The 121,896-nt window shown below is 41.6% G+C and overlaps 8 protein-coding genes across 10 annotated transcripts; 2 read left to right on the top strand and 6 right to left on the bottom strand.

The window, feature by feature from the left end:
* Positions 1-848: 848 nt before the first annotated feature.
* Positions 849-2,923, bottom strand: mid1ip1l (MID1 interacting protein 1, like). Its single transcript, XM_083980848.1, has 2 exons — positions 2,761-2,923; positions 849-2,262 (listed from the first exon to the last, which is right to left on the bottom strand). The coding sequence occupies exon 2, from the start codon at positions 2,155-2,157 to the stop codon at positions 1,654-1,656; it is 504 nt and encodes a 167-aa protein (XP_083836974.1). The 5' UTR covers positions 2,158-2,262; positions 2,761-2,923; the 3' UTR covers positions 849-1,653.
* A 2,745-nt stretch (positions 2,924-5,668) lies between these two features.
* On the bottom strand, positions 5,669-12,459 carry tspan6 (tetraspanin 6). Of its 2 annotated transcripts, XM_083980988.1 has the most exons (9): positions 12,395-12,459; positions 12,169-12,277; positions 9,144-9,332; positions 8,983-9,057; positions 8,799-8,891; positions 8,298-8,453; positions 8,125-8,208; positions 6,486-6,579; positions 5,669-6,386 (listed from the first exon to the last, which is right to left on the bottom strand). In XM_083980988.1, the coding sequence occupies exons 2-8, from the start codon at positions 12,253-12,255 to the stop codon at positions 6,511-6,513; spliced, it is 753 nt and encodes a 250-aa protein (XP_083837114.1). In that variant the 5' UTR covers positions 12,256-12,277; positions 12,395-12,459; the 3' UTR covers positions 5,669-6,386; positions 6,486-6,510. The 2 variants fall into 2 exon arrangements, with proteins under 2 accessions (XP_083837114.1, XP_083837113.1); XM_083980987.1 differs by lacking the exon at positions 12,395-12,459 and having other exon boundaries at positions 6,495-6,579; positions 12,169-12,388.
* A 1,640-nt stretch (positions 12,460-14,099) lies between these two features.
* On the top strand, positions 14,100-24,493 carry srpx2 (sushi-repeat containing protein X-linked 2). The gene is made up of 10 exons (XM_083980986.1): positions 14,100-14,416; positions 17,197-17,274; positions 18,898-19,089; positions 19,547-19,723; positions 20,014-20,137; positions 20,222-20,343; positions 20,453-20,632; positions 22,015-22,148; positions 22,250-22,371; positions 24,218-24,493. The coding sequence occupies exons 1-10, from the start codon at positions 14,371-14,373 to the stop codon at positions 24,396-24,398; spliced, it is 1,356 nt and encodes a 451-aa protein (XP_083837112.1). The 5' UTR covers positions 14,100-14,370; the 3' UTR covers positions 24,399-24,493.
* A 1,158-nt stretch (positions 24,494-25,651) lies between these two features.
* sytl4 (synaptotagmin-like 4) lies at positions 25,652-38,295 on the bottom strand (the record flags this gene model as incomplete). Of its 2 annotated transcripts, none has more annotated exons than XM_083980983.1 (19): positions 38,224-38,295; positions 38,082-38,131; positions 35,826-35,897; positions 34,240-34,431; positions 32,794-33,009; positions 31,834-31,943; positions 31,498-31,621; positions 31,218-31,385; positions 30,882-30,996; positions 30,705-30,792; positions 30,519-30,613; positions 30,159-30,251; positions 29,476-29,654; positions 28,991-29,093; positions 28,337-28,498; positions 27,324-27,429; positions 27,119-27,227; positions 26,816-27,024; positions 25,652-25,800 (listed from the first exon to the last, which is right to left on the bottom strand). In XM_083980983.1, exons 4-19 carry the CDS (start codon positions 34,356-34,358, stop codon positions 25,652-25,654), a joined length of 2,145 nt encoding a protein of 714 aa, XP_083837109.1. In that variant the 5' UTR covers positions 34,359-34,431; positions 35,826-35,897; positions 38,082-38,131; positions 38,224-38,295. The 2 variants fall into 2 exon arrangements, with proteins under 2 accessions (XP_083837109.1, XP_083837108.1); XM_083980982.1 differs by having other exon boundaries at positions 38,232-38,295.
* Positions 38,296-40,511: 2,216 nt separating this feature from the next.
* On the bottom strand, positions 40,512-47,932 carry trmt12 (tRNA methyltransferase 12 homolog; the record flags this gene model as incomplete). Its single annotated transcript, XM_083981208.1, has 8 exons — positions 40,512-40,889; positions 41,154-41,311; positions 41,657-41,766; positions 41,858-42,008; positions 42,452-42,650; positions 43,260-43,428; positions 43,601-43,620; positions 47,891-47,932. 8 exons carry the CDS (start codon positions 47,930-47,932, stop codon positions 40,512-40,514), a joined length of 1,227 nt encoding a protein of 408 aa, XP_083837334.1.
* zdhhc9 (zDHHC palmitoyltransferase 9) lies at positions 47,215-74,383 on the top strand. The gene is made up of 9 exons (XM_083981310.1): positions 47,215-48,094; positions 57,358-57,518; positions 61,236-61,394; positions 63,126-63,263; positions 63,719-63,767; positions 64,823-64,925; positions 68,752-68,855; positions 69,156-69,288; positions 71,040-74,383. Exons 1-9 carry the CDS (start codon positions 47,931-47,933, stop codon positions 71,211-71,213), a joined length of 1,185 nt encoding a protein of 394 aa, XP_083837436.1. The 5' UTR covers positions 47,215-47,930; the 3' UTR covers positions 71,214-74,383.
* Positions 74,384-75,831: 1,448 nt separating this feature from the next.
* On the bottom strand, positions 75,832-84,103 carry sash3 (SAM and SH3 domain containing 3). The gene is made up of 8 exons (XM_083980096.1): positions 83,937-84,103; positions 81,911-82,006; positions 80,267-80,401; positions 79,346-79,481; positions 79,017-79,171; positions 78,056-78,274; positions 77,792-77,936; positions 75,832-76,623 (listed from the first exon to the last, which is right to left on the bottom strand). The coding sequence occupies exons 1-8, from the start codon at positions 83,997-83,999 to the stop codon at positions 76,349-76,351; spliced, it is 1,224 nt and encodes a 407-aa protein (XP_083836222.1). The 5' UTR covers positions 84,000-84,103; the 3' UTR covers positions 75,832-76,348.
* A 2,883-nt stretch (positions 84,104-86,986) lies between these two features.
* xpnpep2 (X-prolyl aminopeptidase (aminopeptidase P) 2, membrane-bound) lies at positions 86,987-100,736 on the bottom strand. Its single transcript, XM_083980912.1, has 21 exons — positions 100,559-100,736; positions 99,956-100,017; positions 99,309-99,419; positions 99,100-99,163; positions 98,317-98,421; positions 97,218-97,304; positions 96,906-97,049; positions 95,567-95,668; positions 94,627-94,708; positions 94,259-94,460; positions 93,273-93,362; positions 92,850-92,959; positions 92,605-92,682; positions 91,349-91,420; positions 91,189-91,249; positions 90,789-90,858; positions 90,499-90,603; positions 90,010-90,069; positions 89,821-89,897; positions 89,615-89,704; positions 86,987-87,271 (listed from the first exon to the last, which is right to left on the bottom strand). Exons 1-21 carry the CDS (start codon positions 100,611-100,613, stop codon positions 87,071-87,073), a joined length of 2,028 nt encoding a protein of 675 aa, XP_083837038.1. The 5' UTR covers positions 100,614-100,736; the 3' UTR covers positions 86,987-87,070.
* Positions 100,737-121,896: the final 21,160 nt, after the last annotated feature.

Raw genomic sequence — 121,896 nt, 5'->3', positions numbered from 1 at the left:
TGATAACCGGTCTGAGCATCCTCCACAGGTTTTAAAGATCATGTCGTTCGGGCCACGAGGGTGTCATTCATTTTTTCCTAACTTTATTGTCCCACCAAAATGAAGTCTTATCACTTTGGATAGGTCAATGCACTTTACAGCTTTTTATGGCCCTTTCAGATTAGTGGTGACCTGTGAAAATGCCAGTAATTATTAGATTAAGAGGGGAATAACCATAAAAACTGTCTGTGGACTGAAAGCTGTCAGGACTTGAAGACTTGACTTTGACATTATGGACACAGTTGTATACTTCACTTTTACCATGGTGTGTTTTAGGATGATCTAACAAAATGTGCACAAATCTTGTCTGAATCAAATAGAAAACTGTATTGAAAGGCAATTCAGACATTTCTTCATGATGCTAAACTTGTATCTGCAATCTAAACACATTTACTTGCCCCAAGAGGCAAACAGTTGTAGGATATTCTAGTAAAGTGCTGCAAAACATGGCTGCAGGATAGATCAGCACAACTGTCTGTTTGCATAAAGGAGCAATGATATGAGTGTAAGGAGAGTCGGGGCCTGCTTTGCAAACACTGCTTTATGTCTTTAACCAAATCCCTCAAACATTATGTAAAGCTGCTAAACTTGCCCTACATAAAAAGAAGGAACTGAGTCTGTTGTAGTTTCCATGTTGTGGCACGTAAAACTGAGTCACCGCACATTCCTGTTCAGGCCTTAAGTGCCTTACTCAAAACTTGTATTAGGACAAAAACAGTTGTTTCTAAGTGAGCTACTTAAAAGGAAATGGCATCAACACCTCAAAACGTCCTTCCTGTTGACAGTGACAAGAGAAATAAAGCCAGAAAAATAGTTTCCAATTATTTATTTGACTTTTACTGCATTTCTGCATCAATATAAAATTGTTTTTTTGAAATATCCAAGGACAAACAAACGAGCCATTTTCATCATAAATACCTTGAACCATTTAAGCAGACGGACAATGAGGGAGTTAACTGAACAGGGCAAGAGGGAATACAAAAAGTCAAGGCACACCATGTTACAGTAACACCAAGTGGAAAGAGTTGAAACCTCTGCAGATTAAGAGCCCTTCAGCTCAGCATTAAAATATTTAATGTTTAAAAAAAAAAAAGAAGAAAAAAAACAAGGAGGGACAGAATAACCGGCATTCAATATCTCCTACAGTCAAACCTTTTATTCACAGTCAGACACACCGATCTGATGACAAATTCATGTTCAAATTTGAAATGAAAATGACAAGGGAAAAAAAAGGGATGGCCAAGTTTCTGCATAAATCAGCTGTGCTTCATGTGGACTTGGGAACAGATTCAATTAAACCTCCACCAAACACTAAGTGACAGCAACCACCACGATGATGAGCAGCGGCAGGCAGGTCGACATGTGCGAGTGTCACTGGTTTCCAGGTACATTTTGTTTACGGGGGAAGAAGAGAAAAAGAAGAGAAGAAGGGGGAAGTTGGAGTGTCGCTACACAGGAGTGAGAAGTCACAAAGTGGTTGCCCTGGTCAGTTCACTGTCCATTGAGATCTATTAAGAAGAGGTGGGGCCCTTCAACACATCCCATAGTTGGAAGTCAAGCAGTCGGGGTGGGGAGGAAGAGGAGGAGGAGGGGGAGGGGGTAAAGCAGAGACTTCTATCTCATGAAGTTTCCTCCTCCGATTTCTCTCTTGTACCTGTTGGTGAGGTGGTCTGCTTGGGTCGTGAGCTTGGACAGAACTCCGAACAGTCCCCTGAGGTGATAGTGAAACTGATGCTCCAGGTCCGTGTTGTCGTCCGGGAGCAGATCCCCGGTGACCGGCGGCTGCTGCTCCTCCTGCTTCACCGCCATCTCCAGGAAGCTGGCGCCGCTGCTCATCTCCCTCTTCAGCAGACCCCACTCCATGTCGTTCTTTATGGACTTGAGGAGCAGGTAGTGCTCGTACATGTCCCTCTGCTTGTTGGGGCACGGCGGTTCGTTGTTGTTGTTGTTGTTGTTGGGCTCCACCTGGCTGGCCGCCTGCTCCTCCAGCGGCACGTCTCGCAGCAGGCTGGGCACCATGATGGTCTCGTCCATGTTGTTGGCAGCTGCTATGAAGCGGTGCATGACGTTGATGAGGGAGTGCTTGTTGCTGGCCGAGTCGCTGCTGATTTGCATCATTGTGAAGGCTTTAGGTTTTTCTTTTTTCTTTGCTTGGTTACAGTGAAGAGCTGGGCAGGTGGAGTTTTTAAGGCAGGGCTGCTTGATGTTTCAGAGGTGGCTGATCTGCAGGAGAGATTGATTTAAGAGACATTAGTACGCAGGAAAGAGGTGCAAGCAGCAAAAAGGTGCAGACAGTTGGCTCAGATGCTGCAAAAAAACAAACAAAAAAACGGGTCCTAACACCATCAACTCTCTCTTTCCTGGTCTGCACACACGGCTTGGTTAAGAAAGAAACCGATTCATATCCTTCCTGCTCCCCCCTCCACCCCACCCCCCTCTCTGCCCTCACACAGTACAGCCAGGTTGCAGGAAATATGAAATAGAGGCAGCTCGTTTCATCTCATCCACTGAGCAAAAACCTGATACTAAATTTCTAAAATCAGGCACACACATACAATAAAACCCCACAGTGAACATCTGGACCAGCACCCATCATCGTGCCGCATTGTATTTCCCCAATCTAACCCGTCGATATGACCTTGACTTCCTGCTATTAGAAATAACCCGGAGTACTCGCTGCAGAGGCTTCAGATAAATAAATAAAAGGAGGAAGCAACTGACCTGAACCACGAGGTAACCTGAGGGAAATCTTTCTTGGCGCGCTGGTTAAATAAACCAAGTCTTCTCAGGTTCCGCACACCACCCGCCAGGAAGGAACATGAAAATTTCCTCGACTGACTGGTAGCTGAACCCTGCCTTTTATACCCGACACGCCGGGTTGGGGTGGAAGAGGAAAAAGATAGAGTCCACCCCCTTTGTGTATTTTCTAGAGCGCCAATTGGACCCAATGGGAGATGTAGGCGGGTTCAAACAGCATCTGATCACAATCGGACCAATGAGAAAACGCACCGCTGCTGTCAATCAAATGTACTTTTCTCCGTGGCTTGGCTGTAATTAGCTGCACCCTATTTGCTGCTGCTGCTCATCTTTTCCAGACCGTTAGTAGCCTCGAGGCAGCAGCGCTTCACTTTGCCCGTGCGAATCTGCGCAGTTGCGAGGTGTTGTGGCACGTCGTGCGTCACGCGTCACCGGTTTGTCAGATCATCTATGAGTTTAACAGGTGGTTTTTAAACATCACGCACACAAGAGACACTGAAACAACGTGGAGATGATGATGTGCTGGAGAAACCAGACGATGCAGCTCGGGATGGATTTCTCGCTTGGATTTTTACATCGAGTCATTTTGTAAACTGAAGCCGCCTGAGTTTATTACTGCGCAAACACTGACACCTGGTGGTCAGACACCGCCAGTGCAACATTATGTCACGGCCAACCTGAACAAAACAAAAACCCTCATCATCCCACTGATTTACTCTAGCCTACATGATAGCCTATATTTAATGCTCAAGTCTTAAATTATTCTGAAGATGGTCTTACCGGATGCTTTTAGTTTGAGATTGCTCCCATGTGAAAGAAACAGTGGCATCAACTCTTAACACTGAGGTTATCAGGGCTTCAGGTTTATCTGCATGTAAGAGGAAGTGAGCAGGGGTGCAGACATTTACCGCGACGAGAGTGGCAGCAGGAGCAGCACAGGTGTTTTTAATGAAGCTAATCAATGATGAGATGCAGCGTCTTTGAGGTCGTTAGTCACACCTGTGACTCTCCGCTGACTCACAAAACTGAAAGCTAGATACATAAATAAATAAATAACCTTGAGCTTTCTTTCAAAATAGCTTACACGTTTTTATTTTATTTTATTTTATATTATACACTCAATTTAAATATCACAGCCTTTGTTATTAAACTTTGAAAGAAGTTCACTTTTCCTTACAGCACGTTTTTCAGGCCAAGGACCCCCAAACTTATGGAGAGATGGAGCACAGACCCCTACTATATTAATAAGAAATGTTGTATTATATTAAACAGTGCCACATATAAACGTACCTTGTCATCGTGCATTCAATACTAAGCTATTCAAATAATACACAAGTTCATATATTAATGTTTTTATTTTGTACAGTGAGTAGGGCGGCCATGCCTCTGCCATTTATAAACAGACCTTGTTAACTGATACCAATGCTGATATCAACTATGTCTATCAATTGCATGACAGTCATGCACACAAGCTATTCAAATTTACCTTTTTATTTGTAACATAAATGTGGAAACTAAAAGATATAAAAATTGTCTACTCAACCAAAATTTCCACAACCCCCTGCAGCTCCTCCATGGAACTGACCTCTGCCTTACAGTAACAAACACGCCATGCTGATGCCCCCTCTCTAAGGCCACTAGACTCCATTTACCACTCTGCCTTCAGGTTTATTGTTTCAGTGCAGATAATAAGGACACCCCCCATTACACCCTTCATGATAAAGATGGTTGGCGTTCCCTGTTTCAGTGATGGTAGAAACACTGGAACGTGTTTATCTACAAAGCTATTAAAGGGAAACAGCCTTCTACTAGGCTATCTCATCCTGGCTGCTTCGGTACTCTGGCCCCTACTTAACACACTCCTATGTGATTGGCTGATGCTTCAGGAAACACAAAACCACAGCCGATCTAGGAAGGACTGCCTTTGCTGTTAGGGCAGAAATGTAATGGAATAATCTGCAAACGTCAGTGAAAACACTTGAAAACACTTCAGCCTCCCTGTAACTCCACAAGTAGTCGTCTGTTTTGAGTTTCATTTGTGTGTTTGACCTTCCCTCATCCTTCCCTGTGAAATATTTTAACTATAAACAGACTGTTGCTCTTAAACCGACCCTGTGTAAACAAAGTGATGAGGGAGAAAGTCCACAGCCTGTGCAAATATGTTATAAAAAATGTATCTGAAACTCATTTTCTTAGTTGCCTTCCACTGCAGATCTGCTGGGAAACACTGCCGTAAACTAAAGGAGATTTTGCACTAAAAGAGGCTGTAGGGGGCGCTACAGGCCCTTTGCTGCATGTCATCCCTGTAATCCAGCAATCAAAGTACATCAAAAAGACAAAATCTTCTGAGGGCCGCTATAATCAAGAGGAATGATTAAAGCAACTGGATCTTGTTTAAGTGCTCATACGGACACTTGATTATTGTTTAAGGACAGACCTGAAAAAAATGTGACGCTGTCCTTTAATTCCATTTTTGACTTAATTTGAGTGTTTGTTTTATTTATTTTCTTTCACACTGATGTTTTGAGTCAACTTTGACAATGTTACAATGTATCCTGTCAATATGGCCACACTGTCTTAAGATATTTGATGGTATTCAAGGAGAATACAACTAAAGCAATACAGTTATGTCATGTTATGAGGCTTGATTGTAGCACAAAGACTGATGTAGCAGCATGTAGTCGGAAAACTGGGTTAGGGTTGGTTTATACTTGCTATTAAATGTTTTTCTGCATAGTGAGAAACTAAATGCTTTTCACATCTTGTGTTTTGTATTTATCTCCACGAGGCCCCAAATAGCTGCGTTTTATACCCCTTGCCAAATATCTCCTTCTGCTGTGGAACAAAAATCATCCTGAGCTTCACGCAACTCTTCGGTAAGGATTTTTTTATTTTATTTTTTCAAGTATTTTACATGCATCCACAAAAGAATAACAATTTTTAACACTGAAAACTGTGATACAAAGGGTGGCTGGGGCTGCTGTACTTGGCACACACGAACATGGGCTTTTCAACAATACTGGCCAACACAGTCGTCAGTAAGGCTCAGCTTCAGAGTCCTTACTGCAAATCACACACTCTTGATTTCAGGGTGGCGACCTCTCGTTCCATATCTCAGGCTAAATTCACTTAGTGTTGCAGAGAAGTCGAACGTTTATTGTCTAGCTTATTGTCTAGATTTCATCTGCTATAGACTACATACTAATTATAGCAACATTACAAAATAAGGCAAAGGCATTATACAAAGACAAGAAAAGGGTAGAGTTAATTACCCCAAATGAAAAAGTAACATCTAAGAAACGACATCTATGTCTGATGTAAATTCCCTAATTAAATCCCAGGAGTTAACACTGATCCCTGAATGTCCAGGTCCCTTTTCTTTTCACTAAAACAACGCTGCTATTATCCCCACTTGTCTTTAACACGATTCCCTTCTGCTTGTTTGTCGTTGGTCAGACTGAATAAAAGAGGAAGTGGTGAGTGTTTTTCCCTCTCTAAAATAACAACAACTAAAGACACACATACATAATGTTAAAAATCACAGGAGATTCATTTAACTCAGTTTTCACCAGGAGCTGCCCGTCAGTAACCTGCAAACACAGACAAGAAACACACAGGTTGTTATAAACCAATTTGCCCATTTGTGTCTGTATTTGAACATTAGACCATTAACTAACTAATGAATTTACCTGTCGTACCTGTGGAAGGTCACTGCTAGACCATCTCGTACTGGTTGTTGGTGATGTATCGAGACAAGCAGCAGGCCAGGAATATCCCAATGAGCTGAGAGGAAATTCAATTAAAATAAATAATGAGTTGTCAAAACACAGATAAAAAAGCTCCCATCAAAACACAACAAACTGAAAGTAACTTTTTCAAAACGCAAACACATGAAATTGTTGGTTGTAAATGTTATCTGAGTCTTCACAGTGACGATTAGGCCCACCTTTGACCTCTTGTGCAGTTTCACAATATGACGCCTGATTATAATCACCATGTTAGAGTTGTTTTTGACATTCATATCATCTTGACTCTCTTGGTCATAACTCAGTACATTACTGATAATGTTCTCTGTGTTCAGCAAATATTTCACTCTATGAATCCCAACGCTGCCGGGGCTGAATCATAAATTCAGTGCATTTGTTTAGTGTAAAGGCAGAACATGGGTTATGGAGAGTGCTCTGCTATCTACACTTCTATTAATACTTTATGTGCAGTCCAAAGAGTCAACGTGTGAAATATAGACTCCAGAGCATTTTATGTCAACAAGAGCCCAAGTGATTATGTGCACAGTGCAAACACAACAGACAGTGGAGTGTCAAGCTCCTCTTTAACGCTGAAGGTAAACAAAGGTTTTGTTTACAAGAAAACTCTGCAGGGAAGCTTTCACTGGTTTAAACTGGGGATTTTTTCAGACATACTTTTACCATTTTTGTCATTATTTCATAGAAACAGAGAGAGAAAGAGGATGAAATGCAACAAATATCCTTCACCAGACTGTGACTGTGTCTAATGGTGCGTTCATTACAACTCGGAGGTCGGAATTCCCAACTCGGAAATTTCCGACTTCCGACATCATTGCGTTCACGCTGCAGGAACTCGGAAGAGAAAAAACATGGATACCCAAAGGAAGTTTGGCATGTTGTGGCTCATAGCTTAATACGAAAAATATATGCAGCAGCAAATTATGTTTATTTTGGAGGCAAATGAAGAGAGAGGAGACGCCGCAGACGAGTGCACATATAATATTATGGCCTTGATAACAGTTAAACGTTATTTCCGTCACATACAAGGACCACAATTTCACACAATACAACAATCACAGCTTAATATAAACGTATTTCATATAGGCTGCTGCAATAATACACAAAACATATGCATTAAAACCTCAACAAATAACTTAAAAATTCTAAATTCTAACTGTTTAGACGAGGGCTGCCATGTTTTGATATTGTCGTGACGTCAAGTCGGAGCTCTGAAATGATACCCGAGTTTCCGACCTGTAATTTCCGAGTTCGCAGCCGTTGAATTCATTTTTTACAACTTGGAGCTCGTTTTTTTCCGACTTCAGAGTTGTCTTGAACGCAGCATTATATCCCTTAGCCATCAAGTGACTAAAAGAGCGATTTCTTATTTTCTGACTTTTTGCACATTCATATACACTGCCCAAGACAGATGTTGCAGGGTGATCTGTCCAGATGTCACCACACTAGACTGTCTCTGTGTCACTGCATCGCTGATGATCACCAAAGCCTACGAAAACTTAACCTGATGGCTCCGTTTGTTCTGAGACAAAAACATGGGAGAGAGCGGCCTGATGTGATGTACCTGGAAAAATGCAATCCCAAAGGAGATCCCTGCAATGATTCCCAGGTTGGCCTCCATCACATGGCTCACCAATGCAAAGCAGCCCTGCACCGCAGAAAAACAAAGGGTTATGGAGAGGCTGAGCGGTGTCGTTCACACACACATCTTTACAACATGGCAGGAAGTGAACTTACCGTCGTGTACACCTCTTGCGCAGCCTTGTCCAGGTCTTTGAGGGTCTCCTCTGAGCACTTGGCGTTTTCTTTACAGCAGCTGGCAGGGATGCCCTTCTCTTGGAAATACTTTGTGTCTCTCCAGTCGGTGAAGTTTTTCACCCCACAGCAATGCAACTACAGAGAACAGAGTCTATGGTCTTTATTCAGCAGAAAACTGGGTCAAAAATGTGAAGAAAAAAAAAAACAGCTGGGTGTCGGTTTTCTTGCAATAGCATGAGTGATGTCACTGCAGATGTTTTGGGAGATTAAGAAAAACACCTGCAGTGACAAGATCCTGAAAATCTTAAATCAACAGAGAAGCAGTGCAGCAGTGCAGCACTGCTTCGCTGCGCTTCACTGTTTAGTTACCCTTTAAAATGTTCTTATATAAACACAAGTTCTTTGATTTGCGCAGCGGGACACAAATAAAGTCAGATAAAAAACGACACCATTAGTGCAGCAGAAAAACCTCCAACTTACAGTCCTCTGGATGGTGTCAACTGCGCTACTGCCGTCGGTGCTGTTGTAGGTGCTCACAGCATTGTCATAGGCGTTTCCTAATTTGGCTTTGATCTGGTGCAAGCAAAACAACATAGGAGATATTTTAGTGAGCTGATGCGATCCCTCTGTGATATATCTGAATGTTGCTGCACCAGAAACACACCTCGTGTCTGAAGATGAAGCCTGAGATGCCGGCAACCAGCTCAGCCAGGAACACCAAGGTCAAAAACATGGCATACTGCAGGAGAAGAACAAGAGGAGAGGGAGTTACACAGGGGAATATTTCAGGGGGCGTTTGTTTGTGTCGTGTGGTCCTTCACTGACCAGTTTCAGCATCCATGGGCTGCCGCGGCACGTAGCGAAGCAACCGAACAGTCCGAAAATAACGATGGTGGCTCCGGTCCCGATTAGGACATATGGTGCATTGGTGCTCTCGTCAGAAGCCAGGGAGAAATAGGCCTCCAGGCTCACCTTCCCCCACACCCCGACCGCCAGCAGGATCACGCCTGTGAACTGAAGGAGACAGCAGGGCGAGGAGTCAGCTCCAGCATCAAAGAGCCACAGAGAGAAAGATGATGAGGGTTTTTTTTTTTTTTTTCAGGCTGTGTCTCACTAAAAACCCGAAGATTAAAGGTTCAAACCCACGTTCCTCGTGACCCCACTGGTTCAAACAGCGTTGACTCACTTTCAATTATAAAATCTACAGTCTCCAGGTTTGTTTTCAGTGACTCCCAGTAACAAAAACAAAGAATCATTTCATGAACTAAGACACATGTCGCCATTCTCTGACATTTTAATACAAGAAAATATCAAGATGATCATTTGATAATAAGGATAATCAGCTAAATAATACAGTGCTCAGATAATTACGTTAGTCTGCAACTTTGATGATATTCTTTGATTGAAAATGCAAAATATTTGCTAGTTCAAAGTTCTTAAATGTGCAAAATGGGTGCTTCTCTTTGTCATACATGCTATATAACAATATAATAAATTTAATATGTTTGGATCTGGACGTGTGGACAAAACAAGCGATTTGAAGACATCCTGTATCCCATTTTCTGAGATTTTATCAACCAAACAAATACGCAAATCCAGACAATACACAGCAGCTCATTTGATAATGAAAATAATCATTAAAATGTGATCCTGTGATTAAAATCCAAGCCAGTTAACTCTTTCCATCATATTCAGTGGAAACGTTCTGCGTCAGGCACCAAGCACTCAGCCTCCTAACACAGGTCTAAAAATATGAACTTAAATGTTATGTACCGAGCAGCTCCTCAGACAGACCGGCAATTTGTACTAAATCTGGCAAATATCAGGGTTTAATTAAGAGCCATGATGGGCAGAGTCCAGGAAAGACACAATTTCCATTATTGATTTCCTTCATTAAATCTCCACTGTTCCCCGGGGGACATGCAGATGAAGGGAAACAGATGAGTTAGAGGAGGACATTTAAGCTCCGAGACGAGATGTGCAATGAGTCTATATTATTACTCACTATCACCATTACATATTTACTCTACTCCCCTTCCACTGTCAGTCAAAATATCCATGATAAATGTGCTGCAGGTCGTTCATTGGTCTGTCAAATTATAATAAAAACACACCTGGGACACCTCACTAGCTTCGGCCTGTGGTTCATTCGTCTCAGCGTCTTCTCCTTTAAAAACTACCCACACAAGTCATTAGCCTGAGGGGAGGCATCAGCTCCACCAGCAAAGAGCAATAAATTGTTAGATAAAAGCACTGACCTGATCTCTGTGTTAGCAGCGGCAGCCTGAGACTGAGACGGCTGTTTGTTCGGTGCAATGATTAATGGGGGAAGCAACAAGAAGTGCTTATTTTCTTCTGAAAACAAGCAGTATGTTTATTTTCCCTCCTTGTAATTGGAGCTGCAACTAGCAGTTATTTTCATCATCAGTTACCCTAATGATTATTGTCATAGTTAATTGTTTTTGTGAGTAGACTATCAGAAAACAGCAGAAACATTAATTACAGATTCCTGCAGCTCAAAGTCGTGGATTCACATTTCACAATGCTGATTTCATACTAAGAAGAACAGTCAGAAATCCAAACAGCACTTTGATAATAAGTCAATTTACCAAACATCCCTTTGTGTGATATAAACCTGAATAACTCTTTGAACTGTTGGTTGGACAGAACAAGACCTTTGTAGGTCTCATTTTACTGGTATTTTCACCAACATCTTTTGAAACTTATACTTTCAAACTGAACAATTAATCAACTAACTGGGGAAATAATTATCAGAATCATTTATAAAGACAAAAGAAATGTTACTTCAAGCCCTAGGCTACTTCCTCCCAACTGAGAGAGGTCCAGGATTTTTCTTCATCATTTTGAGGAAATGTGGAATGTGCCTCCAGGCCAACATACAACTCATGAACAAGGACATATGGAGAACAAAGTTTCCAATAAAAGCCTATTTATAAATTATTTAACTTCAGCCTCTCTGGTTTTGCCACTTCAAAATTACATAGCTACAGTATGAGAATTAGCCTGCAACTATGAAAGGAAAAATAATAGGCCTACATGTGATATGGTTTCCTTATCATTTTATGACAGTGAATTTATCAGGGGCCTTTTTTTAATGGTGCATTTACTAGGCTATAGCTAAATATTCTGCACCACACTCAGCAGTTAGTGGAAATGGTAGTAATGAGTAGTAAACTGGATTTTCATGTCATGTTTTAATATCATTATTGCTTTAATGATCATTTTATAGAGAAATAAAGTTTTACTGATAAAAATATTATGTTTTCAATAGTATTGGTTTTACTCCAACACAATCCAAAGTAATGAATAATGAAAGATATCAATGACAACAACTAGAGAGAGATCAATGCAAGATCAATAGACTTCAGTTGATTGGACGATTATTCACTGCAATTTTACCACTATTGGACTGTAAAACAACAGAATAACCTTCAGTGGACAATGTTAGACCTCTAACAGCTGCACTGAGAGTGACTTTGGTGAACATCTGCCTGTTTTTCTTTAGGACACGTCGGTGAAAACGCTGATAACCTTTTCTTTTTTTTTTCTCCCCCTGAGCAACACAAACATCTGCTCCAACGTCTCCAACGGTCGCTACGTAACGTTCTCAACAAGTGGTTCTTTACGTCAACGGCCAAAGAACTCCACTCGGCTGCGCGTGGACTTTAACTCGGTTTAGTTCCCTGTCCGTCACGGTTTGTCCCGGTTTGAGCAGACGAGGTGTTTTTTTAGTCGGAGCCCTGTTGTTGGCAGCGACGCCGCTTTTAGCCCATTGTTGCTTCTTTAGCTTGTTGCCCCCCTCCTCCTCCGCCTTCAGGCTGCTACTCACCCAGAATATGAGGCTGTAGGAGACGAGGAAAGTCTTGAGGCAGGTAATCACCGGCTTCGTCTGAAGCCGTCGGGACGGCGGCGACATGGTGGGTGGTTTTTACTTGGAGCTGAGGGGGGAAAAGGGGAGAAAAGTTCACTTCACTGCGCCTCGGAAGGGAGAGGAGAGGAGAAAAAAAAAACTTCGGGATAAATCCAAGGAGAGAGGGGGAAGTGTCGTCACTAACCCAGATTCACTTTCCTGAGGGGATGAACAGATTTGCTCGGTCCGGACCAGAGTCTCTGGTCTGAGCAGCAGCAACTCTGAAACCACACCACAAGCAGGCACGGCTTTTCAAAATAAAACACAAAGGGGAGCATAATGTTAGCAAACTAAAGAAGGCTGTTTTGTGAGGTGTCTTATGTTTGTTTGTTTGCTTTTTTAAAAGTTTTTAAACCCTAGAATCCAAGAGTAGCATAACATAACATAACATAACATAACATAACATAACAATCCTGCATGAGGCTTTCATTATACTAATTGATAATTAATTAAATGCTCATTTATGAGGTTGCAATTTGGGGTTTTGTTTTTTGTCCTCTAAATTTACATCAGTGGAGGAAGATTACTAGAGAAACACATCACATATAGCCTAATGAAATATCAGGAAATATATTTAGACTACTACTACTACTACTACTTATCTATAATGATGAGTAATGAAAACATTTTATGACTTAAAATTAGATTTGTTCAACATAGTGAAAATTGCGAGAGAGAAAAAGAAGATACAATTTACTTAAAAAATACATTATTTAGTTTTTCTATCTTCAAATAGCCTATTGAAATGAAAGATGACTCTTTTTGACAGGCCTTTTTTTCTCATTAAAGCAGAAGTAAGCGATCCGGTCGTTTTGGCTAACTTCTTGTCAGCCGATGGAGTTAGCAGCCCCCGCCCTCGTCATGGATCTATTGGTCCTCGTCCCTACGTCACCACATTCACGTTCATCCCTTGGCTGCACACACAGCCCTTCATGCCGTTCTCTCTCCTCATTGGATAAAGCTTGTAGGATACAAGGAAGTAGCAGTTTTCTCCTCGGCTTACAGCAGAGCAGAGTGACTGACAGACCCGTGTTTCGGACCAAACATGTAAGTGATTGCTGTCGGAAGATATAACTATTTAAGACTTATATTAACACAAATATTCCGCTTACTTCTGCTTTAACCCTACCCCTGTTTGTTTGAATGATAAAATCCACAGGTCAGGTTTTACATTTGAGACAAACTGACTGACATTCAGACAGGTAAACTACGACCTTGTGGTGGACACGTGTCACCACATCTAAAACAGATTATTTGATGCTTTAAAAACAACTACAAAAACAAGTTTCTAACTTTATGATTTTACTTTGAAGGCAGCAGCGCTACTTCCTGCCTCATGGTGTCGTACTTGACACTCAGAGGTGACACGGTTATTTGGACCGAATTACATCAACTGGGCAAATACAGTTGTCACAGTATGGCACAGTGACGGGCATGTAAAGATAAAGAAGGATTTCTCTTTTCAATTTTCACTCAACCTTTTCTGTTGTATCGTGTAGCCTAAGTGGACGTCAAAAACATCAGTAGCCTACAATAAACCGGCACAGTGAATTAGTGATTAAAAAGGGGGAAAAAAAGGTTAGTGTTTATTCAACATATTCCAAATAGTTAAGAGAGGAGGATAAAGTTTCCATAAGATATGAAGGAATAAATAACCATAAAGTGAGTATCATAATGAGTGAAAATCAAAACTTCAAAACACTTCAAATATAGCCTATAGGCTTCAAGAGGGAATGAGTCTGTTTGATTTGTGAAGCTTCACTTCTCAGGCCTGTGAGTCATTTGAAGGGGTGGGTTCAAAATGGCCCAGCAGCGGTGGGAGGAATCACACACATGAGAGGTCCGGTAGTGCCACCAAGTGGTTTTTGACTCTGATGCTGAGAGAGAAATGATCTTTTCTTCCCCTCACAAAGTGCGGAGAGTCTGGATTGACGGGAGTGCTCATTGTCCTCAGCAGAGATAATTAAATGTTTTGTTAAAGCGGTTTCTCATATTAGTTGTTAACTCTCTCCTGGATTATAACTTTGTACTTTGTCTTTTTTTTTTGTTGGACTCTGGGATCTGAACCAAATCCCGCAAGAGAAGTTGCTTTTCCAGGAGGGTCATCTTTGAGTTTCTGACATGCCCCCCAGCCGCATCGTTGTTGTTTTTACTTTATTCTTCTCAGGTGAGTTCAGAGGTCTTAACAGCTGAAGTAAGAACAATCATTCAAAGTGGTTTTGGGCTTTCGTGAATCCGGAACAATATGTGAATTCACCCAGGCATTGACATGTCATTGGATTCCTCTAGCTAGCCTGCCCTTTATTAATATCAACTCCACTACTTAAGTCACTGAAAATGTTACTATAAAGTATTGTGAAATTTTCTCAATGCAAAGCAAAAAAAAATGACCCCTTTTATTGTAGCTAATATTCACATAGCATATTATTTGATAATGCTAAAAGGTGCAGTCATGTCGAGGCAAATTATGTTTTAACTACTTAATATAAAGCTACAGCTTAATGTATAATTCACATTCAATTTACAATTTGTTTTGGTCTGTAAAATGTAAAAGCATAGTGAAATTACTCCAGTTCATCCGTTTTGTCACCCAATACTATGAAAAGCAGCAAATTATCTTTCTAAAAAATGTTTTAAATAACTTATCAAATTAGTTTTAATGTAAATTTCCTCTCAATCAACTAATAAATGTAATCTGTAGAAATATTTTATAAGCTCGTTAAGTGTAAAATCTGAATTTGTAATTAGTAACATCACCTCTACAGATGAATGTAGTGCAGTAAAAAGTGAAGTGTAATTAGACAAAAGTGTAAACTGGCACCAAATGGAGGTACTTATATAATAGCCTTTGTATTGATAGAGATGGGTGAAGACATTCCACCGCCCTTCCCTCCAGTTTGGAAATACCTTCATATTAGCAGTAATAACAGCTGTATTAGATGCAGATGTGCAGAATTTTTGAGGAGACTGGATGAATGCAAACGAAGCCTGTTCCCCCTCCAGGGATGAGGAGCTGGGATACAGCTCGTCCACAACAACAACAACTCCCAACATGCAACTGGCCACAGTCCAGTTAAAATGAAGTCAAAATAAACACGCTGTAGCTGTAGCTGTAGCTGAACTGAACTTCCCTCCGCTTTGCTGACCAGGCAGTTTAATTACAACTCGGCTCCAATCACTGGCAGTTAATTACCGCGGAGTCCCCCCTCTGGGCCGAGTGTGCTCAAGCCTTCATTTAATCCTGCAAGATAATGACGTGACCTGAGATCCACCCGGCGGGCGCACAAGCTCAGGCGATAATGTGGAGTGATTGAAAGGATGCTGGCCCATTATCTCAGCTTTGTCATTAAGAGATGAGACCTCAAACAGACAACATTTTTTGTCAGAGCTACACACACCTTCCTCTGGTGTGAGTCACCGCTGCTGCATGGGCTCAGCGTGCCGGCGGTGTGAACGTGTCTGTGCTAAACTCGGAGCCGAGCGGTTCCCTGTGCACAGTGTGTGTCAGTGTCTTGGTATTCTGCACACAAGTGTATGACTTTTAAACATTAAGTACTGACAAGTGGCTAACCCCTAACCGTAATGCATCTTCATGAGCTTTAGTGCAGTAAAACACCTTCATCTATATCAAAAAATTGTACTTGATCACATTCCACTACTGCAGCACTTTCATGTGCATGTGTTATGAATAATTCTTAATCACCATGCACAAGATGGTGCATGTCGTCAATAGTGTCTGAAGTGAAGTCTGCCGTCTGTCTGTACTTCAGCCCTGCAGTGTGGACCATCGGACAGCTGAGCTGAGCTTGTTTATTTCCTCTGTGACTAATTCTGTGTAAGGGGTACTGGGCGAGCGGTACTGACTGGAACATTGGGCTCATTATGAGGAAAATGCTGATGATAGTATTAACCCACACATCACTGGAACAATCTGGAGCAGCCCCCACTGCAGAGAGGCCGAAATATGAAGCGCTAGCTGTTATTAATAGAAACTGTGTTAAAGTGAATTTTAATTTGGTTGAGGGGGAAACTGTGCCAGAAAACATACAAAAGAAGAAGAGAAACGAGCTGAGGCAAAGGAAGCAGCACAGGAACTGACTGGAGACGGGGGGCGGAGGTTGACAAACTGGAAAGTTTGGCACTCAGCTCTAAACATGGAGTCATTTTCCGGATTTCAAAAGGCATACAGTAAATGTGCCTGAACCACAACTGCTGAGAGCGGAGGATGACAGGGAAAAGGATTTATTGTGCAGAAAAGCCCATTCAAAGGAAAAAAAAAATTTCAGAATCCAGGCCAAAGTACAGTACACTAACCATGCTGCTTTTTTTTTTTTTTTGGTTTGTTTTTACATGGAACGAGATGAGTAAGAGGGACCATCTCCAGACGAGTAATGAAAACATGCAGTATGCCCTAATTTGTGGTAAAAATTTATTGTTTATTGAGTTGGAGGTTTCATAATAAAATGAGGCCAAGGAAACACTGCAACATGAAGTTGAACATGTTGTCTCTGTGCTCACATCAACTCTATTTCCTGTCCCTTCTACACAGTCTCTTCTCTATTTGCAAGATTTCCATGTTTGCTCTCAGGTTAAAGGCCGTGTAGAGTTTCCATTACAGTCTATGATTGCAAAACCAGTTGTCTATGGACAGGAATGTTATTGAGCTTGTGTCAAAGGAAACCTGGGAAAGATGTTATGGGAATAAGAAGGTGAAGAGAATGATTTGCATGTCTGCCTGCCTCTCTATGACCTACATATGTATAATATGTACTATAGCCTACACATATACAGGAAGTGTCCCTCCAGATATAGAAGGAAGTTTAATGTTTGCCTGACCAGAGAAGTATGTTTGACATCTGACATCTTGGTCACATACATAAAACAAGAAGTTCAAGTTTTGTTGACAGGCTGTTCCCACATGTCTGACTCTGCTCTTTGTTGTTTCAGCTGCTTCGTCTACCACAGTATATGACGGCTACACTGAGTATACACAAGAAGACTATGCTCCTCATCTAGACTACAAAGGTGTGTATATAAAAAACACACACTCACACTGACATACACAGTACCATCAGATGACTGTTGTGATGTAAACATAAATCCAACCATCCGTTGATCTTCACAGACATTTTTTTTATAGCCTGCAGTTTGGAAACTGTGATTGCAACTTCTGCATTTTGTTCTGGTTATATAACATTTGACCTGATTTTCTCTGTGAAGTTAACTCATTTATATTTATAATAACATTTTATGTAGTGATATAACCATGGTATAAAATTACATATACACTGAGCAACGTAGTCCCTTTTTTTTTTTTTACTTTTAGTGCCTCACACAGTTATGGGTTTGTTCATACTTAAAAACAGGAAAGGACTCGCAACACTGTATGAGCTCCCCAAAGTACAAAAATTTATTAGAGGACTAAAAATGACAACGTTTCGAGCAGTGCGCTCTTCGTCAGGTCAATCAAGACAAATGCTTACAGGTGTTCATTAAGTAGATACACAGGATCCACCCATGGGCGTGGGTGAATAAGACAACACCAGGTCTGACAATTAGTTGACGACATGGTCAGTAAATACAGTGTGAAATAATATATAGACACATGTCGACCATTTTTAAATGAAATTAAGCAAACATATGCAAAATGATAAGAATCCAAAAGAGAAATGACTCAAGTAAACAAAAACAAAAACAAAAACACCTCTTATCTATTCCCCCACAGAGGAAAAAAGAAGAGGGAAATATATACACAGAAAGTTCCCTGCTTCAATTAATACATCTTTATAATACATCAATTTTAAGGGGTCTGGGGTGCCCGGAGTAAGAGTAATCTAATCAGCAAAGGGGTTCCCCTTCTCTATGTAAGGAGGAAAAAAAATTATATATATATATATCAGTGCAGCAATAAACATTTTCTATAAACATACTGGCCCAGACAATAGCAAGAAACAAATGTTATTCCGGGGTAAAGGAGTTCGGTAGAACATGCCCCATCCCTATACTGGGATGGGGCATTGCTGCACTGATATATATATATATAATTTTTTTTCCTCCTTACATAGAGAAGGGGAACCCCTTTGCTGATTAGGTTATCCGGGCACCCCAGACCCCTTAAAATTGATGTATTATAAAGATGTATTAATTGAAGCAGGGAACTTTCTGTGTATATATTTCCCTCTTTTTTCCTCTGTGGGGGAATAGATAAGAGGTGTTTTTGTTTTTGTTTTTGTTTACTTGAGTCATTTCTCTTTTGGATTCTTATCATTTTGCATATGTTTGCTTAATTTCATTTAAAAATGGTCGACATGTGTCTATATATTATTTCACACTGTATTTACTGACCATGTCGTCAACTAATTGTCAGACCTGGTGTTGTCTTATTCACCCACGCCCATGGGTGGATCCTGTGTATCTACTTAATGAACACCTGTAAGCATTTGTCTTGATTGACCTGACGAAGAGCGCACTGCTCGAAACGTTGTCATTTTTAGTCCTCTAATAAATTTTTGTACTTTGGGGAGCTCATACAGTGTTGCGAGTCCTTTCCTGTTTTTGATTATCGTTTCCTTGGACTCAGCACCTGGCTGCATTTCTGGATGTGCGCGAGCCTTTTTTTGTTCATTTGTTCATACACTTCAAAAACAGATCCTCACTGGTGTCACACTCCGAGACTGACCAATGGGGAGGTGGTCTGCCACTCTCCTCGAGGACCGTCCTACAGGAGCACACTGGGCACTCGCTGTGAGATGAGCTGCGACCGAGGATACCGACTGGTGGGGAGGAGCTCGATCCAGTGCCTCGCCAGCCGCCGCTGGTCCGGGACCGCCTACTGCCGCAGTATGTGGAAAAAAACTAAGCTCCCATATGAAGTCAGAGTTTTAAATTTTTTAGAGTTTTCTTGTTTTCATTGTCATTTTCATCCTATTGAGCTTCTTGTTGTTTGAAAATTACATTGGAAACACATCAATGAGCCACACATGCTCCTCTCTTGTAGTTCTTTGAGTGATGTCACATATCAAAATGTGTATTATTCTTCCTCTGAAAATAGTTTCCAACAAATGCACTATGTTTGAGTATCGTTGGGTAAAAACTACTGTACCCTGGAAATTTGGAAATTATTTAGCATTTTTAAAAATGTTAAAGTATAAATGAGTGAATGAGCCTGTGGTTGAGACAGACAGCACTGAGAGATGGACTGACACATTGTTGGTTGGAGTCTTTTTGGTCTTTTGTGTGGGATCTGCCACAGCCTCTGCCTTTAAGACTCATACAGACCCTCTGATTGTGTCCTCAGTTAAGCGTTGCCATGTGCTGCCCCTCATCCCGCACGGCAGATACACCTGCACTCACGGCTTCATGGTGGATTCCAGGTGTCAGTTCACCTGCGACGCCGGCTATCGCATTGAGGGGGAACACTCGCGTACCTGTCAGCACAGCGCCTCGTGGAGCGGAGTCCAGCCGATTTGTTCAGGTTTTTTCAGCGTCTTCTTTTTGCAAATACATGTAAAGCTCACCAGATGTTCAAACTCAGAGAGCATGGACCTAAATCCAATCCATCTGTGTTGCCGTCCAGTTTTCCATCATTCTTTCACATCTTTCTCTCTGTCCACTCATCTAAAAACAAGCATATTTCCTTTCTCCTCTATCCTTTGGACTGAATCCTAACCAGGCACTGTTATCCTTCAGTCTTCATATTCAGCTCAAACCAACTTCCTCTAATATCCCCAGTATTGTTTTTAAGCTTCCTGCTGTTTATTTCAGATACTGATCCCCCAAAGATCAAGTGTCCCCCGTCCAGACTCAAGGTCGCCGAGCCTGGAAAACTCACTGCCAGGATAACGTGGGATCCCCCCGCTGCCAAAGACACTGCTGATAAATCACTCCAGTATGTCACTTCAAGCCATTGCCTTGTTTTCCTGTTTACTTTGAAACTGGATTAAACCTTTGTTCATCACTTGTGTCTCTGTAGTGTGATATTAGTGGGCCAGGAGTCTGGCACCGACTTCAACGAGGGAGTGAGTATTGTCCGGTATAAAGTGTACGATCAAGCCAGGAACAGAGCCGCCTGCAAGTTTATTGTCCGTGTTGAGGGTGAGCTGACGAATCTGCATTTTTTGATTGATGATATTGAAATGAAATTAACTTAAGGACATCGTTATAACTTACAGGAGTTTTTATGTCCACTGGGTTTCCTTTGCAGTAAAAAGATGCCCAGAGCTACCTCCACCTCTGCATGGATACGTCACCTGCTCCTCTGATGGAAACAACTACGGTGCAACATGTGAATACCACTGTGATGGAGGATACGAGCGGAGGGGGGTGTCTAGTCGCGTCTGCCAGTTCAACCGCAGCTGGGGCGGACAGGCTGCTGAGTGTATTCGTAAGTATGGAGTCCACATAAACATGCACTGTAGCGACATACCTGCCTTTACTTTGCTGGAAAAATACAGCAGTGTGAAGACACATTGTACCGTTACAACCACCAGTCCTGCATTCAAAGACAGTTGGCCCCTGTGACTAATAAATGATTATAGGATACCTTACTGTTGACTGTTATGGTCCAGGTGCTGCCAGTTTTAACTACATAATATACAGTTATGTAATTCAGTGATTCCCAACCTAGCAGTCAGGACACTCAAAAGGATTAAAAATAGATACATTTGGGGGGTTGGGAAACACACAAAGAAGTGGCAGAAAATAACAAGAAACAAACATACTACATGTGCATTATTAAAAAAAAAAAAAGAGTTATTCACATGAAACAACCTTAAAAGTTCAGATGAGATGCTCTGACGTCTAACACCTGAAGAAGGAACTCCAAATGGGATGCTAACCGCTGATGAAGTCTTTACAAATACATTATATTCTTTAAACTTACCTAGTAACTATTACAGTCGGATCCAAAAACACTGACTTTATTTAATAAAAAGTAACACTATTAACAACTGAAGAAAGGCTCCTATGAAGATCACCACATCTCCGAATTGTGCTCTATGTCCACTTCAGGTCCAGGGGTCATAATGCATGTTTATTGGGAGTGCCGCTGCAATGGCGTGGTTAGATTCTGGAAGGAAATATCTCTCACTTTATGTGACATCCCAGTCCTCCGTGACTTGCTTCTGCTTAATGACGACTTCTCTTTAGATTTATCCGTGCAGCATAGACGCATTCTGTGGGCCAGTCTCACTGCAGCCAAGAAAATGCTGGCCCCCTCAGGTGGCGACCGGCGACCGCCACATCCTTTGGCTTGGCAGTGGTGGGCCAACTCATTTTTTGAAATTGTCTTGACAGAGTGGTCCGATGGTCCGTGTACATGGGGCCAGTCATAAGACTCTTTAGGCGTGGGAAGCAGCACACGAGTTAGTTAAGGGGAGGATGTAGCATATTAGTGTATTTTTTATTGCGGGGGGAGAGATCCTCGGTGGGAGGTTCATAGGGAGTCGCCATGGGGAGGGTGGCAAGGAAATAGGGGTTCCTTCCTGCAAATGTACAAGTTAATTTGTGTCTGTTTGCACTTATGTGGGGAGGGTGGAAAAAGGGGGAAAATATGGTGTATATACACATATATTGTACATTCCTATAAAAAAACTGAAGAAAGGCACATTATTAAGTTTCTGAATTTAGTTTTTTCGACAAAATGTGTGTCCAGGATCACTGTGGATTTAATGCAGTGACATAGTGTATTTGTAGTTCATGGTGTATTTAAGAGGGTGTACTGTATGTGTGTGCAGTGTGAGTTCATTGTGATCTTTTTATTTGTAGCAATGGAGATTAAATCAGATGTAAAGACAGCCGGGGCCCTCCTGGATCAGTTCTACGAGAAGAGGAGGCTGCTGATCATGTCTGCCCCCAACATCTCTGACCCGGACTACCAACTGCAGAACATCATGATCCAGGTGAGGAAACCCTTTTGCTGCTGTTGAACTAACACATTTCCTCCCTCAACAAACAACGGGAACCTCAAAATCTGTTGCGTCTTTGTCTTGCTTTATTCCAGAAAGCAGACTGTGGGTTAGACCTGCGACACGTTACCTTGATCGAGCTCCTGGGCTCCCCGCCACGCGAGACGGGCCGCATTAAAGAAAGCCTGCTTCAATCTGAGGTCATTGAGGGTCTGAGGTAAGAGTGAGATACTTCATCACTTAGTTATTCAGCAGTTTTATGGCTCTTTCTAGGGGATAAAAGTTAATTGAGTCGAAAAATTCCACCCTGAACTGGCTCCCGTTCAAATTCACAGTATGAGGCTGTTTCTCCTCTCTCTATTTAAATGTCAAGAGCCTCCAAATAAAAAGGGGGGTTACTTTGATGTTGAAAGGAAAAAAGATTATCAGTGTTAAAGATAGTAGCATAATAATTCCAGGGGAGGAGTAATTGGATTTTGACAGGACACAGCATCATTTGTAAACATCTGGCTTCGATTCCCATGAGAATCAACGATACTAAAAGAATCTGCCATTCTGCACCAGACACAGATACGATCATGTACATGCTAATTCGTCTTCAAAGACGGAAAAGATATAGATTTTTTTTCCCCCAGCTGTGCAGTTTTCTGTAAGGGGGCACAGCTCACTTTTTCCAGCCTGGAAAATCTCTTCCTAACTTTCAGTCTCGACACTGAAACACAAATCCCACTGCTGAGTCAGTACAGCAGCGTGAGGCACATTCTTTAAGTGTGGGACAAAGCACTTGAGGAAAAAGTACAGTAGGCAGAGGAAATGTAGCTAGAAGTAGAAGAGAGACATGTGTATCTGGAATAAAGTGACATTCTGCGGGGCTTATTGTCAAAAAAAAAATTACTAATACATCACACAATCACAAGAAGGCTCTGGTAGCCAGCAGCCGTCAGATTAAAGCTGTGGTAATCAATACTTTTTACATTACCAATGGATCAAATGACACAGTGGAGCACTTAGCAGCTGGATAGTCAGTGGAAAGAGACTGAATATCTTGTTGGGTGACCATTAATAGCTGAATTAAGATTTCAATTTCCCTCCCGGGGATGAACAAAGTATTTTTCTTCTTCTGAATTGAATTGATATAGCCCACATATAATTCATCAGGGTTGTACTGACCCCTCCTCCAGAACATACTTACTTAATCTTCTGTATCTCTCTGTCCTGCAACAAAGAGAGAGGAGCTGTCCACCACCATTACTTCTTTGGTCCATCAAGGTTTTATGCAGTGGAAAAAATAAATAGTAAATCAGAATCTACAGAGACAAGAAGGATGACAAAGCTATAGACAGACATAGTCATATATTCAACATGTAAGAAGAATATGACAGAGCAACTTACAGGTTCCACCAGACAGACATCATAATCAGTGAAACCTAAATAACTCCACAAGCTTAGTAGCATGTCCTCAAGACAAAATAAACTCATAGGGAGATTATTATGTCACTGCTGTGTTTACGTCATGCTCCACTGCCATCTAGTGGTCAAACTTTAAAGCAGCGTGACACAATACTAACATATCAATCACCTTTCATGTTGATTATTTGTTTAGGTATATTTTTGGGGCTTTTTGCCTTTAATGGATAGTATAGTTGAGACAGATAAGAAATGGGGATGCAGATAGAGGGGGAATGACATGCAGCAAAGGGGGGTCGGGATTCGATACGGGGCTGGCTGTGGCGAGGACTATAGCCTCTGTATATGAGACTGAGATAAACGACGCTCCAGATATGTTTATTTTAAACAGTTTCCAGTCCTGTTTCTTCCCACTTGAGGAATTTCAGTCCAATAACCACCGTCTTTCTGCTTCTGTTTTGGCCTCCACCAACTTGACAGAAATGTCTCACTCTTTGGCCACTAGGCCTACGTGCTCCGCTGTGTTCAGCACCCGTCTCTACCAGTGTTACTATAAGGCACAGGGCTGAGCACTGATTATAAAAATCCTAGTTATAGCCACTTAAATATTAAGGTGTGAGGTAAAGTATTAAATGCTGCATCGTGTTTCTCTGCAGACAAATATTCAGGATTTCCAGATCCTACTTCAGCATGGTGCTGCTGGACAAGCGCGGACTGGACCGAGAGCGCTTCATTACCCCGATGGCGTCGGATGAGCTGTTCTCCTCCATCGACAGCTTCCTGCTGGATGAAGAGGAACGAGAGAGGCTCGAGCTCCACAGAGATTTCTGTGACTAATTTAATAAACCCTTCTGGTTGCCACAGTGATAAACTCATCAGTATTACTATCACAAGATGTGGAAGGACAAACAATTAAGAAGCCAGGTCCAGAGGAACATGAGGAGGGAAACGAGGACAAGGAGGCAGCTCCTCACGTTAAAATGTGATCAATTATACAGCGCTGAAGTGACGGCGCTGTTTTCTCTCTAGCAGATCATCAGCTGAGGAGCTTGGAGGCTGCCGCAGATACAGAAAACAGAGCAGACAAGGTTTAGGTAGATACGTAGTAACAGCACATAAGTGACAATGAACAACCAGCGCTACTACAGACTACTGAGAGGCAACTGAATGGACAGATAAGTTAAGAGTCCAGATGGTATTTAAGTGGAATATAGAGCTGAGGCAATCAATCATGGCTTTGGTTTAGTCAATTTTTATTGGGTGAACAGAACTCTGATCACACGCCAGTGAGGAGTTAAGAGTTATAAATCTACATTTATATCTAAAAATAGACACATTTAATAATTTCAAATAGAGATTCTTATTCAACTTGTTATAAATATAATATTACATGATAGCATTGTGGTAAAAATACAGTGGTGGAGATTAAGCCGAGCACAATTTGTTGAATGTACAACATGAAATTCTGTGTAACATCATAAAGACCTGTTTCCTCATGTGCCGGTCACACGTTTAAGAACAAGGACCACCGATACAGTTTGTGTGCTAAGTGCTGTGCATGATTTTTAAATTGCAAATATATATACAGCCTGAATTTTAAAAACATAAATGACTGCGTCAGTGCTTTTAAAATGTAAGAGCTTAGTGTTTGTATGCTTTGGCACATTTTCAGCAGTAACACCAGTCTGCAGTGTGTGTGTGTGTGGGGGAGAGAGGCAGGTGTGAGCAGATGTTTAACATTCAGCAGGCTGCGTCCCATCGTTTTTTTCCAGCCCAGTTTAGCTGAAACCATTCCCACTTCTGTTATGACGAAAGCCTCGACCCAAACGCTCACACCTCGTACGGGAAGTGGGCGGTGGTTCATCTCGTCTGGGTTGATAAAAAAAAACGAAACAAGCCAGAAGGCCAGGAAACTTAGAGCCTGATTACAGCCGATCAGCCGCGAGTCTGCTCACTTCAGTACACAGGCTTCTGCCGAGATAAGCTTTTAAAATAAAAATGAATCAACAATCTTATATGCGTCTCAGAGGACACAGCTTCTCTCCATTACAGTGTCTTTTCTGTGAAGGTCCAGGCCTGCGCAGCTGTCCTCATTTGCCCTTAGCCTTCCCCATGGTGGATCGCAGTGGAAGAGTGCCCTCTGCCCATGAATCGGGGTACTGCATCATCTTCTCCCACAGACTGACCTCCTCTCCCACCGAGTCCATTTCCATTTCCTCCTTGCCTATTTTAACGGTGCCTGCAGGGGGGAAGATTGCACAGTGAATGCAAAATTAGCGCAGAGTCTGTTATTATTAATGATGCCAAATTACTTCAACACTCCTAATTGTCACACTGAGGGGGAAGAGGCATGGACGCCTTGTGGGCACTTCGGCAGTAAAATAAAATTAAGCATGACTTCCTCATAAAGGCTTTTATGCTTTGGCAATGAAACTATTTAAACTTGAACAGGAAAGCCACAGTGTTACTTACTCTTTTCATGGAGATTAATTAAACTCACCTCCAAAGTTACAGAGTTAGGAGAGCAGCATAAAAACAGTCAAAAACCTGATCCAAACACTGGATTGAAGGTTCACAGTTTTTCAAGCTTTAAAACCATAGTCAGATAACTCAGATGGCTAAATAGTGATAGACTATCAAAGTGGATTTCTACTCTGAAGTCGTTTCAAGACTTTTGTGTTTCACAGTTTTGTGGGGACTCTGTCAAATGAAGTGAGTAACTCCTGAAGTCACAGCGTTTTTAGTACAAACTCAGACAGCTTGAACATATCATCATGGATACATTTCCTAAAATCAACTTAAACGAAACCACGATAGAAAGGGACGATTTATTGTCCAGCGTCAACAGCAAGAAAAACCTGTTCAAATGTTCACATGGACACCCGACTGACTACTGGAAACCTACGTAGCTTTTAAGGAAAATCATTTTTAGTGCAAAAAAAGTTGACACTGTGACAAACTAAAGCAAAAGAACTCGGTGTGAACCAAAAAACCACAATGTGCTGACTATGCCAAGAGAAACAAAGAGAAACCGAGGTAAAACAAAAACAGGAGAAAATAGTTCAAAAGGTTTGTTTGGTGCCATTTATGAAAGGTGGGTTATTATATTTACAATACATTACTTACAGTTAACCTGCTAAAGTAACAGGAATAACTACATCTCAGAGAATAGCAGTTTTCTGAGTAGCACACAAAGGGAATACAAAAAGGAAACTCTCTGGATTTATTGAACTCTTGTCAGTTTTTTTTTTTACCTTTTCCACAGCTGAGACGGATGCCTCCCAGGAACTCGTTGCTCAGCATGGCCTCCCTGTCCCACACCGTCAGCTCCAGACACATCCTCCTCAGCTGATCCAGAGCCACATCCTTGTACACAAAAGTGTGGTCATAGTGGGGGTTCAGGTTCTTCTTCACGACTGCAGTCTTCCTCTTTGAGGTCTTGGATTTAGTCGGGAACAAGTACCTGCAGAACAACACACATCGAGTTGGTTTAGAGAGCAAAGCTTAAGTGAAAACCCACTGAGTGTGGTTTTAAGAGCAGACAGCTTATCACTAACCCTTTCACAAAGCTATCCGACGTGCCTCCTGTTTTCATTGCTATTAAATTCTTTGCCTCTTTAATCAGGACGTGCAGCTCTCCCCCCTCTTGTGTCTCCGCTTTTTTGCCTGACGAGGAGAAAATGGACAAAGAGGCAAAGTGTATCCAACACAACCAGAGAAAAATGCAGTTTTTTTATTTTCATGTTTTCATTGTAGTCTTACCTTTGATTCTCTGAGGTGTCGGCTTTTTAGGTGTCACATACTTCAAGGAGATCACCAAATCTCCTTTGTACTGAGCAAAGGCTGAACACGGCATAGCAGAGGCTGCCTGTCGAACAGAAGTACATGAGATTTAGGACAAATGAGACTACTATATTAAATCTAACTATATTAACTAAGATTTCCTTTGAACAAGGCTATTGAGAGTGGCAGAAAATTCACTGTCTATGTAAGACAGTGAATATTCTGCCAAAGATGTGATGGTAATTCAACTCTAATTACCTTACAAAGTCTTAGTACTTAGATGTACTACGAACATATACATTGATAAATATAAACCGATCAAGCATAACATTATGACCACCTGCCTAATAGTGTGTTGGTCTCTCTTTTGCTGCCAAATATGCAACAAACTGCGATGCACTGTGTGTTCTGACACCTTTCTATCAGAACCAGCATTCACTTCCTAAGCATTTTCAGCAACTGTTGTTTGTCTGTTGGATCGGACCACACGGGTCAGCTGTCGCTCACCACGTGTGTCAGTGAGCTTTACTGGTCACACTCTGCTTGTACCTTCACCTGGTTTTGTTTTGACCTTGAAGCTACTTGTTTATTTTTATTATACTGAAATAATCGTTATCGTCTGATCTGAGACTGTAGAACCACAACAGCCTCTTTGGGTTACACCCAGTCTGTGTGCAGTTTTGGCACAGCTGATTTAGAGCAGACTGCCAGACTTTATCTTGAAATTAAATATTTTTGGAGAAGTGTTTATAATTCTGAGTTACTTCAGAGTTTAAAAGGCACCTTGTGGAGTTGTTGACCTCTAGTACTGTGCGTCTATGTATTTTTTAAAAACCTTTTATGAATGAAATGCACTAATGTCTGTTAGAAAAGTATGTGAAACACTAAATGGATGTTTTATACGGAAGGAAATGTAATTTAACACGTTGGTTAGACCTCAGATGCTCAAAACGCAGAACTCCACTGGGCGCCTTCAACAAATTCTCATCTACCTTTGGCATGAGAGCCACACTCTCCTCATATGGCGAGTCAAGGTCTCGGCAGTCCAGAGCGATCTCCACCTCTCCCAGGAAGGCGTTGCGGCTGAGGCGACCATGATGCCAGACGGATATCAACATGGAGCGGGTGCACAGCTGAGAGCGGCCGATTGAGTACTGGAAGTGAAAGATGAGGAGGAGACTTTATGGATCAAAGGCCTGTCTCTGGACCGATACATTGATAGAAAAGTCTTTGAAATGTAATGCACTCATGCTGAGGGAGTTTTAAATAAATCATGTAACACAGATTAAAGAAGATACATTTATTGGAAGTCGTATGCAAAGTCCTCTCAGTAACTACGCTCTTCCAAACTTGTAAAGAGCCAATCAAAAACTACAAAACGGTAATTGTTATAGATTCACCCAGCTAATGTTCTGTTTGCCACTGTATTCAAGCCGACTCCACATTGGAAGCACAAACCAGAATCAATATTTGACAACAGGTATTCTAATCTGCAATGTCAATAACAATCTTAAGGTCTCTGTAGGTGTGGTCATTATTTGCAGCAGGCATGGCGCAAGGTCACTAATCAGGGAGTGGCATTAAGTCAACAGGACAAGGTCAACAGTTGCAGTGCAGTTTGAGAGGAGCCAGATATAAAGCATCACCTTCAGAGTTTCATTGTAGACGGGGTTGTTGGTATTTCTCTTTGTGGTCGTCTTCCTTTTGCTCTGGCGGGATTTGTCAGGGAGTAGGTAACATTTGACATAACTGAAACACAATAAAAGAAAAGAAGGTCAATCAGTGTTTCTCTTGGACGCTGCTGCTACTGGGCTTTTGCTGTATTTCCTGACTAAATGCTGCAAAATAATATGTGTTGACACTCAATTTCCTGTGAGGCTCAAGTAATCACCTCTGGGATGTGATTATCGCGACTTTGTAAACACAGCAAACTCTTATCTACAGTGATCAAAGCTGTGTTAACATCACTGAGGGGTGTGTGTGTGTGCAGTAGAAAATGTGTTGTTTCAGAGCCACAATTGGCACAAATCATCTCCGTGATGCCAAGAGTTTTTAAGTGTAAAGCAAACTGTGCTTTAAATTGTCACATTACAGCTCTGCTTGGGAAAAAGCGGAAGTTCATCATATTTACGGGTTGGAAATTTTCCGTGAGGAATCGCCGTAGGCCAGCTCGTGACACTCCTTGATGAAGACCTGGAGGCTCTGGGTAGGTTCGTCGTAGCTCACAGAGTAGACGAGGTTTCCACTCACCTCCACGCTGTCAAAGTCACCTGCCTCACTGTAAATACTCATCATGCTGCCCAGTGTGCCCTGTAGAAACAGACATACACTTGAGTTTGTAGTTTGATTCATACCAAAATACTGACACGCACAGTAGATAATATTTGGACAGGCTTAAACTAAAGTTTAATCCTGCAGAATAAAGATGAAAACTATAAAACTAGCATGAAATAACACAGAAACAAAGAAATGCATACATAATATTCAAAATATAGAAAGTGTGAGCCAGGGACAGATAAAGAAATTAGCAGACATCAGGATGCTTCTGTCAATACATAAATCCAGAGTGACAGCATTAAAGTCTTGTTGGCCTCAGCTTTGCTTTCCCTCCCAGAGGCTTTGGTAACTATAGAAACATTTTGCTCGACTTTACACATCAATTTCACACTTCCTAACTTGCTGGAGGATATCCTGGGGTTATAGGTGCAGCTTCAGATTATCTAGCATCAGTTCCGTTCTGAGAGACATAATGAGCTGTTTTTCAAAGAGCCTTTAGACGACTAATGCAAACTGTGAGAACCGTCAATACTTCACCTTCGAGCTGTGCAGGCTGGAGTAGCTTGATGCCATTGACCGTTTGTGAAAACTAACCAAGCTGTCGATATCTTCATCCTCTTCTTCATCTTCCTGTGGTGACATAATAGACATTTTTAACAACCATTCGAGTTTGCTTGTTTTAACAAAGGGGTCAAATTGTCTAAAAAATGTAAAACAACATGATAAATTGATAGATTTGTATGTGGTTAATCTGGAATTGAGATAAAGGCACACCAATTGTTTTCATAAGGCCACGGATGAAATATTTGAAACATCTTCTATTAACAAGGTTTTAGTCTTGGCAGTGACATTTAACAGTTCACACAATGATGAAAATGAACAGCGTATCTTTTTTACCTGTACGTCTAAGCCTGGTACAGACCGACTCCTGCTGCCCATCGAGGCCTCTGGTTTGTCGTGTCCATCACGCAGGTCCATTGTTGATACATGCCCTAGGTATTAAGACAAGCACATGGTGTTTTTCATTTGATTCAAGAGTAAATAAAAACAGCTCCATTGCACAGGTCACTTTAAGATACCGACCAGGAGGTGTTTGGCGTTTGACACTCTTCTTGAAAATTCTGTCGACGTCCAACTCTGGGCTTGGACTGACTGGCTTTACTTCCACAGCCTGTGATGACGGAAAAAAAGAGACACATGGTCGGAAAAAAGGAAAACAGAAACTAATTTGAGAGCATGAACCATTTAAACGCATCTTACATTGTTAGCTTCTGTTTTGGCGCTGTCAGTGCTGACAATATCTGCTTTGACTGGGGAGGTGAGACTGGAAACACTGGACCCTGATGGGCTGGGGTGGAATGAGTGGGTCTCCTTCCTGAAATCCAAATATGTCACCAGATTTTTAAATCATTTTAGATCAGATGCCCCCATTGTGATAGCTATCGATTTAGTGGAAACAGTGAATTATACGTCAGCTAATCCTTGTTTTGTAATGCAAGAACTGTGATGACACTACACTATCTGTATCTGTAGCAAACGTTGCTTGAAGTAAGTGTGTAGTGTTTGTACCTTTTAGATTCATTGTATGTCAGTTACCTTGGTTGCTCAGGGGTCACACGGCCGGACTCAGTCTCAGTTTTAATGCTACTTATACTGGTATTTTCCACAGACTCTGTGTCACTGTGACCCTGCTTTGACCAAGTCTCCTCCTTTGATTCAAACGATTCCCTCGAAGCAAGTGAGCCTGAAGTCTCTCTTGAATCACTGACGGAGAAAATCAGACAAATGTTGATTAATTATCTATTCCGTGTTTTTGGAAATGTGTGTGTTAACAGTTCTGAAAGTGACAAAAGAGATATGAAGAATGAGGACAAACCCTTTGCTTTCCAACAGTTTTTTCTGCCTGGGTTGAGGCACAGGAGTGGGAGGACTTGGGTTTACACTGGTTTTTACTTCAGTACTTCTCAACAGTATTTCTCCTGTTGTCTCACGCTTCTTCACTATAACACAGAACAGAATCACACTTCTGTATATCAGATCAGTTCAGCAAAATGTAACCGTGCCGTTGCATTTTTTTGATCATTTCTCTCTCCATTGTTGAAGTGGAGCAACATTCCTGTGAGTGTGGGCATTTCATCTGAGCCCAGTCTGCTGAGGACTGTTTACATTCCTACTCAAACAGTTGATACCCACTTCCTCTTCCTGTACTCACATGGCGGCTTCTTTTTCAGAGAAACCCTGACTAGGTCATGTCCAGGATCTGTGGAGAAACGGTTGATCCTCTGATCGTAGAACCAGTCACCCGTCCTTTTCTTTAGATCCCTGAAATCCAAAGCAAACACTTTTTTAAAGGTCTAGACTGAACAGAATTTACACTCATCCAGCAGTTAAATGCCATGCTGGTTAATAGTTACCCAGCGTGCTGCGAGTTGTGTGCTGTGAGCTCCTCAGTATTTTGCAACATGGTGTACATTGTGTACGTGATTTTGCTTCCAATTTTGCATCGTACGTTATCGTTTCACAAGGAACAAGGAAACAGATATGTGTAAACTTAACATTGGACTGTTACCAGCTGCAAAAAAGAAGACTGTCTTCTTGCAAACTGTATTACCTAATAAAGACTTTTCTGTTATTTAGCTTAATACAAATGGGGTGGACAATATAATAGAAACACCTGTCAGTTTAACACCATACAATTAAATAGCATCACAAATCATCCAAAGACGCTACAGAGTTGAATCAACTTTTGTTCATTGGGCTCAAAATACTGATTATTATTGATTTAAGTCTAATAATGTTTCAAATACACTCAAAATAGTTAATCATGGTAGGCCATTTGTTTAATTCAGATGAAATATTAGCTGGAGCACTGTTATTCTGGTATAGAAGTTTTCTCTTGATTAGTTAGTCCGCAAAATATGTTGTGTGTTGCCTTCAGCTCTAACAAGTGTGCTAAATGCATTTCCTCATCTCATCCAACCTTCGCAAAACTGACATTATTTTTTAAAGTAATTTAAACCACTCATTGGTCACATCTATGTTTGGAAGTGTGTAAACCACAGTGAAACCAACCAATGTGCGTGATATACAAAACAGGGAAAAGCGGAGGGGGAAAAACAAGGGGGGGGTATAGTGAACTATTAAGGGACAGCATGAAAAAAGAGTTTCTTACGATTCTTTCGCACACACACTGCACAACCAGGATCCATTGGGGAGGACATTTCGGCATTTGCTGCACACATTGTGATTGCACATCTTACACTGGCTGGAGAAAAGACTCAGTCGACTCAGAGGCTCCAGGCATCTGCCACAAATATGCTGACTGTATCTACCACTGCCACGTTTGGCTCCTTTCCTCTTCACATCAAGCAAGTCTGTCTTCAACTTCCTGTGGCAAGAACGTGACATGTTTAACATAATAGAAACAGAAACTCACAGTACATCACATCTTTTTAAATCACACCAAGTGTCAGTCGAATTACAGCCCAGTGCTAAATCAAGATATGAGCCATACAGCAATGTGTATATAAAGATAAGATTGTTGTCCACTACATGGCCTCTAGTAGAAATGTATCTTAGGCATGCTGTTGCTTGGGCAGGGTACTGTTTGAAAATACTGGTGCCAACAAGATACAGTAGCTGATTTTCATTATTGATACTAAAACAATACTTTTTCTGTTGCTTGTTTTCAGCAATATAACATTTTCATTTCATTAATTATGCTTCATTAAGTCTGCTTAATGCATCAGTGTTTGTGTTGTCTTTACATAAGTAACTGTAAAAGAATTTTGCCTGAATAAAAAAAATAAACAGAGATGTGAGAGACATGTGCAACATCCATCAAAAATAAAAATCTGATTGGGTGTCAGATGCAAACTTTTGATCAGTAACAGTTTTTGACACTTATCTACAAACACTATTTGGTCACTCAGGGTTCCCACTCTTTTCTTGAAATCATTTTCCAGGACTTTTCCAGGACATTGTTATTACAGTATGCCATACACTAATAAATCCCCTGTCCCATTCATGCTTTGAAGAAGTGTTCTTTTTCCACAGTTGTAACTTATGTTGTACATTTAACCAGTTTGTTTCTATGTTTATTCCTCTCTCAACCCCAGAAGTCTGATTTAAAGATGTGCAGTCTATGGTTCCAGTTTATCTATGGAATAATCTCTTAAATTATGACTAATTTATCATATAACAAACATGTTGTTCTTGTTTTTAAACCACGCCCACTCCTCTATCTGTCACTCAGCAGAGGAGACAATAGGTCCAATACTAGAAACACTCATCAACTCAAAGTCTCTAGTTTTCTTTGGAAAAGAAATCCTTGGTGGGGTCTGAAAAAGGCAAATAGAGCTCTGGTAGCTGATGTCATGATGTGATCAATAATTTTCCAGGACAACTTAGGCATTTCCAGGACATTTGACTTTTTTTCTATCAATTTCCATATGTTTTCCATGATTGTAAAACTGGTCAACCATTGTCCAGGTTTTCCAGGACGCATGGGAACCCTGTCACTTCTTGCACACGACTGCTCGACACCCAAATCTGCCAGAATCTCTGCTGGCATTTCTGCTGCTGACGATATTTGATATTAATATCAATATCCTCTCACCGCACACGTTGCTCTTCGGCCTGCCTCAGGTCCTCATCCCGTTTGAGCACCTCCAGGATCAGCTCCCGCTCAGAGTCGGACAGGAAACCCAGATTGATCATGTTGGCAGCCTCGGGCATTGTGCCTCCAAACAAAGTCCCTTAGCACAGGTTGACTGACTCAGTCCAATCACTTATGCATCAAGAGGATCCCCTGAAGACAAAACAGAACGTCACAAATTCACTGAAAATGTAATAAACTGTGTAAAAAAAAACACATTATATACTTGCAAAACCTGTACTTTAAAAACACAGCACTTTTGACTCTTACCCAGGGGTGAAAGTAAGCCGGTACGGTCCGGTACTGCGTACCACTAAAAGATTCAGAGGCGGTACGCAGTACCAGGAAGATCATGAGAGAGATAAAAAATAAATAAATAAAATAAAAAGTAAAAAAAAATAATAAATCTAATTTCACATGAATTCCCTGTGGTTTGAAATGATTTCTGTGAAATTGTCTCGGTTATTATTATAACACAGTGTTACGAGATCCCGACCCGATCAAAGACAGAGACATGATACTTTCTGTGCGCAGCAGCGCTCTGCCCTGGGACGTCAGCAGCACCACCTGCAGCAGCTGCAGTGTGCAGCTGTGCACCGCGGAACGCGCGCCGCTCGCTCACTGCTGCTGAAGACTGAACCTTTTTTTCCGGTACCGTGAAACTTTGCCCTCAGCGCGTCGTGGCGAGTCCTGTCGGGACCGACGCGGACGTTACACGCGGGCCAGAGCACGCGCTGGGTCTCGGTGCGGCTATGTCGAGCTCGCGGTGAACGCGGCTCCAGCTGCTCGGTGTGCGCCGCACCGGTGGTGCGCGTTTAGACCATAGTAGGCTACATCCATGATGGTTTGAAGCAGAGAAAAAACAAACGTGTGTAAAAACAAAACGGAGCTGAAAAATGAAACAATAAGTCAGTTTTGCACCAGTCTGTGGAAACAGCCTAAAGTGAATGAATGACAGCAACAGTTGTATCATTGAACTACTGGAAGATAAAAGTAATGACTACATGACTTCCCGTTTGTGTTTGGGCATTTACCACTTTAACTCTGTTTTTACTTCATTGTTAAACCACAGTAGGCTAGAGCTTAAATACAAGTTTGATGAGAAACTGTTAGGCTATTTATTTATTAAATCAAGTAGCCAATTTAGAAGCACATGTTTTTTTCTTCTAATTAAATCGTGGTATTGTATATGTATCGAGAATCGTGGAAATTTACTAGTATTGGTGTCGATATATAAGAAAGCTCCAGCCTCGATGGCGAGACCGCAGGCTGTTTGCAGGCTATGATATGTTCTTTTTTATTTATTATGGGGATCAATAGGCTACCTGACATTGTCCTGGGCCAGTGGTTAGAATGGTGGGGCCAGCGATCTTCAAAATTTCCTTTATTGTCTACCCCTGACCCAGCCTTCGAAACGTGTACCACGTTTAACGTTTGTTGCAAAATGTCCCAATTAAAATCAGTAATAATAACAATAATGCAGAGAAAAATAACTTTTGGTAATAGTACCGGCAAGAATTTAAAACTACTTTCACCCCTGCTCTTACCTCTCTTTTCATGAGGCAACGTAGACAGAGCTCTCCAGGGGGAAAAAAAGAGGACCTTGGTGACTTGGTGTCCTGTGGTGATGAAGACAAAGACAGGTAGAGAGAGCTGTGTGGTCCTAATGAAGTAACTGGTAGTGACATTTCTACCGGTTGACATCCATGGAGTGAGGCCTCTGCTACTTGTATAACTTTGCACTGCTGGAGGTGGTTCATTAATGAGAAACAAGACAAACATAGAACACGCTGCCTCATTAGACAGTCTAATCTCACTGCAGACATGTACAGTACAGCAACTTTGTTCTTGCATGGAGATCTGTGTCTTTATGATTCAATCAAAAGAAAAGTTGATTTAAACAAAAAAGATATTTTCAAACAAATAATAACTCACTTCAATCAAAAAAAGCCTTTTCAATCAACAGAAAAAAGGGTTCAAACGCAATTTTTTGGGTCTAAAATATTTTTCGCATTCAAACACTTTTTTGATTGAAAATGTTTTTCATGATTGAAGTGAAGTTCGTTTTGATTGAAAATATATTTTTTGTTTAAATCAACTTTGAATAATAAAGACACAAATCTCCATATTCTTGCTATTGTATTTAAAACCTTTTGGCCAGTGAAACAGTCAAATCAATCACCCATGGGAATCTAGATAAAGCCACCAGACACTAACTATTAAGACATGTTTTCCTTTCCACAAGGCGACAGGAACCAGTCTAAAACTTTGGAGCAAGCTTCTGGCTGAACCAAGCCTTGGAAAAATGATAAATTACTAGAAGGAACCAGGATGCCAGAGGATTTGAAAATCCCACAGAAAGCCTCTTCCAGGGTAAAAGGTTGTTTTGAGTGGGACAGGCAAAAACAACATGAACTTGGCTATCATGTAGGGTTCCCACCCTTTAAGGATACAGAGGAATGGGTGGAGTTCATTGGCTTAACCATTTGTTTAAGGCCTAAATCAAACGTATCGTCTGTCATGTTCCCATCTGTGCTTTATTATTTGAGCCAGCTGAAATGAGATTTAATTGAGGTGTAGGCTACATGTGAATTTAAATAGCTCAAAGAGAAGTAGCAGGAACCCAAGAGCTATTTCCTCATTGTTTAAATGCCTGTTAAGCAGCAGGTTAATATTACCTGCTGGGCAACTTGTCTTAGCTTTCAAGGAAATGGCGCATGCGTCTGTACCTTCTTTATACAGTCTATGGTCTGTGCCAGATGACACAGAGATAGGGCACAAATTTGAACTCACTCTCACACCAACCAGAAGACTGTATGTTAGGCTACACACAACGATTTAGACTCGACTAAACTGCAAATGACATTTAATCCTCTGGTCTGGTGTCCAAAATCACTTTAATTGATTTTTGCTGCTTTCCTATGCATTCATGTCTGTCCTTGTGCAAGACATTGTTCTTGCTCCACATGCATGTTGTCGTTTTTCAGCCTAAACTGTAGCTGTAAGTCTGAGTCATTTTGACTTGAAGTAGAAAAATTAAGCTAAGGAACCCATAATACAAGACAAATGACACTGATATAGGTCATCTTTGATCTATGATAACCTTTAGTGATATAAAGACAACAATTTGAGGTTGCAAAAAAAATGTCGATTCACAATTTACATCAAATCAGTCAGACATCAGTCTTTCCTTCACACAGAATATTTAAACACTCAACACCAGCACTTTCGACTGGTTTTCTCACTGAGTTATGTTTCTGTCACAGTGTTGACAGATGAGCTGCATATGATAAAAACATGACACTACAAATCATGAGAGACAACACAGCTGTCGTAGCTTTTCTATAACTTACAGACCACAATTCAAGTCATATACTGTAACGTTAACAAGGACTAAAATGATTCATGATGGCATGAGCAACAAAAAAGAAAAAAAAGAAAACGTTACCGTGAAGTTCGCAACATCCATGTCTTATGATTATAAGGCTGGTCATGTTGGAAGTAGTAAAACGGGTAAACAGCTTCAATGTTACAGAAAATAACGGAAGATACGAAACATTCCAACAACAATCCAGATTTAACAGTTACTGTGTTCCATAGAACGAGTCGGCTGCGGCAGTCGAACGTTAACGTTACCAGCTAAAAAAAACAAACTAACTGCTAACGTTACTCAACAACAACAATACACCACTTCACTTTACCGAGTCACCACAAGTCAATTTGCTTTTTATCGAACTGTAAAGTGTGATTCATTAGGGACGACACCTCAGTGATTTTTTTTAATTAAAGAAAATTACACCCACCTGTTGTTAAAAAGTCGAACGGTTCGCGTCGCCACGGCAGCGAGATGTTCCTGAGAGAAAACACAACAGAAACGTTAAAAGAGCCGCACGTATAAGGTAACTACTGTCGTCTATATAGCTAAAGACAAGTTTACTCACTCACTTACTCACCACAGTAGCTATTATTATGACCCAACCTTCCTATATCCCCAATTCCCCACTCCTCCTCTGTCTCTCTTCTCGCCTCCCGTCTCTCTCCACACACACACACACGCACGCACACACACACAACAGTTGACTGACTAGAGAAAGTCCAAAGTACCGGAAGATCAGGAAAGTTTGCAGCAGACAGGCAGGAGCAGCGCCTCTCCACATTTTCCATGGCAGGTGCATTTCCTCTGCTGTTTACCACTGAGGGAGCGAGACGTGGAAAATCTACAACCACTGATACAGAGCTTTTGCCTATTTTTCTCTCTCTTGCCTCTGGAGATAAGAAGTTATCTGTAGCCTATCTGACGGTGAACGCGAGAAATGCCACACAAAAAAACAAAAAAACGTGTAGCCAATTGCAATGTATAAAATTTGCTGTGTAAAAGTACGCCTCCGAGTAGTGTATCAATACAATGTTTAAGGCAGGCTACTCTACTACTCGAGTATTTTCAATTTCTGGTAGGCTACTTTAAATTAAGGCGCCACCAGAGGGTATTCCACTTTTTGTAATACATATTGATGCATATCTTTATTTCAGACTCAAGGTCCATAGACAAGACTAACAACACAACAACAGACACACAACACATACAATTCAAGATAAAAAAAAAGCAAAAATAATTGTAAAAAAAACAACAAAAAAACATTTGATATCAAAAATTAAAATTACTAGAAAGTGATGGAGATGTTGATCTTGGTCAAACTATTGATGATATTATTTTCTAAGAGGCATCAAGCTGACACACAAATCTATACATAAGGTTTCTAAGTACAATTACGTTGTGTAGTGTAGGCTATACTGTGGATACTTCAAGTAGAAACTTTTTTCCATGTAACTGGGTATTTATAATGTTGTGGTGTGACTAATTTTACTTAAATACAGGAGCTGAGTATTTCTTTCATTCCCGTATGGTGTGTCTGTAGTTCCCTATGATACACAATGCCATTATTTGTTGTGAGGGCGTATGCAAAGAGATGTCTGAACGACAAATTAAACAAATGATCTCCAGGCCTATAAAATAGTCTGTTATGGTACAATACTTTCACAAAGTCAGAAGTAGTTCATTCATTGTGAACTAACTTGTCACTGGTATCTAAAAAAAAAGAAAAAAAGGTAGCACTGGATATTCTTCATTTTGTATTTCAAACTGTGCTTAAGAGGAAACTTATTAGGGCCATTGATAAATGGTCCATTCAATTCTGTTTGATATACATTTTGGTGAGTGGTACAAAGACCCCTAGTTCCCATGCAGCAAGTACAGATGGGTGACAAAGGACAAACTGCATTAACTTTGTTCAAAACATGTTGATCTACCACAAACTGTCTTAATAGCTTCAGTGCTCTTTGGCATAGATTACAAGAAGGGATTACCACCACTCAACCAGAGGACATTCCCTTATTTGGGCTCAAAACTGCCATAACCGTTCAACTGGGTTCAGATCTGATGACTGCAAAGGCCATATCATATGATTCACATAACTTCCACACCCGTGAAACCATTCAGTGACCCACTCTGTATGTAAACATCTGTATCTTCATTCAGTGTTTCCCTTTAATTTGTTAGCTGTCCGTCTGTAGCTCAGATCTTTGTTAATGTTATGTTTGATAACTTCTTATACTGTAGAGGTCAACCTTTAAAACCATGGCAAATATATGAATCATGTAGTTTAATAACTACTACAAATACTGGTTTAACTGCTGAGTTTTATGTTTGCATGTCCCAGTTGATTACCAACCCAGTAACGTGAGTCAGGAGGAGTGGATGCCAGCCATGTCCTGGTGAACGCCTTTTCATTTCAGCCAAACACAACAGGTCAGAGGATCAAACACCCCAGTGAAATTCAATGTGTGTGGGACAACAGTGAAGTTCCCTCGAACCTGCTCCTAATCCCCCTGTCACCGCCTCAGTGGGGTTGTCCAGTGGGGTTGTCCAGTGGGGTTGTCCAGTGGTAACATATATGGATGTTGTTGAGGAACAGCTGGGCTGCTTCCACATGTGATTAAAATTGCATGAGTGTGAGGTAAAAAAAAAAAGAAAGAAAGAAAAAAAAAAGCACGTGTTCTCCCCTGCCCTGGACAAATAAAGGTTTATAAAAACACAGCAGAAGCTGATTTCACTAACTGCCAAATGAGATAATCATAAAAACTAAGTGGTGTTATGTTTGACTTTTACTTCTGTGTATAAAAAAAACTACTTTAGTGCAATAAAATGGTCTCAGTGTCCACTCTGTGTCCTCAGCTCAGGATGGTCTGCAGATCAGGTCCAGCACAACATGGTGAACATGAGGCGCATATGACTTAACATGCTCTATGTGCCGGATGTTTGTACTCCACGATGCACCAGTGATGTCCCTTAAAAGGCAAGTGATGCGGTTCGATGTGTCATCAGCCCAGGCCTGCCACACCTCTCTGTCTGCTTCCTTCCCAGAAACCTTCAGGGTGGCGTCATCGATAGCCGGACCGGCTGCAGCGCTCAGTAACGGTGAGGTAACGTTCTGGTGAATGTGCAAAATGCCACCGGTTGTTCTTTTCAGCAGGCGGCAGGCGACAGGCCAGCCGTCTTCAGAGCTCGGTATGAGGCCCAGATTCACCCGGTCAGCGATGTCATGCAGCTGGAGCTGGAAAAATGAAATAAAAATAATATCACAAACAATCAAATGTGATTTGTGTGATCAATGTGTGATTAGCGACTGTTCTTTAATCTGTAGAGATGGGAGTCAAAATTCCTCTCTAGTACCGATCTCAGCCACTAGAGAGCATGAGTCAACCATTTCATGCATAGTGAGGCAATGAGTTGCTGGGGAACAGAGTTTATATTTCTGTGTGTCAACAATACATATAGCAGAGGAAGCGACGCATGCATGGAAAAAAAAAACATTTACTTGTCGGTTGTCTCCTTGGTGAATCGTACAGCGGTCAGACACCCCGTTAGCCTCAAGATTTCTCTGCAGAGCTTCAACAGCATCAGGGTTCCACTCACAGGCGTGAACGTGACCAGCCCCCGCATGGACCAGATATGGGAGAGTGAAGTATCCGATACCTGACATGAGTCGTGACAGTTACACAACAATATATTCATGTTATAATTCAATTTCTGTACAAATACCAGACACAACAAAAAGGAACATGATGAACAGGGATTAAACCTAATCCTGGAGTGTATGACCTTATTTCATGTTCGCGAGCTGTTTAACATTATTTGTTACCAAGCCGCTTCCTTTCATGTGTAGTTTTATTGTTCCCACTAATGAGATATTCAGGTGAAAATAATTTATAGATATATATATATATAGTAATAAACTAAACTAAACTAAACTAAATTAAACTAAAAAGCTAAAAAACTAAACACTAAGTAGTATCTTCATACATGGCACAGTTTTACTACCTGCATATAAATCCACCACCGTCTCCCCCCTGCAGTCAAATCCGGCCACCCGAAGCTTCTCTGTTATGTTTCCAGCTGAGAACATACATTTGGTAACGTCAAACTCATACCTGAAATAAAGGTTACAAAGACACTGAGTCATTTTGTGCCCATGATCTCTAGTACATAGTAAGACAAAGCCTGGTTATTACCGGGACTTACCCAATACCGTTGTCCACATGTTTGACCCAGCTGTGCTCTCCCAGCAGCATCGTCACCACAGGAGACCTGAATCCATCCCTGGATATTTGGCTCATTTTTGCCAAACGCTTTGCCCCCAGCCCCTTTGCCACGGTGCTCCATAGCTGTGGATCTACACAGGTAAAACAACATCAACACATTTCCTAATTAATTATTTTACACACCATCACTCATTGCCAAGTGTGAAAATTACATAGAAGAGAGAAGGAGGCATAATACTGTTGAAGTTGCATGGATTTTTCTTGGGAAATGTCAGGTTGTTCATAATATTTTGTAAAAGAATAGTCAATTAAATGTAAACATCTAAATTATGTACTTCTTTGCACTAAAACAAAGGGAACATTTTGGCTTCTCATTATTTATAGGTTATCATGCTCTTATTTTACTGGCCTGGCCCACTTGAGATCAAATTGCTATGTATGTGGTCTGCTGTTTAATAAATACTCAGCCCAGTCTGTCTGGCACCGTCTCGCCTGTCTCTGCATGATTTTATGGATCTCATAACTGCATGAATAAACAGGTGAACAAAAGTGTGCCAGTGTTTAGAGACAATACCCATTTTCTTCCACAGTGGCAGGGAGAAGCAGCCATCACCCAGCAGGACTAGGTCTCCATGTCTCTGAAAGCTGCACGGGAGGTCTCTCCTCAGCTCCTCTGTCCATCTTTCACCATGAGAGTCGAGCAACTCCTGGAGGATATGGTCAAGTTTACTCCCACCTTTCATCCCCCGCTCTTTCTTTGACTGCAGAAGAGACTGTGGCGAAAACCGCACAGACAACAGAAGACACATGAAAAGTTACTTAAAGTTGTAGAATACCAGCAGGGCTTCAGACTGCCCCTGAGTGGGGCGTTTTGCCCCTAAAATTTGTGATGGTGCAAGTAAATTTTTCATCTACTTGTGCATGTGCAACCAGGAAATTTGCTGTTTCATCATGAATGAAAAGGTGAATAATGACTGTGAAATGTGAATGTGAAGAAACAATTAACAGTCCCTGTGCATAGCCTGCTTAGCTGGCCTGATCAAGTTAAGACTGAGGCATTACTACTTGAGCCGTGATTCTTATTGATGATGAGTGTCCCTTTTTTTGTCGAGCTATTTATGAAATTTGTTTAGTTACTGTTAGTGTTGTTTAATAGATGAAATGCCACGTGTGATCTGCTGCAACCCAATTTACCCACGGGGACAATAAATTACTACTACTACTAGAATTGCTTTGCAAGTCAATTTACAGTTTGCACCCCTAAATGTTATGCTTCGCTCCAGAAATTTTAAATCGTGGACCACTGTGCTCCTATTAAAAAAAAAGTGAGTCTGGAGCCCTGATGTGTATCAGCTGCAACATTTTTATTCTGCTTTGATTACCTGACTCCAAACTATTTCACAGGTGCTGTCTGAAGCCACCCTGCCTCTGAGGGAGGGCAGGTCAAGCAGTGACAGGTGGGAGGGTTCAATGGGCAGGAGGACTGTCCCATCTGAGTCTTTCAGCAGACACAAAGTCACATCAAGAGCTCCACTGGTCTGCAGACACGTCCTGTGAAACAACATATAATTAAATGTCATGTCTAAATTACTCCAGAGAACCACAGACAAAAACAAAACATGTAACATGTTCAACAAGAAAAATCTCTGCTTTCGGTTCACATATCGATAAGCAGCTCACTATCTTCGCGAATAAACTGTTCGCTCACTACATGTCCGATTACCTGAACTGCTGCGCGTCACACTGGGACACACGGAGACAAGGCACACCGTCCATTTACAAACACACACACACACACACATAAATCCAGCTGGGCTGATGTTTATCGGTTCAACAGTGTGAGATTAGCTGTGGGGCCAGTAGCTGCTGCTCAACAGCTCATGTTTCCAGTCGGAGTGTTTTAGAGGAGGGACGTTTGAAAGCACAAAACTTTATTGTAAAAACAAAAACGCTGCTTTTTGTTTTCGTATCGACGCTTCCGCCATAGATGATAAATATACGTATTAAAGTGTGAATGCCACGCCTTTGTTTGTACTGCATCTTTCTTGATGGCAAGTCTCGCTATATAAACATTAAAACATGCATCTTTTCCCCCGATGATGGTTCCGCCCCCATACAACTGGTGAGTGAAGCACGCCCCCGAGAGGCTGTGTGTGTGTGTGTGTGTGTGTGTGTGTGTGTGTGTGTGTGTGTGTGTGTATGTGTGTGTGTGTGTGTGTGTGTGTGTGTGTGTGTGTGTGTGTGTGTGTGTGTGTGTGTGTGTGTGTGTGTGTGTGTGTGTGTGTGTGTGATGACAATAATTCATATTGCTGAATTTGCTGACTTGTCATAATCCTGTGAGTTTCAACCAGTTGTTCACAAATTGACCGTCACAGTAAGAGGGATGCATGACAGCTGAAAATCTGGAAGTGTCATTAGGCAAGGCAATTTTTATTAGGTTTTTACAAACAGTTTGTCTCAAAGGGCTTTACACAGCATAATGATAACCTCCTGTACCCTACCTCACATTGACTGATAAAAACAACTCACAATAAAACCATTTTAACAGAGGGGGAAAAAAATGAGAAACTGGGTGAGCAACAGAGGAGGGATCCCTCACCCAGGACGGGCAGACGTGCAATGTTGTATACAGACAAGTAGGCTAGCCTAGCCTACTGAGTTTGAGTAGTAAGCTATGACTTCTTTAACCAACAAGTAGCCTTATTTCATCCTATTGCTCCCTAAAATTCCCTTTTATCACTGGGAAGAACAGATTCTGTTATCTAGAAATTTGCCTTTAGATATAGGTAGGCTACTGTTCCCCCCTGAGTTCAGCAATGACACGCTTACAAATGAGTCAGATTTACATCGTTGACTTGTCTAGCTACTTAATAAGCAAGAACAGTTTCAGATTTAGAGCACTACCAAAAGCAGTAGCACTAAAATATACACAGTGGAGTATAATTATAATCCTCACAAAATTGACTGTAGATATAGTAGTAGTATAGTAGTTTTTTGGGGGGTGGTTTTGAATATCAATAGGCTACTTTGTTGAGTTTGTATGTTTTTTTGTTTTTTTTTAATTCATGTAAACATTTGTTTTTGTCTCTAGTGTTAGCATGGTATAGTGGTGGTCTTGATACGTACTTCATGTGTCGAACCGCTGTCTGTTCCTGGGATAAAGTAATCTATCTGTGCGCTTTTAAAAACATTAGTAGTCATCCCCTAAAGCTCTCTCCTTGCTGGAAGATCAATCTACCTATTCCTCCCTGATCTCTTCTTATGAGATGAAAACTGGCACCAGAATTTTAATTCAGACTTTCAGCTGTCTGCAGTCATGAGTATATTTGAACCAGAGTTGGCAGGTTGGTCACAACGACATCTGACAGGTCATGTAGATACAAAACAGCCGGGCTCCTGCCTGATGAGGACCTTCAGTAGCTTTTATACATAGAGTTTATAACTTCAGGGCAGACTGAGAGTGAAGGATGTTTTGCTCACTTGTTTATGGTCCAACTCTCCACTGTGCATCTGATAAAATGCCATCTTCACCCCTCTGTGTAGCAACAAGGAGCTGTAATAGCTTTATGTCTGAGCTGAGCCAATATTGAACCATCACAGTAAAACCTTTTATGCCAGTACTTAGAAAGACTTAGCAGGGGCTATTATATATCCTGTATGGCCAGTGTAAATGCTATTATTATTACCATCCGTGGACATGTAACCACACAGACTTTCATTAACCTCCTGTTCCTGTAGATTAAATGACAAAGGTGAAATAATCTAAATCCTTTGGGGTAAAGATTGATTGATCTTATTGTCAGAATCAATAACTCTCACTCTCTGTCACACTCAGGTTAGAGGTATATGAACTTCACTCTTTTAGCAGCTTTCAAATAGAAACCCTCCAAATTTCAAGTTAAAGTTTTTACCAAAGAAGTTCACTGGGAATTTTTCAAATGCAACTCATCATAATTTTATGACCACTGATGACTTGAAAGCTTTGTATTGTCATTCTGTCTTGGATTTGACTCTAAAAGTGTCTGTACCTACTCTCATTGAAGGATGGATGCCATTTTTCCAAAAGATATTTTTCCTCATTTTGTGTTTTGATGATGATGATGGGGATGATGGAGATGGTGCGCATCGTCCAAGCTTTTCATCCTCTTTACAACCACTCAGTGACCCCTCTGGTCGGGGACATTGTCTGGAGGAGACCACTCCCACTCCCAGCATGCAATGTTCTGCATCAGTTTTTTCCCACAACCTCAGTAGTGCTCTCAAATGTCTTTGTAATGGTGCTGCGACCTCACTATAACATCCCTGTCTATGTAATCGTTGACAGACTGTTTCTGTTGACAGTTTCATCACGTCCTTCATTGACATCCTTACTTGCCTGAGGAAGACTTGCTCTACACTAAAGCACAGTCATCGAATGCAGGCGGTTGACCGCAGTGTCCTAAATTTATTTACTGACGTCTTTCACATAGCCTAGATCTAAATGCAGATGTCACTTTACACAATGTTCCTATGGAAACACCAACCAGTCATGCAGCCTTTGTGACTGAAACCTCTGCCATCCACCACCCGCACCCTCCCATGAACCCTTCTTCTCCAATCTCCTCCACTTGACTCTTACTGTAACAAAACCAGAATTAACGGGGCAGCTCGACATATTTGTACATACCACAAAGCATTATTGGATGTTAACTTTTTTTTTTGTCTCATGCAGTGCACCTATGTGAAAGCATCTCCATTTATGTATTTTTTTTATTATTATTATTATTATTATTATTATTATTATTATTATTATTATTATTATTATTATTATTTTATTCTAGCCCTATACATAAAATAATAAAGCATTGTCACCCAAAAACAAAGAATGTGAATATGCAAAGACAAACAATAATACCACTGGCACACAACACACAAATAAATAAACAATAAATAATAAAATTATATACATTAATTAAAAATAAATAAATAAGAACAAAGACTCTACAGGTCAAGATATCTTTACATGAACCCCAGTAAGAGGTGGTTTTCTCTGAGGACTTCTGCAGTGTTCATCTCTGGAGCCTATAAACTACTATACACAGCAACACTTGTGGGATTAATGCACAAGTGTCTTTAATCAATTAACTCCATTAATACTCTTCCTTGCAATCTCCTCCCTTGGGTAATAGGACGAGGCGAGCAGCTCAGCATATTAATGTGATCTAAATTGGACCTTTCTCTGTGTCCTTTGTTCCCTTTTCTTTTACCTGTCCTGGCCCTTTAAGATTAGACATTTCAATCTAGGCGTGTTTCCTGCTGCCATTGACTAAAACCGAGAACTGGCATCCTGCGGGAAAAAAAGCACATCCAACAGCTTTACGCTTGCGTCCACACAGCCTGCGATTATTTCTTATTTATTTTTTCAACATAAAGACTTAATGTCCATGTCCAATAGCATGGTTATAGTTTATTCTCTGTGAACGCGGAGCAGCTCGACCAAACGATTTTTTCCCTTTTTCCTTTTTCTTTTTTTAAAATATTATTTATCGAGATGATATGAATGTCAACCGGTCAAGGTCCGCTCACCCAGTGCAACAGCCACGGCTGGATTTTGTCGCTTGTGCCAGGGAACATCTGCCGCAAGCGTTTGGATGAATTTCTACTTGTTTTCCTATTTGTAGCTAGAGGACGGTGAAGAGGGTTGAGATTGTTTGGTCGGAGCAGCCTCTCCTCTCCTCTCTCTCTCCTCTCTCTCTGTGGGAAATGACATGCTGCAGTGAAGACGGGCTAATGGAAATAATATGGATCGGGAAATATTGACGATGTGATTGCGACACTTTTTAACTAAGAGGGGGAAAATGCTCCACAGTCTCGTGCAGAAATCTTTAATATCACTTAGTAGAAGTCATTTGCTTTTCGACTGTGGGACTGAGTCCAACACTGACTGAAGACCAGTATCTGTAAGAATATATAGGAGGAGGGCAAGAGCCTCCTCAGCTCCCAAGCTGCTCATTGTCTGAATCCACGGTCACACCTGACAGCTAGGAGGCTGTAACCCAGAGAAGAAGGGCACCATGTCGGCGGTGATGATCACCCGAAAGGTGCGAAAATGGGAGAAGCTTCCCGGGAAAAACACTTTCTGCTGCGACGGTCGGGTGATGATGGCCCGGCAGAAAGGAGTCTTCTACCTGACCCTGTTCCTCATCGTCGGGACCTGCGCGCTCTTCTTCGCTTTCGAGTAAGTCACCCGCCACCCACCTCCCATCTCCCATCTCCCACCCTTCTCTCTCTCTTTCTCTCTCATAGATGAAACTGTATCAAAATTATGATTTATGGCTCCAGAAAGTGTTCATAAGTGACTTCAGGTCGCCTCTGGCTCCTCCCAGTCCTACACATGTAGGCTATATTCCTTTAGCAGCTGGTGGGAAACCTAATCCTGCAATAACCACCAACTTTAGAGCTGCAACGACTGATCGATTAATCAGATGGACAGGAAGCTGCTACTCTGCTGATCATTGAAGGCAGTTTTGAAGAAATAATGTCAAGATATTCTGGTTTCAGCTTCACAAATGTGAATGTTTTCTAGCCTATTTAGGGCCTTGGACTTAAAGTAGTATGACAAAACACAACATTTGAGAGGATCTTCTTGATGTCTTGATGTTTTTCAACATTTGATGAAATGTTATCAGCCAAATCATCAGACAATAGTGAAAATACAGCCTATAACTGTTGCAGTCCTACATTACTCTATGGTGTTATTAATCTACACTGATGATTATTTCAATTATCTATTGATCTGCAGATTATTTTGTGAATTAACTGTTCTGCCAACAAAAGGTATGGAATCCAATAACTTACATTTATCAAAGATAATGGATATTTATATTGCCTCTTACCCAATCAACTATCCCAAACCGAAGTAGTCTTATGAAATGTGAAATTCTCACAGTTGAGAAGCTTGAAACGATTTTTGGATAGTTGCAAAGTAATCTATAATTTATTTTTAGACTTGCCTCACCCCCTCTTGCAGTCTTATATTTAATCTATTATATTACCATTATGTGTAATGTAAAAGGAGTATTGGCTGTATTTTAGGCTTCTAATTATTCCTCTTGTACAGCAGCTGTCATTTAGAAACAGCTGAGAATTTCTGTTTTCACAACATCCTACACAAACTGTGCTTCCGTGTGTTGTTTCTCCAAAATCCAGTTCCTGACAGACAGACAAAAGGTTTAGGATTGACCACATACAGAGGTGTTTAATATTTAATCGCCCTATAGCTGACCAGCTTTGCCTCTGGTTTAAGAAAGGAAAGCTGCCATATCTGTTGTCTCAGCAGTTCTGTCTCAGTCCACTGTACTCACACAGCCCACTGGACTCATTAGCCCTGCAAACACACAGCCGGCTGGCTCGGATGCAGCACATGAGCTCAAATCCTGTCAGTTAAGGTTGTGCAGAGGATTGTTTTTAAAATGAAGAACATGACTGTGAATAATCATCATAAAGCAGCGCTGCCTCTCATTCAGATCGCGCCCACCTTCATGCCTTTTGTTTCCTCTTCTCTCTCCCTTCTCGTCAGTTTTTTTTTTTTTTTTGAACAGACAAACCAGGCACGATGATTTAGCACAAATCTTGCACTGTAGCACAGTAACCTCTCCTGACTGTGGGCGTGTATGCAGCTATCGGGCCAAATGGAGTTGGGAGCATAGCAGAGAGGAGAAGTAGCTGCCTTCACTGGTGCCAGGCCCTTCCCATCTCTATCTGCTCTGCACTTTAATGGCCTCCTGCTTTTTCTCTGAGTCCGGACACAAGGAGCTGTTGTCCGGCTCAGAGCTCACACGATACTGCTCACACTTGAACATCCACAAGCCCAGAGGAGGCATTGCGGTGACTAATGGCTGGAGGGGTTTGTTAGCATGCTATGTTCGTATTACAGCGCAACATAATTATCTCCCATGGGGGGATGGATATTAACGTGGAGATTGGACCCAGACAACATGGGGGTAATTTTCAAACTCGCCATTACACGGCATTTTGATACATATCTGATTTAAACCTCTGGCAGAGTAATAGCACTTCTGCAGAAAGGCTCTGAGGCTTAATACATGCACAAGCTGCCAATTTGTAACTGGGTTTATCAGAATCATTAGAGCAATAAGTCAAGTCTGTCTTGGGATGAGAATATCATCATCTTGTTTTTGTGCGTTGTTATTATGTCTTTTAAGTATAAAATGTCCAACAACAACAAACAAATTTTAAATTGCTAAATTTGTCTGAACAGCAGTCATTAAGCCCAAAGATATTTAATTTACTGTAATAAATGACATTCAAGGCTTTCAGAACAAGAAGTAAAAGCAGGGACTGTCAATCACTCCACCACTTAGGTCCAGAAATAAATATCATAGCAAGAATTAGATGGTTGGATATATGAAATGTCAAACAGACTGGCACCAGCAGGAGGTCAATCATTTGGCCTTTAGTGTAACATCTCCCCAACTTTTGGATGGATTACCATGGACATACAATTTGTTGCACACATTCATACCACAATAAAGACGATTAATAGTAAACATTTGATCATCATCATCAGGTCACAGTTATAACTGTCCAGTACTTTGGTTTATCCACAATAACTGTAAAACTATAGTGACATGTGTAGTCAGCCTCAGCTGCACTTTGTGTTTAATGTTGTAAAATTGTAAAGTGTTGAACTTTTTTTTCACTCGCCTTATAGTATAGATGATAATCAGTCATCAAAAAAGTCAGTCAATCAATAAATCTACTGATTGTTGCTGCTGGATTTAATAATTTATGATATTGTCGCCACTCAGAGGCAACATACAACAACATAATTTATCAAAAACTCAGTTTGTAAAAGGCCTGATGTTGGTATTGATCAACCACGGCACCACAATCTAATGCACGCACAAGAGATGCATGATGCTGCATCATTATAATCTAATTTGAAGCGCAGGCGAACTCTTGTGCATTTAGCTGTGGTTCATCATCCTGTTATCACTGACATTGTCTTTGTAGTGTAGTGTTTACTGTAGGTCCCTTGTACTTCTGTATATTCATCCCTCACATGTGGGTTTCAGACTGTGCCATGAGCTGCACCGTGGCGATGACGGGAGAACAGAGAGGGCTGTGTCCTGGTGTCGGCTGGCTCATATCCAGCCCTAGCCGAGCAGACATCTCGCTTTTATCACCAGCCCTTGGCTCCCTGCGCAGGGAAACCTCTCTTTAATTTGTGCTAAATTGCGGAAACGAGCGACCGAATGCACAAATGGAAAGACTCATTAGGAAGAACTAAACAAATTAGTCACTGAAGTGATACGCCCGCCCTGTTTTTCTTCCTTTACAGGCTGAACCAATGTGAGGACTGTATGTCCTTGTTGTTTTCTAAACGAGGTTTTACACTTGTGCTTTGTAACCTGCTTTGAAAGGTGATGTATAAGAGGTTTTGGTAGTCTATTGCCTGACCAGAGGCCTGCTCACAGTTGGATGTTCAGTGGTTTGGCTCCCATTTGTGTGGATGCGTGTGCACATGCATGCATAGTACGTGCCCGTGGATAGCCACCTATAGGGTTTGGATGAAGGAACAAGGAACTGGAACACAAGGACAGTGTGTCATCTGTCTGCCCACCCCAGGAGGCTGAGCTACGAGGCCATAGAGGCATATGTGCATGTAATAAGACTGATCCTCTCGGCCTGTGTTGCTGTGCTCTCTCTATCCGTCTGCATGGTGTATGAGGGTGGCCTGCAGTTGGTGCGGAGCAGTGGAAACACAGGGCTGGGCCTGCTGGACCAGCTGCAATCAGAGGAGATCTTGTAACAGACCCCTGAGCATCTCTAACCCCACCCTGTCTCCCTGTGAGCCAATCAGAAAGCAGCACCGGGCCCAGGCTAAGCGAGCAATAACATGATTTATGCTCTATTCAGAGTACATGCTCCATTTACAGTAACGGTGATCTACAGGCTTTGTTGTCTGCAAGCCTCCCTACCAGGTCCAGAGTGCTGCTTTTCTCTGGACGATGTTTCCTTTGCCCACATCCTGCGCCACACAGGCAGGGAAACTGTATTTGTTTCCTCATGTCGACATTCTTCCAGAATAAATGTTGAGATAAATGCCGGAATCACCACTCTTATTTTTCATGTTGGTAAAATTAAAGCATTAGTCCTGATTTCATTTAGTGAGTATTGAATGATGCAACATCTATAATCCTAACTTTAATTCAAGGAAAAGCTCCATGACGTCAGCTCTAATGTTTCATCTCTCTTCTCCTGTGGTATTTAAATGTTGCATAACGAGGCGGACTGATGTGAACGGGACAACAGATTGTACCGACTGAAGCTTTAGTGTAACCTCTGTTAAACTCAGTCTCACATTTCAAAGAGGTTTGAAGGACACGTTTCTGGTCAGATATCTTTCGTCTAGTGAGAGGACTAAGATAGCTCCGCTTTGTGTCTCTCATGTATCACCATTACATTCAAATGACAGAGCAAAGATTTTTTATATATATAAAAGGACTGCTGAAGAGGGTCATTTAACCAAACCTACTGCTGCTGTGAAGGTTTTTCCATGAAGTTTTTTCCCGATTTCTCAATATGAATGAAAAAAATTATTTTTAATCCGCTTTGTTTCTTATTCATCTCTTGGCTCCATTTTTCCATAGTGAACATTTTGGATTATCCTTAATATTTATATATATTGACTTTTCCTTCCAGTGGGTTATAATTTTATGCAAAATAACACATTGTATTTTGTTTTTATTTTACAAATAAAGTGAAGACATTTATCAGTTCCAGCTGCCTGGATGAAAAAAATCTGATCATGCCTCACAAAAATAAATAGAATGTCTTTTTTTTTTTTTCCCTATTGTACCACAGACAGAATATATTTCCATCCAGATGGTTTAAAGAGTCTTTAAGGATCCTGCCTTCAGATAAGCTTGTCGTACAATGTTGTTGAATGACTCTCTAGATCTTTCTGCTTCATTTGTTTTTCTAACTAAAAAGATGCTTGACTCTGTGATTTGGACATATTATGATACATAAGAGAAAGCACAAACTGGAGAAGAACGATTCCATCTATGGAAAAGGGCAAAAGTTGTGGTGAGATTTCTGCTGCAGATGGATGTTTGAAACCCCCATCTAATCTGAATATTTACCAAGTTGGGTAATGGAGTGACTGTGTGTGTGTGTGTGTGTGTGTGTGTGTGTGTGTGTGTGTGTGTGTGTGTGTGTGTGTGTGTGTGTGTGTGTGTGACTGTGTGTGTGTGTGTGTGTGTGTAAAAGCAGAGAGGGCATGCAGAGTTTGTCAGCTTTTTTTTCAGCAGTGCCCTAGAAACAGTCTACAGATGTTTGTATGACAGACGGCTGTTACCGAGGCCCGCTGTGGATCTGCCTGCACGCTGAGCACATAATTCATTTTCAGTATATGATTCATGCAGGTCTGCAACAGCTTACGAGTGTTAAGTATTAATAAAGGGTGGGCTTGAAACGCTCGACAAAGGTAAAATGTCATGAGTCACCAAGGGATGGCATGGTGACATATTAATCCTGGCTTCAGTGGTTTTATTGCTGAGAAGTTGAAGTGATTTTAATTCAGCCATGTCCCGACTCTGGAGGCTTCTCGTCTTTGAGCTCGTGTGATCCTGAGGGAAATCCTGTGGATCCCAGTCTGCAGTAGACACACCCTGATGCAGCTAATGCACACCTACTCTTACACACACACACACACACACTGAGAGAGAGCCCAGCGAACATCACACTTTAAAAGCACAATAAGTGGGTTATCATTCCCTACTATGTAATACAGTGTCCTACATGTTTAATGTGATTTTTGTCCTTTATAAACAGCTGATTGCAGCTTTTTTAAGCTCACACGACCTGTGACCAATACACCATCTCCTCCCCATTTTCCAGGAACTCTGGGCCTAATGTCCACTCTGTTGTGACTTTATGACAGTTGCGTAAGAGGCTATTAAGTAAACAAGTGCAGCATATGGCAGAAACAATTTATTTGCATTCTGAGTCAGAGGTGAATTATAATAAAAAATATATTTCTGTGGGGTGCTGTTGTATTTATGGTCTACACAAGGTTACAGTAAACATTTCACTCATCTGATGTGAAGCAGACCCACTGATGTCAGTTTCTGGGGTATGCATGTTTGTCCTGTTGGAACAAGTTTCGGCATCTAAAAGTAACGACACATAATAAAGTGTGTAAATTTCCATCGTTGGATATATTTAACATAGACAAATACATGATATTTCATTGAAAACTGGTGTAATCACTAAACTTATGTATTGTGTCATGGGTAAAGGTTAAAGGTTGAACTTAATTTATACAAACTGTCACAATACTATTTATAGTACTGACGGACAGTTACTTGGACACACTTTACAATGTAAAGATACTTGAGTATCGGCATATTTACTGAAATGTTGAACTATATTTCTCTAGTAGTGCTTAAGAAGCATGTTATTGTTGTAACTGGCCCAGTCGGAGCTGTTTCAACCCATCTGACAGACAAAAATCGTAGTGAAGTTGCCAAATGAGAGACACAACAAACACAACAAAATGTACATCAGTGAACAAGTAGATATAGTTGCTAATATCCACCAGGGGATGAGGTTATCATGAAAGTTGAGTCTGGGAGTGTGTCAGAGGCCTGTGAGTGTCGTTTGGCGCCGCGGTGTGATTGATCACTTTGCTGATGAAAACATTTCCCTCTCATGGACGCGTGGCCAGATTAAGTCCCGTCTTTTTTTAAATTTCTTGCTGCCTCTGTGGTGACGGATGAACACGCCGCGTCACTGTGCCAGCACCACCCTGCTCCTCAACAGCACAGGAAATGGTCACATCCTGGAAGGACGTGGGGGCTTGATGGGAAGCGATGATAGAGTGTGCCTCGAATACCGACCAGTCATCATTACAGGAATTACACCTCATCGACAGACTGCCTCTCCTCCTCAGTCTGAATCCAGCGACGGCTGCCCTCTCCTTGCAAATGGGACAAACATACTTCACTGGCCTGCTCCAGTAGAAATTTCTATTGATTTGATCTCTGCTCCGTGTTTCCATTAGTGTGAAAAAAGACACTGCAGGGAAACTGCTCAGACCTGTCTAACAGGTGTTGTATGTTTGTGTGCGCATGTGTTGTCGTCTCCTTAGTGCTCAGGTATGCTGACGTCCCGGACTCATATGCATATCATATCATAGTAGTGTGACAGGACAGGTGGACTTTGTTCTCTGTCATATTGTGCTGACTGGTGTTTGTTTGCTCAGCCACATCCCTGTCTTTTTTCAAATTTCCCCTCAGCTGTGTGTGTAGTGGAAATGGAGGAAATGCCATCGAAACGAGGCAAAAACACATCCACTAGATAACTGCCAAATCACTTATGTAAGACAGTTAAAACCTCACAGAGAGTAATGTCAAGTAAACAGTAGAAAGAAGAAAAACCCAAAGTGGAGCCAGCAAATGTTTCAAATGTTTATAAAACTACTTTAGAGATTAATCCTTTTTAATGGTTTCTTGTCTATTTACCATCACTGTCAGGCGTCCATTAGTATTTGGACGGATTCTGGTCTTTATCTTGTGTTCACTCTGTTAAACCAGCTGTAGTCACTAATGAAATTATTATCATGTCTTAGGGCTGATAAGATGTTCTGATGACTTAACATAATTCAGAGGTCACATTCATCTATGTAACAGTACAGTATACCATATGTGGTATTTTGGCTGATATGTAATGATATGATACTATAAACCCCTATAAATCTTTTGTACTTTGAGTTTAACAGATTATTTACTTAATCCATGATTGTAATATTTTCAAATAATCCATTAATCATTTATTGTATAAAAGATAACGTCTTCTTTACATGTCTTGATATTGACATTACCACAATTTGAAGTAAAGTAAAACAGCAACGTCTCACATTTTAGAGGCTTGACTCCTCTCAAATAGCCTATATTCATTATTCAGGTCATCACAGATTTTTCTTTTTTTTAATCATTTGATCTACAAGTTGATTAATCCTTTAAATATTTCAGATCAGTTTATACTGAATCTGCATAATTCACAAAAAGAGAATAATGTGTAAATGTGAGCTGGCCGAATAATATGTCTTTTATTCATGTATTAATTTCCATTTTCTTCATGATAAAAGCGTGCGTGCGTGCGTGCGTGGGCAGCTTTATGCGTGACATGCAGTACAACACTTGGCCCTGTAGGATATGGCACAGTATCCTGTGATTCTGTAGCACAACATTAGTTGCATTATAAATATATGATCCTGGCTACATGGGAGGAGACGAAGCTGCGCATGTTTAACTATTAATAACTGTTCGCAGAAGCTTCTTCTTCTTCTTCTTCTTCTTCTTCTTCTTCTTCTTCTTCTTCTTCTTCTTCTCCTCCTTCTCCTTCTTCTTCTTCTCCTCCTTCTTCTTTCTTCTTGTTCTTCTGCTTCTTCTTCTCCTCCTTCTCCTGGACTCTGTTCTGTTGCAGCATTTTTGCTCTGCAGCTCACATCTGTTATCGCGCTGAGCAGCAGGCCTTTCTGGTGGAGCCCTGCTGCCTCTAATCTCAATGGCCCGGCAAACGGAGTTATGCTAATGTTTCTCCACTCTTCCAGAAGGTGAGGGGACTGTGGCACCGTGTTGTTTATTCATGGCGCTGACTCCTGCGTGGTCCAGAGAAAGGGCAGCTCTCACAGTTCACGACCTTCCGCTCCGAACACCAGTTCAGAATATGTATGGTGTTGTCGAGCCATGTCCCCCCTGCTCTTTATGAGAAGGCTCTTCCATTTCTGTCAAGGGAAAAAAGTTTCCATCACACAGTCCCCGGGTCTGAGAGGACATCAACCAAACCAGTCAAAAATGAAATAAAACAAGGAAACAATGTTGGAGAAAGTGGAAAAAAATCGTCTTAAAAGTATTGATGATTAAACTCTGGATTTGTAATGAAATCATAATGAAACAACATTAACTCAGGGTTCCTACGCAAGTATGGAAAGTATGGAAAAGTATGGGATTTGATTTTATACATTTCCAGGTCTGGAAAAGTATGGAAAATGGAAACTATTGTATGGAAGTAATAATAATCTTAATATTTATCTGGGTTTGGTCTCATCTGAAGTTATTTGGGTTAATTATTTTGTATGCGCTATTGTACCTAGCTACAATCTCCAGGAAATTATTTGGTGTTTTAATGAAAACAAACGATAAATTGCATGCTTTTTTTTATATTATGCACATCTATTTACTCAAATATTGCAAATAATTTGAATTTTTTTACCGGGAAGTCTGGAAAAAGTATGGAATTTGGAAATTTCAAATGTGTAGGGACCCTGTTAACTTGTACCTCTGTTCTATACTGTGATAAAGTTTGACTTTCTCCATAAAGAGGATTCTCTCTTCACGGTCCTGACATGAACGTAAACACTCCTCCCCTGGACTCTCCACTTTATTCATAATCCTTTTTTCTTCTGCAGGTGTCCGTACCTGGCTGTGCACCTGTCTCCTTCCATCCCAGTGTTCGCTGTCGTGCTCTTCCTCTTCGTCATGGCCATGCTGCTGAGGACCAGCTTCAGCGACCCCGGGGTGCTGCCGCGGGCCCTCCCAGAGGAAGCCACGTTCATCGAGATGGAAATCGGTGAGTCACAAGAATAGTTTACAGAAACTTTTGTTGATTTCAAGACTGAATGAACACAAACACATACATCTCTCACATGAGACAACTAAAACTGTTTTAACTTGGGTAGAAAATAATATGCACATGCAGAATGTCATTACTCATTTTCAGGGCATTTTTCTCCTTGACAGGTTTTCTTTTCATTTTTCTACACTTTTTGAAAAGGTCACATACAGTATACAAACATACAACAGAGGTAGTGTAAAAGTAGAGCGAATAATGGACTTATATTTTTCAGGTGGTCTCCAATAAATGGAAATGTTGCTTTGTGACTTCTGGATTTGTAAAGAAGCAAATATTTTCTCTGCAGAAAGAACTTAAAAGGTCAAAAGAATTAATTTTCTCTGGTACCAAAAGGCTAAAAAAAAAATCCTTATTATTGTTATAATTTTAATATCATTATGATTAAAGGTTGAGTTAGACTTTGTGAAAAGTTCAAATCCATCATCGCTATTACATCAGGGTATTTTACAGAATTATAAACCCCGACATTTTGACTGAAACTTTAGATATACAATGGTTGTGTGAACTTGAATTATGCTTGTTAGCAACAGTTGTGAAGGAAAAGTTTTGCACAGATACATCTGCCCACAAGTCAATTTATTGCTGATAGTGGTAGAGAAGAGAACGATGCAGCCACTTCAGGCACCTTTCAGTGATAATGCTCAGATCCAGTGCAGATTTATGCAGGCCTGAAGTAGCGTGTGGTCCGATGTGACAGTCCAGCTCCCGTCCTTGAAGTGTGCTCAGCTGTTATTCACAGTGGGAGCTGATAATGCCACCGGGCCAGACACAAAACCTCTTATCTGCATCCATTCAAATGTTAAGTCAATAACAGAACAAATGATTATCACAGCTCGTTTGCTGTTACATCATCGTGTAGATTGTTGTGTGAAATGTCTTCACATGTTTACAGTGGAAGTATTTTTGAAGCATTAATACTCCGGTGTGTATGTTAGCGAAGCAGTGAGCAGCACTTCCTCCTCTGTGCTGTTGGTTTATTCATGTTCGTTAGGCTTTGTGCTGCTGAAGGTTGGCTGTGCTCATGGGGGTGTAGAGCTCAATGTAACACACATTCTCTACAGAGGCTGTGTGTGTCTCATTATACAAAAACAAACTACACACTGTATACTAATGACAGGAAAGCCTCTACAAACAAAAACGAGGGGTCTTGTTGTCCTCATCGGCTGTGTGCATGTTTGTATCTTTCATGTCCACACCCCGGGCATTTCTCTTCTCTCATTCTGTAACATTTCTGCACCAGGCCACCCGGCGTCCTCGGCCTCTGTCTGCCTGTGTGTGGCTGCTCAGTGTTCACTCTTTGTTTCTGTTAAAGATTCATGGTGTCCTTGAGCCGTCGCTCGTTCTCTCTCTTGCTCCACACAAGAGCCATGGGTAGGGAGGGACCACGCCTCTGGTCTCTGCTCATGACAGAGGACGACTGTAAAAGCAGAGCTGAGGCACTTGTCCCTCTGAGAACGGGTTCGCTGGCAGCTTGCGCTTCTCTCATCACGACTGTGACTCATCCTGCTGCCCGCTGGATGACAATAGGTCTTAACCAGCTGTGGTGATGTGTGATGACCCTGCACTGTTAGATGAGGAGATTATTTATTGTAAATAGAGCTTATTATCAAAGGTTTTGAGTATTATTCTACTGATTTGTTTAAACAAAGAGGTACAGTAGGGGGAGGGGCATCAATGTAGAAGAGTGGGGAAATTTAATATGCTATTATATATATAGTCAAATATATAATAGCATATATCGATAGCAGGGGCATCAATGTAGAGGAGTGGGGGAATTTAATATGCTATTATATATAGTCAAATACAGATATTTAAATGCATTAATAACACAAAAAATTGGCAGCCCTAAAGATGCACCAAAACACATGATGGGAAATTATGCATGTTTAATTTTGATTTGTGTTATTACTCATCTGTTTCAATTGTTGTTTGATTTTGTGACGAAACAAAGAAAACGAGTGGATCCAAAGATTTGAGAAGTTAAAAAAAAAAAAAGCAAATGAGCCAATTTCATGTGTAACTATTTGTCTTCTCCTTGCCTTTTAACCTCAGGAGTTTTTAAGTCCTGTTTACACATGTAAACGCAAAACATTGTGTTTCTACATTGCTTTCACTGTGTTCGACATACAGTTTCCCAAACCCTTCACTGACTGACCTGTTTCCAGTCTCATCAGCCTTCAGTCTTCACATTGTGCCTAACATTGAAAAAATCAACACTTTGTGTGTTGATTGCGTGTCACGTGACATATAAGTCACCCACACAGCAGCAATTTGAATGAAACACTTAGTTCAACAACTTCCATCCCATATTTATAGCTGTGATACGATGTTTTTTTTTTAACGTGCGTTTTTATAGCTGTTTTCTGTCAGAAGCGTGGGCGTGTGATCAGAGGAGGCAGATCTGTGTGTTTGATCTCACTCTAAAGCTGAGGCAGGTATGTTGTTGAAGCCGCTGCAGCCTCGGGCCTCTGTCCCTGAGCCTGTTAGTGACTATAGTCCCGAGGGGGAATGCTAATACGAGGAGAAGCATCCTCTTGGAATATGTAATGCCACGAGCAGCCCGAGCTCTCCTACCACAGGGAGTGGCGTTATTCCCTGTGAGTGATGACTCATTAATTTATCTTCCCTCGGTTTATCCTTAAAGCCAATAATCCTTCATTCTTTAGATTCATAATCCAGAGTGTTTTGTGCCATCAGATAAAATAAATATCACAATCATTACATCTGTAGATGTATTGTGGGTGCCTTTGGATACTTTTGCTCTTATTTCATTGATTTATTTATGTTTAGCTTTACATAACAACAACCATTTACAGCTCAATACAAATGATAAATATGCAATTAAATTGATTCTTATCTCTAAACACTAAACTTTACTTTCAGTGGATCGCCAGAAAGTCAAATGAGTTTGCTAACTACTTCCCCTCAGCTCCACATTCACATCTGCACAGTGCAGCATGTTAATGGTAGATTTCTCCCCACCAGTTATTCTCCTGACACACTCCAGCTGCCAGCCCTCTGGCCATTAGCCAGCCTCACTAACCTCTCAGCTCCTGCAGTGCAACATAATCAGAAAAATCTGAATTGCCAAGAACAGGGAATATATGAGAATCTCATTTGGCTGGCGACCGCTGTGCAGAAACACGAGGCTCGTCTCGGAGAAAAGACTCGACTGCTGTGACATACAGTCGTTTTACAGCGTTTGCAAGGTTACGCTGATGCCTGAATAGAGCAGGACACACCGCTCTATAGTGCTGCTGATGTATAATATTAACAGCTCAGCAGTGATTACACATAAATCCACCATCCATCAATACTGTATCGAGCTGGTGTTGCCATCCGCTGACGTCCTCAAGGTTTATATGTCAAGATTTATGGCTCTTTTTTTCCCTCTCCTTGCCACTGAATCTCACATTCTTCACTGCCTGTTTAACAGATATACAGATATACAACACCGAGCTCCGGTGCGGTCTAATGCAACACAGTGCAACAGAGCTCCAAGAAAGTCAATCTTTTGTGAAGCTTGCGATGCTCATTTTTACGATGTATTTTATGTGGGCATGTTGTTGTGTTATTGATTCATTTGATTTAATTTAATTCAACCAAACCAACACCCACTAATGACTTTTTTTTTTGCTTTTTGTGTCTCCACAGAGGCTGCCAACGGGAACGTCCCTGCAGGGCAGCGGCCGCCACCTCGAATCCGCAACGTTCAGATCAACAACCAGATTGTCAAGCTCAAGTACTGCTACACCTGCAAGATCTTCCGGCCACCGCGAGCTTCTCACTGCAGCATCTGTGACAACTGTGTCGGTGAGAAATCACCTCCAACCTCACACTGCTTCGCAACAAAGCCCTTTTTTCATTTAAATGGGTTTATATCAGTTTCTCAGAAATAGAAAAGTTGAATAATGTTTTTGTACGTGAGGAAAAATAGCTCGCTGATGTGATGACTGTTACAGAAGCCTTGACCTTAATTCTCTCCCTGCGCTCATTTGTCACAGTGATGATATTGTTTAAAAAGAAATCAAAGCTTTATAAATAAATGTTGGTCTGAGCAGACAGGCTGCAGAAGTTTTGAAAAACTGAAGCTAATGGAGCAAAAACTTCCCAGGGAATATTTTAAGCGCTTTGAATTGTGACGGTGGTTTGAACTATACGTGTTTGTGTGTTGTGCTCTGATGTGATGTGATAGCTTTGTGTTTGTGTGTGTATGTGTGTGTAGCTGTTTTATCTCTCGGCCCTGCAGAATAACAAGTCATTTGGCTGCTGATGATTGAGGAATGCGTTTGAACGGAGCATCGACTCACAGGCGATATGAGAGGAGACAGTGGAGGCTAAGAGAGGGAATAAGTGCTCAGTCATTGTGAACACTGGTTCATCCGCACACACACACACACAAACACAAAGCTATCACATCACATCAGTGCAGGCCAGGCAGGCAGCATACCTCAGTCTGTCTTTTACTGCAGTCATATCTTCTTTTCTCTTGACTGAACAATATTTATCGCTGTGAAAGTCTCATGCAGGATTTTCTTCTGTTGACTTTGTGTTCCAACAATAAGTATGGGAGTTACTGAAAAAAAGAAAAGTAGGTGTTAGGAAAAGTTCAAGTTTGTCTAGTTCCAGCTCTTTGAATTACTGCACACAACTCAGGTTTTTTTCTTTTTTTGGGTATTAAAATAGAAAAATAGCAAAGATCACTGAAATGTTGTGCTGCCTTTGAGCGTTGTTGACATCCACATCAAGCAAACAGTGTTGGGACAGTGTGCAGGACTATTAAGGACCGTTTAGGGATCACTAAAGTTATTACAATTCATCCTGAGGGCGGCATGAAGGTGTCGACCAAATTTCACAGTAATCCATCTAATGCCAACCTGCTTGTGATGCTGGAAGTAAAGTCAGGGCCTCACCAGTCATTAAGGCTTCGTCCTCTGGGGATCAAGACTGTCTGAACCGACTGTCATGCCAATCCATCCAGTAGTAGTAGTTGAGATACTTCAGTCAGAAACCACAATTGCTGCACTGCTAACATGGCTACAGAGACTATAATTACCATAACGTTAACTCTTAGTGGATGGGAACACATTCAGACATATTTACAGCTGAAAACGTGGTTGTTTTTTCATCCGTTTTCATTTTATATATCCACAATATGCCTCAGTCTCGTCCCACATTTTGCTGTATGTTATGTTGTTGTTGTGTAACTCCATCCAGGACATGCAGCAGTGTGTGTGTCAGCTACAGATAAAAGTGTAAAGCAAGACGTTTACCTCTGTCTCTCCCTTGACCCTGCCCTGCTTTCACGTGGCTCTCCTCCAAATGATAGAAGAGTTGAGGCAAAGAGGAAGTGATCACTATATTTAGACTGCAGGTTTTACAGAGGCTGATGCACAAAGCTGCGTTGGACTGTGAGACTGCAGCTGATATTGGTTTATTTTTAACACTCGCTTGATTTCTAAAAATGTCCGTTGTTGCAGCAGGTACATTTCACAGATTTACACACAGACTGTTTTTTTTTGTTTGTTTGTTTCCTCCTCACAGATCGGTTTGATCACCACTGTCCATGGGTGGGAAACTGTGTGGGCAAGAGGAACTACAGATACTTCTACCTGTTCACCCTGTCGCTCTCGCTGCTCACCATTTATATCTTCACCTTTGACATCGTCCATGTCGTCATGCGTAAGTATCAGGTGTCCAATCAGAGGTAGCACACAGGCGTGTCATGTAGGAGAGAAAAAAAATGTGGCAAAACAGGAAGAGTGGGCTGCGACACCAGCAGCTTCCAGTGTTTATGTAAATGCACATGCTCTGAAACTATGACCTAGTTCGGACCAGGCTTTTTCCTGAAGCGTGACGAGACAGGCTACAGCAAACTGACATCTTGACACGATTCCTCTTTCATTCTCATCTTCCCTCGTGCTTCCCTCGTTCTGCCCAAAGCAGACAGCAACAAGACAGAGACACGGGCGGAAACGGGAGGTTTTCTAGTCAGGATAATTAGCTCTGGGCTTGTTATCTTAATAATGTGTAATGTGTAAGAGCTGCTCCTCTTCAGAGGAATAAAATAAACAGTGAAGCTGTGTGTCTATATACAGTATATATATTCTGTCTAACTTCTCGCTGTCTGTTCACAGGCTCCGTGGATAATGGCTTTTTGAACACTTTGAAAGAAACACCTGGAACATATCCTTTAAAACTCTGACCACAGTGTATGTGCACAACAAAACCAGGTGCTGTGTGAGCTGCTTTTGTCAGATTCCCTAGAATAGGAAATGAAAAACGACTTTATTTTTTAGCCTTTAAATATAAGAAAAGAATTCATCCTCCGTAATGTGAGCTGCAGTCACTATGTTGAATGTAGCTGCTGTGTTTATACACTGGAATAATTTTATGTTGGGACACATTCCTCTTTTTATTCCTATTCATATACATCAGTAATCACCTTTGACCAGCTGCAATGATCACATACTGAGTCCAAGTTACCGGTTTTAAGAAATCTATCAAGAATAATGATTTCATGAGAAGAGGTCAAACTTCCAACTTTATGGGCAACAGTCAGTGTATATAAACACGCAAGGTCAAGGAGCACAGCTAAATTACATTATGAGGCTGTAGTTTATATAAAGTTTATTCACCATTTCAGCAACACTGTGTGGAAACTGGTCTTGAATGTTATTATGATTAAGGCTAACATCATCAGCTTAGCAATGATTTCTTTAGCATACTAATTCATTCCACACAACAGTACTCTTTCTTTATTTTCTACTTTTACTTGAAGCTTAAGTCTCAGTTTTCTAAAGTGGAGCTATATGAGGGTCAAATGGGGGTCAGGTGAATATATATAATTGTTAGAATTTAAATAATATTAACTTAAAACATTTAAAATGGCCAGAGGCTTGATTTTGAATTGATTTCTGGAGCTAAGATTAGCTTAATTAGTTTAAATGGAAGGTTTGACAGATGTTAACAGTAACTTAAGTTATGATTAACAAGTGATTTAAAGTACTTATAGGTTATATTACATTATATTTATGTAAGCACGTGCTCATCTTTTTCTCTGTACCACAGGTTAATGGATTAACAACCACTGTGTTTATACGCTTTATCTCTTACGCTGACTATCTCTGGCTTTAACCATGTTGCATAACTGTCTTCCATTGTGCTGTCACCTGCCGTTTAATCAGTGACCATGTGTCAGGCCAAAAACATCTGTTGTGTTTCTCTTAACTGTGTTTCACTGTGCTGGAGGTGTTGGTGTGTTTCTTCACCCTGTGGTCGGTGGTGGGACTGACCGGCTTCCACACCTACCTGATCTCTCTCAACCAGACCACCAACGAAGATGTAAGTGGCGTGCATCTCACTGCATGTTTAGATAAGATTTTAAATGTAACTACAGATCCATGGAGCTGTCACGTGTGCAGGTTTCCTTCTCTGGGTCTGCACTTTACATCTAGTTTGTTTAGGTTTCATACTGTCTTCATGCAAATGAGCACGACGTGTGAACACTTTATTCCTGTGGTGGAAATTTCAAGTTAATGCTCCGTCAAACTGCATTTATATACAAATATATGTATATTTGCCTTGGCGGTCAACTGAAAACACAACATGAGTCTTAGTTAAGAAAAAACCACAAGTGGACTTTAGCCTCGGCTATACTGTGTGCTGAGGTTGGTCCATGTTAACCCTTCACTCACCACAGGGGAAGAGAAGGCCATTTCAGCCATAATGTGATTTTATCCCAATTTTCATTCAATTTTGATTCACATTGAAACTTATAAATTAATTTACTGTATAGATTATAATGACAAGGAAGCTTGATAGCTAATTTATGAATAGGGGGTGGGTGTAAATAAGTTTTACTTCTTCCCACTCCTTTTTGGAAATGAAAAAAAAAAAATCAAATTATTTTCATTTTCAATTATTTATTTTATTTTTTTCATGTGTTGTCTCTGTAAAGTATTTATTTGTTATGCTTACTTACTGTATTATTTCTTATTTCTTTTAACATGTCCAAAATAAACTGAAACTAACTAACTAACTAACATTAGACACATGAACATATGCACCTTTTTATATGCATGAAACCTAAATGCAAATTTTGGTCAGAGTCTACTAAAACCCAGACGTGGTGTTAGTCAGAGAGAGATTACTTTATCTACATCAGTGACAGTGCTGCTAGGTCGCTAACAGCTATCACATTCATTTACAAGATGTAGTTAGAAGAACTGAAATGTGTCTTGGTTGCATTTGCACTAAGCTTTTTTTAATGTCTGATAACTCAAAGGCTAAATGAGGGAAAAGAAAGATCCAAATATTTAGTCACTTTTCACACTACTGATGTGTGTTTGCTTGAGTTTTTCACCATCACTCTCTCCAAACCCAAACCACCTGAACTCAAGAGGAAAGTATTTCAGTCTGCACCATTAACCCTCAGTCATGTTGGAGCTCAGTCTGGTCCCAGTGATCATTCACAGAGGAATAAAAATGAACAGAATCCTCTTAAGTGCAGGTTTTTTTTCTCGTCCTCTCATATTGAAGAGTTCAGATAAAAGGTTAGACGTGTTTAAGCTGTTTTTTTAAAATTGGATTTCGTTGAGAGTAATAGTCAGAGTTCAGCACATAATGAGGATCAGGTGGCGTTTGAAGAATGTGTCTGTAAATCTTCAGGCAGCTCGACTCCATGAGGCTGGAAAGATAAACACACATCGCCGTGGTGTAAACACTACAATTTCTAACACCACAGAGCTGTTTCCTTGACAACGGCGCCGCCTCGTTCAGCACTGAAGGACAGAGGGTTGGTAAACTGTAGCTTGTTAAACAAGGCCATTATACTGTAAACTAAAGTAAAGCAAATACAGGAAAGTGGTGTGAGCTCAAATACACGGGAAATGGAGACTGTGAAACACACAGATCCAGTTTATTTACAGCAGCTGAAACAAAGAAATACATCACATGGGTTTTTATTCAAAATCATACTTTACCAAAGTTAATTCACCCTATTTTTACCCGGTTCAACCACAAAAATCTCACAAACATCTCTTTACAAGGGAAATGTGGCCAGTTTCACACTGAGCAGTTTTGTTTTTCTCAGAGAGTCTGAGCCATATGACAAATTGGCTGGTAAGTGCTTTGAATGCTAAAAGCAGAATTTGGACTCCTCTCTGCTCAGCAGCAGGCAGCATGGTCCATTCATCTAAAAATATGCACCAGTAGCTGCTCTTATGAATATAATAATAATAATAATAATAATAATAATAATAATAATAATAATAATAATAATAATAATAATAATAATAATGATGATGATGATAAATCCAGTCATAGAGTTGAGCTCAAATAAGAACAAAACAGATTCACAAAGAGCTGATTGGTGAATCGACCGCATTTAGAAGAAGCTTCTGATGCTAAAAAAGGAAAAGAAAATATTGATTCGTTGAGCACATTACCATTGAGTCATTATTTAGTCACCACACACACACATCAGGCTGATGTAGAGCAGATGATGAGTGGTGGTGTGCAGGTGGATGAATCCACACAGGGAAGTGTTTCTGTTGTGTACACTAGTAGCAGCAGTGTGTGTACTTCACTGGAGGCTTTGTTAGCCCAGATCTGACTGCAGAGGCTCTGACGAGAAGCAGCAGCAGCAGCAGCAGCAGCAGCAGCAGCAGCAGCAGCAGCAGCAGCAGCAGCAGCAGCAGCAGTAGTGTTGAGTTGTGTTGAGTTGTGTTGGAGAGTGTGGGGGATTCTAGATGGCTAAAAGCAAGAGAGTGCAGCACTCATACTTTGTTGTAATGATTAATTTATAATTCTGCTTCTTCTCTCCTGTGGGATGGCTGGCCTCGTTTTTATTTATTTATCTATTTTTTTTTATAAAAACATGTAATCTGTAATGAAGCTCTGCAGCGAGTACCTACTGTGTAACGACGTTGCTCCAGGAGTTGAAACAATGGCTGTCAGCCCGGTCATTTCAATATCTGTGATTGGCCTAATAATAGATGCATCGATACCTGCAGGGGCCGGGCACGCTGCCAGAAATACTGCTGTGGTAGAGAGAGGGAAGAGGGTGAGGGAGAGCGAGAGGGAAGGGGAGAGGGGGAAAGAGGGAGAGAGGGGAAGAGTAAAGAGGAGGAGAGAAATGGTGGAATGAGGGCGAACAAGAGAAGGCACCTTGAGTGTTGTAGCAGCTCTGCTCTCCCTTAGGATGACACATGGTCTGTCAGCTGCGTCTCCACACACACACACACACACACACACACACACACACACACACACACACACACACACACACACACACACACACACACACACACAAAGGCATGCAGCACTGACCTACATTTTTAGCACCCAAAATAAAATAAAAAATCGAATAAATAAATAAATATTTCTCTGACTTGCAGCAGGGTCAGTCCAACTCACCAGCTCAGGCTGCGAAAATAAATATGAGTCATTAAATCAATAATACATGAACTTGAATTAATCTTTAATTTCTCCTACATGTTTTCATGATAAATAAAAGTATCATTTAAGTTAATCATTTTTAGTCACAGCTGCACTTAAATCAATCCAATCAAGTGCGGATGAAATGTTGCGTTTTCTATTTTAATGTGATGTGAGCTATAAAAATTGACATAAAAGAAACTATTCAGTTTATTTCCATCTGATGTAAATGTGCTGCTACAAAGAGCAGGGTGTTTAGGGGTTAAAATCTCTCCTGAGCCACATGTGGTGTCTGCCTGAGTTAACATGCAGCACAGTGACCGACTTTATTTGTTGCTCTGCTGCAGATCCTTTGTATGAATTTGTATGATTTGTTTTCAATCACTTCTTAAAGTGGTTTTAATCTGTAGTTGCAGTGACTGGTGGTGACTGCACTTGTCAGCAAACACACAGATCCCATTAAACCAGGAATCATTAAATCCCTGACAAGATCCTTTTAGTAGGTCAAAGCCACGCCTGTGGGAATAACATCTAAAAATGGAGCTCTGCTTTTGAATAAGGTATAGGCGCAGGGAAAATTTTCCTGAAAGAGAGCCGAGCGAGGGTGTGAGGTGCAGTCGTCGGGGTGTGTTTGGAACCGGATGCTGACTGACTGGTTGTGAAGGTTTGGCTGCTTTAGTGATGGGTGTTGTGCACTTCTTGTTTTGTTTTTTTGTTGTTGTTTGTCCAGATTAAAGGATCCTGGTCTGGAAAGAACAGAGTCCAGAACCCGTACAGCCACAAGAACATCATCAAAAACTGCTGCGAGGTGCTGTGTGGGCCGGCGTACCCCAGGTAACGTCCTCAGATTAACACATCCTGAACTAAACAGCTGCGTTCGAAGCAGGAAGAGGAAACAAGCTGCATCGTCTCACACAGAGTTGGTTAATTGATTTAGTATCAAACACCTGCTCCGACTCAGAATCCAACTCCTCCTCCTTTTTATTTATCGTTGCGTTATCTCAATCCTCTCTACTGTTATCAAAGAGTTGTGTGTCGGCTCCTGTGATTGATTAGTCTTCCTCTGCTGCGCCTCTGTCTGGTGAGTAACGAGCAGGATGCGGGTCGTGACTGATCGTCTTGTCTCGCTTTCAGCGTCTTGGACAGAAGAGGACTGATGCAGGAGGACTCGTCTCTTTCTGCAGCGTCTGCTGTTCCCACCTCCTCCTCCACCACCACCACCACCACCTCCTCCGCTGCCAGCACCAACCCAGTACCACAAACCACAGTGAGAGAGCACGCACACACACACACACACACACACACGGACATTAACTTAACATAAACTCTAAAGCGATTACAGAGGGCGTTGGAGAGAGAAAAGGAGGCGCGTGTGTGTGTGTTTGTGTGTGGGAAACACATTTCTTATCATGGTGACATTGATTCATCTGGTGTTACATGGATTTAGAGCCACTCCCTGCCTCTCTATGTTCAGTTGTTGCTTTTGTCTAATTATTTATAATTGTTCAATTTATTCCAACTGTTCTCCTCTGAAGCATTAAGTGCTACATCATTATTTAGTGCCAGGCCTCCGTTTTCATATTAATGCTGTTTTAATGTTGTGTGTCCGACTGTCCGAGGCTGAGGAGATTTTTTTTTTTCACATTTTAGCACAAACCTGATTATCTGAAAACCGAGGAATTATCCAGGGGTGGAAACACAGTCATTTCTAAAGGGCAGTCACTGTAAAAAAAGAAAAAGAAAAGAAAAGAAAGAAAAACGTTTATTTCACAGTGTTTCAGATCTGAGTGATAGTTTTGTGAGAAAATATTATTTTATTTGTCAGTTTTAAAGTTTGAAGTCGGTGCTACTCTTTGAAATCAAATGACAAAATTACAGAAAGCTTAAAATGGAATATCTACTTGCATATTTTATAATGCATGACATGTCAGTTTTATCTGTGCAGCACATTTCATGCACAGCAGCAGTTCATAGTGTTATACTTTTTTTTTTTATGAAAAAAATGTGCAAACAGTCACCACTGATCTCTTGTCCCCTGATAGTTTGTTCCAGAGAAAAGGACCAAAATAACTGATAACTGCCTCTGAAGACCTGGATCTGATTCAGTTTAAACGTGAAATATGAATCCAACATAACCTGATTGCTCTGGTTGACAAGAGAGAAAAAGAAAATATAAGAATCAAAGAATGATCAAAAATAAAAAGACGGACGAAAGCGAAAGCATTTCGCCAAGAATGTTTTCATTAATCAAGAACGAAAGTCGGAGGTTCAAAGATGATCAGATACCGTCGTAGATCCGACCATAAACAATGCCAACTAACGACCCGGCGGCGTTATTCCCATGACCTGCATCTGGGAAACTGAAACCAGGAAATGCTGGGGGAGTCGACCACTAAATAATAATATCAAAATAACTATAAAGACAAAATGATATATTTATCAAAAATGGACACATATTAATGTGGATGAATCCACACTGGTTAATGAGACTCTTTCATAACCAAAAGCTCGGGGTCTCTTTAAGTTGGGTACAAGAACTATTATTTATACCACTCACAGATGATACTCTTGTTTTTGTTTTTCTTTTTGGATTGTGTATTTGATGAGTTTGATGAGGGAAACCAAGAAATCCCATTAGCCTCCGTAGCGTAGCTCTGAGCAGCTCACGGCTCTGCTCCGCTGTTCTAAAAATAGCTTGCACTGACAATTAAAGGTAACGAACCTACTGCTAAAACTATAGAATAATGTTGTGAATAATGTGCTAAATCCGGTGTATTTACTGTGGGTACTCTAGCACTCACTGTCCATTAATATGCATTGTCCTGACTAAATAAACAAGTAAAGTAAAGTAAAGATGATGGCAATGGGCCAATTTGCCAAAATATTGAACTATCCCTTTAAGTTAGTATAGGTATATCACAGAAATATTATTTATACCACTGGTCTGCTCACAGATGATACTCTTGTTTTCTACACTTTGCATCTACATCTTTTCACCGTGCTCTCCTCCGCCCACAGAAAACCACCGCTCCGCTCATCCCCAACGAGCACACGCCCGACGAGGCCAAGCCGAGCATCGCCGCCGCCTCCCCCAAGGAGGAGCAACCTCCCACTCCCAAGGTCCCGCCCCTGGCTTCGCCCGAGACCGATGTGGAGACGTCCGTCGCCAAGGACAAGGACAAGACCCATTAGCTGTGTGAGGGGGGCGGCTCCAGCTGTAGCCACTCCTCTTCCTCCTCACCCTCCTCCCCCTCCAACATCCTGCCTGGTCAGGACCTGGAACATTAATAATCAACGTCTGATTGACTGTGACGGTGACTCGGTTACTCTCCAACTCTCTGTCCTACGTACATCCAACCAGAGGAGCAGAGTCTCTGCTGCAGCTCCTCCTCGTCCCTCTTCCTCTTCCTCTTCCTCTTCCTCTTCCTCCTCCTCCTCCTCCTCCTCCTCCTCCTGCTCACCAGTCGCTGCAGATGTGTTTGACTGACACTCACTCCTGCAGGAGGGGGAGTGATTTAACGGAAAGTCAGCAGCTTCCTCTGACTCCTGAACACTGCATGGAAATGACACGCAGAGGGGAAAAGCTGCTGGGAAAACAGCAGACAAAAACAAAAACAAAAAACACAAAAAACACAAAAAAACAACTCTCTTCAAGCGGTTTGACTTCCCCCACGGTTCAGCTGTGGGCTGCTCTGATTGTCACTACTACTTCTTTTCGTTATTTAAAGTTGCATATTGACATTTATTGTGAGATGCCAGTTCAAATATACTCCCTGCAAGTGTCTGGCAACGACGATATTAACTTCTGGACATGTATAAAACGTCATACATACGGTGTCTTTTTTGTTGTGTATGCCCTATGCAAATCATGAGGAGGCTGGACGAGCTTTTTTTTTTTTTGGCTGTTTGGATAAAAGCATTTCACCTGTAAGTCTGAGTACACATGATGTCCAGGCAGGGGGGAGGACATGATGCAAATCCTTAGCTGAGATATTCTTAAAGGCTCCTTCCAGGCAAGTCAGACTCTTCTGATGTTGCTGCATTCAGTACTGTTGTTACTTACGTACAAACATTTTTTTTTTTTTTTTTTTTTTTTTTTAAAGTGATCTGATCCAGACCGACGCCTGTCCTTCCATTTTTATATATAATCAAGGATGTTTTGCTGAGGTTTGGCGCTCTGAAACAGATGAGATCAGTCAAAAGTCTTGCATCCAGGAGGAGGAGACGCTCAGTGGGAAAAGGCCTGACCTCTGCTGACCCTAGACACTCGTAGTGACAGTGCCTTATCGTAAAAGTTGCACCATGACGTGCAGCTGAAGTCCGAACCAACAGAGAAGCCCCCTCAAGTTTCCGTCTGACACAGTGTTACATGAGAAATGACAACGTTAGATACACGATTCAGTCCAGTGGTCCCCAACCTGATGAATAAAAGGGATAGTTTGAATTAAAGGGATAGTTTGGCATTTTGGGAAATGGTCTTTATTTGATTTAGACCACTCTCATGTCTGTGTCCTCAAAATGAAGCTGTAGGACGGAGGTAGTAAAGACTGAGAGCTCTGGGTAATCAGCTAGCCAGGCCCTGTCCGATCATCAAACACACAAAAAAGCTTTTCAAGTAACATATTTATACATTTATACATTTTTATGTTGCACACAATCGATAACAATATGAGAGGACCATTTGACAACTTCCTCTCATTTTTGCATTTCAGTATTTGCACAGATTTGAGGGCTCAGAGGTCGTAACAGGTGGGAACCACTGGATCAAGAAGCAAAGCCATGGTTGAACTGTACATAGTTTTCACAGGTGTAAATGAAGAATGAGAACCTCGCAGCTGATGAATGAGGACGACCGACACCAGTAAGGTTTAGTTTTTTTGAACTTTTAAGTGCGGCCAGTGTTATTTAAATTATTCTGCCTGTGAGCTTGAGCACCTCCTCCTGCAAATCACACCAGAGCTGATCTTCCTCAGAGTCCTCTCTCTTCCTGCCGTCTTCTGCCTTTTTCATATTTAACTCGTCATATTCAAGTCAAGGCCGGGGCGACAGCCGGGGAAACGGAGAGACGACTCTCAATCCTTTATAGTTTCACACATCTGTGTCTTTGCGACGGAGTACAGCTTTTAATGAGGCTTGAGAATTTCTTTAGCTTTGGTTGCAGAGATCGCTCGAGGGGCTCAACAGCATCCACTCAAGAAACACGAGAGACGGTGAAGCAGATTTTTTTTAGTATTTAAATGACTTTAGCAGATAGCGAGAGTTTGTCATAGTGATTGTGTTTATATGCAAGACAGAGTTAGTGTTTGTGAAATATACTTGTGTAGAAAATCTAGTGTGTCAACAGCATCGTGTCATTCTCTGAAATCTGCCTGATGGTTTATTATAAGTCTCAAAATGGTCTCAATTCCTCCTTAATCTCCTTTGAAATTGATCTGCAACATATTCAGAGAGTAGAGGAAGCTGGGAGATAAATCCCAGGGTGCTGGGATTGTTTGATCTGAAGACTGATATTAGACACTTTTAAGCATTAAGATGAATCTAGGCCTGCAAGAAATTCTTTATTTGAGGACCCATTTCTTGAATAAATTATTAATTGTTTTCTCTATATAATGAGAGTCGTGAAAAGTTGACATAATCAGTTTGTTTATAACAAAATACAAAAGTCCAAATTCCCCAAATTATTTATTTTATCATTAGGAAAACCTTTGGATTTGTCCTTTTTATCCCTGTTTACTTCCTCTGTGCTCGTGAGAAAAGGAGACAAAACTGACACATGTCCGGTGGAAGATGCTGTAAAGTGTGTGACAGTATTGTTTCTGTGAAGTAAACGAGTGTAATTACTGAATGTTTGTTAGAAGGAGTTTTCACAAAAAAAAAAAAAAAAAGTTTAATTTCCAATGAGAAGTACTAAACCTGGAGCGGTGGTCTAGTGGGTTTTTTCTCTGTGGAGACAGTCGGTATCTGATCGCTTTGCGTCGCTGTCACCGAGAAGCAAGAATGTATGTGACTGATATCTGAAGGGACGTCTGTGATGAAGATTTTAAAAGGGACGATTGAAGTTTTTGATTTTTCTTTTCTTTTAGCTCTGAGGGTTTTTTTTGTCGAGCGACCGAGCTGAGCTGTTGTACGTGTGTTATATCCTGTGTTTAAAATGCCATGACGGGATCAGATCTGAATGCTCTGATCAACCTATTACATTGCATTATGTATACAGATACAGTACTATACCATTGATGGAGCTCTTATTTATGTTCACTTTGTTTAGTATCAACACTGTGATTATATGTATGTCATTCAATTTACTTCACTTCTTTTTACATGATCAGTGTGTCTGGTAAATAAACAATATTGTCATATTATTATCATTTTTATCATTTGGGTTTCTTGCTGTTGGAGCTCTGGGTGTGAAACATCCTGAGGAGACGTCTCATCCGTCTCGTCTGTCTAAATAAATATTCAGCAGAGCACCTGCTTGTATACAGGAAGGTTTCTGCCCCCTGGAGAAATACAAACAGGAGTGTAAATTCACTTCTCTGCAGAGGTCGTCTTTCAAAGCAGTGGCATTATGCAGACAGTGGTAGTAGGAAGGGTCTTGTGTAGAAGAAAGGAATAAACAGCTGGAGGGAAACATATTCCTGACCCGACACTAATCCGTTTCTACATGAGTCGTTGGAGGATCACTGCGTTGCTTCAAGGCGACTTAAGTTAATGCACTTTCTAAATTTTTAGCCATGCAGCAACCAGCAGTGCAGCAGCTGACCACCTTTTCTTGTTTTTTTGTTTTGTTTTGTTTTGTTTTTTTATTGCTGCAGCACCTCCTGCACATAGATTTGGATATTTCTTTGTTTTAATTTGAAAATCCCCATTCTACTTTTTTTTTCTTCTTTTAAATCTTGCAGGTTGGGCGTTGTTTAGCTCAGTTTGTAGAGCAGGCGCCCCATGTGCAGAGGCTATAGTCTGGTCCCATATCAAATCCCAATTCAAGCAGCCCTTTACTGCATGTCATTCCCGTTCTCTCTGCCTCCCCATTTCCTGTCTCTCTCTACTACTACACTATCGATTACAATACAAAAGCCCAAAAATATACTTGCCTAAAAATCTTGCCTAGTCAAGTCAGTGCTGCTACACCCAGGCCCAGAGTAGCTGGAGTCAAAAGTTCATCTGGAAGCTGTGTCCCTGGGCTGCTGGGTCCTAAACACCGACTAATTCCCCATGATGCTGTGTAATGTGGGGAGCTGGTCGGTGGCTTACCTACAGTAAGTAGAGCTGTGGACTTTCTGGACATCATCTCCCAGGGTCTTGTCATCTCATTGTCTCACAGTGGGTCCATGTCAATCACAAACCTGCAGCAAATTTAGAAACGTTCATTATTTACCCTGGTCCAGTATCCCCCACCCTCTAAAGTAAATGTAAAGGAGGTTTGTGTGAGCTTCACAGCAGCCAAGTCAAACTGAAAAACACATATAACTTTTGTTTCTCAACCTCAAGAAACAGTATTTTGTCAAAATAAACATAACTCGCTCTTTTTTATGAAGCTTTCAACCTCATCTTTCAACCAAGACTGCGAGATGTAGTTGAAAGCTCTGGAAATGGCTAATAAGTGCACATTGAGTTACAATTTATTAGGCAAAATACCTACATTATACGGCCATCATGCTGATTGATGGTAACATTTAGTTCACTTCATTGATATTTTCATTAACTTGCCTAAAATAAAACCTGTAAAACAGCAGCAGGAATGACACAGTAATAATAATTAGCTTTCATGGTCGACAACAGCATGTCATTGAATTTAGTTTTATTCAAAGTCTATTTACAAACTCTTCATCACCACAGAAGAATCATTGAAAACATACAGTATGTCAAACTCAAATTGATCATTGTACCATGTACCACTAAAGACATGAAAAACACAATAAAGTCTTGAACATTCATATTCTGCACATGAAAACATTAAAGACGAGCACATGATGAAGAGAACAAAATCTTTTAAATGCTTCATTTGTTTCATAAAAGAAAAAACACCTTAAGAGAACAACAACAACTACAACAACAACAACAACAACGAGGAACAATAACTCGTACAGTTTAACAACGTAATAATTCAGCCGGCTGTGACGCACACAGGGAAACATTGTGTTGTTAACAGGAACAGTGGCACAAACAGAAGGAAACGGATCATGTTCATTCATACAGTATCTCAGCCTCTCGCTGTTCCAGTCCACTCTCTGACACTGAGGAGCTGCTGCTTGTCAAGCAATTCAATCTCCATTCAGAGTCCCTGAGAACCAGGAGTTTGAGTATTTGGAGTATTTTTCCATCACTTCTCAACATCCTTCATCCACCGTCAGCTCCTTCAGCTGCTCCTCAACGGCCTCCAGCTGCTCCTCCTCCTCCTCCTCCTGTTTCTCTGCTTCTTTGTTTGTCGTTTGCTCCTCTGATGCTTCTTCGCCTTGGAGCTTTTCCTCAGTCTTTGGCTCTTCACGTCCGTTCTCCAGGTTCTCCGAGCTTTCGAAACACCCAGAGTCCCTCGGCTCCTTGGCGTCTCCTCCAGATCTGTCTCCCTCCTCCTCCGCCTCCTCTGCCTCCGACTCCCCCTCGGCTACATGGTGCAAAGACAGTCATGTTTTAATACAGTGTCTCAATACAACTCAGCTAAAACTGCAATAACAGACTTGTTTGGCCACTTGGGGGCAGCAGTTGTGTACAAACTGTTATTCACAGATGAAAAAAATAATCATTCACAGATTCAGGTCATAATTTAAAGTTTATCACTATGAGTGACACATTTTGCATTTTCATTGTTATTGTTATATAGTTGTTTGATACAGTATCATGGCAAAAAGTTAGAGTCGGACAGTTCTGTAACTGGGTCTTCATTACTCTATTGGGGGTCTGTGGTCCAATCAAACAGGAAAAGGTGTTTCTCATTAATCATATAGGGTCTGGGGTTGTTTAGTTTAGGCTGTCCTAGTATTTCTGCCCCACAGCAGCTCACAGTAAATAAAACTCCTCTAAAAAATGAGTTGTCCTTTAAAATTTAGTAAATGCACTGATGGAGAATTTGGTGTTAATTTTTCTGGTTGTTGTTGATGAATATTTCTTCATAAATGATCTGCAGCATCAGACAATATTTCATAAGGTGATAAATTAGCAGATGGGTCATCATGTAGATTTATGACAAATAATACAGTTTCTTTCTTTTTTTTGCATAGTTGAGTCACATTTTCTGTTTTTATAAAAGTCACGCAGCTTTTTCAACAAAGATTAAGCAAATTACTTTCTCCTGACCTTGATATTGATCTCGACAGACACACTGTTTCCCTGCTGACCTGTATCCCTGCTGCTAATGGCAATGTGAACTGAGATCCATGAGCTTTACTGTACTCAACACAGAACTGTTGCTGCAGGTAAAGGTGTTAAATCATGTTTCATGATTTTTTTTTTCAGGGGAGAGACAAGGTGAGATATCAGGACAGTTGGATGTCTTACAGGCAACTGTGACCTGTGAGTGTGATGCTGTGTAACTGAGCCATAAAATCTTCCTAATTATGTCACTGAGGCAGATAAAAATGATGCCAGCATAAAAGAATCCCCAGAGACACCTTTTTATCCAAATACAAAGTGACTACATTTTGCACTTTGATGACTTTTATTGAGATATTTCCTTAAGATTTGATTGAAATGTAGAATTTTATTTTTGTCAGGCGGCAGAGAAGCATCAATATGAAAGATTATGGGTGTCAGAGCTTTACAGAGTGTGGACCTACAGTCTCTGAGCAGTTCGGTGGCGTTCAGGATCTTGGACCGCTGCTCTGGGTCAGTGATGTTCAGCTCGTTGAGGTGAGACTCCTTCAGTCCTGAAAAGTCCTCCAGGCTCTGGAAGCCGTGCATGGACAGCAAAGAACTCAGCTCCTGAAACAAGAAAACAGAAACAAAACACTGAGACTGAGACAGAAGGAACAAGACCACGCAGCAGGTTGTGTCATTTATTTGCTGCATTGAAACATGAATGATCATCAGACGTTTTTTACCGTCAGGCCCATGCTGTCCAGCACCTCCTCCAGGGTCTTGGGTTTGGATTTGTCTTTGTCTTGTTGGTTCTTGCTGTTGACGCGTCTCCTCCGGGTCGGGGGGCTCTCGTCAGGCAGGAGGTTGACGTAGATGAACTTAAAGGAGCCCACTTTGTTGTTGAGCTTCCCGGTCCAGGTGCCGACAGGGGGCTTCTCGATGATGTGGATGATGTCTCCTTTCTGTGACACATGAAAACCAGGTGGAGGACACAGGACACAGACTTTAAGAGAAACAGTCTTCTCAGATTAAAATAAAACAGTTTTAAACTATTTCCTTAATGAACCAATATCTCCAACTCATGCCCACAGCCTGAAAATACAGTAATTATCACATGCACTGAGGCATAAAGAAGGAACTCAGACATGAAATGTAAATTAGCAAATGGCTTAATGACTAAATTCAAATAGTTTAACACCCTTTAACAGAGTTTTCTAATTTCTTAATTTACTCTGCAGTGTCACTGCTGAAATCATCTTTTAGCAACGCAAAACATAATAATAGCCAATAATGTCAAAAACGTAATTATGTTGGCCATTTTTAAAGTAATAATGTCAATACGTTTGTTTGTTTTTTTAAAACTTTTGTTAGAATAACTTATTACATCATTGCCCTAGTTAAAAAACTGTTGATATTGTAATAGCCAGTTATTATATCACATTTTCAAAGGGTTTTTAAATACTAGGCCAATAACGTAATAAAAAAAGTTATTACATTATTGACTCAAGCATTTTATTACATTTTTGGCAAGTTATTACATTATTGGCCGTTATTACATGTTGGGTTGCTACACATTTTATTTGGCAGTAATAATAATCAGATTGATCCTCTTGTCTCACACAGTTCACACACAGCAGGTCTCCTGGACAACGGATGACGTGATCAAACAGAAGCCAAGCCCGATGTTTGTTCTCTGAGACTCACCTGGAGTTTCAGTGAATCCATGTCGTAGGGGCTGGGAGTGAAGTCAGTGTGGACAACTGCACGACCACAAAACGGTCCGTTGTACGGGACGGTCTCCTCCAGCCTCATGCTGTCTCTCTGACAGTATCCGCTGTCCAGGCTCTGTCTGTCGCTACCTGGGAGAGACGGAGAAGAAACAGAAACAGGTCAGATTCATCCTGTCATCGCTCCTAGCACAGCTGTTTGAAGTGTTTCTGTGATTATTATTATTTTTTGCCTCTCTGTCCTCATGCCATGAACACGCTGTGAATGTGGATGGACAGAGATGGGAGTCAGGCTCTGACACTTACTGCCTGAGAGCTGGCGGGACACGGGGCTGGGCATGGTGTCCTCCGACCCCGTGGAGCACACGGACGTCCTGTTTCCTGCACTCAGGTCTGGAGTCCAGTCAGCGGAGACAGGAGACATCTCCTCACCGCTCTCCCCCTGGAGAAACACATAGGTCAGAGGTGTTATCCACCACTTCACTCAATAGACCCTTAACACAACAGACAAGAGCAGCATTAAAGTCATACTCAATGGTCGAAGGCCAAAACGGAAGCAGAAAAAAACCTGACAAGTCTGAGGGAGCTGAGAAATAAAATTAGCTACTGAGGAAGAATTTGTTGGTAAAAGTAAGTAATTAAATCCTTAATAAAGTCTTGTTTTCACATGCTATTTCATAATTGATGTATTTTTGACTTGTCTGATTGACTCCACATAGGAAAGTTATGTTTGTACTTGTACTACACAACATGGAGCGCTGAAAATACTAAAATAAAAGTAGTAAAACTAACTGTACTTTAAGTATCTAACATAAAATGATCAATCCAGAAAAATAGCCTCTGTATTTGCTGTGCTATCATTTATCATTATAGATTGTTGATACATTAATGTGTAAGTAAGATATTACTGGTGCAGCTGGTCTTGGTGAAATAACTGGGAACCAGAGCGATAGATATACAGTAACAAAATAAATAAATAAATAAATAAATGTTATATCTATCGCTCTGCTGGGAGCTGAAGAGTAAATGTAGATGTTTTGTTTTGGACCATGCAGTACAAAAACTTGTCCACTAGATGGAGACACAATCAATCTTTTGGTAACAACACAACATCTGTCTATTTAGGAGAATAGGAGAACTGACTTTATCAGCAGTGTTTAACAGTTAAATCTGTATCATCACTCAGGTAATGTATATGTGCAGCTCGCTCATGTAAAGTGTCTTTACCCCCTCCTCAGCCAGAGCCTTCTGCACCATCTTGGATGTTTTGCGGGTCATGGTGCGCGAGATGACGTTGCGCCATTTCTTGCCCAGTTTGCTGCCACTTTTCACAGCTTCCTCTGGTGTCACACTCTCTGCCAGCTGAGATGAGAGTGGAAACAAAAAAAAAATCATTCATTTCAACAATTTGAAGACAGGTGTTAGGATATTAAAGGAGAGCAATCTTATTATAGGTGGGTAATGTAAAGTTTGTGAGGTTTTATTTTCTTCATAAAACTACAAAACAATGTCACTGACATAGAAAAACTCTCAAAACTGTGGCGTCGCTGTCAAGAATTTCCTTTCTCACAAACCAGAGCACCAGCCGACCCTGTGGTGTTGGTGGTGGAGGAGGGGGGGGGAGTGGGGGGTTGCATACAGACTACTGATACCCACAAGGTCACACACACTTGCACAACACACACACACACACACACACACAACTGCGCTGTATTGTGGGGCAGGTATTTGTTTCTCTGAGCGCACTACCTCACATAGCCTAACCGTCTGCAGCAGCAACAGCAGCAGCAACAGCAGCACAGTTTCATCACCGGGCTGTGGGCTCTGTAATCAAAACTAATGATGATTTGACTATTTTTACGAGGCAGTTGGTTCCAGCAAATGTTTTGTGTGACGCTTTGTTTCCTTCGACATTTCAATCGAGCTGTGTGTAATTTGCAAAGGAAAATAAAGCCGAGCTGCTGAGTGCTGTTAGATTTAGATTTAGATTTAGAGAAAACAGAGCATTAATTCAGGACGTTCATTTGTAATGGTTGCATTAGAATTTTTAAACACTGAGCATTATAATGTCTCCACTAAACAGCAGCAGACAGAGGGGAACTTTATGAGAGTAATATGCATTACTATGCTGCAGCAGTTATCTGGTCTAAAATCTAAAGTTTTTGTTCATCTGTAGTCTCTCAAAATTAAAGATCAAACTCAATTTTGGGAACATGCAGTAACCACACACACACCTGACACAGATGTTGGTTATCTGAGCTAATACAAAGAAATAAAAATGTCCACTGTTGCATTAAAGATGCTGAAACTCTCTGGGGGAGGACCCTCAGACTGCTGATGAAATGCTCGCTGCCTTTGCAACTGTCTGTCTGACGCGGAGGCTCTCTGCTTGACTAGCTCACACTAGAGGACATCCTGTCTGCACACTGCTGTCATCTGGGCTCCTCCGTGCAATACTTCTCAGTCCCTACTTCCCCTCCTCCTCTCTACTTCTTCACTAATCTATCTCACCAACTTCCACAACACAGTAAGCAGAATGTTTGAACAGGGAAGTTATTGAATTTCTGTGAATTCACTGATAATGTATGCACACACATGTGCAGCAGTGTGAGTTAAATTAGGAAGCGCGAACTGGGTACTTACTATAACTGAAAACAATTTGCGTTTGGCCTATATGTGCTTCAGCTGAGGTTGCATGAACTAGCATGACGAATGAGGAACAACCTGATAAAACATCTGAAGGAACTTAAAACACAAAGCGTTTAGAAGACATCTACTTCTGCTTCTCAAAAAAAAAAGGTGATGTATGTGCTGTAGCTGATGTTTTTGTGTATCTTTAGGAGTTTAAGAGAAACAGCAAGTCCAACTTACACTCTCCTCCAATACGAACTCCTTTTCTGACACAACCGGAGAGGTGGGTTTGTGCTTCATAAAATCCTTAAAGCTGCTGGACCTCTGCAGGGTGAGCTGGGAACACACAAGGAATCACATTCAAGGCACAAATCAGTCAGTTTCTTGGTGTGGGATTTTCTTTTTTTCAAAGCAGCACTGATAAAGCTATAAACCCATGGCTGTGTGCACACAACATGTTCTTATCTCTTGAACAGAGTGAATCTGCAAAAGGATTTCTTAGAAGGAGGAGCAACTGCCTGCGTCTCTCCACACATGCTTATCAAAGATAACGTTTCCAATGTGGGTCAGTTAAGTTGCTGCTTCTTCTGAAACATTTCGTCAACATAGATGAGTTCGGTTTAGCAGGAAACACGAAGGAAGTGCTGTGTGGTGACACGTGAGGGTCCGTGTTGTTAATCAGAGATGCATGAGCACAGGAAAATGAAAAAAGACTGAACAACAATTCCTTTTATCACATGTTCATGTCTTTGGTCTCTTACTCTTTTACCCTTTTACTTTTTCACTCTTTTACTCTTTCTTTGTGTATTGAATGACATGTTATTTATTTAATGTGTGTTATTGTGTCATTTCATGTGGTATTTTATGTGGTTTTAAGTGGTGAACCAAAGACAAATTTCCACATTGTGGACAATAAAGGAAAGATTAAGATTAAGAATTCGAAAAGTGAGATAGACGAAATAACCCCTGTGTCTGGTATAGTAGTATAAAGGGCGGCAAAAGATTGTTCTTCCTATTATTGATAAATCTTCACATTGTTTTGCTGATTACTTAATATATAATTGTTTGTTAAAAAATAGAAATGAGCCCAGGATGACCACTTTAACCAGACCAAAACCTGAAGGTATTCGATTTCCAAAAATCTGATACCTGTAGCTGATGTTGAACTGGGAGATTTGCCTGAAAACTAATGTAAACAACTGACTCATTGTGAAAATAACTGCTGATTGATTTTATGTCAAGTTTCAGCTCTTGTCTGGTTTGTCACAGTTTGTTACATGTCAAATTAAAACTTTTTGCATCATTTTCACATCTTTCTTGCAGCTCTAGTGGAAAGTCTGAGTATAATTTTCCACATAACTACATCCTGCACGATCTTATCTCAGCTCATCCTTCTCGATTCTGAACCACAGGAAACAGGCAAAGCTTCAGCAACTGCTGGCAGCCAATCATTGCAGACATCCAGTCAGAGCTGGTGCCTGATGGTCTATAGCTGCCCGAGTGTAACCTGCAGAATGAACCCACCGCTGCTGTCAAAAAAAAAAGAAACAAAAAAAGACCCCTTTATTATGAGGCTATTTGGTAACGAGTTTCGGTAAATGACCGTTTTTCACAACCTGTGCTTTCAGACAAATCAATCCTCTAGTCTATAACCACTGATTATGTCACGGAACAACGACTCCAGCCTTGATTATCGCAAGTGACAAGGAGATGAATTGCTGAGAACAAAGCCAAGGCGTGAATTAGACCACAGGAGCAGAGATGTGGATGGAAAATAAGGGCACTGGTGTCGAGCGTAGGAGGCTCGGTCTCATGGTGGCAGCTGGAGGACGCAGGCAGCAGAAGCCACAGAAGCCTGTTCTGACTCAAACTACATCTGCAGCAATGATTCACCGGGCAGAATAGAGGAACTGCACTAAAAACAGTGCAAAGAATAAGTTGAGGCTGTTAAAGGAGACGCACGAAAAAACCCTCTATTTTCGACAAACTTCTCACAGAGTTGTGTGTGTGTGCGTGTGTTGGTTTTGTTCAGCTTCACCGCAAAGGTTTGCACTAACTTGAGCTGACATCCTGTGTTGAAAAGATGTGCACACAAAGACAGATGTACATGGTGATGAAGTATAAATGTGAAGTCTATCAATACAGTGTGAAAAGCAACTTCCATAACCAACCGATCATATATTTTATGATTAATTACAAAAGCTAATTTCAGCACTTGAACTTTAACCTTTCCTTTCCTGAGCAAAGTGATAAAAACTCAGCTCACCTTCTTCTTCTGCACCTGCTCCTTCTCCTTTTCTGAGGCATTTGAAGGCCGTCGCCTCAACATCTTCCTCAGTGGTCCTCAAAATCTCAAACACAAACTTCTGGGAGAACAAACAACACCGGCTTTAATCACTGAGGGTTTCTGTCACTGTGCTCTCACGGCCAACGATAAAAAAAAAAAACCAGAGGAAGGCAGAGCTGCACCGTGCTGTAAACGAACGAACTGCAGAGGCTGAGAGGAAGTCACATGACCACACAGAAACTGAAAAGACAAACCCTGTTTTACTCGGGTTTACACACACAGGCTGGTGTGTTAGTTACACGTACTATGTTTCGATGGTTGTGTTCTGCAAACTGAACTCAAAACTAAACTGACACATGAAACACTTCATTAAAGTGTCATCACAGCTCAGTTTTGACATTTACTGTGGATAAAAAAAGTAGTTTTCTCTGTGAGCCCTGATTGACGCAGGTATTTCTGTACCTGTGATGAGATGACTCATATTTATCATGGTCAGTCACATAAAAACCATTAAAAGCGTCATGGTTGAGGAACAGCTGTTTTAAACCTTGTTATCTGCTGCTGCAGCGCCACAGCTGTGATGAAGAACAGCCACTGTTATTACAACATCTCCACTCCTACGGACGTCAGTGTTAAGCTTCAGCAGAACGGTGAAATGTCTCAATCGCGTTCTGTTTTAGTCAGAACTTACTCTCCATCTTCAGATCAGATCATACAATAAGCTTGTTTGTGTATCCATCTCTCTCTGAAGTGAGCGCGCTGCAGCTGAAGCATGGAAGTGAAAGACCTCTTTAGATGACTTATTTAGAAACTCAGTGACAGTTCAGCAGCAGCTGCAGCGGAGGCCTGCTGTGGCTACCACAGGTCACAACAACAGATTCTTATACAGAAAATGGTTTCTGAGACAAGTGAGCTGTAACCTATACACTTGTTAGCACTGTAAAAAAAAAAAAAACCCACACACATTGCAAAATGGAGGATCAAGACCAGAACAACTTGAGTGACTCACAGACATGTGTGTGCTTTTGAATGTACACTCAGCCGGCAGGACGAGGCAAACATCGTCAGTAGAAGGACACAGGGAAGTGCAATGTAAGTCAAGTTTAGCTTGTTATTTTGGTGGCAGCGGCAAACCACATGATAAGAGGATGCCCTATTTTAGTTTCCTGTCACTAGAGTAGAGCCCAACAACAGTCTCATCTGTCTGCTGATCTTAAAGGGATGAAGAAGACGATAAGCAAGAGGTAGACTTTGATTCGACTGGAGGATGCAACATCTGTACCTGCAAAGTTATCAGTACAGCAGTACAGCTAAAGTAAACATTCAGGGGAGGAAAAAGTGCAATACATCAGTAGAAAATGCATCTAAGCACAATACTGTAAAGTCAAGAACATGTGTAATGCTGTTTTCTGCCACTCGTGGTGTTGTGGAGTAACATATTTAGGCCAAAATGTGTTTACATTGTTGTGTTTTGGGCACAAAGATGCTGCACATGAGAAGGGTGATGATGCTATTGATTAACAGGTGATGGCTCTATCAAGCAAGCGAAGCACTAAAAATGACTGGGAACAAGATAAACACTTTGCAAATGTCTTATGAGGGGAACTGTTTAAGATGATACACACACTTATATTACTGCAAAGAGGACACTGATTACTGGAGATGAAAACTGTTGTTGATGACTGCACGTTAACACTAACTTCATAAGAAAAGTAGTCTAGTAGCGATTTTTCTTCTCTAGGTCTACATGACCCCACATTTGCTGTTTCCTCTTTTGGGCCTCTTTAACTCAAACCTGGCACCAAGCGGATATGGTATATGGTTTTCATGTGCATGCAGGTTTAAAGAACGTGCAGAGGTGTCTCTGCAGCACCTTCACACCTTTGAGATGCAACACCGGCACAGAGCCCTCATCAGACACTCAGCTCTTCATATGTGGAAGAGGAGGTAAAGATCTGTTCACTGCTGGTGGAGGTGAGATTATGCATCCAGTTATATGAAACTGCACAGGTCTAAAAATAAATGCAGAAAAATAGATCTGATGAGTAAAAACATGTCAAGGTACTGTAATCGTCAATTATGTTAGCCAGGCCAACTTTACAGCTGGAGTGGATGTGTCAGTGACATGATGAGTTGCATTCATGAGAAGGCATGAATCTGGAGACAGCTCCTAATGAGGGAGGGAACAGCATTTCACCGAGATTGCTAAGATTTTGGATGAACGTAAGGGTTTTATTTAACGTTGACTATGTAAATATGAGGCTATTTCCAGCAACAGCAACGTCCAATGCATCACTGGAAATAGTTAAGGGTCAACTCACATACAGTACAGGAAGAGGACATTTTGAGGAACTAAAAGTTAAAAATTGACAAGAACGAAATTAACAGTCAGAATTACCCCAAAAAAGTAAAAAAAAAAATCCAACTATATCTATAATCTGCGCTCTTGCCGATGGTTGCTTGGCAAAATCCCCTGGAAACCAGAATGCTTGTTGCTAACGTGTTAGCTCCTGATTAGCATAAACCATAACGTAATTAAAGTTGTTAACTCTTAATACTCATGATACCGTTTAATGAGGGACGGTGTTAGTAGGCTAGTAGTTAGCTATATCTCCATTTGTGTTGTCAGTCTCTGTTCTCAATGTTGCAGTCAATTTTTTTTAACATTACATAAATATCTATCTATCTATCTATCTATCTATCTATCTATCTATCTATCTATCTATCTATCTATCTATCTATCTATCTATCTATCTATCTATCTATCTATCATTGATGACCCAATACACCCACTTTTAAGAGTGTTACTTTAATAAAATAGAAATGATATCAGGTGGTCATACAAATGTCCAATTTAAAAACAGAACAGCGGAAGCATAAAAAATCACACAAAATTTTAAACATTTAAAGCCACAATATCAGATATTTATTCACATAGTTAAATCATTAAACAAATATATCCTTTAATTTAAAAAAAGAAAAAAAAGAACGAAAAAAAAGCTTATCTGCAGTGCATCGCTCAACCTGGAATAGCTGCACAATAGAGAGACTGCATAGGTGTAACATTAGTGTGCAAGTCTGCTGTGGATGGAGTGAACGCTACATGGAGAGGCTCAGATGACGTTGTGGAGGACGGCGACAGTCAGTGCAACGATCGTCATGGAGGAGGAACAGGTGGATGCAGAAGATCCCGGTGCCATAAAGGGCTCTGTGTGTCTGAGCATCCAGTCCTTCTCCACATGTAGTCCCTGTTTGTCAAGCTCAGGACCAACTATCCTGCGGATTGTCTCGTAGTATTTATTCAACCATTGAAGCTGGAGAGAGAAGAACATTGTCCATGAAAGAACCAAAGTTTTACACTGCCAGCAAGTAAAAGCCAAGTACCTGTTTCATATAGATACATTTGATGAAATTTGGTTGAAAAATTAGGAGAAAACAATGGATATTAAAAAATAAAATCAAAAGAAACATAAATATCCCTGTATCTTCTTGTTCTAAAGTGAAATCTATGGGGATAGAATACTGACATAAACTGCACACTCAAGGCAAGGCAAGGCAAGGCAAGGCAAGGCAAGGCAGGCAAGGCAATTTTATTTGTATAGCCCGTTTTTACAAACAGTTTGTCTCAAAGGGCTTCACAAGGCATCGTAACAACATCCTCTGTCCTTAGACCCTCACATCGACTGAGGAAAAACTCCATGGAAACCCTTTTAACTCAAATCAAACATCCGTGCGTGCTTTTTTATTTTGTATCCTGCATCTCTGCCCCCTGGAGCAATATTGTAGCCTGCCAGGAGAAAAACAGCTCGAGCATGCGCAGAGTCCGCTCGCAATACTTCCCCCTGCTCGCGCGTGCGTAGACTGCTGTTCGCAAAACTCTCCTTGCTTAGAAAACTTTCCCCTGCTTGCGCGTGAGTGCTTGTTTTTAGTGGCCGGGCCTGTATCCCCAAATATAATTGGTTGAGCGACTTTGCCAAGTGGACAGCAAGGTACGGCAACACCACTAGGAAAAACGGGACAAACCACCCACCCTGAATGCCTGAATGACATGTTTTGTGATTTGGTGTCTTGACTTGAATGTTTGCAAAATGTCACACAGAGCAATGAACTTCGGTATGTTTGTCTGAGTGCTGTCTTTTCTTTCCTCTGTCGTTGACATAATCTGATAAAACACTGATCATTTTTTGATCCCATTTGCGTGCGCGGTTTATGTCAGTATTCTATCCTCATAGAAATCAACTATTCCACACAGTTCAATACTCAGATCACTTTTGTTTTCTAAATTCTGCCCCTTCAAAATATACTGTGGCCTACCAAACATTATCCTAAATTGTTACTTAAAGGGATAGTTCAACATTTTGTCAAATTGGCCCATTGCCATAATCGCTATAGTCATAGCAGTAGGTTCGTTACTGTTAATTGTCGGTGCAAGCTATTTTAGAACGGCCGAGCAGAGCTGCTCAGAGCTACGCTACGGAGGCTAATGGGATTTCTTGGTTTCCCTCATCAAACTCATCAAATACACAATCCAACAACTCCAAAACGCTTTCATGGAGTTGTGACCTGCACATTCATCACGCTATGAGATAATAACAGAACATTACGAAACTGAGTCGTTTTCGAGGTAAATACAGAGACTGCTTGCAGAAAAACTGCCCCCGACGGAAACGCGCATCAGCGGTTTTGCATGAATTTACCTCTAAAACAACTCTGTCTCGTAATGTTCTGTTATTATCTCATAGCGTGGTGAATGTGCAGCTCACAACTTGTCCACAAGAGCGTTTTGGAGTTGTTGGATTGTGTATTTGATGAGTTTGATGAGGGAAACAGAGAAATTCCATTAGCCTCCGTAGCGTAGCTCTGAGCAGCTCACGGCTCTGCTCCACCGTTCTAAAAATAGCTTACACCGACAAATAAAGGTAACAAACCTACTGCTATGACTATAGCGATTATGACAATGGGCCAATTTGACAAAATGTTGAACTATCCCTTTAAATAAAAGTACCAAACCACAATAGAAAAGCACTAACAAGTAAAAGTTCTGTTCTTCTATTTAAACTCCTATTCCTAAAGAAAATGGCCCCTGTAAATGATTAAACTATTTTACAAAACTAAATCTGCTCCATCTATATCTACTGTAAGAACCTTAACCCTGCTGTGTTCATACTGTAGATGGTTGATATACATGTATGCAATGGATTAATTTCAGTTGGAAAACAAAAGTAAAGTTTTTCATCAGTCCAGCCAAAAGTTGACAGAGTTCCTCTTTATCTCTGAAAAGTTTCTTTGTTGAAAAAATATCAAATTTCTCCTCAGATTAGAAAGAAACAAAAAGCAGAAGTCAGACTTCACACGTGGTTTTGTTGATCTCTGAGCTACAGAGAAATTCAAAAGATCTAAGTATTGAAGGGGGATTTTGAGAGGAAACCAGTTATTTTAATGCAGGGAAATGAAGCAGCCGGCTGATGTCACACTGTTATTCTCAAAGGTATTTTCATATTTAACACAGGAAACTCATTGCATTACCAAGGGAACAGAGTAAGATTAGCTTAGGGTTTAAGGTAATGTGTTATGAGATTGGGAAAGTTATGTCTAATACTTCATTAGAAAAATATATGTTGAATTTCTTAACATGCAGGGTCCTGTGAAGGTCTTACCTGTTCTGAGCTGAGAAGAGAAATGTCAATCAACTTTCTGTCGTATGGAACCAGCGACACAGTGTCAAAGGTCAGAAAGTTATGACCATACTGGGGGAAGAGTAAAAGACAAAGAAGCACATTACTCACAAACTAATGGCCTTACTTCACACACAAAATCATAATGTGAAAAATGTTCTAGTTTTGATCAAGCTATCTCAAACTACCTTTGTTTGGACAGGTACAGTTACAACAACGTCTTCGATCCGGATCCCAAAGTCGTTCTCTTTGTAATATCCAGGTTCTTAAAGAAAGACACAATATGTTTGCCATTGTTCAAACATTTTAGACATGAAATGCTACTACATGTGAAATTAATTTGCATTAAAATGGTCATGATGTTGGTTCAGTCTCACCTATGGATGTGAACATGCCTGATCTGAAGGGAATGTTGTTGCCCTGGAAACCAACGGGCCCTGAAATGATTTGAGAACATGATGGTAATTAAAATACAGATAACATGACAATTAGAAACTGTGATGGGTCTCTACTTCAAATTTGTTCTTTTTCTTTAGTTTTTTTTTTTTTTTTTTTTTTTTTTTTTAACTTAAAATGAATTGTTGTTTCCTTTATTTTATTCAATTTTGTATTATTTTGTTTGCAATGCTATTAAAGCTATATTCATGTTTTCCTGTTTGTTTGTTTTGCCTTGTTATTTGTGTAATTACTTTTTATACTGTAGGTGAGGTTTAAAGATAAGCAGGTTTTTTACCTCACCCACACATGTTTTATTTTTTTTATTTCATTTATTTTGTTGATTCTACAGTTGTGCAAATAAAACTTAAACTTAAATTGTGTTTTTAATTAGTAGATATAGAAGTTAAATCTGTGGGTGTAAGCCTTACACTCATGAACGCCAAAGTAGTTTCCAACACCATGACCTGTGCCATGGCCGTAGTTGAGGCCGACCTCCCACAAAGCCCGGCGACCCAGCATCTCCATGTTTACACCTGTTGATAAACAAGAGCAGCATTCAGTAGAGAGCTAAAATCAAACATCCTGCTGCTGATGCAGAGACACAGCCACTCAAACAATGACGCTGAGTGGAGAAACAGGGCTCTCTGGTGGTGAAACTGGGAAAAGTTTCATTGTCGAATGTAACTTTAAACATGAATTAAGTGTTTTGCGTTCTCACCTCTTGTCCCTGACGGAAATACGGTTCGGGATATCTCAATGTTTCCCATGAGCACTCGAGTGAAGGCTTCCTGTGGAGCAAGACCTGTGGTTAGTGACCATATCAGTTTACTCTATTATACCAACCTGTATTTGTTATACCCCACCAATTATACCATATACTACTTAATATGTATACTTCATTTGTACATAAGTAAAAGAATAATATCATATTGTATCAAGATCGGGGATAAAGTGTCATCTTATCCTGTAATAATGTAACTAATAAAAATTCCGAAGGAAACTAATTCATAGCAGAGGAGTGAGACAGAAACTCTGACTGCAGTCCACATGATTAGCCATCTGTTGTATTTTGACTATAGATAAACATTCACACTTTCAATAGGACATTAAAGATGTACCTTCTGCATAGCTGTTGGTGTTCCCCAGTGGACTGTCCGAGTGATGTCAGTGGTGCCATCTCTGATAGTAGTAGTGGTATTAGTCATAGTGAGAGACAGGATCACGCATTTCAAATGTGATGTGAAGTGAAACTGTGAGTAGAGTTTGTTTTTTACTCACAGATACTGGCCACCAGAGTCGACCAGGTACATCTCATCAACTGTCAGCTTTCTGCTGGTTTCTTCTGTTGGGCTGCAGCACAGAAAAACAGGAAATAACAGCAGCACAACAACTCTCTGGAGCACATTATCTTTTGTATTACTGTTAAAACGGTCCACAAAGACTCCACAAGCCTCCAAAGGATTTAACAGCTTCTAGCACCAGGCTCACTTGTAGCTTACATGATAGTAAACTGACGTTTTTTATCAAATGTAACTTCAGCAGCAGGAAACTGTTGACTTCTTTCAGCACCAGGAGTTATTTATAACCCAGGACATGACAGTATCTACTGTACAGTAGCATTGATTCAAAACAGCAGTGCTGTTGTTTGTGGTGATAATGAAACATTTCTCCCAGTGCAATGGTGTGGGTTATTACGTGTATTAAAAGGATAGTTCAACATTTTGGCAAATTGGCCCATTGCCATAATCTCTATAGTTTTAGGAGTAGGTTCGTTACCTTTAATTCTAAAAGGCTATTTTTACTGTAGAACGGCAGAGCTGAGCCGCGAGCTGCTCAGAGCTACGCTACAGAGGCTCTCGGGATTTCTTGGTTTCCCTCATCAAACTATGAGATAATAATGGAACAGAGTTGTTTTCGAGGTAAATTCATGCAAAACCGCTGCTCCCCCATCGGGAGCAGTTTTTCAGCAAGCAGTCTCTGCATTTACCTCTAAAACAACTCCGTCTCCTAATGTTCTGTTATTATCTCATAGCGTGGTGAATGTGCAGGTCACAACTTGTCCACCAGAGCGTTTTGGAGTTGTTGGATTGTGTATTTGATTAATTTGATGAGGGAAACCAAGAAATCCCATTAGCCTCTGTAGCGTAGCTCTGAGCAGCTCGTGGCTCTGTTCCGCCGTTCTAAAAATAGCTTGCACCGACAATTAACGGTAACGAACCTACTCCTAAAACCATAGGGATTATGGCAATGGGCCAAACTACCAAATGTTGAACTATCCCTTTACACTGTAAGTGTATATGTTTTTTTTCTTACAATGGAGCTCTTTGACACAGAGAATGACTTCATGTTGATAGTAACATGAATTCTTTATCAACTTTGGTCTTTTTATAAAAAAAAAAAAAAAAAAGACTAGAAAATGCATGTCACAGTGTTCAATTATTAAACTTTTTCACAATGTCAATCTGAAAAGGAACAAACAACAGCAAAAGTAATAACAACTGAACAACAAATGAGAGAATGTGAGTGAATCTTACCTGTAATGAGCAAGAGCAGCATTGGGTCCACTTGCAGAGATAGTTTCAAAGCTCGGACCTCTGCTGTCACTCTGTTTGCTGTAATGATATTTATATTAGCAGTGAACTGAGACCTACACTTTTTGCTTTTTAATTAATAGATATTTCTGAATTTGAGCTTCAGTGCTTTGATATTTTCTAATCTCTTGAGCGTTCCTATTGTGCATCAATTCTCCTCCATCGCGTGTGTTTACATGTGCACTCACCTGCGACACTGATTGACGTAAGCTGCAGCAGTCAGCTCCGTCTCCTTCCCCTCGGGCACAGCCTTCTCCAGCCACATCAACAGCTGGATGACAGCGACTGCGTCCCTCACCTGCAGGCAGCCACAGTGACACACAGGATGACACTCAAGGTGGCTCACTGAAGCGTTAAAGCAATGAGTGAGAGTGATTATTAAATGTCTGCCAGGTCTGACAATTAAGACTGATAAATGGATTTCTATGGAGATGATAGTCTCATATGAAGGTGTTAGATGATCTTGTCTGGTTGAGTAAAATCAAAAGTTTCATATTTTTAACGATAACTGTTTCTTTATAGGTAATTTTAACTGTGTGGGTGTGTGCATGTACATGGTGGTTGGCCTGTGTACAGTATAACTTCATTATGTCTGTGTGCACATGACATACGTGAGCATCCCTCAGGATTCGCTGCTCAGTGTCGTCCTTCACAGCTTTAGTCGTCAACACGGGAGAGTAGGAGCTTGTCATGAGTTTGTCCTGTAATGTATGATGCAGAGAAACAACCAACAATCATTAATATTGCAAAATATTACAATAGTATGTTTTGTTCATTCCTTGTATTTAAATGATTTAACCTGCTTTCTTTGGTTTTAGAAAACTGTACACACAGGATTGACATTTATCACCCATACAATTATTACAATGAATAAGTCAGCTAATATTTTACATCCTGAGGACACAAAGAAACATTAATGTTCATTTAGTGTAGCCAGCTCTATTTCAGCTCAGTCTCGATCACCACCAGCTGCTAAATGCTCCACCATGTTCACTCCCTTTAATAACTCACTACAGAGCTTCACGTGAGTCGTTAGAGCAGAGGGAGGAGGTGGAGAACTGTGGTTAAATGCACAGATTACACCTCAACCACATTCCTCATTTCACCAGTTTACAGGCTGAAACCGCAACACGAAACTCTACACACTGAACAACAAGTGTGGTCTCATACATTATGAGGAGTGGGATTAATTAGTCCAAATCACATTTGATTGGATTCATTTATGTAGCTGTCTCTGTGTTCAAGATGAGTCATCAGATGTGAACATTTTGCTGGAAGATGAGAGAGGCATCTTCATATTGAAAATTTCGTTCTGAATTTAGTCTTCACTGCGAGGGGCTGCTCACGTCACCCACAGTGTCATGATTTATTGTTTATTCAGTTTTAAAAGTTGGATTTTGTCCCCAGTAGATTTTCAATCTCAGGAGCTGCCAACAAGCAGTGACTCACCACAGCTGCCTTAATTATCTAAAACACAGCTACAGCACAGTGAAACGAACACATCGATTAACTTTATCTACCCAGTGTATTTCATTCAAGATAACAAAGTGAATATGCACTGGAATATATTATGAAATAAAATATCTACAGTACATACCTGTGGAGTAATGATCTCATAAAGTGCATAGTTGGTGTATTCGGTGCCGATCCACACTTTGACCCCAGGCTTTGCCACATACTGCTGTAAATTATCCAGAACACTGTCGTAGGTTTTCAGCTGCACACACAGGGGCCCGTTGCAGGAGGAGTTCAGGTAATCCTTCAGCTCATTTGTCACTCTGTCCACGTGCAGAAAGAGCCTGATGGATTTGGTGAAACGAAAAGTACGTGTTTTATAAGTGACTTATAAAAACTTTCCTTCTGCGTGTGTCATGGAAGTTGCAGGAACAAAGACGTTGAGTGTTGAGGGAAAGGAATTAAGGGAATATGATGTGTTTGCATGTAATCCCTGAAAAACGGACTTACCAGATCTCATTCATTGTGAGCAGAGTGTAGGAGTAGAAGAAGGGATTGTATGGGATGTCATTGCCACGCAGATTAAACAGCCCTAAAAAGGATGAACAGCACAACACAACACGTCTGACTGTCAGCAGCAGAAACAGCTCGCGCATTCATTAACATAGTTTGATAGTTGCATTTTGGGTTTGCACTCACTAGACACCACTGTAGCTTTGCTCTCAATTGGTATTCACTGAATAAATAAATAAATAAATAATACCCACAGAGTCTGTTTGCATCTAATATTTGTGTCTGATGTACGTGACTTTTTCTCTGCCCCCCTCATCGAAAACACACTCACTAATTCTGAAATCAGAAGTCAGGAAAGGTTTGAAGCGTGGCAGTTCATCCTGTGTATCATAAAAAGGATGCTTTTAAATAGTGTGCTGCTAGTCAAACACACGGCGCTAAAATCCTGCTTTAATATGTTTATTTCTACTTGCTTAAACCAGCTTCAATCAAATCAATCCCTTTTTAAAAGTCCAAAGTTAGTATAGCTAAGTCTTTATACCTTCTTGAATGTGTTATATGAGTACTGCTAGAAAGCTCCTCAATCTGTTTCCTATAGTCAGATTATCTGTCATAATCCCTCACAACAGACTTCAACTCTTCAGGCTATAGTTGTGTTTGTACTTTGTTTTGTTGTGTAGTTTTTGCAAAGTAGTGTATGTTCAGAGCTGGCCAGAGGCTGACATCAGCTAAGGAGCTCTCCAGAGCCCTGCAGCCACCAAGTGGCCTACAAATGAAAATGGAACAGAAAATAAATGACTGAGATTACTTCTCAAACATGTTTGAACATTTGGTCCATTGTTCTTGTAATATACTGTAGATTTTTTTCAACTGCATCCATGCTAATATTAACCATCAAACAGAGCAGCTTCATGGACAAAGCTACAGAAATACTTACAGGCTGTTTCATCCAGCGCTGACAGCAGAAGAGCTGTGGGTTCGTATGGATTGTCTTTCATCTGAGTTCGGATCTGCTCCACTTTCATCTGCCAGGACCTTTCTGCAAAAACACAGTTTACTTTCATTTGTATTCATTTTAAGATCAAAGATTTAATGCTCATTTGTGTTTTTTTATTATGCATCTTCACCGTATCCTGCATTGACCAATCATATGGCCAACAAGCTGAAAACTGAAAACTGACATGTAACCACCATCTGATGTTGAGTAGTTTCATATTCATCATGGATGAGTTACCAAACAGGATCCCTTATACTGTCGGGGCGGTGAGGGTCCTTTCACTGGTCTGTTTGCATTTTCTCATAATACATCCAAGCTGTCTATCTACACATCCTTATAAAGTAAAGTTTTCATTCATGTTGGTGTTTGTGTCCAGCTGATATCCAATATTATTTCTCTCTTAGCTCTATTATGGTCTGCACCAACTTGAGAGGTGTGAATTTGGCCCATAAGCCACCAAATGTTCTGCTGCATACATAATTGTTTGTCTGTCACCTGCTGCTGAGCTTGTGCGTAGCTACAATGTGGTTATCAGTGTTTTTGCTCAAATTACATAAAAGACACTGAAATGCTTCATAGAGCTGAGCGACCCCTCACCCTTCACAGCTGGTAGTTGATAATTCACTAGTACAGTAGCAACACCGTTCACATTACATACCTGTACTGTATCATTTTTTGACTCTGAAAATAAAGTGCAGCTTTGAGGCTTTCAATCATAGTGATTTTTGTAAATGTGGTGCATCCAAAGTGTAGACACATCTCAGTGCTTTTCTGGTAACTTATCCCTTATCTTTGACATTTCTGTCATCGGTCAAATCAATCATCTGTTGATGGACTCTCTCTCTCCCCAGACAGTCAACAAGCTTTCATATCTCAAGTATGAGACAGCATTCATAAAAGACTTTCTGAACTCCTGAGTGTTTTTTTTAACCGGATTGCAGTCACATGCACACACACACACACACACACAAACACAGAGTCACATGGACCATTAGGTTTACGATGCTCTCCATTTGCTCCATTTGCCTATTCTCTGGTCATAAAGACTAATAAGGCTCATGTGCGTCCAGACAACTTCCTTATCTGGAGACTCTTCCATTTTCTCTGAGTTAGTATTTGATCTGTCCGTCAGCCATAAAAACACAAACAGGCTGTTTATGGCCGTGTTTGCGGAACTGCATAATGCCCTCTGTCCAGTTTGCAGGTATTTATCAGCACACAGATAAAGGGCACCACAGAGTGTACAGACACACACACACACACATGTTAGGAAACTCACGTATGACTCTGTCTGGCAGGCGGGTGATGCTGTCGGGTGGGACGGGCGGTCTGTCGGTCCACACTTGGTCCACCAGGTTCGTAGGGATGGACTTGAGGCTGCGATTGCTGGACTCCAGATTGAGCTCGTAGCTCTCCTGTGTTTCTAATGGAGGAAATTGCAGATGATTACAAACACTGAGCCCAATCAATCGCAAAGTAAACAGTCTGCATGGCGTCTGGAGGCTCCATCAATAATTTTCCATCTACTTAGACGAGCAGCTCGTTGATGCTAATCTGGACTGACAGGAGGGGAAGCAGAATAGAGACTCACTGAGGGAGAAGAGGAAGGGATCAAAGCCGATCTGGCCGCCCTGTGGGACCTCAGAGATGAGCCACTCCGCTACGCTGCTGATGGACACTGGGAAAAATCACACATGACAGTTAGTCCACCTGCGTTGAATACAAAGGTACTGTAGACTAGTGACACAATGATTAAACATTCATTGTGTTTCAGCAAAAATAAATACTTAACTCTTCATAAGATGAAGTTTTTAAAAGGTGCATTAAGCCAAGTGTTATACGGTTTCAGTCCAATAAATTACGCACAAATCGGTATAAATAATTACATTTAAACACAGGGAATCAGTTCAGTTACAAGATGCTATGCTATGATGAAAACACTTATTTGTAAAATGCCGTGAGGGCACAGGTACAGATGAATCATATAAAGAAGTAAAACACATTAATCACAGTCAAGATGAAAGTAAAGCAACTGTGATGGAGCCGTAGCTGTAAGCGTTCAACACACTGCAACCAAGAGCAGAAAAACACCAGTTTTCTGTGATCCAATAAAAAGACCCAAAGCCAAAATTGTGTTCGTCCATCCCTAAAAACTTCCCCAGCACCGTTTGTGGCTCTCAACCTCAAGCACATTTGTTCCCTCTGAAACCAGTCAGTACATTTGTTGGAGCCTATTTTCATCCATGGATTAATACACATTTGGCGCTCTTTGGATTATTAATGGCAGCAGGACTCTGGCGATGTACATTGTTGTGTTGTTAAACTGACACATACAGTAAAGTTGGGTCAGACCTCAGCTACACAGACAAAATGTGTTACTAAGAAATAAAAATGGCACAAGGCGGCATAAAGAAATGTGCTCTGACCAAAACAACAAAGAAAACACAAGTTGTGCACAACAGCAAAACAAAGTTACAACCCATTTTGGGTTGCCATATATGTTCTGTTTTTGTAAGACAGAACACGCCCTGAATTCAGTTTGTCCGGCATGCGCTATTTATATTTGTAAAAGGAGGAGCAACATTTGTCAGGATATTTTAAGACTGGTTCATCAAAACCACAAACATTTCATTGGAATCCATGGGTGCTATGTTGTCACAACAAGCAGTCAAAATATGAGACCTGCCCACCATCTTTTTCCAGCTCCCAGTTGCAGTCCATCTGTCTCTCCGCTTGAACCCAGTAGCGGCTGTCTGTCCACAGAGCGGCCTTGGTCTTTGTAACCACAGCGGTGCCTGGGGAGACAGCAGCTGTGTTATGGATGGGGCAGTGACAGTGAATTACAAACAGCAATAAAATGTCAGAGTTGACTTAGGACAATGCGTGATGGGCGAGCTAATCTTGAAAAATGTGCACGCATGGGGAGAAACAGGATGGTTAGGGAAAAGCAATGAGGAGACGGCAAACTGGTGATGTGTGGTGGATATAAATCAGGGATTTATCATTCCACTGTTGTACCCACACATGCGATTGATACACTTATAGAAACAGCTGCATAGGTCGCTGAATCTGAATTTTGTAGGAAATGCGACTCATCATGTTAGAGTTTGATGTGGGCCTGGTGTGAGCGGCACATTACTGAGATGTCATCTGTCTTTCTCTTCCCTTCATCGGAGCAACAGCTGAGCGCAGAGATCATTAATTCTGCTCACCATTATGGCGTGAAAGACTCATAATTCAGTGGTTGAATTACTCTGCCAGGGTGAGCGCAGACGAGAGGGGGAAAGAGAGACAGGACGCAACGATGCAGTGAGTGAAAGCGATGAAATCAAATCAACGCACAAGCAGGCTGTATGTTGAAGATGTGGGATGAAAGTAGAGGAGCTGCACAACCACGGGACACAGGCGTGGGGAGTTGAGTCATGGGGAAGAGGAGGAGGAGGAGGAGGAGGACGACGACTACGACATTGTACCTGCAGAGCCTGTGAAGCCGGTCATGAAGGCCATCCTGGAATCACGTGGTGCGATGTACTCACTCTGACAGAGAGGCAGAGAAGGTTACACACACATGCATGAACATACACTTAAGAGTACACACCTAAACACACACACACACACACACACACACACACATACAAAGCTTGGACCCAGAAGAATTAATTATGACAGATAACAGATGTACCAGGTGAGCGTCAGTGCCGGGGATAATGTAGGCGGCGATTTCCAGGGGAAGCATTTTCTCTCGTAACTTCTGCAGCTGGAGAGTGGTATTTACTGCTGTGCTTGGGAGGTACTGCAAAACACACAGATACACACACACACACACACACACATTTGTTTTACTACATTCGAGGGGACCAATCATTGACATTATATATTCACTAGTCCAAGACCCAAACCTTAACCATCACAACTAAATGCCTAACCCTGAAACCACGTCTTAACCCCGAGACCGCCTTGTAAAATCGTGGGATCCAGGATTTTGGTCTCAACGAGGCTGTCGGACCCCAGAAGTATAGTTGGGTCCCAAACACACACAGGCATACACAAAGGGAGAGAGAGAGAGAGACGGAGAAAGAAAAGTCCTCAGATTTAATTAAAACCTGTGGGACTGCTGATTCATCCCTTTCTGTATCTCCCACTGTAATCATTAACTGTAGTGAATGTGCTGTAATCATTAACTGTAACTGTATAAAACTCGTGCAACATGTTTCATAATAGGAAAGTGCTGTTTGACTATTTTCAGGCCAGTTTTATGACTTCATTTTGGTAATTTTATGAATAAGGTCTGGCAAAATCAAAATGCTTTCATTCACATGCAGATCTCACCGGTGGGGACAGAGAGCAGTTCCTCTCCGTTCGCTCATACACTGCAGCATCGATAGCATTTCCTGAAATGACAAATGCCTTGTGGTTAAAAAAGCAAAACAAACTAAAAAAAAAACACTCTGGAAAGTGACACAAAGGGCCACAGTGTTTTTTTTTTTGGTGACTTATTGAATCTTTTTGGACAGAGTCAGAGGAGTCTGTAGCTATCAAATATCTGGATTTAAGTCGACAAAAACTTCTGGTAAGCCGGCAAAAAACAGAATCAAATAACATGTTCACTTTAAGATAATCTGTTAAACATAAAGACAAATAAAAGAAGAGGAATAAAAGCCAAAAGCAAATTTAATGCATAAAGTCCTGATCAGTAAATCAACAGGCATGGAGGATGCAAGCAGCAAGTCTTTCATGAGACAGTGTGACATAGATGCATGCAATCAAGCTGATTTTAATCACAAAACAGACAGTATTTACTTCATTACATTAATACAAATTATAAGAAAAAACACTATTTTAAACCATTTCTCCACTTTCTTACTCATCATGAACAAATAGAAACATTCACACACATAAGTGAAGATAGAGAGGAACTTTTTTTTTTTTTACCTGCCAGTGCTGCCAGAGACAGAGTCAGAGCCAACAACCAGCCGGGGGACGGCATCTTCTTGGAGGTATGACCAGATCGACACAGAGCGGCTACAAAGCAGGTGCTCTGATGTGTATGTAGCGTATCTGAGAAAGTGTGTGTGGGTGTCTGGTGAGAAATTGTGTGTGGGTGTCTGCTAGTAAGTGCATGACTGTCCTCTCTCTCCCTCTCCCTCTCTCTCTCTCTCTCTCTCCTCCTCCTCTGCCACCGCTCACTATCTCCTCTCCCTGCGGCCCTCTGATAGGAATCCTGTGCAGTAGCTCTGTGGGAGGATCTTGGGTTTCAGAAATATTTCTTTGCTTAAAAAAAAAAAAAAAGCCCCAAAACACAGAGTGACACACCAACCGTCTATTTTTTCCCAGAGAGAGTTGCTCAACATCTGAATGTTGGCAATTTCCACTATGATGCACAGACCCCTACCACGTGTTTCTGATTTTTAGGGGGGGAAAAAACAACAACAAAAAAACACAAAGAAAAAACAATTTCACATTAGATTTATGTTAAATACTCATTATTCAAATTGATAAGAATAGAGATTCCAGCTCTGCATGCAAAGAAGCTGTACTGAACAAGGACAAGGCTGTTTATTTATTTTAGAGCTCGAGATGGTGTGTGAGTGTGAGTGGAGTGTGTTTGTCTGTGGACAGATGTAGAATCTTCAGATATTTGCACATGAATGCATGCATGAGTATCTATCTGTGTGTGCAGATCCACAGATTATAGGCAAGTCCTTGTGTAATCCTGCAGAGGATTTCCATTGAAAACGTTTGTGCTTTGGGCATTTTTAAATCCCTGAATTCGAGCCAAATGTAGCATGATGGCACTTAGCTTCAACGAAGGAGATGGACAAGGAGGAGGCAATATCGTTTAAAAACTGGGGCATGCTTTCCGACGGTCTCTCCTGGAAGACATTCACGGTGTTGCACTCGATCGGCTGTTCTCATTAAAAGTGACAGATGTAAATTAAAAAAAGGAAAGAGCTAGAGAGAGAGAGAAGTATGATGCCTGGCTCCTCTCTCACCTCCACACATCTGGCCTATCACTGTGTGAAGAAGGGGACTGTGGGCATTCATAAAATCACCTAGCCAATTAGTCAGCACATGGAAACTGCAGAGCCTCTATGGAGCCTGAGAGCGGTGTTGTTGTTGCAGGTTTATGAATCCATTCCAGCAGATTTATGCACGTACAGGTCGTGATTTAGTGTCATTGAAACTGCCTCATGTGAATACATTTTTATGAGGTATACTGTAGCACCTCTGTGGATTCACTGGGCTTTGATCATAACTTCAAAACCTGGCAGACCTCCAGACCAGAGATGGGGACGAGAGTTTGCAACTTGGACGAGTCAGACTTAAATCACACACACAGTGAAATGAAATTTCTCCTCACTTGGACTTGAGATTTAGGATTGTTTTTATTGAATCACCTCAGCAAAGAGTTCATACAAGTCTGTTAATTTGTCAGCAAGGTTTCGCCAAATGAACGGAACAGATTTGCATCTGAACTTGGAGGAGAGACGGGCCAGCGCAGAGGCCTTTACATTTTTGGGGCAGTTTCAGAAAATGTTTCATGCATCCATCATCTCCATCCCTCATCCGTGCAGGGTCATGTGAGGGCTGGAGCCAAAACCATTTGACATTAGGCGTGGACCCTGAACAGGTGGCCAAGATCATTTACTGTAGTGTGATGTTACTTTTTTTTTTATATACAGTCGGAGCGGCCAATCAGAAGGCTTGAAGATGTCTGATAGGCCGGGCCTGTTGTTGGGCCTAGAGAGACAGTTTATGAAATATTATACCCAGAGCAGCCTGGCCAACAACAAGTATAAGTAATAAATCAATAGTTGGTTACACAGTACAGTATGTCAGTAAAAGACCGTGAGTGCTACAGTATGTGAAAATATTTTTGCATAATAGCAAGATAATCCTGTACTTGTGTACTACTGTCCAGGATTACTACAATGAAACAAAAAAAACTACAAAGGAGAATAAATGTGCCATAACTTCTAGTTGTACTGTCACCATCAAAGTAAAAGCTGCTTTGTTACAGCTATTTTTAGACACAAAGTGACCCAGATAGTAAGTTTGATATATCACTACATTCAGCAAAATGGATACACTTTATAAACCCTCTGATGAGTTTAATCACAGTAGAAATGCACGTTTTAAATTCGCAAGGTTTATTCAAACCAAATTAAAGCAAACTGTAGATCACATTTTAGAAAGCAAAAATAACAAACTTCATACTGCCTCCTTAATCACAACACAGAGGGAATTATGATATAGGAAAATTTTGACTCTGTTTAATGTTTTCACACTTTTGCACAAGCCAGATCGACTCTGACAGAGACCTGAGAAAGATGTGGTCGATTTGTTTCATGGTGCACTGAAGCTTTTTTCTCCCACATCATTTGAAAGCATCTGTACATACAGTCTGTCTGCAGCGCTGTCGATGATCACTAAAATCTTTCCATGTGGAGCATGATGGTGGATTGACAGAGTAAAACTGTGTCTGGCCATCTAAACGACGTCTCCATCCACAGCAGGCAGGTTTCCAGGTCATTTCTCTGGAGACATCTGTTCACAGTGAAACATCTAAACAACATGGAAATGGTTAAGTCTCTTCCTCTTTCTTCTTCACTTTGTTTCCAGCTGGCAGACAACAACAAAAAAATAACAGCTACATCTAGTTAAGAGCTGGAGAGACGGCACAGCTGGACAAATTATAATTTCATGGTCGAGATATGTGACAAAATCAGCATAAATGCAGGTTAATGACAGAATCTGTCCTGCGTGATTGATTAAAACACCTATAATAAATGTGTGCTTACAAAAAAATGCCTGGACAGAGGACTAAAAAAACTAAAGAAAATGATGTGCTGACATTTCACCAGCTGTGGACGTATTCAAGGACGTCTAACATGAGAAAAAGGAGATGACAGACATGTATTCAGTCGTTTGTTCATCTACTGTAGTTGTATTACAGTTTCTGACTGACCGTATACAACTGCAAGACTCACAGGCTGCTAACGATCTAATCAGATGCTGGTCACTGATCCCTGCTGCCAAGGAAATGAAGCTCAGTGTAGATTAACACAGAGGGGCTCGAGCGATAACCAGGTCATATCTCAGCTGCATGATTACAATTCTTCACCCTTTCATCTGTCATGTTAATAGTGAGTGGACATGCAGTCCAAAGGCAGCTCTTTAGTCCTGGTGCCAGGCACAGTGCTGCTGAAGGGAGCAGGTGATGAACACGACGCCCCAAGTACAAATATAATTCACAGACGTTCACCTGAACAGCGCTGCTACGTAAGTACAGTACCGTGCATGTGATTTGTCTGGTGCAGATCGGATCATCACATTATTGCTGAGTTCCTGCTCAGACAGATGTTTATCATCCTCTCATCCTGGACCAACAATCTAGTCGGAGAGGAAGTAAAAGGTCGAATTAGTGTTCTTAAATCTCACTTGTAAAAGAGATTATGATCTTTTTATTGCCATGTGGGGGCAGCAGAAACAATGTGTTCACATGACACCTGGTTTCTACCAAATCCCTTGTGAAATATCTGGATCTTAAAGGGATAGTTCACCCAAAATTCAAATTTCACTCATTATCTACTCACCCTCATGTCGACTAAGGGCTGGGAGAAGTTTCAGAGTCCTCCGTGCCTTCTCGGAGTTACGGGGGGGTCCGCGCAGCAGTATTTATCCATATAGTGGTTGTGAATACTTACTTCTTACTTACTTAGGCCTTTGTGTTCCTTTTGGAACATAGGCCATTGATGAATTGTTTCCACCCTCCACCCTGGTTGTGAATGGATACCACTTTTCTTCGTCCAAAAAGACACACCAAAAAACATCCAAATACCTTCATACTGCTCGTCTGTAATGTCCCTCTTGTATTGAAGCCCCGACATGAGAAATTGTTCCGCCGGTCAGTGCAAATCACACGAGATTGTACAGACACAGGCAAAGCAGTGAACTGAGACACTGGGAGCTTCCGCTACAAACAAGCTTAAAATAAAGACTTATTTAATTTTTTTCGGAACAATTTCTCATGTTGGGGCTTCAATACAAGAGGGACATTACAGACGAGCAGTATGGAGGTATTTTGATGTTTTTTGGTGTGTCTCTTTGGACAAAGAAAAGTGAGCACCATTCACAACCATTATATGGACAAATACTGCTGCGCGGACCCCCCCGTAACTCCGAGAAGGCACGGAGGACTCTGAAAATTCTACCAGCCCTTAGTCGACATGAGGGTGAGTAGATAATGAGTGAAATTTGAATTTTGGGGGGCGGTGCGTGGCGCAATGGTTAAAGTGGCCGCCCCATGTAGAGGCTTCAGTCCTCAACGCAGGCGTCCCCGGTTCGAGTCCCGCATCGGGCAGACCTTTCCTGCAGGTTAAAAACATTTCTCTTTTCATGTGCTTATAGCTGAGAACTTAAAACTTGATCTTTTTTTCTTTTCTTTTACTTTTATTTGCTCTTGCTTTTAACTCTGTTTTTAGTGTTTTGTTTGTTTTTATTCTGTCTTATGCTTCTTTTTTTTTTAAATGTTTTGTCTTTATGTAAAGCACATTGAGTTGCCTTGGTATGAAATGCGCTATATAAATAAAGATGCCTTGCCTTGCCTTGCCTTGCATGTCATTCCCCCTCTCTCTGCCTCCCCCTTTCCTGTCTATCTCACTGTGCTATCAAATAAAGGCAAAAAAGCCAAAATAATATACTTTTAAAAAAAAAAATGAATTTTGGGTGAACTATCCCTTTAAACAGCTATAAATAATGTGTGTGTTTGTGTTGTGTGAGATGGTGGGTCTGTGTTTTTGATGGTTGTTTTGTGCGACTTACTTGTCTCGCCTTTACCCTGTGTATGATAAGTGTTCTTAAATCTCACTTGTAAAAGAGATTGTGATCTTATTTGTTTTATTATCACCTGACACCTGGTTTCTACCAAATCCCTTGTGAAATATCTGGATCTTAAACTGTTGAATACTGCACTATGTTGACCAGCAGAGCTACAGTATCAACGTGTCTGAATTCTGTTGGGTGCTGGGCAGATACTGTAGTGAACAGTGGATTTTTACAGCTGCTACTCTAAAAACAGCTGCCAGTCGCGGCCAAAAACAATGCTACGAGAAGAAATGAGTGAAACAGAGTGGAAAAAAGACAGTGGAAGCTCAGAGACACACAGACTTTTAAATGGATTAAGAACAGAAACATGTAAACAGGTGGACAAATACAGGCAGACACTGAATAATGATAGTAAAGGTAACTGTGGCTTCAAAACAATCTGGTTAATGAATTTGTTCTGGTGGATAAAAATAAGAACAATTTGTTGACCATGTTCCCTCTTGCCTCATTTGTGTTGCCACCACACTCACCACAACAAGGAGTTCGGTTAAGCCTTTCTATTGCTTCGACCTTGGAACAAATGAACCTCCATTGCAGAGAGTAGAGAGAGCCACAGTATACAGCTGTTAATGTTTGCCCAACATCTGTTGCTTTGCATTGAGATGGGAAACTGCTTATTGGTCAATAAATCACTGCATTGGACAGAAAGATGATTTGGTTTGATAAATACTACTGATAACACACATCAAATAAAAGTATATGGACAAACACTTCAAGTGGTTATGCAACTTTAACCCTGAGGTTTGCACCTTATTCGACCACTGTGTTCTTATCAGTGTTATCTTTGTTGATTTTTATCTTATCCAGTGTCATAACGTTATTTCTTATTTTTTTTATTTCTTATATGACCACAGTCAGTGCACATACTATTTATATTGTAATTTATTCTGATGCGTGTTTATGTCACTATATGTTTCCTGTGTTCTGTGTTTTTACTTTTGTGTGATCTTATGAGCTACAACACAAACTGCCCTTTGGGACATGAAATAAATTGAACCTGAACCTGAACCTGAGGTCAGCGAGCGTCTTCAGGGAGGGGTTTAACATTTATCCAGAGCACCTTTAGTGCGGGTTGATCCATGCAAGGTAATGAAGCAACATTTTGTGATTTATGATCAGCAATTCAGCTCAGATCAAGTCTTCTTCAATTCATGGTGGACAAACTATGTCTTAGTTTGAAAACAGAAATAAATAAGTATTAAAACTTCCACTGACAATCCTGACTGTTGTTTGTTGTTGACCTGCGTTGTTGACAAGGAAGGCGCCCAACTGAGAGTTGAGATTTGCGGATGGAAGCCTGCTCGTCACCCCAAGGTCACAGCCTTTTGGCCTGTTAGAGCATAGAGATATACGTACAATGACACGGCGTCACCACACGGCAGCCACCTTGGCTCAGTCAACTTGCCAAGAAAGAAGCCAGGCGGGTTGGACTCAAGATCAACACAGGGAAAACAAAAACCATGAGAATGCACGAAGAAACCAGGAGAAGATAAAGGTCAATGGAGAGCACATTGAAGATGTAGAAGAGTTCACTTACCTAGGAGCCACAGTAAGTACGGATGGAGGAGGAATGAAGGACCTGAAAAATAGACTTTCAAAAGCAAGAGGTGCATTCATCAAAATAAAAAAATATCTGGAACTCCAAGAGCATCACAAGAAGAACGAAACTGAGGCTGTACAAAACACTAGTGGTGCCGGTGTTACTATATGGATGCGAAACATGGAAAATTAATAAAGGAGACAACAAAGCAATCGATGTGTTTCACAACAAGTGTCTAAGAAGAATCCTCAAAATCCAATGGCAAGACCACATTAGTACAGAAGAACTATTAGAAAGAGCCGACATGAGGCCACTGAGCGAGGAAGTAAAGAGGAGAAGATGGAAGATGATTGGTCATATACTAAGGCAGGACCAAAATAATGACTGCAACATTGCAATGACCTGGGCACCTGAAGGGAAAAGAAGAAGAGGGAGACCAAAGACCACCTGGAGACGTACAGTGGAGAAAGAAAGAGAAGAGGAGGGGTGGAGATCATGGGCCGAGGCAAGAACAACTGCTGTCGACCGGGAGAAGTGGAAGCGCTCTGTGGAGGCCCTATGTGCCACCAAGGCACGAAGTGGATAGAGAGAGATGCAAATAGTTAAAGTAATAGCTATGGATTTTTTTTTTGTTGCAGTGTTATGAATAGGTTTTTTTAAGTGCAGTTGACTGGATCATCAATCTGCTGCAAGTCAGAGCAAGTCAACTGACCCAATATGGCCGCCTGTGAGTTACGCCGATCAACCACCTATGGGCCAGGTACTATAACTCTTTTAAGGGGAACTATGCAACTCCGGTCACTTTTTTCTCTATGGAGCTCCCCCTACAGAGTTCATTATTCACTGTCGTAACCCTCCACCCAATGGGCCTCATTCACCAATATCTTCTTAAGAATCTTCTTAGATTCTTTCTTAAGTTGTTCTTAAGAAGTTCCTTAAGAAAACCCTACGTCAGATTCATCAACGCGTTCGTAAGCCTCAGAATTGTTCGCAGCTGTGTTCTTATGCCATCTCCTCGTAAGTTGAGGGCGTGTGCCAGGTGAGTCTAATTAACATAGGATCAGCATAGGTAACCGCCCCATCAATGCCCGTAAAAGGGCGTGAGACTGCAGGGCCGTGTGCACACAGAACCCACAGGCACTGAGCAGAGAAGGTGAAGTGAGAAAGAAAGTTGAAATGCTCAAATGAAAATCTGGGAGGGAGCACCAGACTCCAAACGTAAAAAGAACTAAGTAGTGAAGTGGCGCTACTGCGGCAGGAATGAAACAAAGAAACAAACAAAAGGCTTATATTTAGTTTATATTTTTGTATTTATATTTAGGCTGTATTTAGTAGCGTCAGCAGTGGATGCAGCTCTTCGGTTGTTATCAGAGAGACCACACTCTCATGTGTGCCATCATAAATATCATCATATTATCACATATGAAATAAAAAAACAGTTGTGTGTAGTGTGAACACAACAACAACAAACAACACATTTACCCCCCCCCCCCCCCAAAAAAAAGAGAGAAAAAAAACTGATATGAATTAAGTGTCTATAATGTTTTTTTAAGAAACTGCAATGATTTATCAATTATTATTGTTAATATATGATTATTAAAAACATCATAAAAGATAAGAAAACAATTCTTATTCAAATCATATAATATCATACAACTGCAGAACAAAAGAAAACGCTATAATCGGTTATTTTTGCAGAAGTCTCAGCACTTAAAAGTGCGTAAGTATACTCCTGACTGTTCGTAGATTTTGTTGTTAGTTAAGAACAAATTCTGGATAAGAAAACATTCATGAATGTCACAATCTTCGTAAAAACTTTGTGTAGTAAGTAAGTAAGTAGGACTTAAGAACAAATTTGTTCTTAAGAACGGTTTGTGAATGAGGCCCATTGTTCATTTGTTTTCAACGAGGACGGAGAGAAGGCAATCCATGGAGCGATGTCTACCGAGGTGGGTAATGTTAACGAGAGATTACGGATTACCAGGCGTGTTTGTGTCGTAATGCCGTGAAGCAGTCTATGTTTCTCATGAGATGAGATCTGGGGCACCAGGTCGGAGACACTGATCCTGCAAGGTTGGTTTTTGGCCAAGAGACACTATGTGGAAGGCAGAGAGCCTCCAATCTCCCTGTATCAGGTCATTTAACCATTACAATTACTTTATTTACTTTAACCCTAATCTTGCACAGTTCCTCTTTAACATTTATTAATTAGTCGTCTGAGCCTCTAGTTATGTCTGATATGTGCTCTGTTTTAATCATTTTGTGATATCCCTAATGTTGTTTTCACATAATTTATTGCTCTCAGATCTTTTTGCATGATGTTGATTTCTGCTCTTCTACACTTTTTATAATCCTCACTTCTTTATCTGGTTTTACTTTTCTTGTAAGGCACTTTGTAACTCTGTTAAGAAAAGTATTGAATAAAGTATAATGTGGCAACTTTGCAGCATGATTTACCTTGGCCCTAAAGACAAGAGAAAAAACATGAAGAAAATGTCTTCATCAATTTCACTAAATTGAATTAAAAAATAAAAAACGCTGCAAAGACAGAAAACACAACTGACTGAGCCAATAATGCAATCTGGTTGGCTGTGGCTGCAGTGTGTTGAGCTCTCGGGGCCACTATGATGCCAGAGTACTGAGATAATGAGGATTTACTGTTTCACTTCACTAAAATTAGCTTTATTAACCGTTATGTGTAACATCTACACTGTTAGAAGTTGAGGCAGTTTTTCAGTTGTCCTTTCACTGTGTGCGGATCAACTTACTGTATAGTTGTCTGCAGTATCTGTATTGACAACCTTCACTTGCACTGATATGCTGCTGCTGAAAGTCTCCCATGAAACACCTACAGTATGCTGTGCCACTTCTGCAAATGCTTGATACAGCCACAACCGCTTCTGCTAACAAAGTGTAATATTGTCACTCTTTAATCAGCTCTACGCTGAATATGCATGAGGTGAGGCGTGATGAGTGTAGACAGAGTAAAAAAAGAGTGTCGACATTAAACTTGACACCAAAGTGTTCACACAGTTTCTCCATCAGTAACACCAAGAGACCAGTTGGGGGTGTAAGTGCTCCATTGTTATTTCCCTGCAGTCCACAGAGAATTTGATATTGTGATGAAATGTGAAGCTTTACAGTGTTGGTGTTTGTGCACAAATAGCCTACACATCTGGAAAATTCTCCAGTAGTTACTGTACAAGAAAGATTCTCCAAGAAAAATCATGCACCTGTAAATTCATAAAAACTCCCTACAGTAATAAATCTCTGATCACCCACTGTACAGTTTTGGTGCAGTCTTCTAGTTAACATACAATAAAATAATACAGTTGCAATTATTTTGTTTCATTGAAAACAATTTACAAAAAATAATAATAATCGACAGATGTCAATTAAGCTGCTGCATCTTTGTAAAAACCACTGTTAACTGAACTTCACAGAGAAACCAACCAAAGATTTGCAGGCCCCAACAGGAGTCTTACATATTTGGCTGAGAGGACTTGTGCTCAGGTTGCAGCCCGACAGAGCCTTGCTGGAAATGATGTAAGATCAACTAGACTCTTTGTACCAGTAAGAACAATAAAAGTGTAATTTGTCTCAACCCATCAGCTCAAACACAATAAACAGGAGAGCAAGTGTACACACCTGCAGCCCTGTGCAGGTGTGTACACACTGTGCACAACTTTTTGGTTTGTTTGTTTCTTATTCTGACTGAATTTCCCTTTGGGGATTAATAAAGTAATTCATATTCAATATGTCTGTAAACATTTATGCACGGTGTGTGGTCTGAATTTTATTTTGGAAATCCTGTGGTCTCATCATTCTTATCAGTCACATAATTTCTAATCCAATAATAATAATCATCCTAATAATTAATAGACATTGGACATTAACACATACATGGACAGTAAAGGAGGTAAACAAGAGAAAAAGCGACCGTTTCACCAAACATGGCCACAAGGGGTCGCTAGTGTCCAACGTATCCCACTTCCAGTTCCCTCTCCAGTCTCAGTGAACACCCTGTTCTTCAAAAACTCTTGCTCTATCAAAGCTGCACTCATTCACAACAAGCTAAATCAAATGGACACAAAGCCATTTCTGTGTATGTGTTTGGATGCCTCTGCGTGTTTGCGTGTGTTGGGTGATTTAGTGCCTGTGTCTGTCGACCCTCGGTCATGCTGCTGTAGCCCGGTGATGAGGCTCAAAGTTATGGACCAATATTAATAAATGGTAGCCCTGGCAACAGTGTTCAGTGTGTGAGTCAGAGGAGCTCAGGCAGAGGGGAAGGCAGGGCACCGTGGCCAAACACAGATGATTCTCTGAAAACCACCTCCATGCCTGGCTGTTAACCAGCGTCACATCTGTGCCGAACAAGAGTTAGAGGCCGGGCTGAATTATAATCAAATCAACGTGAAATAATCACATCAGCGAGCTCTTGCAGCACAGCAATCTTCTTTTTTTTTTTTTTTTTTGACGTTTTGGCACTGAGGGATTGAGATACTTGTTTGCTATAAGTCAACACACAGCACTGTAAACCAAAGCAATTACAGTTAATGAATGTGTTTGAATGGTCTGAACAACACGAAGGATTAGAGTGCAGTAAACAGTTGAGGAAATACAGCACGGGTGTTCCCCCTGCTGCTCTGGGACTGTTGGGATGTACTGTGGCTGTGATACACATACTTCTGTATCTCTGAGGGGAGGATGATATTTTTAAAGTGACCGTAATGGCTGCTTGTGGTTTTCTTTAAGAGTTATCAACTGAGCATAAATCAGTTAAACTGCTGCAGACAGTGGACGCCAGCCTCCAGAGCCCTGCTAGTCCCTCTAATGTGGTCTTCAGACGAACAATAGCTTGTATATAGTGAGAGATAATGAGCAAACTTTTGGGAAACAAACTGAGAGAAAGAAATGCCATAACTAAGAAGAGGGGGGGTGGTTAATTAGTAGCAGCCCTGTCCTGCTGCTGCACAGTCAAATTGAGGGTTTTGTGACCTCAGTCACGTATACACACTGCAGTCCTGTACACAGCCATCAGTCTCTGTATAAAGTAAACAACAACTGGCCATGTTGGGGTCACTCACTTCCAACAGCCTTTGTTTGCTGTGCCACTGCAGAGGCCCAGGGAAGCTGATTACACACAAATCTTGCCACTTCTCTGGTTAATCATTTCTCTACTGCTCTGTGCAGATTTTTGAACTCCATATTTGCTCAAAAAAAGTGAAACTTTTTATACTTTTATACTATTACAGCACTAACCAAAAAACACCTACACTTGTTGGCCAGTAACAGGCAAATACAATATAATAAAGGATAGATAGGATAGGATAGGATAGGATAGGATAGGATAGGATAGGATAGGATAGGCTTTATTGTCCCGATGAGAGATTTTTTCTTGGGCCATTCAGTGAACAGTAGTAACACATCATAATGAATTACAACAGCATAACAAAAAATATGAACATAACAATGATCCAAACAATAACAAAAACATCCCAATTTACGTCATGTTCGTGGCCACTTGATGAGTCGCGGCCAAATATTCAACCTTTTGTTTCCAACAACATAAACATAAATATCTGGCTATTGAGCTGCTAGTCTCTAATCGCTACACCTTAAGTAGACAAAATAATTCACAAGTAAAACAAAAGGAACATTTTTCAAAAGGACAGTCAGTCGTAAACAGTTTATAGTTATTACACTGTGGGTGCATGCAATTATGACAATCGCAAAGATTTAGATCTCCACATCTTAGGTTAAAGTTTAATGTATTCTGGATCAATATCTGTACAGTTGTACCACAAATATCATAACCTAAATATATTGAGAATATTTCAACATTAAGAATCAGTTTTGACAGATATTTATCATTCGTAGTGTACAGTTTCTGTAGCAAGTTAAACATGGTACATGCCATCTTTTTTTTTTTCTTTCTTGGGCAGTTTTCATTGGCGATAAAACAGTGATCACTAACACATGCTGCTTTTGGAAAAATGTAACTTCTTTTTATCTGCACCATAAAGAATCTCGACATCTTGAAGGAATTAGGAATTTTCAACACGAGCCATATAAAATAGCTCTTCCCTTTTTTCCTTCCTGACACAATACATAATTTTGGGTGCTTTGGCTGGGAGGAATATCTCCTCCTCTCATTGTGTTGACAAAGTGCTCTTAAACAGGGCTGGGAGCCCAAGTGAAACCAGATTGTTCAGAGAGATAGAGGAAGCAGAAGATAACAGGCGGTAAATCAGACGCTGTTGGGAGACAAAGGTTTGCAGCCACAGATTCACATAGAGAACAGTGGTAACACCTTTCTGCAGTGGCAACAACCAGCAGAGTTATAGCCTCCGTAAAAGAAAATCTGCTTTGTATAATGTTGTGCTGACGTTTTCATTGCTCTGTACCACCTTCAGGATAAACTTATACGAAAAAGCATCACTGATCATGACGTACGCAATAAAACACAAATGTAAGAATACGTAGAGCAATTATGGCTTTTTTTTCCCATTTAAATGCTAACATCAGCATGCTAACACGCACACGGTGACGGCGCAAAAAACTCCAACATTTATGTGCCAACATTTGCTGACCAGGACTAAACAAACTACAGCTGAAGTTCATTTACCAAACTTCAACATCCAAACCCCATTTATATTTATACTCAAGGCTCCGTTTGCAAGTGCCAAGAGGAGGAATTAAACACAATCACACAAGACGCACTTCTTACAACTACATTGTCATTTGATTGAATAGTTATGTTACTGCATGTGAATGATGAGGAAGATTGGATTGTAATTTGTCAGGGAATCATAAAAATGATTTAGATTTCTACTCTGAAAACCAAGAATGTTTGGACTAAATATCGCAGCATTTCTTGCAATATTTGATCAGAGCCACTCTGTTTTAAAGGGATAGTTCAACATTTTGGCAAATTTGCCTATTGCCATAATCCCTATAGTCATAGGAGTAGGTTAATTACCTTTAATTGCCGGTGCATTTTGTTTTGAGATCCGTGGGGCAGAGACGTGAGCTGCTCAGCGAACACAATGGAGGTGAACAGTACAGGTCCCCTGTCCCTCAAAACTCATCAAATACACGATCCAACAACTCCAAAACGTTCTCATGGACAAGTTGTGACCTGCACATTCACCATGCTATGAAATAATAATTTAACATTACGAGACGGAGTTGTTTTCGAGGAAAATGCGTAGCCGGAACTACATTCCAGACACGGCCGCTGGGCAGAGTGATTTCAAAAGTTGTAGAAGTAATTCTGAGTATTTGCTTCATGTGTCGTAATGTTACATAATTATATATGATTATTTTATACCGTGGTGAATGTGCAGGTCACAACTTCTCCACGGGTGGTTTGTACAGTAGTTGTTGGATTGTGTATTTGATGAGTTTGATGAGGGACAGGGGACCTGTACCATTCACCTCCATTGTGTTCGCTGAGCAGCTCACGTCTCTGCCCCGCACATCTCAAAACAACACGCACCGATAATTAAAGGTAGTTAAACAACTGGCAATGGGCGAATTTGCGAAAAATGTTGAACTATCCCCTTAAAGTGATGACAGACAGACCAACTCTAGCCCCTCTAGAGCTACACCGCTAGCAAGGCTGGTCAAAAAGGAAAACTACTGTAGAAATCCTACCCAGCAGAATGTGGTAAAACATGATTATTGTAGAGTCTCTAATTTCTCCGATGATTGAGGACAAACGAAATTCCACACCAGGCACAGAATCAGACTCGCAGAGGTGCCAAAATGTGGACTTGAGGACTTGCGAACTTTGGAGCAGGAATGCAGATAGAATGACAGCAGATTTTGGGCAGTAGCTGATGATGGAGTCCTGAGTGCGACCGCCTGTCGATTCAGCAGCAGATGAATGAGCTGGCGGGCTTTGATGCTGAGGCAGGTCACATGCCTGCTGTCCCTGCGTATGTGTATGTATGAGTGAGGTAATGGGGAGTGAGATAGTGAGAAATACAGGGATTAGTGGAAGGTCGGGAGCTGTCAGATGAGATGGATGCAAGACTTCTACTTTGCCGCTCAAATCACACACACACACACACACGCACAGTCAGAGGCACAGGGGTTTGAGTCCTGAGGCGCCAACGCTTCACTTACCACACACTGATACACATGTGTTTAGATGTAAATGCACATGCACGCCGGTTCACAACAAAACAGATGTGTGCGTACAAGCATGCACACACACACACACACACACACACACACACACACACACACACACACACACACACACACACATGCAGTGAGCTCTCAAACTACATACATCCTACTGGGCTGCTCTCCAATCAGGAGGATTAATGAAGAGGTATCGCGTTTTACAGTAAAGCAGCGTGTGGGGCTCTGGGGAACAAATGGCTGGAGGCTGCAGTTTCTCAAGCCTGTCTTCAATAATGTAATCGACTTTTAGGTTATGAGATAGCATGGTTAAGGCAATTTGCAGAACTTTGTGGCACGGTTGAGTTATGTTCCTTAACAAGACCATCACATGCAATCTGCTACTTTCCATAGACCACGGACCCTCATGAATACCTACTGTGTAAATACTGTACCGCTGATAAGAAGCATGGTGGCGTAATATGTCAGAAGGCATTCAGTGAAGGAATCCATGATCCTTTAAGAGGTTTTGTGAAAAGTGTGGCATTTAGTGAATCGACTCAATTCAGTGAAGCTTGCAGGGAAATGAGAAAAAACTAAAACTAGCATGAAATAACACTAAAACTGTTCAGCCACAGTGATGAAATATCAGGAGACTATGACCAGCGACACCGGGGTTTGCTTTGTGGAAGCTCTCCTGGTAAGATGAGGTTACAGTATATATTTTTAGTTTTGTTTAACAATAATCACGACCACATTTAAGGAGTGATTTTGGGAAATGAGGCTGACTTGGGTTTGGCGCAGGCTGAGTTCAGGGTACAATTACCAGAGCCACTCAAAGAGCAATGGCAAACTTTTTATTTTCCAACTGTTTCTCTCCCCAAGTAGTTTTTTTTTCCTTCTGTATTTGATTTCACTTTGTTTTAACAAGTTGGTGGCTCAGTCAGTGGTTCTCACAGGACGCTGTCACTCTGTGTGGCTGAAAAACTGTGCTGGTTGATGCTGCTGCAGCTGGTGAGGTGGTGGCATGTTTGGCAGAGTGCAGCATGATAACTGTGCATCGTGTGCTTGGTGTGAGGTGACAGAGTCTTGCTCCAATACTCCGGGGGCTCTGCACGCTCGTCCAGGGAGACTTGTTACGCTCCCATTTGTCTGTCAGAGTGTCAAATACCAAACCGCTGAGGGAATAACCCCGACTTGTTGCAGGCAAGAGGGGGAACATATCAGTGAGGAACACAGTAAATGAGTGTATTTGCTGCAGGTTTCTATTTGATAAAGTCCTGATAGAGGATGGAAGTGAGTGTGTAATACGTTGAGAGTCAGCAGAGCAGTTCTGCACAAGTCAGACTAATCCGTCGTTATCAGATTGTTTGTCTTGGGTCTGGATGAAAGCAGCAGAGCTTTGGGGTGTGGAAGCAAACACAAGGACAGTTATGTGCATTTATGTGTGTGCAGACGTAGACACGACAGGGGTCTATAGTGTGTCTGATAACGAGTTAATGGAGAGGTCACACTATAAAGACTTGATCAGTGACCCTGATACAGAGTGCGAGAGATATCATAGCTCGACGTTAAGAAAGCCATCAGGACATATCTGTGGAGGATTCAGCGTAATCCCAAATCTGACAGCAGAGGGTTTGGCTGAAGAAAACCAAGGGTGGACAGACATGTACCAGGGCAAGAATAAGCAGGCGTTCGGACCGAAAACGGCCTCGTCTTAAAACAAAGCAAGGAGCTGCGTAGGTGGGGGCATGTTGTTTCAGGTACCACAGACAGAGGCATGAAATACAATCCAACTCCATGGCTTTGTCAGCAAAGTTAACACAGAGGCAATTACTTGATCCTATTTCTAAAAGGTGGAAACACTACAAAGTTCACTCCCGCAACGTGTTGCCAGATGTTGCAGCCTGGAAAAACAAGCAGGTACAACTTTTTTTTTTTTTACAAGTTATGGTCTTGTCTGTTTTTTTTTCTTTTTTTTCTTTTTTTGAATGAATGAGGGAGCTGCTTTTTTTTCACATGCATACTAAAGTCTGAGCGGGTCCCTCAGGTCTCCCACCCTGAGTGCAAATTTTTAAAAAATGTAGGCAATCAGCAACAGAAAATGTGAATTAATGTACAGCAGCACATATCCATCCATTGCGTATATGAGTTGGTCTGTTGAGATAAACAGTTGGTGCCATTTTTCCATGTGCCATTAAACCACCGAGGAAGAAGAGGCAGTAGTGAGGCAAGATAATTATTCGAAATGGTAAAAAAAACAAAAAAAAACGAGAACATCATGATAGAAATATGATTTATGAATTATGTGCATCTTATGTATTAATCTGAGGAATGATGGAGTCTTTTTATCACTCTACACAAATCTGATGGACTGAACTACAGCCACTCTAACATGTTTATAAAAGAGGGAGAATTGGCCGTTTTTATGGTGAAATCATGAATTTGTCTGAATGAAACTAATTATTAATTCTGATACATATTGAATTAAAACTGTATTTATTTTCTGAGTTTGACACAAACTATTTCAGAAAAACACGGCGGCCTTCGAGCTGATGGGAGAGTTGTCACCCCACAGAGAGGAAATGAATTTATACTTGAAGGAAGTCCTTGGAAATGGTATTGTTTCATTTGGCAATGAAGGCGTAGGAGGAAAATAAGTACTTCTTACAGTTGAATACAGTTGATGTGCAGGAGGCAGCTCTGTTGCTCCAGAAATAGCTAAAGCCTAAACCAGCATGGTTTCCAAACAATGCACCGCTCGCTGGACTCCATCAGACTTCCCTTGGCTGATATTCTGAGCTTTTTCAATGACATCCGGTGGCCAGAAAAGAGCGGTGAAGTCAAGCGAGCGCTACACGGTCCACAGGAAGATATTGACTTAGGGGACCAAAAGAAAACACCCAAACAAGCAGGCAGGCCAGTCAGTAAACAGGAAAATACACAGAGGAAGGCACCTGGTTCAAGTGCATGGTGCCTTCAGGGACACGGGACACACTCCGGCTCATGCTGTGTTGTTTCCTATTGACACACAGTGTTTCCTTACATTCGGATATCCTGTGTGTGCGTGTGTGTGTCTCTGTGTGTGTGTGTGTGTGTGTGTGTGTCTCTGAGTCAGTAAATCATTGTGTCAGTTTGTTTGTTTAACAATATCTATAACTGGTATCATTAATTGCCCTCTGGAATTTGCTCCATTTTAATGATGTAGGATGTTACTGTGTCTGGAGGAATGCTATTGTGCTTCCCTAAATGATGAAGTGATCAGACACAAACATGTGCGCTCCTGCAGTCAACACAGACGTGACGTCCACTGGAAGAGTCGGACTAAACCAGAATTTACTGACTGGGTTGAGCTGATGACGGATAATGCTTCCTATGAATTGATGATAGCAAGGTTGAATGATAACAAAGGTAAATTTTACCAGGTTTGGGGTCATTTTCTGAACCATATAAGAGAGGAATAGGTGCCTATAATGTGGGAGGGGAAGTCGAGTTCCATCCATCCATCCATTTTCATCCGCTTGATCCGGAGTCGGGTCGCGGGGGCAGCAGTCGGAGCAGGGATCCCCAGACTTCCCTCTCCCCGGACACTTCCTCCAGCTCTTCCGGGGGGACCCCAAGGCGTTCCCAGGCCAGCCGAGTGACGTAGTCACTCCAGCGTGTCCTGGGTCTTCCGCGGGGCCTCCTCCCGGTGGGACATGCCCGGAACACCTCACGAGGGAGGCGTCCAGGGGGCATCCTATACAGGTGCCCGAGCCACCTCAGCTGGCTCCTCTCGATGTGGAGGAGCAGCGGCTCTACTCCGAGCTCCTCCCGGGTGACAGAGCTCCTCACCCTATCTCTAAGGGAGCGCCCCGCCACCCTGCGGAGGAAACTCATTTCGGCCGCTTGTATCCGGGATCCCGTTCTTTCGGTCATGACCCAGAGTTCATGACCATAGGTGAGGGTGGGAACGTAGATCGACCGGTAAATCGAGAGCTTTGCCTTTCGGCTCAGCTCCTTCTTCACCACGACGGACCGATACAATGACCGCATTACTGCGGCCGCCGCACCGATCCGCCTGTCGATCTCGCGCTCCGTTCTCCCCTCACTCGTGAACAGGACCCCAAGATACTTAAACTCCTCCACCTGAGGCAGGAACTCTCCCCCGACCTGGAGGGTGCAAGCCACCTTTTTCCGGTCGAGAACCATGGCCTCGGACTTAGAGGTGCTGATTCTCATCCCAGCTGCTTCACACTCGGCTGCAAACCGCCCCAGTGCATGCTGAAGGTCCTGGCTCGAGGGAGCCAACAAGACCACATCATCTGCAAAAAGCAGAGATGAAATCAAGTGGCTCCCGAACCGTACCCCCTCCGGCACTTGGCTGCGCCTAGATATTCTGTCCATATAAATAATGAACAGAACCGGTGACAAAGGGCAGCCCTGCCGGAGTCCAACACGCACCGGGAACAGGTCTGACTTACTGCCGGCAATGCGAACCAAGCTCCTGCTCCGGTCATACAGGGACCGTACAGCCCTCAGCAGAGGGCCTCCGACCCCATACTCTCGGAGCACCTCCCACAGGATGCCACGTGGGACACGGTCGAAAGCCTTCTCCAGGTCCACAAAACACATGTGGACTGGTTGGGCAAACTCCCATGCACCCTCGAGCACCCTGCGGAGGGTGTAGAGCTGGTCCAGCGTTCCACGGCCAGGACGAAAACCGCATTGTTCCTCCTGAATCCGAGGTTCGACTATCGGCCGAATTCTCCTCTCCAGCACCCTGGAATAGACTTTCCCCGGGAGGCTGAGGAGTGTGATCCCCCGGTAGTTGGGACACACCCTCCGGTCCCCCTTTTTGAAGAGAGGGACCACCACCCCGGTCTGCCAGTCCAGAGGCACTGTCCCCGACTGCCACGCGATGCTGCAGAGGCGTGTCAGCCACGACAGCCCCGCAACATCCAGAGACTTGAGGTACTCAGGGCGGATCTCATCCACCCCCGGTGCCTTGCCACTGAGGAGCTTCCGGACTACCTCAGTGACTTCAGCTTGGGTGATGAATGAATCAACCTCTGAATCCTCAGCCTCTGCTTCCTCGACGGAAGGCGTGTCAGTGGGACTGAGGAGATCCTCGAAGTATTCCTTCCACCGCCCGACGATATCCCCAGTCGAGGTCAACAGCTCCCCTCCTCCACTGTAAACAGTGTTGGCAGAGCACTGCTTCCCCCTCCTGAGGCGTCGGATGGTTTGCCAGAATTTCCTCGAGGCCGACCGGTAGTCCTCCTCCATGGCCTCCCCGAACTTTTCCCAGACCCGAGTTTTTGCTTCCGTGACCGCCCGGGCTGCCGTCCGCTTGGCCTGCCGGTACCCGTCAGCTGCCTCGGGAGTCCCCCGAGCTAGCCAGGCTCGGTAGGACTCCTTCTTCAGCTTGACGGCATCCCTTACTTCTGGTGTCCACCACCGGGTTCGGGGATTACCGCCGCGACAAGCACCGGAGACCTTACGGCCACAGCTCCGGATGGCCGCGTCAACAATGGAAGCGGAGAACAGGGTCCATTCAGACTCAATGTCTCCGGCTTCCCTCGGAATCCGGTCAAAGCTCTCCCGGAGGTGGGAGTTGAAGACCTCCCTGACAGGGGATTCTGCCAGACGTTCCCAGCAGACCCTCACGACACGCTTGGGTCTGCCAAGTCTGACCAGCTTCCTCCCCTGCCAGCGGATCCAACTCACCACCAGGTGGTGATCAGTTGACAGCTCAGCCCCTCTCTTCACCCGAGTGTCCAAGACATACGGCCGGAGATCAGATGACACGACTACAAAGTCGATCATTGACCTCCGGCCTAGGGTGTCCTGGTGCCACGTGCACTGATGGACACCCTTATGCCTGAACATGGTGTTCGTTATGGACAAACTGTGGCTAGCACAGAAGTCCAATAACAAAACACCGCTCGGGTTCAGATCGGGGAGGCCGTTCCTCCCAATCACACCTCTCCAGGTAACACTGTCGCTGCCCACGTGGGCATTGAAGTCCCCCAGCAGAACGATGGAGTCCCCAGTTGGAGCGCTTTCCAGCACCCCTCCCAGGGCCTCCAGGAAGGCCGGGTACTCTGCACTGCCGTTCGGCCCGTAGGCCGAGACAACAGTGAGAGACCTATCCCCGACCCGAAGGCGCAGGGAAACGACCCTCTCGTTCAGTGGGGAGAACTCCAACACATGGCGGCTGAGCTGGGGGGCTATGAGCAAGCCCACACCAGCTCGCCGCCTCTCACCATGGGCAACTCCAGAGTGGAAGAGAGTCCAGCCTCTCTCAAGGAGTTGGGTTTCAGAGCCCAGGCTGTGCGTGGAGGTGAGCCCGACTATCTCTAGTCGATACCTCTCAGCCTCCCGCACGAGCTCAGGCTCTTTCCCCCCCAGCGAGGTGGCATTCCATGTCCCTAAAGCCAGAGTCGTTGTCCGGGGATTGGGTCGCCGGGGCCCCCGCCCACGGCTGCCACCCGAAACACACGGCACCGGCCCCTCATGGTCCTTCCTGCGGGTGGTGGGCCTACTGGAAGGCGGGCCCACGTCGCTCCTTCGGGCTGGGCCCGGCCGGGTCCCGTGGGCGGAGACCCGGCCACCAGGCGCTCGTCTGCGAGCCCCTACCCCAGGCCTGGCTCCAGGGTGGGGCCCCGGTGACGCCGATCCGGGCGACGTGAACGTCCTCGATATTGTTCCACTCATGAGGGGTTTT

Source organism: Trachurus trachurus, assembly GCF_905171665.1.
Source record: "Trachurus trachurus genome assembly, chromosome: 10".
NCBI lineage: Eukaryota > Metazoa > Chordata > Actinopteri > Carangiformes > Carangidae > Trachurus > Trachurus trachurus.
Note: the sequence above shows the minus strand (reverse complement) of the source record. Positions and strands in the feature narration are given on the sequence as shown.

Excerpts from the sequence above, each read along its gene's own strand:
- mid1ip1l (XM_083980848.1), bottom strand. The coding sequence starts at position 2,157 with ATGATGCAAATCAGCAGCGACTCGGCCAGCAACAAGCACTCCCTCATC.
- tspan6 (XM_083980988.1), bottom strand. The coding sequence starts at position 12,255 with ATGTCGCCGCCGTCCCGACGGCTTCAGACGAAGCCGGTGATTACCTGC. Across the intron at positions 9,333-12,168 it reads CCTACAGCCTCATATTCTGG|TTCACAGGCGTGATCCTGCT; the intron begins GTGAGTAGCAGC and ends TGTCTCCTTCAG. Across the intron at positions 8,892-8,982 it reads GCTTCATCTTCAGACACGAG|ATCAAAGCCAAATTAGGAAA; the intron begins GTGTGTTTCTGG and ends TGCTTGCACCAG.
- srpx2 (XM_083980986.1), top strand. The coding sequence starts at position 14,371 with ATGCCCCCCAGCCGCATCGTTGTTGTTTTTACTTTATTCTTCTCAG. Across the intron at positions 20,344-20,452 it reads GTTTATTGTCCGTGTTGAGG|TAAAAAGATGCCCAGAGCTA; the intron begins GTGAGCTGACGA and ends TTTCCTTTGCAG. Across the intron at positions 20,633-22,014 it reads ACAGGCTGCTGAGTGTATTC|CAATGGAGATTAAATCAGAT; the intron begins GTAAGTATGGAG and ends TTTTATTTGTAG.
- zdhhc9 (XM_083981310.1), top strand. The coding sequence starts at position 47,931 with ATGTCGGCGGTGATGATCACCCGAAAGGTGCGAAAATGGGAGAAGCTT. Across the intron at positions 63,264-63,718 it reads CATCGTCCATGTCGTCATGC|GCTCCGTGGATAATGGCTTT; the intron begins GTAAGTATCAGG and ends GTCTGTTCACAG. Across the intron at positions 68,856-69,155 it reads TGTGGGCCGGCGTACCCCAG|CGTCTTGGACAGAAGAGGAC; the intron begins GTAACGTCCTCA and ends TCTCGCTTTCAG.
- sash3 (XM_083980096.1), bottom strand. The coding sequence starts at position 83,999 with ATGTTGAGGCGACGGCCTTCAAATGCCTCAGAAAAGGAGAAGGAGCAG. Across the intron at positions 79,482-80,266 it reads AGGCTCTGGCTGAGGAGGGG|GGGGAGAGCGGTGAGGAGAT; the intron begins GTAAAGACACTT and ends GTGTTTCTCCAG. Across the intron at positions 77,937-78,055 it reads TGGACAGCATGGGCCTGACG|GAGCTGAGTTCTTTGCTGTC; the intron begins GTAAAAAACGTC and ends TTCTTGTTTCAG.
- xpnpep2 (XM_083980912.1), bottom strand. The coding sequence starts at position 100,613 with ATGCCGTCCCCCGGCTGGTTGTTGGCTCTGACTCTGTCTCTGGCAGCA. Across the intron at positions 95,669-96,905 it reads CCTGCCAGACAGAGTCATAC|AAAGGTCCTGGCAGATGAAA; the intron begins GTGAGTTTCCTA and ends GTGTTTTTGCAG. Across the intron at positions 90,070-90,498 it reads CTACTTTGGCGTTCATGAGT|GGCCCGTTGGTTTCCAGGGC; the intron begins GTAAGGCTTACA and ends AAATCATTTCAG.